At 33.7% G+C, this 144,179-nt stretch overlaps 3 protein-coding genes across 3 annotated transcripts; 1 reads left to right on the forward strand and 2 right to left on the reverse strand.

Annotated features, from left to right (window-relative positions):
• Positions 1 to 205: 205 nt before the first annotated feature.
• LOC147067067 (serine/threonine-protein kinase pelle-like) lies at positions 206 to 35,903 on the reverse strand. Its single transcript, XM_085953669.1, has 10 exons — positions 35,507 to 35,903; positions 25,280 to 25,478; positions 23,976 to 24,085; positions 23,335 to 23,403; positions 22,958 to 23,114; positions 19,386 to 19,538; positions 18,155 to 18,281; positions 17,905 to 18,069; positions 2,783 to 2,979; positions 206 to 1,080 (listed from the first exon to the last, which is right to left on the reverse strand). Exons 1-10 carry the CDS (start codon positions 35,651 to 35,653, stop codon positions 884 to 886), a joined length of 1,521 nt encoding a protein of 506 aa, XP_085809795.1. The 5' UTR covers positions 35,654 to 35,903; the 3' UTR covers positions 206 to 883.
• An 11,222-nt stretch (positions 35,904 to 47,125) lies between these two features.
• Positions 47,126 to 58,271, reverse strand: LOC147067068 (uncharacterized). Its single transcript, XM_085955010.1, has 11 exons — positions 58,076 to 58,271; positions 57,687 to 57,855; positions 56,707 to 56,871; positions 55,910 to 56,053; positions 53,084 to 53,220; positions 52,748 to 52,950; positions 52,524 to 52,619; positions 52,260 to 52,394; positions 50,293 to 50,403; positions 50,036 to 50,147; positions 47,126 to 48,780 (listed from the first exon to the last, which is right to left on the reverse strand). The coding sequence occupies exons 1-11, from the start codon at positions 58,193 to 58,195 to the stop codon at positions 48,307 to 48,309; spliced, it is 1,866 nt and encodes a 621-aa protein (XP_085811136.1). The 5' UTR covers positions 58,196 to 58,271; the 3' UTR covers positions 47,126 to 48,306.
• A 1,464-nt stretch (positions 58,272 to 59,735) lies between these two features.
• LOC147067069 (phosphatidylinositide 4-phosphatase SAC2-like) lies at positions 59,736 to 94,205 on the forward strand. The gene is made up of 17 exons (XM_085953668.1): positions 59,736 to 59,912; positions 60,616 to 61,028; positions 63,009 to 63,260; positions 68,336 to 68,526; positions 71,475 to 71,647; positions 71,864 to 72,056; positions 73,937 to 74,102; positions 74,635 to 74,796; positions 75,218 to 75,288; positions 77,524 to 77,784; positions 82,262 to 82,498; positions 83,118 to 83,286; positions 85,384 to 85,564; positions 86,028 to 86,134; positions 88,826 to 88,940; positions 91,714 to 92,834; positions 93,139 to 94,205. Exons 1-17 carry the CDS (start codon positions 59,816 to 59,818, stop codon positions 93,235 to 93,237), a joined length of 4,008 nt encoding a protein of 1,335 aa, XP_085809794.1. The 5' UTR covers positions 59,736 to 59,815; the 3' UTR covers positions 93,238 to 94,205.
• Positions 94,206 to 144,179: the final 49,974 nt, after the last annotated feature.

Below are 144,179 nucleotides of genomic sequence, written 5' to 3' on the forward strand. Positions count from 1 at the left end.
ACTGTAGCTGTACTTTAATGACTGACCCACTCAGAGACACTAGCATCCACTAGCATAAATTGAATATCAAGATATAACAAGAAAAACGTGGATGGAGCTATATTAAACAGTAATAAAATTGAGAGAAGCGTACTCTACAACAGAAGCATGACGAATAACTGTATCATTCACCCTATTATTTTTTAATAATTTATTTACAAATATTTTTTTTAAATCTTTTACAAACAATATTTAAATACAATTTTATCGAAAAATGAGAAATCTTGAGCAACATTAATCACTTTGTTTACATCAGTTATATCATACAGTTCTACATATTAAAAAAATGGTGCTAAGCTAGTGGTAAATACTGCTGATTAGATGGAGGTAAACGATTATAACAAATGAAAATAATCCCACAGAACCTAAATGGTAACGCAAATTGTTGCATGTGGAAATTTTGTTTATTGGTATTCGGCTAACTCCACATTGATAATCCTCAGCCATATATATGGGCCAAACAAAGACAACATTTGGAGAAAAGATACAATGCTAAAGTCTGTACGAAGATTCCAACAAAGTTTAATCAACTAGGATTGAGACTTGCTCCGGTTAGGTCTTGTGCTCTGTGTGAATGACCATGAACAGGAAAAGTGAGTCATATCGAGCAATCTAATCATCAAAGTTAAAGATGCAAGTCAAAAATTCGCCGTCTAAATGGAGCTTTTTTACCACAGGTTGTTGCCCTTCTCACGACAAAGGATGACGTGGCAATTATTCAAACTCTCGTGTTTAAATCAAGGGTAAAAATGGATATCAGTTAGTAGTTGAATCTTCTGCACTGTTAAACTACTACACTTGTACGAAAATTGAATAGGATCAAATTATGCACATTAAGGATGGCTTAATAATTATTGTAATTTGGTTCTGGAGGCAGCGCAGGCGTACACTGTATGGACATGAGATCTTCCCAAACAGATACCATGTGAGGTCTGTCTCCTGGTTTGGTCTGCACGCATTTGATGCCCACGATCATCAGTTTGGTGCAAAGATCGGGCGACACCTGTCCCAGTTCAACCAATCGTTTGTCTTGCAGGCCAGCTGTGGTGAAATATTTTACAATCAATATATTAATTAGTAACCCCTCAATACAATAATATGATTATTATATTTTAGACTACTGTTAAAAATCACCAATACTACTAATACTATTTGCAAACAAAACATTGTAATGCCAATATTTTTTTATAATTTTTACTCAGTGTGAATAAAACCGAAAAAAGTCACTAAGGCTAATAATTAAATTATTTTGGTGGCCTTCACACTAACACTACACACGCACTAATGCGGCCACGACCTCGACCGATGTCGTTGCGATCACTAAGGTTTATCAATTAATATGAAATCGTGCTTCAACATGCACTCTAAAGTTGCTGCCAGCCAATGGGCAAGTGCGCGTAAAATACCACAATTACATAAATGATGACTGGTCGAATGTGGTCGCAGACGCATTAGTGAGCATGTATTGTACGTGATTTAAGATATATTTGGCTGCATCGGGATAAAAATGCCTTTCATTACTGACATCATTATTTAGATACTTACCTAAAATATAAATTCGTAAATCACAGTATGTATGTAAGTAACCAAAGCAATAGCATATTGCCATTTGTATTTTATAACAATGTAGTAGTCTAAACTATTTAGTTCGAACAGTATAACATTTTTTTTACAGCACAATAGGCTACGGGGTACGAGGGTAAAAATTACAGCAATGAAACTCATCATAGAAACAGCACGATTTGAGAAAATCACATAGATGTATGTAATGTGACCAGCTCACTGGTAATCGAATCCGAAACCCCTGGCAGTAGCGAAGGGTGGAGGTGATGTTAGTCATATCGACTGTGTTTAGGAAAAAGGGCGTAACCCTCGATTTTTCGAAAAGTGCTTTTATTAGATATTAGCAATGTATACAACTAAATACACGTTCTATAAAAAGGAAATAAGCCGCAAATTCCAAATTATTATCTAAATTCAGGTTTTAATTGAGATTAATTAATTTTTAATTTATGGAAAAAAGCATTTATCCTCAATTTTAATGATTTTTCTGTAATAACTTCTTTAATTATTATTAGATCGAAAATATATTACACCAAATCATCAATCATCATGCACCCAATGTCGTTGCCTCTCCTGTAAAATTTGTTTTGTGAGGGTTACGCCCTTTTTCTTAAACACGGTCGATATGTATTTATTTTATTGAACTAAGACTACAATTTACAGATGGCGTTGGTTAGTTTTTAAAAATCAATTAAGCCCAACCTAAACCAAACCATAATAGTTTTGGTATATTTTGGACAATACGACAAAATTGTGCACACTTTTCCATTCATACTTACTTCTTTTCGCTGGATTAAGAATACTCATTACACACATTGTAGGTTTTATTTTTTTAATTCATTAAGCGCTGTCTAAACCAAATTATAATAGATAAAAATATTATTACAAGTATTTGTTGACTATTACCTATTATGGCTTGGTTTCGCAGGGTTTAATAGAATTTTAAAAACTAACCAATATCATCTGTAAATTGTAGTCTTATTTTAATGAAAACAAATACATATAACTGACAAAGTTTAGTGTGCACTATTTATGACGGATCTTAACAGCCTACCTCCACCCTTCGCCACCGACCCCTGGTATCAGAACCTAGTGCCTTATGCATAAGACTTGAGGGATGCCATGCATAATTAACACAATTTATAATAAATCATGTGTAGTGTATAAGCAATAAATGTACCTGTGTTTGTAGAATTAATAGTGCAGTGCTCGACAACGTGATCTTTGAGGAATTTCTTGTTTCGCCTGTCATCATAGGCAGAAAGTCCAGTGACCAGCTCAAATAGAACTACTCCAAAGCTATAAGTGTCCACTTTGGGCGATAGGCACCTTCCTCGGAGGAATTCATCGGGCAGGTAAGGTCTCGTGCCATGCACTCTATAGTGTAAGGTAAAAATATATATATATTGATAAAAAATTATTTTAATTTCCTAAAAGTATTGGTTTTAGCCAAAGATGTAAAATCTTCTACCAGATGAGGCCAAGTATAGTAATTAGTTTGTAGGATGTAGTTATAAAATCCTCACATATCTCGACTACTAGCCTAAGTAATAAACCTTAATCTTTATAATTCTGTACACAGAGCCTGAGGATACCAAAAGGCGAAACCGGGTCGCTAAAACAGGTTCTAATGAAATAAAACAAAACTCTAAAATGTACATACACACAACAAATTTTAATGGATATGTGTTTCATATTATTATGTGATTGTCATTTCTTGCTGATTTTATTTTGATAACCACCAGACTGTTTTACCTTTATGGATAATGAAAGATGAATAATAATTTATGATATTTATTAATTAGTGTAGGTTATCATTTCAAGTATTTTTTTTTTCGGTCATGACCGATCCTAATAGGATCATATCGTCGGTCCCTATTAAAAAAGTCGGATCTGCAAAATGCTATTTTTCAGTACGAGCAATCAAAGATGTTTCATCAAATATCCTTTGTGACCTATTGCTTGCCATATATAAACGGGTTAAAATACGGGTTATAGAAACTTTTCTAAACGTTTATAAAAACATCCGTCTGTCCGGTGAACATAGCAGCAACTGTCAGATCCGACGCATCTTGCTCACCCAAGCAGCCAACAATGTCGGTTGGTAAGAACCGACATTGTTATTCGGACACTCTCGGTAGATCCGTCATTTTTAACTTGAATATCGTGAAATTTTTCAAACAAACAAAAAAAACTGTGATAGTGGTATAAGTTTTTAAACAACTTTTACGTAATAATCCGAAAATGACAAAATTTCAGACCCGACTTTTTAATAGGGACTGACGATATGGGCCTCCACAGGTTAGAAGTTTGTATTAACAGATTTTGTTTTTTACGAGAAATGGATGTCAGCCACTTGCTCAACCTACTAGCTCCATACCCTGACTCACACACAAATTGAAAAACAATATGTGTAATTGCCAGACCCAGGATTCGAACCTGAGACCCACGGCGTGATAGTCCAACGCTTAAGCCGCGCAGCCACCGTGGGTGTTATATTGTATATTTATTGTCATACAAATAAATAATGCACTTTATAATTAATTCATGAATTCAATATCATTAATTTTATATAAGAGTTCATTGATGCATTCAATAATAAATTGATTATTAAAAAACAATAAATTTGTTATTTATTATCCTGGCTCATCCTTACAGGTACATTATTAGAGCATTCACAGATTGACTGATATTGAAAACTAGATAATTTCAAATGTCTTACCTCTCTAGCGGAAAAAGAGATACCACTGGTTATTTAAAAAAATCTGATAATGAAATGCATGCCAAAATATAATTAAATATTAATTGAATATATTATCTATGGCCGTAAAACCACATAAGTCATCATTTTTTTTTTCCAGTAGAAGCATTTTTGTTAACACAGAAAAATTGTGTAGACACCAGATCGTCGTTGATTCTGCAATACCTGCTATGTGCACATTTTGTCAGTTTTGAGTTATTTACATCGTTGGATAGGTTATTTTTTTCTCCATCCATCTATACTACTTGCTATGTGATTGGAATTATCAAAATATTCTAAATAAATAAAAACAAAACCTGTCATATGTCGGTGTTTAATTCAGTGATGGTAATATCTGCTATGTGATATAAGTGTACATAGCAGTAATTAACTTAAGATCACCTTTATAACATTGATCACATGGCAGATATTACTAAATTAAATAATAGTTATGTGCAATTCAAACAAACATTGATATGACTCTCACACATTTTAATGAGTCAAGTTAATACTTTTGTCAGTCACATGGCAGTAATTATCCATTGATTTGTTTCATGGTAAGAATTATATTATTTCTTCTACTTACTATAATAAAATTATATAATTGTATTCAAGAATTAAAAGTGTTTGAAATTTAGTGGGTAAGGTTGAGGTAATTTTTACTATTTACTCTGTTAGGTGTAAAGTTATTGTAACATCAACATGGTTGGAAACACATTTTGCCATTATTTAATTTCAATTTATTTAAAAATATTACAGCCGCTATAATCTGTATTAAGGTTTTATCCGAATTCAGGAAGTATATTAACAACCACCACCTCAATAGCCAATATTTAAATTTTACTTTACTATGTTTACAATAATCAAAAGTGAAACGTTTTATCTATTTTCATCCGTGTGTTCATTGTCATTTTAACTGTTTTTTTGACATGTAATTTTCATAACATTGTTTTTTAGAGATGTCATATCGAGGAAAAATATTCTTGAATTAGCACTACATAAAAAGTATCAAGAATCTGGGGGATCTTTAGATACAGGAGGACCTCGACTTTCGCACATAATTGGTTCCTGAAAAGGTGTGCGAATGTTGAATGTTCGAAAGTAGAGGGAAGTAAAAAAAAATTAAATTGTGTGTATTTTGAAATATGTATTTATCAAGTAAATATAAGATGTTTAAGAGACATGTTTAAGTGGGGTTTGCGGATGTTTCCCTTAAAAAGTTATCAAGAGTTAACTGTTTGCCACTATTCTTTTTCTTATTTTAAGTGGTAAATTATTAACTTTACAATATTGCTTAACTGCTGGCACGAAATGTAAAGTGAACCAATCTTTTAATATTAACGCAGTAAACCCAGGTTTTTTTTATCTTTATTTGATTACTGGATACAATTCTTTATCCTTCCCTTTCAATGCCCTGGTATTTTCTGGTTGATAAATTAACATTGGCATCAATTTTAAATCACCAGCCAAGTTTCCACCAAGAAGCAATGTCAATCGGTTTTTAGAAGGTTTATGCCCAGGGGCAACTGATTCTTCCTTAGATAAGAATGTACGACTAGGCATTTTTTCCAAAATAAACCTGTGTCATCTACATTAAATATTTGGCTAGAGGAATATTCTCCATCTTCAATAATTTTGGATAATGAGGAAATAAATTCTCCGCGAAAATCAGCCGATTCTCCAGTGAATTTAATATAAACCAACCGTTACTTGCTTGAAAATTGTGTTAGAATCTTCTTTTAATCTAGCCTTCCAATCTCTGTGCAAACTAAGAGCCTTCGCTTGAATAATTGAAATATTCAGAAGGACATCTTTTTGATGTTGGTCGTCGATCCATGATGACAAAAATTTTTCCATTTCATCCATAACTATGCCGTGTCCTTTAGAAACAACCTTTAAAGATAATATATTTCCACAATTTTGAACGTATTCCTTAATTTTATTTTTATTTTTCAAAATTGAACATATCGTAGTAGACCTGTTTGTATCATACGAACGTCCGATTGAAGAAAAAGATTCACCGCAATCAGAACGTCGTGCGAAGTTTATAAGTCCTTGATTTCTCTTTGTTCGTACCTATCAACACTGCAGTTTTTCTGTTTCTCACTATTGTTTATAAATCTTATTATGTCTTAACCCCACGGCCAGCGCGACGTTTTAAAAAAACCTTTTTTTTTGAAATGTGCGAAATAGCGAATTGTGCGAAAGTCGAACGTTCGTAAGTCGAGGTCCACCTGTAATTTTACAGCTTCTGGCTCTGATACGAAGCTCCTTCAGATTATTAATGAAGCTCCTCCATCGGATAATAGCGATGTTGGAGATATTATTTTAACTCCCGTAGATGGTCATAGAAATTTAAATGAATTCACAAATTCAAATGCAGATACCTTTGAATTTCTAGACTATATTACATTGCTACCCCCTGACGACGGACTTACTCATATTTTAAATGGAACATTCCGTTCAGGTGAACAACATAATATTATACACATAAATAATGGGAATGGGACGATTTGGCACCGCGAACTGGCCTCCGGCGATTGGCCTCCGGTAATTGGCCGCCGGTACAATCGGACGCCGGCCCAATTGGACGCCGACCCAATTCGACGCCGACCCAATTGGCCTCTGGGAGGATTGGACGCCGCACAGTTGAATTAAATGCGCAAAGGAATAGACGTACGTTACGATTTGTAGGAGTAAATAAGGAAGTCAGTTTAATATGCTTCTATCTTCTCAGTAGTTGTACCTTATACATTTCGCGCTTGACACATTTTTAATATAGATTGAGATGAAGGCCGAAATCCCGAAAAATAAAAAAAAACATCAATAATTGCAATCGTGAATTGCGCAATTTTTGTAAGAGAGACAAATCCCATTTTTTGCGGAAAATGAGTTTTTTCGATTGCGCAATTTTTTTTCAGGAGAGACCATTTTGTGGAACGAATGGATTTTGTGTCTCTTACAAAAATTGCGCAATTATTGATATTTTTTTATTTTTCGGGATTTCGGCCTTCGGGCTTCCGGCCATTCGGAATTTCAGCGTTCGGGATTTCGGTATTCGGGATTTCGGCTTTCGGAATTTCGGCCATTCGAGATTTCAGCATTCGGGATTTTGACCTTCGGGATTTCGTCCGGCACCCAGTACCTAAGTAGTTTATCAATCAAACTACTGAAACATTTATACTTAGCAGATAACTTACTTAATATTTTGTTTGTGATTTAATACTATCTTAAAATACGCCTTAAAATACGCCAATAAAATACATGTTTAAGGCGATGTCTTTGGCCTAAATTACACATATAATGTGACTTTCACGCCATCTATTTATATTTACAGGCATCTACCATGAATTTCTAAAAATCTGTTACTAAAAACTTTGGTCGATTCCAACCAGATGGCAGTAAGTTACCATAATAAGTTGCAAGTATGATGAAATTGCCACATGAAAAAAATCGCTAGACAAAAATTCATTTACATATTATAAGAATATAATATATTCTACTTACTATAATATTATTATATATATATACTTATTCTAATAATTATTAATTTTTTTTAAATAAGTACAATATTTTATTATTTCGTATTGACATTTTTATGATAGTATATTATAATATATTGTAGGTATATAATTTGATCAAATTCAATTACACAAAAAACGTTGTTTATGGAATTACCTTCACTTATTATAAATATAAAAAAGTTCTACTAGTTATTTTGTAATATGTGACAATCTAATTCACTGTGAATTGACACATATAATTTTAAATCGTCTGCCAAGAGTAAAAACTGGATTCCATTGATAACATTGACAATGTCACAAGATTTGATATAATACACGTGATATGATATAAGAAAATAAAATCGCTAAGACACTTCGCTTTCTTCCATTTTTTGTGATGCAAGTGCTTTAATCGTATGTTTTTAATTAAATCAAAATTGAATCATTTTGGGTAGCGACGCGAAGAGCCCGATGATTTTTTTATAAAGAATGACTTGTCAAATACATTATATATACATTGGTAAAATACCTTCACTGCAGCATTGACGCCACTAATCGAATATAAAATTTCCCAATCAATATTCTGAAATTCGTAATACATATGCAATAGGTCGCCCTTAAAGAAGTTCCACAAATTATTATTAATAAACTTCGATTCAGTACATTCACTGTCTCCATTTCCAACATTATGATGTTGAATACGACTATTTGTGAACCGTAAAGAATTTAATGGCAAATCTATTGAGAGTGCAGGGTGATATTATGCATCTTCAGGTATGAGTGGGTCGGCACAGGCATGTACCGGTACACAACAATCTGAATCCGCCATAACTAAGTCTAAAATTCGCGATTTCACATTTTGATACATCCCTGTTACAGGCGGGCTTCTCCCGATGTAAAATAATCATTTAGTAGTCATAAGTCGAAACGTAACCCTGACCTCTAGAAACGGCATCATAAAACATCTAATCTGATTCCTTGCTCAACTACATAAATTTTTTTTATTCATAAGTAAAGGCCTTCGTTCGGTGTGTGAAAATCACATACTGGGCGGAGGTGTAATTAAGATAAATTTAATTTGATTTAAAAAGTTTAAATGATGATGGATGAGAGAGATAATTTTAAGACTAAATATAAGTATTCATATATAATAAATTTTGCCGTGCTTGCCAGCAACGTTAAAATCTCCACGCGCCTGCGCCGGGGTGGTCCTCGTGATTCGTCAAATCAAAAGCATCACGCGATAAAATTTGGCCAATCACGAGAGTCCTTTTTGCTGGACGGCGTGGGTACGGGGAATTTGAAAAAGAAAGTTAGTAAGCGTCCTTTGTAAACCGTGTACGGACCTGTGTAACTAATTGTAAAAACAAAATATGTAATGGACTATAAAGTAACGTTGTCCAACCAAATATTAAAATATATAACGCTAAGACCGCACGAGAAAGACTTAGTGTTTTATTTAATTTTACCAACATATATAAATCCTTTTTTTTGTGAATCCGGGGTTTGATGGACACCTGAGCTAGCCGCTGGAACCCCGGGTATCTCAATTTCTTATCTCTGAAAACTGCTTGAGATTCATACAGGATAAAAAATGAGATGAATACAAAGTGAAATCACCAATGATGGTTATACAATTATCAACTGGCAAGTTTTCAAAGTATGAAAAGAACGAATTATATGCATCGCGAGACGATCGCGGTGGAAAATACACGCAACAGTGAAAAACGACCCATTTCACCGTAATCGAATAATAACGACGTCAATAGCTGCAGCAAAGTGACAGTCAACAACAGATATACTGTCTGGTCGGTACCACCTCTCTGCCCAAAATAAAAATTGCATTATAGTGAATTTTTTTTAGCTTTATAAGCTGGCGACCCCACAGAAAACCAGTCGCGTTCCGAGGTTGGGAACCCTTGGTCTAAACAGTCATCTCGCTCGTAAGTTTAGCTTTGCCAAGAAAAGTGCTGTTAAAACATAGCACTTATTGTAACAATTACAACAATTGGATACAAACCTTCCATAGATAGCAGCGGGAAGCGTCTTGCGTACATAGTCTAAGGAATAGACACGCTGGATCCAAACACATGTTTGTGAAAAATTGTTTAGGTTTAGGAATCAGGTTATAGAAAGTATTGAGAATACTAGACGTGTTGAAAATAAATCTTGGTGAATATCTTCACCTTGGAAGTGAATAGAGGTAATCCACACAAAATTCAAAAACGTTTTTATTTGACCAAACAATTTTTGAAATACTTATTGGTTATAATTATTATTATGGTGAAGAAAAATAACTGATTTTTTTACAGGAACATGTATTTCCATCAAATTTGCTAAACAATCTAATACACAAATGACATCCGTGAAGCTCTATTCACTTCCAAGGCGACGATATCAGGAAAACATGTATAATAAATAGTAAAAGGCATGCGTAGATTAGAAATGCTTTTTATTATCGCTCAAGTCCGACAATTCTAGGAATATATTCTGGAAGAATTGCCAAAGAAACCAAAATAACCACTAAATAAACTAACTATATATGGTATATAATTATATAAAAAAGTTCCACTAGTTATTTTCATTAAAACATTTTAGAATATAATAAATCATTGGTTACATTGTATAGCATTGTAAATTAATAATAATTATGAGATATCGTTATAAGCATAGAACACGAAAAATCTGAAAACCATCGTGAAAATCCACGAAACAAGCATGGCATGCATAAACAGCTACAAAAGAAGTTGTTTATTCTAATGAAGTATATATAATAAGCAATATTATTGAAGTTAACCCACGAGCCATCACGTGGCCCTACATTGGTTGATGTGAAGCATCTAGTTCAGTTTTAGGCTGGGAATGCCCTAGGAAAAGATACCCAGGACTAAGGTTGCTACGCTCAAAGTGAGCTCTGACTGAGTTTAAAGAAGTTACTTTCTAATGCAAAGTTCCGGGGAGAGAAGAGCGCAAGGAAAGTATTAAAATAAAAATAATTCTATTGTATATATAAAAAAATAATGAAGCTAATCATACGAACAGCAAAAATTACGTGTAGAGATCTTCACGCCCGCAGTAAGACGCCGCAAATTTTTTAAATGCAGGATAATTGGGCTTAGTAGCAACCAAGTCGGACGGCCCGATGGGCCCAACAGCTAGTTGGACCGACCTGAGCATCTCCTCCCGTTCGGGAGCACATTCTAAGACATTCCCAGAGGATGTGGTTGGCATCCTGAATTACCCCTCCGCATGGACATGTCGGACGGCTTACAAGTCCAAGCTCAAAGAGCTTGCCAGCGAACCCACCGTGTCCAATCACAAATTGATCGGTGTGATGGTCAGGAGTCAGATATTTGGTTATCTCCAATCGCCATTTAATGTCTGGAAAAAATTAAAATGTGTGCCGGCCCTTGGTTGATTCATTCCACCGTCACTGCCAGGTCTTCTATGCCGCGTCAAGCGTCAATAGACGTATAGTCAGGTTACTTTTTCAGCAACAAGGTATTCAGGGCAAGGTGAAAGTCACCAACAACGGCCTCCTCACCTTTGAGGAGCTTCGTTGACGGACCGCTGACCTGTATGTGCAGGTCAAGTGGAAGAATGCGGCCAGGACCGGAAGCGCGTCCGTTGAAGTTGATCGGTAGGCCTTTGTGATTTCTAAGAGCGCACTACGTAGTCTATCAGTTTTATGGATACGCGAAATTCCATGTCCAAATGTCAAGGAAAACTATGACATATTTATTGCGAGAATTATATCAGAAGTCAACATAAATTACTTTTTTATTTTCTTCGCTTTAGTTTGCAAATTATTTAATATAAACTCAGGTTCGCGAATTCTCATACCCCGTTGGATACGGCTATCAGCTAATTCTGGAAGAAGGCAATCATTATAGAAACTTATCAAACGCGGTAGAACACGTGTCTCAAACTGTGGATCTGGCAAAAGTCGTATGATTTCGATTCCACTGTCGGCATATACAATTAAATCACAGTATTCCTTCTTCGCAATGTACAACTGTCCCTGTATTTGAAACCAATAATTATGTGATTCTTTTAAGTGAAGTACGGAGTTCACAATAGTTAAACATAATATAATGTTTTGTAATGCTGCCTCTAAAATTGGTTTGGAACCGATGGACGGAAGACATTTAACTTCTATCAACCCATTTTCCCCAATTAAACCGTCGGGGCTTGCTCCTAAAAATGGGAATTCCGTTCTTACAAAAAGACCACAAGGCATAACAGTGACTTTGTTTTTTGCTTCATATAAGGCAATAGCAGTGCGTTCATTCTTCCTGCCATACATTATATCCTTTGTCACAATATCACTTGGGAAAAGCATATTTTTAACAGTATTATGCCGTGGTGTCGTATTTCTCATTTTGAAAATATTCCCAAACTTAGATGCTGTCAAACGTTTATGCCTGGCATCAATCCACAAATAATTTTCACTTTGCCCTACTGTCGCCAACTGCAATTGCTTACAATCTGTATCGCAAGAAACCCCAGCCTGTAAAGATTCCATAATTTCTTTCATTTTCTCCTGTAAGTCCAACTGTGGAATATCTGAATCGGCAGCATGCGGGCCATATTCACAGTCAGCTTGGTTGCTTACAGGGACAGTTGGTTTTTTTATACCTGGAAGTTAAATCTAAACGTCTCGCCTTAAGACGATTTTGACGATTTAGCCGACTAATAACAACACTTTTAATTATTTGACTAGGAGACATACCGGTTATATTTTTATGCATACCTAAAATATGTGCTGACCCCAGCGAATGAGCTAGTCCAGCACCATAACATCTACCCTTATAACTACTGCCTCTGGAGAAATCAACTCTTTTTCCACCTGTCAATTTGCTCACCAATGACATATAATTTTCTGCCGAGTTTGTGGTAACATTCGTTACCAGTCTATCAGCTTTTTGAATTATTCCGTCTAGATGGAGGCGTATACCTTTCATCATCAAAGATTTTTCCAAATATGGTACATTGTTTACATCAGGATGTGTCTTCTTGCAGTAATCTGCACGGCACTCAGAGTGTTCGCCAAATACATGATTGGGTCCATTTTTCAAATCCAACTTTAACTGAGTGATATTGCCTTCGCATCGTTTTATAGCGCATCGTGCTGCACTTTTGAGACGTTTAATCTCCTTCCGCAATAAGCTTCGGCTTTTCGTATCGTATTTTACGTTATTAACCATCGTATAAAGTTTGCTAGTGTAGCATTTGACCATGTGATTCGCGCATTCCATTTTTTTAATTTTATACCCAAACGGTGCTCTCTCACGCACCCTAGCAAATACACTTGAATCACCATCCCCTATTAAAAATTTTACCCATACTTGATGTTTGTCAAAAATATAATTTAGTCCCTCAACTACAATGGTTTGCTCCATGCCTGTCGATGGTCCAGAAAAAGATATATTACACTCATGTTTCTTAGCTGGTTTTTTTTCATTGGCTGCGATGGTACAAATGTGGCAATATTTGTTCTTAACACCTAGGTAAAGAAGTTTTCCTGTTCGTTTTCCGATGATGCATGCCACTCCGGATTTGGCAGAAAAACTATGGCCATAACTCCTTCTTGACCAACCTCCGTCAACAATGACCGTTATATAGGGGTGTTTTTCATCAATTTCATTATTTTCTATAGCCAACTGTTTCTCGATCTCTATATCCTTCGACATTTGATCACACAAATGAGTTTTCCATGACTGGCCAACTTTTTTTTCATGCCTTTGGAACGTTCCCGAAGCCATGAATGGAATTCCCACAATACCGCATAATTCCTGTGCCTGACTGTAACCAATCCCGATATTTAAAGATCCCCAAACAAATGATGTATTAATCGTAGACGTTTGGGGTTCAGTTAATACTGACGCTGTTTTCTCACAACACCTGCATTCAAAATGCAACGTTGACTTAATACCGTCTCTTGTTTCTCTTTTTAGGACCATTTTTCCTCCAGTGCATTTTAACGGATGACTAAAGACTTGTTCCATCTGTTTAAACAGGTATCCAATGTCGACGATGCGTCTGCCAGAAGGCATATAGCTCTGGATGTCTTCGTCGACACAATTGTACTCAACGACTAAAGGTGGTAGATTGTCCGAATCATCTGTGATGGTTATATCCAAATCATTATATATTACCGGAACAGGTTCGATAACCGATGGTTTAGGTTCGGTCGTTTTCGAATACGTTTTCAATTTTTTCGGCCAACAGCTCTGAATGTCTTCACAACTCTCAAGTCTTACACAATAATTGTGCTCATCTGTCAATACTGGAAGATTGTCTGGGTCATCCGAGATGGATACATCACTATTTATCACCGGAATTGGTTCACAAGCAACGGCTGTGTTGGATGATACTAACTTCCGTTTCCTAAAGTATTCATCACGACTTTCCATCAATATTTTGGTAGTTTTAGATAGTTTTGTATTTTTTCTAGTGTAGGACTTATATTTTTTAACACTTACACATGGCACATCCATAATTATTAATAAAATATAGGTACTAGATCAATATGTAACAAAGATTTATATTCACTTATCACAAACCTCTGGTATTCACTATTTAATTAAACTACACTGAATATGAGATGTAATTTAAACACTCACAATATAATTTATCACAACAATATCACGTAATTTGCACTGAGTAACATAAATTATATAAAAATGCATAAAACAAGAATAACAACACGCCAAACGTCAGTAGCTACAACATAACCTAATAAAATAATTTTGGTTGCAGAAAATCATACAATGTGTGATTTCTTCACCAAAAATCAATCAATAATCACACAACCTACTTAGTTACGAAAATGTTACTGATTAGTTAATTAATTTATAATTAATTACAATTATTACAATTAATTAATAAAAAGAAAAAATTGATTGGCGGTTGCCGTAAGCGCGCGGTGATTATTGATGGTGCCTATGGATGGTGCTGCCATATGTCAAAATGCGAGATTTGTTTATTTTTATCATAAATAATGGTAAAAAACAGTTGTAATTTAAGCAAATACTAATTGAAAATAATTTTCAGTATCAAATTTTGAATATAAGCAGGTTCCTACGTATATTAAGTAAATATTGTAATTTTAATTTGTTCAGTTATTTTTATTCATATGGCAATTTCGCATAGAAGTTTAACACAAACTGATTTTTGCGAATGTTCAGAGAAAAATAATGTTATTTTGTCTTGTCTATGTGTGAGTTTCATTTTCAACGTCATGTTATGGTTGTGTGTGTATTTTGTATGAAGATATTTTGTTTCCAAATAATTCCACGACGGCAGCACTATACGGCCAAGCGTCGGCTAAGTGTTGTCAGCATGTGCCAATTCGAGCAATTATTATGGTTTCGATTTCTATCGATTCGTTAATATACAAAAATACAAGATTAAATTTAAATAACTGCCGTAAAAATTAATAAATAATATTTTTAATAGAAACGCTAATCGTTTTTTGCGATAAATTGTATCTAAACCGAGATATTTCGATTTTAATTGCATGCTTTCTAACCTCTAAATCGATGTTTTTTAAATTTAAAAAAAAAAGATATAAGGATATAATAAATTCCAATTTACGTTTAGCGTTTCGCTAGGTAATAGATTTAGGTATATTTTTATCGTAATTTTGATAATAAATCTTATGTCATTCATTCTTACCACCCGATAGAAATGTACCGAATTTGACACGTATTTTTGGTATATAGAACTCCACGATACATCTTAATTTTTTATTTTATTTTTCTCATTACTTTTGAATATATATCTACAGATTAATAAACTTTTCTAGCTATTTTTCGATAACAACTTTACCTAGAGACATCACCTTAAGCTTTATAATATTAAGTCGATAAAACGCTGAAATATAATGTTATTTTCATTCTAACATCTAACATCATTTTTAATATTTGTTGTAAATATAAATAAGTACCCATGTATAGACAATAAATTAATTGATTATGCACATCTTTAAGTTTTAACGAGGGAAGAATTATTTTCTTTTAATAAACATCATAAGGCATAATAATTATTCTCAATCTATATTAAAAATGTGTCAAGCGCGAAATGTATAAGGTACAACTTCTGAGAAGATAGAAGCATATTAAACTGACTTGCTTATTTACTCTAACAAATCGTAACGTACGTCTATTCCTTTGCGCATTTAATTCAACTGTGCGGCGTCCAATCCTCCCGGAGGCCAATTGGGTCGGCGTCGAATTGGGTCGGCGTCCAATTGGGCCGGCGTCCGATTGTACCGGCGGCCAATTACCGGAGGCCAGTTCGCGGTGTCAAATTGTCCTAGACCCTAAATAATGATCCTTCTACGGTCGTCAATGAAAAATGTTTCCGTGTCTTCAGATATTATATAACAAGCTGAGTTGTTGGAACCTTCGGTTAAAACTCTTCAAAAAAACACTTTTATAGGGCTGCAAAAAATGCGTCAATAGAGAGTGCAAGTACTGAAAAACTGGTATTGACAATGGATCTCCAAAGTGTACTTTTGTGCCCCAAAACAGATGCTTCTGTCATGTATTACAAGCAAAAACTCCAAGTTCATAATTTCTTCATATATGAATTAAATAATAAAGAAGTGTCATTGTACGTATGGCATGAAGCAAATGGGGGTGTATCAAGTATGCATTATGGATTACTTAGAAAATCTACTCCTAGCTATAAAGAAGTGGTACTTATATCTGATGGATGTAATTACCAGAATCGCAACAAGGTGTTAGCCAGTGCTCTAAGTGATACGGATAAGAAAAAATCGATAAAAATTTATCAACATAATTGGGAAAAAGGTCACACTATGATGGAGGCCGACAGTGTTCAAGCGACGCTGGAACATTATTTCAAACCACAGATAAATTCACCATCGGATTACATAGCACGGATGAGATTAGCACGACAGAAGCAACAATATAAGGTGAAAGTACTAAATTTATATTTTTTTTTTACAATATGATCAGTTACAAACAAACCTCACATCACTCAGACCAGGCAAGAGAGCCGGAGACCCTACTGTCGATGATATTCGTCAATTAAAATATTTACCGAATGGTGATATCAACTATTGTTTGCGCTATTCATGTGAATGGCTACCTCTTTTGCAACGAAGAAAATCAGGCAATAATATTGTCTAAAAATGTATATCGAGGATTTACCTATTTTTGCATCCAAATATCGTCACCTTCAAGAGCTGAAAAACGATAGGTATTGAAAAGGATCATCACATTCTATGATTATTTGCGGTTTACGTCAAATTCCAAGAACTAATTAAAATATTATCGCAAAATATTATAAAAATATATTTGATTATCATGTTAGTATGTTCTTTATTTGATTCATTTTATTTTCTATAAACTTGATTATAAAATACTATGAATAATATTTTTTCATGGATGTTTGCATTTTTCTAAAATTTATTATGAAAATTTGTTCAGAACAAATACCTGTTATGTAATCAAAAAGATGCTGACAATATCTGTCATGTGCTAATAAAGAGAATAATCACGGTTTATTGTTTATTTCCTTCCTTTTTAATTTTTTTTTTTATTATTCAATCAATGTAAAACTATTAATGTCATCAAATTGTATAGTCAACTGACTTGAAACATATTTACCTATTTTTTAAAACAGTTTTTTTTGTCTCCTGAACAATTTGGTTTTGTACTCATAGCAGGTATTGTAGAATCAACGACGAGATATTGGACAGAATGAAACCAATTAATTGTCATTCAGTAACTAATAGGTAATATAAATCATCCAGTATTACAATATTCTGATGAATATTTATTTTAAATAATCATAAATCTGGTTTGTGTGTTTTGCACCCTTTTTTCAGTGGTTGATAACTTACGTGATTAAGCATGTTTCGTAATATAACAATTTCCAAACAACTTTTGATATAAGTGCTTATACACAAATGTACAGAATCTTATTGACTTATTGAATCGATAATAAAACGAAAAATGCAATTTGATGACTTATATACTTTTACACCCCCGGCCATAGATATTCTATAAGTAATTATTTATTTACCTGGAGACTTCCATGTGTGTGAATTCATTAGTGTTCGGTCCTTCTCTAGCCAATCCAAAATCGCCAATTCTCGGTTGGTTACAACTGTCCAGAAGTATGTTTGCAGACTTTATATCGCCGTGTATTAGCGGAGTTTGAGAAACAGTGTGTAAATATTGAAGCCCTCTGAAAAATACAAATACATTCTTCAAAAAATAGAGTCCACAAATTATAATTGTTTTAAAATGCAGGAGAATATAATAACGCTTACTTGGCAACACCTTGTGCGACACTCAACCTCTGTCTCCAGCTGAGTGGTATCCGTTGATTTCGACATTTCAAGCGGTCTTCCAAAGAACCTCCTTCCATTAGCTGGTATACGAGACATGGCAATTCACCTAATATAACAATAAATCATGATGATAGTGAAATGTTTAGTGGTCCTAGATTATAAGTATTATAAAGTAATTATTGTAGAATATACTATATTACTGCCTATGTACTTGTGTAAAAATCGTGGATAATAATTAATGAAAAGAATCCTGCATCAGGATCTAAAATTTATATTTCAAACTGAACCCTTATTTGAAGTTATCGCTTGCAAACATTTTTTTTTAATTACAATTTTCACTCCTAAGAGAATAGTGGAAGTTAGAGTAAAATGCCCTTCAGACATGTCGATTTGATTTGCCAATACTTAAGAGCGTACATAAGTGAAACGGCAAATAATTTTCAACTGTATGTGGAACGAAATTTCGGCCGCATTGCCATTCGGAGAGCTAAATTCGGAGATGACTAAAAAACGTTCCGCATGTACTTGAAAAAGAAAACATGTCAATGAATATACTATTATTATTACGAATATAATAATAATAAACATAACATAAAAAGGACGCATGTTGAATTTTTATGACAAAATATATTTCGTTCGGCTCGCGTCATTTGCACAATCCGCGCATCGCCTAGTCACAATCTTTTTAGACCATGCCTCAGCTGAGGTATAGCCTTAATATATTTATGTCTATGGTTTAAATCTATGATCATCCCAACCAAATCGAATGTTCCATCTAGACATTACGATTCTGTCAGTTGATTCTAAAAAAAATGCTAGGAACAGTTTTCATATCACATACATATTTATGCACAAAAAAGGATTTAAAGATGTAACTACTTTGAATGAACAGTTATAGAGATTTTATACCTAACATTGGATTACAACTTCATAAACTAGTGTGTAAAATGTTGTTTTAATTTTTAACATAATATTGAATTTGAACGTTTCTATCTGAAACATAAAGAATATCAATATTTTTTCAGGAAATGGTAATAAAGGATGACTTGAGAAAGAGACCCCATTTACCGAATGTTAAAAACAATAATTAAGTGGAATTTACAATCGCATATTTAACTTTGCAATTGATTTACTCAACTTGGTTTCCTATGCACTTGGATCCTTCATTTAATGATCAGCTCAATTATTAGTATATAAAAAATCATCATACCTCCAATACTGTATCCATATAATGGGAGGACATTGTCGTGGCGACAAGCATTCAGATATCTGAGTTCACGTAGACTCTCCGCAAAAACACCTCCACCATCCGACAGAGGACTTTTCAATCGTTTGATGGCCACTGCAGTGTGCTTCCAGTCCCCTTAAATGATCAATAAGCCAATACATTAACTTCACATGCACAGAATGAAGTAATTGTACATAGTTCATACATAATTTTAAAACAATTAACACAATTTTTTTTGGGTGTCAGCAGGATTCAAACCTGCGCCCGCTGGGATTTACACCCATGTGCACTGAACATTACGCAATACGTGTCTTATCTAATTATGAAAAAGATAACTACTGGGTTTTACAATACTCTTTGAAGCGCTTTCTATTCTATCTCTATTCTATTTCTTTATATTTCTGCTTATTGGCAATCAGTTTTTGTATTTTAAATCAAAGTATTGAATTACCTTAATTACTAACCAGTGTCAGGATCACTACAAATTTTAAATAAAAAATAGGACACGTATGTTCAATAAAAGAAGGTTACATTATTAAATGTTGTAAATTATTCTTTATACAAAAAAAAATGGTTTAGTACATAGTTCATTTTAACAGTACAGAAGCATTTGTATAGTTTACACATTTGAGAGGATATTAGTAAACAAAATAAAAAACATTTTGTTAATTAATATCACAAATCACTGATTTATAGTTCACCCTGTACCTTACATCTAAATCAGTGTTTCTGAACGTGGGGCGTACGCCCCATTGGGGGGGGGGGCATTTGAATGTTTTGGGGGGCAATATGCAAATCATTAATAATATAATACATTTTTTTGTTGTTAAAAAACGCATTTTCGAAAATATTTTTTTGATATTGCAACCATGGGTGTACCATGAATCTCCCATCAGAGTATATAAGTTATGATAGTTATCGAAGTACCCAATAACTATGCTACTTTGTAAGTTAGTTGATAAGAAAGGCTTGTTATATCATTTAAGAAATCTGGTTGACAGCACGTACCTAACGTAAGTCAACTCGCCTCAGTTATTTGCCCGACGCCAATTTCATAACAACACATAATCCTTTCTTGATAAAATTAGCTATTTGTAATAATTTAGAACGCACTCTCAGCAACATTGTATTGAGAAATGTATCGTTAATTATTTTACACTAGCTGAAGTACCCGGCTTCGCACAGGGTCGCTTTGTGGTTATATTTATCTTAGATATTTAAAAAATAATAAGAGGTAATTATTTTTTTAATATTAAAATATCTGTGTTATACAATATGGCAATATGAAAATAATTCTAATAGGAGTAAAGGTCAAACAAAAGAACACTAAATTGAAATCGAATCCAAAATATGAAAACGTTATTATAGTTATTAATATGTAGTAAAAAAAATCAAAATTGGATGGAACAAACAAACAATAAACTTTGTATTTTATATAATACTAATTCAGAAACCTTCGCGGGTGTGCGCATAGCGACTGACAAAAGTTTCATCGCAATCGGATGAATGGTATAAGAACGCATACGAATAGAAGAATAAGATGATTTTTTAATTCAGAAATCTTTGTGGGCATGCGCACGACAATGCACCAAAGTTTCATTGCAATCGGATTAATGGTATAGGAACGCATACGAATAGAAGAAGAAGATGGTTGTACTAATTCAGAAATCTTCGCGGGCGTGCGCACAACAGCTGGTCAAAATTTCATCGCAATCGGATGAATGGTATAAGAACGCATACGAATAGAAGAAGATAGAATAGAAGAATATGGTTGTATCAATTCAGAAACCTTTGCGGGCGTGAGAACAACACTTGATCAAAATTTCATTGCAATCTGATGAATGGTATAAGAACGCATACGAATAGAAGAAGATAGAATAGAAGAAGAAGATGGTTGTACTAATTCAGAAACCTTCGCGGGTGTTGGCACAATTACTGACGAAAATTTTATTGCAATCGGGTGAATGGAATAGGAACGCATACGAATAGAAGAATAAAGAATAGAAGAAGAAGAAGAAGAAGATGCTTGTACTAATTCAGAAACCTTTGCGGGTGTTACCACAACAACTGACAAAGGTTTAATTGCAATTGAATGAATGGTATAGGGACCATACGAATAAAATAAGATAGAATGAAGAAGAAGAAGATGGTTGTACTAATTCAGAAACCTTTGCAGGTGTTACCACAACAACTGACAAAGGTTTAATCGCAATTGAATGAATGGTATAGGGACCATACGAATAAAATAAGATAGAATGAAGAAGAAGAAGATGGTTGTACTAATTCAGAAACCTTTGCAGGTGTTACCACAACAACTGACGAAGGTTTCATCGCAATCAGATGAATGGTATAGGAACCATACGAATAAAAGAAGATATAATGAAGAAGAAGATGCTTTTTCTAATTGAGAAACCTTCGCGGGTGTGCATACAACCACTTACCAATATTTCAATGGTATAGGAACGCATACGGGACAGACAGACAGACAGACAAACAGACATTCATTTTTATATATAAGATATAGCCTATACTCTTCGCGCAAGTGCAAGCAATAAGTTGACAAAGTTTTATCGCAATCGGATAAACGGTATGGCAGCGCATAAAATACGAACAAACAAACAAACCAACAAACAAACAATGTTGATTTTTATATATTAGATTATTTTATAATGCAACTAGGAAATGCTGATGGTGTCATATTTGCGTGAACCCTGCGTAGTTCATGCAATAAACAGTGACATGCATCTTCAGGTCTTAGCCCCCCAAGCCATTGCAGATTTCCTTTGTTTGGAATCGATATAAAAGCTCGGGGCGCGAGAGATCTGTTATCACACGTCATAAAATCTTTCCAACCTACAGTCGAATCTCTGATCGCCGAATAGTAATTTTTCTCATAACACGTTGTCGTAATCTAAATTGTCAAATTCATACTTAACTATCAATGTACTGTCTGTAATTTTTGTATCATTTATTGTTGAGGGAAATAAATTGGGTATTTACTAATCACGCATCCACCTTCGATTCATTGAAGTCAACCTACCTACCATATCCTCAACCTCCACATCCCGTCACAATACAACCATGACTTTCTGAGAAAATTATGTTTGCAATTCCCATCATAATATTTAGTTGATTGCGGCACTTTAGCACTGTGAATGATTTGTTAGGTACTGAAAAAAAAGATATCGTTTTGATATCACAAACTAGAGATTTTAGATTAAAATTGACCAAATTAGTACCTCACGTAAAAACTCTTAGCAGCTCACATCAAGCACAAGGATCCCATTAATTTTCTTCCAAGTTGTAGGTACATCTAATATAATACACATAGGTACTTACTTACGAAAGTTAAATTGAAAATAGTATTGCCTATGTGCATTTTTTATTTGAAGCAATTCATTTTTTTCAGAATTTGTTATTTAATTATGAAATTTTGATAGGGGGGGGGTCATGGAGATTTTCGAAGCGTTAGAGTAGGGCCTGGCACAAATAAGGTTGGGAAACACTGCTAAATGGATGCTAAATAGTTATATAATCAGATTTCAAAAATAAACCTCGGAAGACGACACCAAAACCGCCTTTGCCCAGAATCTTATCTGTGTGCCAATTTTGAGTAGCTGCCGTTAATTCACCATAGGGAATCATCAGAAGTGCCCCGGCGCTTTCCGATACCAGGCTGATAGACACAGCCGATGCTGTTGATTTAGTTTCCTTAAAATAATAAGAGCATTAATGATGATGACATTTTTAAAGAACAGCAACAAAGATGTTCTATTATAATAACGCCAGTAACATATTGAAATTGGAATTTAATACGCACATGACTTGTTTGGTTACCTGATTACTTGCCATGACAACCCACAAATATAATATAAATAAAGATGTTCATCAAAAAATTGAATTAAAGAATAAATTAAAATAATTAACGTACCTGTGAAGTCTGTGAGCCTACGTAAGGTGGACCATTTTGAACCTTACTAGATGTCTGGATTTGCCTTCCCTAAAAAGAAAAGGAAAATATGTGAACAACTACAGAATCAAAAGAAATAATTTGCATGAATCATAGGCGGATCAATAGGTAACTTAAAAGTGAGAACACTCATCCAAAATATGAAAGATATGAGTTCAAGTCCAATTCGGTCCAACATTTTTCTAGGATTTTTTCTAATACATATGTTTTTGAGGTTAGATTTTTTTTATTTAATAACCTCTGATGAAGTAATGTTAATTAAGTTAATACGGTTTCCAAAATATGAAGCATTAAGATATTATTCCTGAATAGTTGCTGGAGTGAAAGAGAGGGAGGATACCACATCTTTCTGTGAGAAGAATACTTAATCAAAGACAAATCATTATTTGTAGTCATGACAATGGTGTGACAACCAAAATAGGTATAGACTAACAAGCAAACCTGTAGAATTTAATACTATTATTTTGTAAAAAAATAAACTCAATCAATAGGAAAATATTTCATCTGCGAGCTATGCCAAAATATTATCTTCATTGCTTCACCAATATAAAATTATAAATGAAAAATAAAAAAAGACAAATATCATAGAACCTAATGAATACCTCTTCAATGTGACGAACAAATGCTGGCACATCATTAGACGAATGGGTGTTGTTATTATCAGTTGTCATATTTTGATTTTGGTTTTCACTACATGAACGACGGTCATTTCCTAAAATAGAATAACACAATGTTAAAGTAATAATTACTTTGGTTAACAAAGTTGATGGGTTCCACATAGCAACTTTATTATCAGATGTTTATATAATAGTTACAAATGAGTTGTGCTGTATAAAAAGTATCCGACCTTTTTTTTTCACATGGAAACGAATAAAGCACCGGAGGTCTCTGTTGGGGAGGTGGAGAATACCTTTAGGAGCATGCGTGATTTTTTCCTAACAGCAGAGACCACCAGTCACTGGCAGTCAGCCTGTGAGTGAGGGAATGTACTCACCACCGCTAATCGGACTTTCATTCCACGTGAAATGACAGAACAATTATAGCAGCGGTGTTGAATCAAATTTTGCATCAAGCTTGGATATACCCAAGCAGAAACCATTAAGATTCATCAGTTTCGATTATTGACCATGTGCCTACTTTGGTCATGCATGTCCGTCGTGTTACCGTCCGAGAATTTTAACATTAGAAAGCATGATACTTTTTGAACAGATTTTGTGTATATTTGCTCATTTGAAAAAGTGTACTTTAAATAGGTCAGGTTAGTAACAATAAGGACCAAATGCTTATGAGATCTTAAGCTACGCTCAACCTTATGCTACACAAATCAGCAGCTTAGTGGACGTAAGAGAAAACAAGTAATGTGTAGTTGTTATTATTATTATAACGTCGTAAATGCTAAACTAAACGTCAACATCTCTGCATTTGGCCTTAAATAAATTGAAATACATGCCATTGATAATAACATGTTTTAATAAACCTTTTCAATCTTAAAACTATCCAAGCTCCTTGATAATATGTAGGAATGATACATTTGAATGCTAAAAATAGTCATTTTAATTTGAAATAAATAATTTCCACGCTTCTAATAGTACTTGAAGGATAGATATATATTCATACATTCTCATACAATAAATTCACGGCTCACCATAAAACCAACCAAATGTACGAGTTTCATGTTAAGTCCGGTCCATAATCAGTTCAGTTATTATTAATATGATTTTTTAATTCCAATAGTATGCAATATGCCCAATCTGCCAAAAAGATGTTTTATACATGGAACGAATAAAGTATACTGGTCTTCAGTTAGGTATCGATATTTTGAGGGGATTCACGCAAATGTGAAACTCAATTCTATAAAACAAATATAGTATTTGCCCAATTTTCCAATTAATTTCTAATCTATTACCATTAGATGAAGAACGATGATCTATTAGTCGGTGGTATCTAGGATCAACAACGCTTTGCAGACATTTCATTGCTGGTTTGTGCCGCATTCTGGAGAGGAGCACAAACAGTTCTAAAACCGTATGATTCAGATGCCCCCACTTTGTAAGTAGAGTCTCAGTTGCTGAAGCTCTGGACCGATTAGAATCATTTTCAATCTCCTAAAAAAAGAATTGAAAACACAAAATAATACACCTACTAAGTATACATATTACAAAAATGCTTAGAAGTGCTATGGGTAAATTTATGTGGTATTTCCAAAAACTGAATGTTTACTTATAATTCAGTTATAATATTCCAGACAGGAAATGATGACTTGCATCAGGTAGGTATGTGCATAAAATATAAGATCACGTACGTGTATATCTGCTATGAATAAATTTCTTAACCACAATATACTAATATATACGTTAATCTGAGCTAGTACATATTATAAATGGAAATGTATGTCAGTCACAGTATGTTCGATTGTGAATAAATAAATAAGTAGTTGATTATCATTTTTGCAATAACATAATTGAGAATTTAGGAGGTATATTACCAACCAAAGTTTCCAAGTTACCTTCAACTAAAATCCAATAAATAAGGCATGTTATATATTATGAGGACCTGAGAGGTTATCAACATCATAATTATTGGGTGTACCATCTACTGCAAATCTTGACTACCTCCCTGTTCACAACGAGATACTGCCCAAATAGAATGACCCTGATTATTTATTTACATAATTTAAAACTTTTTTAATTCTGTAAATCATATAAATTATAAAACAAAATAATTGCTCAATATTGTAGAATAACAGCGTTTACGAAAAATCTTTAATTGATAGGTAGGTCATATTTAATAAATAAGTATTTAATAAGTAAATAAACAGTTTGAAAACTAAGTGTAGATACACGCATATAGTGTAGATTCCGTGTATTCTAGCGGATTCCATCGCATAGTTACCCTTGTCTTGCAGGCGTTGGGGGTTGGACTAATAACTAAACCACAGTATAATTTAACCTTGAACGTGTGTCACAAAGTTGTTTAATTAAATTTTGTGTTGTAATTAATATGTCACCAAATAAAACAAAGAAACTGGTACTAACAGTACAATGTCATGAATTATAAAATTACTTTGAAAAAGAGTAATAAAATTTACTCAATGTGATTTAGTTTGATATATTGTACATACTTTTCTGTGGTATTACGTAAGTTAAATAAATTCGACAGAACGTTTGAAACCTATTAATTAATTACTAAAAAAAATAGAAAATGATTTAAAATATATTTTATACTTATATGTGAACAGTTATATTGAAAACATCAATAATTGTTAAAATACTATAGGTGTTTTCAAACATAGTACCTATCCAATTTTTTAGGTTAAATAAATGTTATATCGAACAACCCGTGGGCAGAAAGTGACAATGATATTCGTGTCTGTGAAGTGACAATTTAGGCTGTGTGAACTCTAATAGTATAAAAAAAAATTAATCAAGAGAAATACTATAAGTCCACCAAACTACATGTCAATTGATATTATTTAAATTTCTTTAAATACTTAAAGTAAGAGATACAAATCAAACATGATTTATAAAAATGAAACCAAATAAAAAAATAGTATATTAGCTAAAAGTAAAAATAATAGAATAAAAACAAAATACAGTCTCTCCTATATATTATTATCCTACAGCTTTCCCGGGTTTTGGCGAGCGATTATGTGCCTTATTCGTCATGTCCGATGGGTTCAAAAAAAAAAAACGGTTCTCGGATCGTTTAAAATGGGTTTTCCATAGTTGACAGCCGCATGATTAAATTCCACTCGAAGTCGGTGATTTTTGTTCACTTCCCGATACATTTTCCAGCGACACGCGATTTTATTGACAACTGATTATGTCGGGAATTTATTTTTTCACAATGTTTGCAACACTCAAACCAACTCACCAACGATGGCCGCTTTAAATTAAAAATGCGTTTTAACCGATATACCGTCGCCATAGATGTCAAGGAAGCCAGTCCACAAAATCATAATGCTGAGAAACGGGCGCGCAAAGATTTTGTGTGACAAAAAAGTAACATGTTTTTATTGAACTTTTTTGTTTTTAAAGTTATAACGGTGAAACTTTGAATATACAATATACTTTGTGGTGTTATCTTTTTATTATTTTGTACAAATAACTAATAAAAATAGTATGTACGAGGGTGGGTCAATAATTCCTTAGAAAAAAGCATTAAAACAGTTTTTACCATAAACAGTTGTTACATAATCTCCTTGGAGCTCAATACACTTGGTTAGACGTTTCTCAATTTTTTTTAAACCGTCAGAAAAATAAGTTTTCGGAAGGTCCTCAAAATAAGCATTTGTCCGATCGATGACTTCTTCATTTGAAAAAAAACGTTGTCCACTTAGCCATTTTTTTAATTTTGGGAAAAGGAAAAAGTCACTGGGGGCTAAATCTGGCGAATACGGTGGGTGGTCGACCAATTCGAACTTCAATTCTTCAATTTTAGCCATTGATCGTAAACATGTGTGAACACGGGCATTGTCCTGATGAAAGAGGATTTTTTTCCTGTTTAAATGAGGCCGTTTTTCTTCAATTTCGTTTTTTAGCTGGTCCAATAAAGATGCATAATAATCCCCTGTTATTGTTTTTCCTTTTTCCAAATAGTCAACGAAAATAATTCCACGTGCATCCCAAAATACAGTAGCCATAACCTTACCAGCTGATTTTACGGTTTTCGCCTTCTTTGGACATGGTTCGCCTTTCGCAATCCACTGCTTTGACTGTTCTTTCGTCTCGGGAGTATAGTGGTGTATCCATGTTTCATCTACAGTCACAAAGCGACGAAAAAATTCATCCGGATTGCATTGCATGAGCGACAACAGGGCTTTAGAGGCCACCACCCTATTGCGTTTATTGTCGACTGTGAGCAAACGCGGCACCCATCTTGCAGAAACTTTTTTCATGCCCAATTTGTCATGTAAAATAGAAATGACGCTACCTTTTGAGATCCCTGTAACCTCAATTATCTCACTCAACTTCAATCTTCGGTCACTTAACACCATATTGTGGATTTTATTGATCATTTCTGGTGTAGTCACCTCTACAGGACGTCCTGAGCGTGGTTCATCTTTTGTTGATGTACGACCACGTTTAAATTCATTTAACCAGTTATAAATAGTTGCAAGTGAAGGAGCAGATATGCCGTGAACTAAATCCAACTCATTTTTTATTTCCTTTGCTGTTAACCCTTTTATATTAAAATGTTTAATAACAGCTCTAAACTCAATTTTCTCCATTTTTGTAAACAAGCAATTTTTTTTTTTAAATGTACGAAAATAAAAAACAACAACCCGACTAATCTGATTGAAACTTCGCAGCATACTGAATCGGTAGTGCCGCTGCATGAAAACAAACCGCTTACAGTACTAGTCGCGCCACCTGTCGGCTTTTCTAAGGACTTATTGACCCACCCTCGTATCTTAGAAGTTATGTGTGTTATTTCTCTTGACCACTGAATATTGAAATGTACTAAAAATGTAGTCAAAAGAGTTTTGTGGCTTAAATCCATTGACCACTGCATCTTTGATGATTTTAAAATGCTTTTGTGTACTTTACTCATGTTCGCCAAATTTGTGGCTTGGCTCCCGTGACATCTATGGCGACGATATACAATCAATTTTCACAAACTAATCATAATAAGATTAACCGATAAACATATTAGAACACTGATTTATTTAAATTTTTATGAATTAAGTTCTTTGTTTTAAGTTAAGTTTCTACACCTCTGACGGAAATCAAGTCTTTTGACACTACGTATTTATGACGCTATGTATACTAAACAACATTATTTCAATTTACTCACCACATATTTACTTATCGGATGCATTCGAGTGGCTATAATTCGAAGCGAGCACTATTTTATAAAACAAAATGCATAGCACTATATAATAACTCACATTTATAGCAAGTACCTAGAGATAACTATAATTATTCAAATAAACAATAACATTTATACGAATTCCCATTAAAAACAGTTAATTTTATCTGCGGGCATATTTTCGCATTTTCACAATCAATTATGCGCAGTGTTGCCAACTAAAATTTTCAAAATTCAGTAGATTTTTTGATTTTTTCTTCAAAATATCAGTAGATTGACAAAAATGTATGAAATTCAATGATTGTGTTTGGTGAAAGCGTGCATATTGACATAATCTCACAAGTGTCTTTTAAAATAACATATAAAAGTGACTTTTATTCATCACAAATATCATAATTTCTTCTTTTCCTGACCAAAATTTCAGTAGATCTACTGAAATTTCAGTAGACATGGCAACACTGACTATGCGATCAACCCAGTGTTGCCAAGTCAAAATTTAAAATTTCAGTAGATTTTGACAAAAAATTCACTAGATTTCATAAAATATCAGTAGATTTTGAAAAATGTAGTATATTAGATATGATTTAAAACTAATAAGAATAACAATAACTAATAATATTAATTTATTGTAAACAATGATGATATTAATGGGTAAAATGGCGCTCTTGGGTACTACAATGCTTTTTATGTCAATTTAGAAGTGTATAACATCAAAAAAGGTCATGCGTAAATCATTTCAAGTTTATTATTAAAAGAATCATCAGTTAATTTACAATTATGGAGAAACACAAATATCAGTAGATTTCTTGAATTTCGAAAAAAAATCAAAAATTCAGTATATCGTCACCGTTTTAGCAAAACCATCTATGTGTCACTTTTATCAAAAATGACTTTTAAATACCACGTCATTCCTTATTTTTTTCTCTATAGGCCAGTAAAATGATCTATGTGTTGGGTAAACTCGCTCCGAAGTTATTTGAAAAAATAAAAAACAGCTATGTGTAAGGTTCAAAAACCACGGTTCACAAAAACAACTATGTGTATATTATAGTAACATATAAGTAAGATGGTATTTTGATATCGAGAGTGTAATGTTTTTTTTACAGTTTGGCTACACATTGTTTGTTTCTATGTTATATGCTATGCATTATGGTCTTGCACGACGGTTTGAAAGATGCTTTCTCAAAAAGAGAGACAGGAAATATTCAATAATTTCTGGAAGATGCCTACATGGTCAATAGGGTATAGGCGAGAATTAATTTAAAAGTTGGATAAACAACTACAAACGCCTCGATGACAGTGGCCAATTGAAAGCAACAATGACAAGTAATAAGAATCTGACTGAAGATAAATAATTGGTAGTGCAACCAAAAATCAAAACGGAGAGATTTGTGGAAAAATGTTACATTATGGTTGGATCTAATTCCAAAGTTCCCACCCATTATTGCAGAGAAAATACCTCCAGGGTGTATGTGGAATCGTGTTTCCGATCCAAAATACAAATGCATGATGAATATAAAAAATGGTCTCTGGAAAATGGTCATAAAGCAGCTGAATATACTCCAGTATATTTACCACCAAAAAATCAGTATCCACCAACCACGTAAAGATCAGTGTGCCATCACTGCCATCTGCTGTAGTTATAAAATGAAGAATGTTTCAGAAATGGAATACAATAGCCACATTATTAAAAAAAAAAAAGATGCTAGAAGACCAAAAATGAAATGAAGGAGAGTACCAGAAGTATTACTGGACGGTTAGTAATCACAATGGATCTCCAAAGTGTGCTGCTATGTCCAAAACACAGGCACAAATGTATTATAAACAAAAGCTGCAACTACACAATTTCACCATATACATTCTTCATAATGTATCTTCTAATGAATTTGTCTCATCTCATCGAAAGCAGGACAATACAATGAAATAATTCTAATATCGGATGGGTGTGGATATCAAAACCGAAATAAATTATTCGCTACTGCTCTAAGTTATATCTTTAGAGAGAAAAAACATCGAGATTCAACAGCTTTTATAATATATATAATGAATCATTGCCAATATCACAGTCGAAATACATACATCTTCAGGAATTAAAAAGTGTAATAGAGAAAGATCACCACTATTTCTACGATAACCTAACATTTAAACCTGCTAATAGAAAGTAAACGAACTTATAAATATAATATCATCTCACTATTGCATTAATAATTAATAAAATGATATTGCAATTTATCACTAACACACTATGTATATTTCAACTATTATTTATGTAACAGTTTTTCATGAATTTATTATTATTCACATTTTGATGAATAAATTAAACTATGTGTATTTACAAAACGGTCAAAACAACTTATGTGACATCACAAACTGTATTTTTATTATTTTTGTATTAAAAATAAAAGATTTTTGTAAACAAAATAATAATCTTAGACCATTTTCTGATTATAATAAAGCATTCTTCATAATTTTAATGTTTAAATGTAACATTATTTTTTTATTCAGTTTTATCCTTCTCCTGCACAATTTGAGAAAGTGCACATAGATGGTTTTGCTAAAACGGTGACGATATTGGCAAAAAATTTCAGTTGATCAACTGAAATTTCAGTAGACATGGCAACACTGGATCAACCATAGAATAATATTTCAAAATTTGATAACGTTTATTTTTTATGGCTGTTAAATGATAATTTTTTTAAACCAATGAAACTTATATACATTCAATTAGCTCGTATAACGCAAAAATATTTAAAAAGTATTCAACAATAATTGGTGTTATAATATACATATTATTTAAATCATTATCAACCAGGATTAATCCACTGCTGGATGAAGAGTGCCGCAAACTGATTCAACTACGAATTTGTGATATTATACCTATTTCTATCATCCTTATCAACATCGACCTGAACCAATCCACTGCTGGATAAAGGCCTCCCTAGCCTGATTCTACTCCTTTCTGTCATTTGAATTGCTGTATTTATCAAAATCGGTGATATTATATTTCTCTTCATATTCATATCGTTATCATCATCATCATTAACCAAGATCAATCCACTGTTGGATGAAGGGTTCCTTAGCCTGATTCTATTCCTTTCTGTCATTTGAATTGCTGTATTTATCAAAATCGGTGATATTATACTTATCTACATATTCATATCGTCATCATCATCATCGACCTGAACCAATCCACTGCTGGATAAAGGCCTCCCTAACCTGATTCTACTCCTTTCTGTCATTTGAATTGCTGTATTTATCAAAATCGGTGATATTAAATTTATCTACATATTCATATCGTTATCATCATCATCATCATCAACTAGGATCAATCCACTGCTGGATAAAGGGTTCCGCAACCTGATTCTACTACTAGCGGTTAAACGAATTTGTGCTATTATACCTATTTCTATCATCCTTATCAACATCGACCTGAACCAATCCACTGCTGGATAAAGGCCTCCCTACCCTGAATCTACTCCTTTCTGTCATTTGAATTGCTCTATTTATCAAAATCGGTGATATTATATTTATCTACATATTCATATCGTTATCATCATCAACCAGGATCAATACACTGCTGGATGAAGGATTCCGCAACCTGATTCTACTTCTAGCGGTTAAACGAATTTGTGATATTATACCTATTTCTATCATCCTTATCAACATTGACCTGAACCAATCCACTGCTGGATAAAGGCCTCCCTAGCCTGGTTCTATTCCTTTCTGTCATTTGAATTGCTATATTTATCAGTGATATTATTATCTACCTATCTATATATAATGCCATTATTATCACGAGCCTCAATAAGTCCACTGCTGGATGAAGGTCACTCTACGTTGATTGTATTCTTGACAGTATTGAATTTCTATATTTATTAAAAATGCTAATGTTATTTATCTATATATTCATATCGTCATCATAATGATCATCATCTTCAACCAGGGGATGAAGGGTTCCGCAACCTGATTCTACTACTAGCGGTTAAACGATTGCTATATTTATCAAAATTGTTGATATTATATTTACCTATGCATAATATCGTCATTATCATCATCAACCAAGATCAATTCACTGCTGGATGAAGGTTATCCCAACCTAATTCTACTCTACTTGGTCATATATATTGCATTATTTTTAAAATTTGTGATTTTATATACCTACCCATTTATATCGTCATTACTTATCGTCATCGACCTGTATCAATCCACTGCTGGATGAAGGCCTCTTTAAGCTGATTCCACATCTTTAGGTCTTATAAATTCCTATTCTTATCAGAATTGTTCTATTCCTCTCAAATATAATATGTATTGCTTCATTATTTATCAACATTTGTCTCGATATGAATCTCCCGCACCAGGAAACTATATTGCTTAAGATTAATTTTTAATTCAAATTTTGATTTTTTAAATATTATTCTATGGCTGCAAGCATTTATTTTTTATAGACAATGAAACAAAATAATGTTTAAATTTATTTTTTACACTGCTAATCTTCTTCTATTATCTCAATGGGACCCGAAGGAGATTAATATCAAGTTATATTCGATCGCTATTTATGATAATCACATAATATATTGCTTTATATTCGAATGATTGAGGCGTATAATTATTTATCATATCTAACTGCACATACCTACACATATATTGTTTTAAAATTAAAATGTCAGTGGTAGCAATCGGCGATTCTGATAGGCATAGCAGCCTAAGGCAGTGTTAGACGATATTGTGAAGGCCAGACTTCTGAATAGACTACGCATATGAGTCCAAATTTATATTGGCAAGGACGATTTGCAAATCGTAAAAATGACAAATCAGCGAAATGTCAAACTGTCTGACGTGAATAAAAAACCCATCCCGAAGGGAAAACTATGGCGCCATCTATGCATATTTCACAATTATATTAAAATCCAACACCGCCAAGCTGTCTGCAAGACCTAGCGAGACAGACTGGCGACTGCCAGCTGGCTCAGCTAGTATGCATAATTGTCTATCTGTCTATGCTAAATGTGACATTTATGGCAGTTTGCCCCAGTGGCAAAGGGTGGAGGTAGGCTGTTAAGATCCGAGATAAATAGTGCACACTTAGCTTTACCAGTCATACGTATTTGTTTTCATTAACATATAACATAACGACTGACAAAATGTACACTATTTTTATCGGATCTCCGTAGCCTACCTCTACTATGATGGTTAGGTTTAGGCGGGGTTAAATTGAAGGTACAAGTCTGTTTACTGGTAGCCAGGCAACGTCATTCGACAAAATTCATGAATTCAAGAATGATAACCTAACCTAACCCAACAAATAATCCAGTAGGTATATCGGCTATTTTCAAAATTTGTTTGTCGCTGGCTTCCACTAGAACCAAATTATATTTTAAAAACTAATCGGCATCATCTGCAATTTGTATTCTAAATTACTGAAAACAAATAAGTAGGTATGACTGACAAAGTTTAGTGTCTAATTATGTTGGATCTTAATGGCTTACCTCCACCCTTCGTCTTTTTTTTTTTTTACGAAAATACCTTTTTGTGTTTGCCAGTCAACTGCAGATATACATTAATTACAACATGTAAATCTACTGCAAATTAATTATATAAGTACAAAATATTATTAAAATAATTCAACATACTAGCTGTATGTCCGTATGGCTCGCGGGCCGCCGGTTTCCGACCGCTGTCATAATGAAAAAATATTAATTATTTACTGTTGCGAAAAGGCTTAAAAAAAAAATTTTTTCAAGCTACTTCTGGCAACCCCAGTTTCTAGTTATGACAGCGACAGCTATGACGCACGATTTGTAAAAAAATACAAACAGTTCAAACTTTCTATTCTTTCTAACGTCAACCAATTAAGTTTCTTCAGAATGAGAAAGTGTGTACATTTTTGCCAACCGTCGTTTATGATTCTGTTTAATATAGCTATTAATAAATACTAGTGAAAGGATAAACCATGTGTGATGATAAAGCGATTATGGGGAATTGAGAATTTCTTTTCAATGGTTATGTGAATAACAATAAGGAAAACGGATGTAGGTCCATAATATTAAACTGAGATTTCAATAGATAGGTACTATTTATAATAAAGTTTTATTTTTCACGATGAGAATATTTTTTGTATATGTACCTATATATTCGAAAAAACCTATGGAAGTAAAGTAGGTAACAAGCACTGGGAAAAATAAACTTTTATGGTGTTTTTATAGGTACATATTTGATTTAAATAAGTAATCCTCGTATCTGCAACAATGACACACGTCCGTGGTTTTCCCACATCCATAAATTATCATCCAATACAAAGCAGAGAACTTTTAAAAATACTGACCTGTATTTCAAAAACGCGATATCCCATGTGAACGCCTCCTAAATCTTTCCAGTCATCGTTTAAATCTAAAATACGACATAACTCTTTCCTTTCCGCGTATGGGATTTCATAAACATACAATTCTACAAAACTATTTCCTGTAGACATTTTAAAAACTTCACTATACCATTATTTGGTTATAAATATTTTACGTTGAACGAACAAAACATTTGCAAAACTACTTTAATACAATACAGTAATATTTTGATCAATAGATATTTCACAATGAAAATACAATTTCGTAAAACCAACAGAACAAACAAATAAAACTAAATTTCTCACAAGACGTATAAAGAATATTTTATAGAATTTGACAGATCATTTGATTTGCCATCAGTGTTGCCATCTTTTAGTCATCGAATTATAGTCGGACCAAGAAATTATAGTATTTTGGCAAAAAATATAGTACAACGCGTACGTTGTAATTTGTTGAAAATGTATAGTTTTTTGATTCTTACAAAAAAAAAATAACGGAAAAGACCCCTTTTTATTTAGGTAGGTACCTCTTCCGACCGAAAATGCTTAGGGTTGAAATAGACTATAATATGACGATCGGGCAGATAATTATATGCTACGAGCGTTTTAGTGTATATGATCAAATCTATGCCATTCCGACATATCGATGTTGCAGATCACAAACCTTCTATGTCAAATTTTATGATTTTGACTTTATGGTATCAAAAAATTAACGGATCTGTTGAACTTTACCTCCTATGTCAAAGAGAAAAATAGCCGAGTTTATTGATCTTTTAATTAAAACTCCTAGGTCATATTCATCGTATTATGCTGCAAATAAATCAGTTTTAACCTTCCCCTGTAAAATTGTATTTTTTGACTAAGGAGGTTAGTGATCTGCACCATCGATATTATACATACATATTGTATGAGAGCTATGACATCGTGACTGTGACACAGGACGCCAACATAAGAAACGGGTTTTTCGACATATATACAATGACATTTATATGGACGAAGCATCTAGAAAATAAAATGACACTCACTTTGTGTCGGGTCTGCCGGATGGCGAAATTCATATTTTAATATCGGTATCCTACGCTCAAATGAACATTCTGCTTGCAAGCGGTTTGGCGACACCGCTGGGTCTGCCCATACAAAATTTCTGACTGTCAGGTTTCGACTCCACCGTTATTATTGTATTACAAAATGCCAATGTGCCTAGTTAAAATTGTAAAAAAAATCTACTAAACACTCCAAGAAAGATGGGATATCACTTTTCATGTGTTAGTATTATTTATAAAATGCCATTTTAAGATGTTTATTCAATGCAATTGAATGACAGAAACCATTGGACAGTCGCCTGTGATGCGCCGGGCTCACTTGCGTCTAATCTCCGAGAAGTCGTAAGTAACCGAGAATCTGTTTCTAACGCAATGAGTCATGACACTAATACGCCATTACAATAAAAGTTATATTACTATAAATTCTCGAAGCTTGTATCGCATAATGGAAATGGATACGTCATATGGTCACGTGACATCTACCTATACATCTGTGAATGACTTTCATGCACAATTTCTCGTGCGCGCCGGTATGAAGTGAGTTGTCCATTTAATATGTCATTGCATATATATGACCGATCGTCATAGAGTGTATTTGAAGCATTACCGACGAATTCCGGAAATTTCATTTTAAGCCAAAGTTTTTAAAAAAACTTTTTTTACGTTTTTCGTAAGGTTTCGTAGGTTCTCCAAAATTTCATATTATATTGCGAAATTATAGTACTTTGCACCAAATTATCGAACGGAAATATCGAAATTCTAGTCCTTTTTACATATTTTTCCGATATTCAAAATTATAGTATTTTGGGCGTACTATACCTGTTTTATATCGTACATAGTACGCGGACCAAAATTATAGTACAAATACTATAATTATAGTACGGTTGGCAACACTGTTTCCCGTTCCAATGAGTGTTGCCAGTTGCCATCTTTTTGTCACCGAAAGTACGCGGTTCAAGAAAATACATTATTGACCCTAACGCTTGGCCACAGTGACGGGCGGGCAACGGCGCGGTGGCGTCTTGCGAAACTCAAACGTATAACCGTGTGTGATATGCCCCAAAAAAGACATTGTCTACAAACATTTCACACACGGTTATACATTTGAGTTTCGCAAGACGCCACCGCGCCGCCGCCCGCCGACCACTACGTTATTGCACCTACGTAGCCTCGTAGTTCGAGTTCCATTGTTGGCCTTTCTACAGATAAGTTTGTACAGACCTAAAAACTTATCTGTATAATGGCTAAAAATATAACTACGACTATATTCTAAAACATTAGAGCGAGAGGTTTAAAAGAATACTATTTTATGTAATAAAAATACTTTATGCAGTCATCAAATGTTTAAAATAAATGTAAAGGATAATAAGGCTTCAAAATTATATAAATAGATTATCTATGACATTTAAGGAATGTCTAGGATCATGCTTTGAAAATAGAATAAAAGCTCTATTTTGACCTACGCTGAGCATGTCCCCCTTAATATTTGAAAATAAAAATTCCAAATAATATAATACGTAGAGTGTAAAGGATTGAATTTAAAAAAGTAAAAAAATATATTAGATTTTTATTTTTAACATAATATACCTAGTATATTTTTGTAATTTTATTGCATTTAAATATCTTAAAAAGTAGTAAGGTGAGTCGGGGTAAGTGTTACATATAATTTAATGAGATGATGAGAGAACCTGGTTCATGATGAATAGGTATGTTTTAAACAGTTGAAAACTTTACCATATGATATGATATCATTACAATTAATATGTACAGAAGGAACCCACTGTATATCCTACTGTAATAGGACATTTTAATATTTTTTGATTACTAGTCAGTTTGTTACACTTACCCCAATATTGGGGTAAGTGTAACTAAATTCACCATTATTCCAAAGGTTCTTCAAAACCCTAACGTATTACATGCATAGAAAGGTAATACCTATATCATTTAATGGATATTGATTCTTAAATTAAAACTTTTGTATAGATTTTCAACAAAAATGATCTCTATCATTTTTTTGGGGTAAGTGTGTCATACTAATGTATGTAGAGCTAGTGATGTCCCGAAACAAAAATGACGTTTTTATTAGGTAAGTACTTAATTATGTAATGTGGTCATCTCAGCAACAGGAGTGGTAGGTAAATCAATCAAAGGCTTTTGAAGATTAACTTATAATTTTATTCGTCTCGAAAGAGCACAAATACGAAGTATACAATACAGGAATGCAGAGTAACCCTAAAATAGTCAGTACTTACATGACAAAGACGTAAGCACTTACAGTAAAATCAAAACGATAAATAGGTTTGTCGATTGTGTGCGGCGTGAGAATAAGTGTACGAAAGAATGAGTTAAATTTGAAATGTTATAATAGCTTCACCAAGAATTAACAGGGTAAAACATTATTTTTTTAGCTCGAAACAGTGAGCATTAACAAACAGTTGATGAAATTTAATATACCTAATATGATTATTTTCGTATTATTACAAAATTAAATAACAATCAGCAAAAATAAAATGTGGATAGAGAGTAAGATATAAAAGAAAAAATAATAATTAAACAGTAAATCTCTAGTAACGTTTTGGGTCTCATTCTCAAAGTATTCTTTCGTTTTTACTGTACTTACAATTCAAGTTAAGTGCTTACTTACAAAACTATTTATTCTAACTTAATTATTTCGAATTACAATATTTGAAATTGCATGACTAGGTACCTACTGAATATTGTAACCAGAGATTTTTGTTTTGAAAATTATTTCGCCTCTTCGTCCAGTTGATGGTTGAGGCAATATGCAGATGACATCCTCTTCTTTCACTTCGTAAATGTCTTCTACTCTTGGAAATGAAAATATAGTTTCGTTTTCTTTTTTAATCGTCTTAAGTTTTCGACAAACTTTGTCAGAATTCTGTCATCTTACTCAAGTTTTATTATAACTCCGACAAAATGTTTCTCGGTTTTTTTGTAGCAAATTGTACTACAATCCATTTTCCAATCTCTAACATTTCTGAATAAGATGCAACTGCAGTATCATCAAACTGATCAAACATATTAAGCATATTAATTTAAGGATCGTTATCCTCATCGCCGAGCAAATCATTAATATAGTCTTGCATATTATCTTCGCTTTCGTCACTTGATGTCCATGACAAATCTTCTTCCGATGACATGGGTTCGTGTTTTTTTTGTTTTGATGTACTTTTATCGGTTTCAATACCTTCTTCTGCATGTTAGTTTTGTCTTGCAATGGCTTTATTTTCTTTTCTATTAGGACATTATTTTTCATTCGCTCTATAACATCATAACATGTAATCACTTCTGCTCCTAGGGCAACCATTTTTCTCTTATTCTTTATAGGCGTCTTGCTATTGATAGAATTCAGCAAAAGTGTTTCAAACAAAGTTTTTTCTATATTTTCTGCAGGAAACTTTTGTAACGGTGGCATTTCTAACTTTCAAACTTACGGTAACTGCTTTATTTGGTAATTGAACAACTTTGCAATCCAGAATTATAGGCTTAGAAGAACATTTTTGAGTCGAACAGTCCCCATACAAATTGACGAATTTTTTTACTTCTTCAGAAAATTCGATTTATAACGATTTTCGCGAATTCGAAATCAAATTTTCAGACTCCCTTGGATTTCGAATTATCTAGGTTATACTGGTATACAAATTCTTACATATAAACATTCTATTTCAATTACGAACATTTTCGATCATCGATCGATATAAATAATGCGTCATGTCCCATCACTAGTTAAAATATTGACTTTGAAAATTCATATAAAATATATGGGGGAAGTGTGACACAATACAAAGGCACACTTACCCCACGTGTTTACTTTCGTGGGGAAAGTGTGTCTACTTGATTATAGGTTTCAAATGCTTATAATTTAGTAAAACGATAACACAACGTGAAGCAGCGTATCAAAACACATATACTCACCAATTTTTACAACCACAATGTGCAGATTTCCGTGTTTAGCTACACTTACCCCGACTCACCTTACCTACATATTCAATTAATTATTTTACGGCTTTTCTATATAACATAAATGAATCATCGAGTTTCAAAAACCACTCTGGAAGGTTTTTCAAGTTTCGAGTAAATCACGAAAAACGGTTGTGCATACACATGAAGCATTAAATGTATTCTTTTTTTGCAACTGTCTTCAAATGTGTTACTAAATGTGATATAACTTTTTAATTTGTATGCAGATAACTTGTAACATAAAATATATTCGTTTAAATACTGTGCATAATGGTTTTTGAAACTCATTGTCGTATAGAGTGGCTTTTGCATCTCACTTTGGTAAAATAACACAGTGCTAAAAATCCAGTGGCGCGTCATGTGATTTTAAAGAATATAAATTCATTTTGACTACTTTTATGCATTTTCTGAAATTAAACACCAATATTTGAAATTTAATTTAATTATATGTTTCATATAAGTTTCAAATTTTTAAAACTAATTGTATAGAATTATTTATTTAAAAATAACTAAATCGATGATTTTTTGGCAAAAAATATTATTATGTCTATGTGAATATTAAATATTTATTTTTACCTCACTTTATAGTAGTCAGACATCAATAAATCTGGAGCAAATTTTTTGTTACAGTTAATGTTATTTTTTTGACAACAGTTGGTTTGGTTACCGCAGTATCTAACGGTCAAGTTAAGTTCATTAACCCTTTGATTAGTGAGTTAATTTTTTAGCCAACACACCTTGGGAGTGAGTTAATTTAGATTTTTTTTTATTTAGTAATTTTTTTGGGTTTAATTATAAGATATTAGAAAAAAAAATATTATGTAAGTACTACATATTACTATTTTTATTACACAATACATTGTACAATACAGTGTTTCCCAACCAGTGTCGCGACAGCACATTATAGAAAAAGTAAGGTCAGTTGTTCCCAACATTTTATAAAAAAATATTTTTATGAAAATATATTTTTGTAAAACTATTACTACTTGGATAGAAAATTGAATTCAGTGGTTCTCAACATTTCATAAAAAGTTTTTTTTCCTAAATTTTACCTCAGACTTTTTTCCAATCATTATTACACTTATTATAATTATTTTGATTGTATAATAAATTTAATTTTTTACAATTATTATATTACTTATTTTTATTTTGGTTGGATAGTAAAATATTGTAAAATAAATACAGTGGTTCTCAAGATTTTATAAAAAGGTATTTTTTTCTAAATTCACCTCATATATTTTGTTTCAGCGATTGTTATTCTACTATAATTATTTAGTTTATATAGTAGACTATAGCAAACCATCGGTTCGAAATTTTTTTTTTTTTTGTATAAAAGATATCATTTTTTCAAATGATTATTATTGTACTTACTATTTTTATTTTGATTCGATAGTAAAATATAATAAAATAAATTCAGCGGCTCTCAACATTTTATAACAAGAAAACTTTTTCTCAATTTATCTCACATATTTTTCATTGATTGTTATTTTGCCTTGCTAAGCAAAAAGACAGTGTTTTACTTAGGTAATATACTATGACTATTTCGATTGCTTAGTAAATCAATTGCAGTGGTTCTAAACATTTTATAAAAAGATTTTTTTCAAAGTTTATCTTGCACTTTTTCCAATAGTAATTATTATATTATAAGTACTATAATTATTTCGAATACGTTATAAATTATATAGTAAATCAATCAGCGGTTCTCAACATTTTATAACAAGAAATCTTTTTGTCAATTTGTCTCACATTTTTTTCATGATTGTTATTTTGCCTTGCTAAGTAAACATGTAAAATGCAATATTGCTAGATTATAAAGTTTAAAAAAAATATAGAAAGTATAAGTCTTATTATATAAACTTACCTAGGTAGGAACTTGAAATATAATTGAAAAATATATCAGTCTGTTCAACAGTTTCTGTCTTGCAAGAGTACACTATTTATCATGATGCATTTATTGTTTACACTTCACAATTAGAGTAAATAATGGGAACAACTTTTTTATAATTGAAAATAATTACGAAAAAACGAGTTTATGAAAAAAACATTTACGCAGCTGGAATATGAAAGCACTATGCTAAAATTTTGTCTTCGTGTGGTATTCCTCAAAACACGGTTAAACACACAATGCCGCATCGCATCCAACACACATAAATTTTGTGTTCTTTTTTCTTTGTTGACGAACTGTGGAGTGGCTGCAAACATAACATTTCCTCCGTGTGTTCGAGCCTTGGGCCATTGTTTCCGGAACCGGGTGAATAAAATGTCTCAAAGGACTCTCCTTAGCCCTTCTGCCTCCAGAAGACGATGGTCTTGGCGTATGATATTTTTCAATGATTTGCGTAATTATCTTGAGATGAAAATCACTAAATCTTACGTTTTCTCCCGTTTTTACTCCATATAAATTATACGCGTTGAGGGTCGATACATCCAACAGTCGAAAGAAAATTTTTTTGTACCACTTCAAAGATTTTCTGGAACAATCAATAAAACTGATCGTCATGTCGGATTTATCTACAATGCCCATGTTTACATTATAATCGATGACAGCTTCTGGCTTACTGATATTTTCGCCCGTTGCATAATTTATTGCACTCGAAATAGCCATTTTCGGTTCATGAATATTTGTGAGCGTATGAACCTCACGTTTGTCCATCCATTTTATAGCCAATAGACTATCCGAGTGCAGAAATTTTACATAACCACGCCTTTGTTTTCCTCTTGGAAACTTCGGAAAATCTTTATGGTTTGGTCGAACAGTACCACAAGCGTGAGTTTTGTTTTGAAATAGGTAATCAAATAATGCTGGACTCATGTACCAGTTATCAATAAATAATCGTTGTCCCTTTCCCAAATAATCGCGGAGCATTGTTTTCACAACCGATCCAGATATGCCAATGAGTGTGTCAATTTCGAGATCTGTTGAGCCTCCCGTGTAGACAATTATGTCTAAAACATAGCCTGTCTCAACATCGCAACAAACAAAATTTTTTATTCCGAAACGGAATGTATATTCGGAATGATAACCGCCCTTTCCAAAGTAATAGACTTTCGTCGATGCATATGTTTTGAAACGGATGAAAAACAGCTTTATATATCGTCAGTATACTGGCAGAAAACGTTAAGTCAAAATTTAGCTGTTTTGACCTAATAATGCAACTTGATAGATTTTAACACGCTCTATCGTCTGGAAAAACAAGCTCTTTCATATTCCATTTATTGTTTTCGTAATTTAAAGATGTCAATACGAATTAAGTTAATTATGTTCGCATTTCTTACTGGAAAATAACTATAAGTACACTTAAAGTTTTATGACTGTAGAGATTTAATATTTCTATAGCTGCACAAAAACGTCAACGTGACTTATATCTTTTTGGCTGTACACATTTATGCGACTGCTAGGCTATTTGTACCAACTTAACTAAATTGCGTAAGTCACCCGCGCATTCTACTCATCGATTGACAGTTGATTTTATATGCATCAGGCAGTTTTGAGCGCAAATAAGATTTTATTTTGGGAAATATTGACAGCAATGCACCAAAGATACGGAGGCTTCGAATTTCTGAAGGTAGAGCGCGTGTCATTCGTAATTATGTATTTCTAAGAAGATATTATAAAGATTTGTTGGCCATGTGCCGTAGTACCTAACATTATACCTCCAGAACTACATCCGTGGTGTGAAAATTTGCCTACTTCAACTTCATTGGATAGGACGTCATTACCTGAGCCATCGGAATTTGATTCTGATGTGGAAGAGGAATCACTCTTATGTAATTTATCTCAATTTATGTAAAATTAAATGTGGCTAACATAATTAACTATTACTTATATGTTTTTTTTTTATAAAATAGATCATAGGTAGGTAGGTACTTAACTCTTGTTTCAATATTTTTGGAAACAAATTAATAAACAAAATACTATGTAATTCCCATTTTTATTTTTATCCTCCCCTAAATACACGTAATTGACATAATTAATTAGGTATTGATTGTATGAAAAAAAATATAGACTATTTTAATTTGAAATTAAAATACCAATGATACACAAAAAAAGTCATCAAAGTAGATATTTTTTCATAATAATGTCAAACAGAAGTACCTCTATTTCTGTGTAAATTTCTAATTTATATAAAATTTCAAGTAAAAAAATCCATTTCTATAATAATTAGGAGTCTTGTATATTACTAGCCAACTACCTATAACATTTAGCCTATTGCCACTCCATTGACTCCAAAAGTGTACTGGTAGAAAACGATAAGTCACCATTTTATTTACAAATTCAAAAAATCAACAATAATTATTACCAAAAATACTTGCTTATACTTGAATTGAATTCTTACATGATTAATGCATTTCATAGAGTGGTTGGTTTAATAAATAATGATTTAGGTGAAAAAATAGAGAGCTCCAAACTTCTTGATTTTAGAAAAAGTCGATTTTCTCAAAACAAGGATTTTTGACTTATAGCTTTCTGCCAGTATACCGACGATACGGCTTTTATCGGATCTAATAACGGTCGGATTTTTTGTAATCTATCAGTGGTCCGGATGGCGTTATTCGCAAAGTGTAGTGCTCGTAGTAATAGAAAAAAAACGATCTTGGGAGAAGAGCACTCTAAAAAATGGAGTAGAAATGATTGGATTAGTTGACCAATAATCCTTCATGGAATTTTTTCCAACCAAACTAGTCAACATTATGGTGGCCAAAAAAACGTACATTTCAGAAACATCCGTATCAACCCATTTTTGTAATTTTGATTTTGATGTCATGTTACTTCTAATCTCACTTGCGTACCTGTTGGTTTCTTTTACTATATTAATCATAATATCCATATTGAAGAATAGTGTAAAGAAGCTCAATTCAGTCTCCATTTGATAGCCTGACTGAATTCCGGACGTTGAATTAGTAAATGGAAAAATTCGAGGGGTGAAATTTCCCTCTTCCCACCTTCTTACTTCTCTTCGAGGCTGTCGAGCCGGTGGAGGTCCAGCTTCATCTTCCGAATCCGATTCCTCTTGCGAGGAATTGTTTAGATGGAGATATAGGTCATCTAAATCGTCTAACACGTTCTCATCCTCGCTATCAATAAAAACATTGTCTATTTCCTCATCACTCAGTCTTCGAGACATTTTGAAGAATTCACAATTATTACACACGACACAGTAGACAAAAAAATATCGATATAAAATGGCAAAATCACAAAATATGGAATAATTATTATCGCGATTCAATTTCAATGCGTGCAATCCGACTTCAGGCAAAAGACTAAATAATATCCAAATATTTTGCTTAGGGTTGTGGCAGAGGGTGAGTTTTACCTAAAATCGACATAATATCTGAATCTCTCTTGAGTGATTGAAACAACGATAATGACCCGAAAGCAATCAAGCTGTCAACAAGTGTGAAAAAAAATTGAAATGTGGGACACGTGTCTTCGCTCATTCTTGTTGCGCGTTCGGTTATCTCAATGTAAACAAAATAGAGCTGTATTGGAAACTTTTGAAAATAATATTTTTTATAATAATTTGTAGACATATTATATGGATAAATGAATTTCTACACATTTCGGATCCAAACTGAACTGAAAAATGAAATTGCTATGCATAAAAAAAATATTTTCGTAATAATTTATAAAATTTTGAACACATAATTGTTTCCAATTTGGGCCTGGAATCTTCGACGGACCATCCGTTTCTGATGGTAGAATTCAAAAGAGCATAAAAGGGGATATAGGAATTAGATTATGTTCATAATATTTGTGTATATTTATGTATCTTTTTCTCACTAGAAACGAATATTTATTTTATAATAACATCTAAAATTTGTTGATAAATGTATTTCTGTTGTCTGTGGATAATAATTAAATCGAAATTATAAGCGTGGCATAGAAAATTTCGAATGAAATGGTGTCGCCGCACATACGCGGCGATACTCTATAATGGATCAATTGAGTTCAAAGGGTTAGTCCATTTATTTTGAGAGGACGTATAAGGCTGCTTGAGAAAGGTGAAATTGGAGTTTATGTCTGAAGAGCTGCAAACGTCTATGCAAAGAGCCAACCCCTGTGTTAGGAATGGTTAACTATTCCTCGTAAGTAAACAACTTCTGAGCTCTGGAGCACCATATGGTCTGCTTAGGATGAAATATGGTTATTCACTATTAAAAAAAAAATCTTCAAGATTCTTGGTCTTTGAATGAAGTTTGCTGTACTATTATTATTATATACACAATGTAATATCTATGTAAATTTATTGGATACTACATATATTTTATAACAACCATATATAACAAATTAACAGTAAATGGCATAAATAATAATGTCCATACACCATTGAAAGACAAAAAACTGAAATTGATTTGTATTTATTTGAAAAAATAAATAGGTCAACATTTTACAACACAAGTACATAATGTATTTATGACCTATTGATCAACTTGAATGTGTAAAAATACATAGTATAATAATAGTATAATACCATAGATAAATAGGCACAATGTGCACATTTTCTATTAATACCTAATCCGAGACAAATTTTAAATTAAATGTAACAATAATTTTAATCGAAATAATTAAAAATGCAAATTAAGTCAAAGTTTTTATTAAAATCAAAAATTAAAATTCCTTTATAGCAACAGGTAATACAAATAATCAATACTCTATGCCTACGTTCTACATTATAATTATTATCACGCCAAAATATTATTAACATAACTGAATGGTAAAGATCTAATGACATAGTGGAATCAAAATATATACCTAATCAAACAAGGATAAATTCATAAAAAAAATATGTATGACAGATAGTGGGTGCACTAGGTTTGATCTTCAGGATAATAATTAACCAACTTACCTACAACTACCACATAAGACATACATTCTTTCGCATTCAGTTTATCAGACCATCACTGAAAAGTAAATAAGTTAGCAACTTCAAATTTACCATTGCATTATGGATGTCAAGAATATAATATATTAAATGACCTGGTCATTTTCATCAGCAATGGTGTGGTGGCAGATAGTCTGCCTATAAAATCCAGGGTTGCAGCCTTTCGAATTGCACGCATCTCATCTTCAGTGTTTTTCACGAGTATTTAAGGTGACGCATCAGTGAAACGCCAAATAATTTTCAACTGTACGCGCGACGAAATTTTGGACTCGCTGCCATTCACTGAGAGAATGTTGACCCAGGAACACGTCACTTTGCTGCGTGATGGCGACGGTTCAATTAATTCTAAAATCGTGTAAAGATGACTAAAAACGTTACCCATTTACTTTAAAAAGAAAACATGTCAATGAATATATTATTATTGTTACTAATAGAACAATAAACAGAACATAAAATGGACGTATGTTGGATTTATATGACAATTAATATTTCGTTTGACAGGTGTCATTTTCACCCGCCACCCGCAATCCGCGCATCGCCTAGCGACGATCTTTTTAGACTGTGCCTCAACTAATGCATGGCCTTAAAGAGACAGGACCCAATAGCTTGGGTGAGTGGCTAAAACCCATTCCTTGTGAAAATGTGATAGCATCTATTCTGTGGATGCCATATTCTCTGCTTTGTAGCAGCAAAAAGGATAATTTGGTAAATAAAAGTGTGACTAATTCCTAACCTCCAGTTATATTCTCACTATGATAAAAATATACCTGCTCAACAGTGAATTATAATATGTATTGTGCTTTAGAAAGGAGGGCGAGCAAGAAATATTCTGACAAAATGATAATTGATCAAGATACCGACAGGTATGATGGGGAAACTAAGTGCCGAGGAGGATTTCCCCCTTATCATCCACCATTTCATCTTCCTGTTCCTCTACTTGTTCTTCAATGTTTTCATCATTATCAATATCGTCATCCTCTCCGTGTTCATAAGTCTGGATGATCTGAATATGTTGCTTTCCATCAGAGCTCTCATTGCCGCTCTCCATCAAGTCACCGTCTTTCGTATCCATTTCGTATTTTGTGTCTCCCAAAATAGTTCCCGGGTCCTCGTCCATGGACCTTCCTTCTTCTTCTTCTTCCTCCTCTTGTTCGTGTTCCTGCTCCTGCTCCTGCTCCTGCTCCTGTTCGTCTTCCTGCTGCTCGATAGTGTACTCTCCATCCTCTTGTTCCTGATGTTCGTCTCCTTCCTCCTGCTGGATGATGATGCTTTTCACTCCGGGATGTTGAGACAAGCCCAAAAGTTGTTCTGTGCAAACGGTCGTCAGTTCAGAAATATTAATCTGTTGCATCTGTAACAGTATAATAAAAACATTTAAAATCATGATAAAAGGAAACAAAAAACACCTGCTAAATTTCTTGAATGATGGCAGAACAAACTGTCTAACAAATACGCAAAAATAGGGTGACCAGACATCTCATTTTTCAACATTTTATCCCATTGTTCCGATAAAAGTTGTCGAGGCACTAAAATGTGCTACTCATATTATGTGTGTGTGTTCTATGTATAAAACTATAACGTTTATCGCCGTAATGTCCGTTTCAACTATTGCAGCACTTTTCACAGTATTTTTCATAAAAAGAATTTCTACTGTTGGTCCGGAACGAATTTTGCAGTTGTTTAAGATATTAAGCAGCCTCAAAATTTACCCAGGAGCACTTCAATTCCAAAATGGCGAGGAAAATTTTAATTTTCTATAATTCTGTGCAATTTTATCGATTTTCAGTTTGAGCATGCATTTAATGGTGTTGAATAGATAATTTCAAGGTAAACATGACATTTTGCAATTGGAAAAGTCTATAAAATATGCCAAGATTTACCATCTGATTTGATTGAATTGTAACGGTAGTGTTGAAAAAATCTCACATTACTCAAATCGTGCCACCCTTTTCAAAATTAACGGGACCGAAAATTGAAAATAAATTTGAATTTTAATAACTGAATATCGTGGCACGATTTGAGTAATGTGAGATTTTTTCAACACTACCGTTACATTAAATATGTATGGGAAAAAAATTAAACATGAATAAAAAGTTTTCTTTGTTGCAATTTTAACATTGTTTCGAATTATTATTGTGTTGAATTAGTGGACATTGCTATATGAATAAACATGAATTTTACCAAATATAATTTTTGATTTACTGTGAATTTCGAATTAATATGTTCATATTAATGGGGTATTAGAGCAAGAATCATCATAAAATAGTTTTTATGATAGCCTCATTCTATGCGTCATGCCATGTGATTTAATAGCATGTGTCAGTAACACAAAAAAATTGGTTAAATTATTTATTTTCAATCAAAATTAGGAATAATTTGATTTTCACAGCAACAAAATAGGACCACAATTTTGGTATGAAACATGGTTTGGCTTGTATTGAAGGTGGTTGTGGTTGGGCAAATAGCGGACAACCATTTCTTCAAAGCCTTAGGAGGTTTCGAAAATAACACAGACCTAATCACTTTCAGCGTACAAAAGCCATGAAGCATACTGTCAAGGAAGAGTCAATTGAATTGAATATCATTTATTTAAAATATATAATAACCTTTTTGGCCTCCTGAAGCATCTGCTGCTGAATGTAGACTTCTTTGTGGTGAACTTTGTTATGGTATTTGAGGTGGTGCGCCTTGGTGAACCGCTTATTACACGGTTGACACCTAAAACACATAAGAAAAATTACTAAATAAACATAACTTTTTTAATAGATTCCTTTTTTGAGCACCCAAACATTGAAATATAAAAACAGGTTAAACTCAACTACATACAATTTGCATCATGACTGAAAGTTTAAAAATTACTTACGCATATTTCTTTATTCCGCTGTGCGTTAGCATATGATTGGAAAGTACGTAAGAATAGGTGAAGCTTTTTCCACAGAGTGTACATTGATAAGGTCTTTCACCCAAATGCAACCTGAAAACAAACAATGAAAATTTCAACTATAGGACTCACTTAGCACTCACTATCTACACATTGTATAAAATTATGAGTTGTCAATTTCCAAATATGTACCGATAAATCCAATATAATTCAATATTTCAGAATAAATGACGTCATCTTTCAAACTTAAAAAGTTGATTTTAAAATGAAGACAGTTCTCTTTCAATTGTATTGTATTTTCAAATTAGACCAATTTATTATCTGATCGACCCTTTATTGCATTAAGAACGTACATCAGTTAAACGGCAAATAATTTTGAACAGTAGGTGCGACGAAATTTCTCACTCGTCGCCTGGACTCGCCAATAAGAGAAGTGTGCGCACGTCGATTTGTTTTGTTATGGCGTCGGATGAAAATATTCTTAAATCGTGTAAAGATGACTAAAAAACTTTACGTATGTACTTAAAAAAGAAAACATGTCAATGAATATACTATTAATATTAGTAATATAATAATAAACATAACTGCATGTTGGATTTTTATGACAAATTATATTTCGTTGGGCACGCATCATTTACACAATCCGCGCATCGCCTAGCCACGATTTTTTTTAGACCATGCCTCAACTGAAGTATAGCCTTAAATATAAGCCTAGTAAAATTGGATATTGAGCATATTTTGTTTGTATCTTTCTTAACCCTTTCAAATCCCGGCTTAATACAACAGTGTGAGTTGTGATTTCAAGCATCAATAAATCGTAATAAATGTCATTCAAACATACACAAATAGTGTTGTAAAAAATCGGTGTCAAGTTCAAAATCACGAACAAGATTCAGAAGAAAAAATGCCGGCTTACCTAGTGCCGCCATGACATATGCTAATCGTCGCTGGACAAGTGCGCCGATGACAAAGGATAAACACGTCAGTATTCAGTCTACCCAAACCACTTAATAAATTTCGACAAATATTTTATTTACACCTCACTTTTAAATCTTAGTTTGTTTTGATAATTAATCGTGACGCTATACCTACACTAAACAGAACACATAAAATCAACACCAATGATCTACGTAATAATATTTTTTTAGCACTTGAAAATTTCAATAATTAAAGCTCAATCAGATCATGAATTGCTTCTCCCATTTCATCGCATAAATAGGGATATCCATTTTAAAATAATCACAAAAAATCGAACACACAAAATATGCTATCACAAAATGTTTTTAATTTTTCCGATACAGAAATTTTCGATTGTGTGAAAATGTTTATTCACTTAATTCAATTCACTTAACATATCTTTTCTTTATAAATGACTGATAACTAGGGAAAATAAACAATTTTTGTCCGTTTTACCTAATAGTATAACCAGAAAATAGTATTTAAAAATGTTGATCAACGATAAACAAAGAGAAATATTACGCAATATTAAAATTACACCTTGTCCAAATTATTTTCCGAAACTATTAACTCGCAGATATTATACTAGCAATTCCTTTTGTAAATTCACTTTGATCAATGTAACTTTCGAATATTCTATTTAACAGTTTACGCACCAAATAGTTTTTCAATCACTAAAAACAATATAACATAATATATCGCGAACTCGTATGGTTACAGACTTGTCAGTAAAATGTCTTCGGCGCACATGCACTGAGAAGCGATCCGGCCAATACACAAGAGTGTATTTTTTTAATCTGAGACACGCTCCCGAAAAATATTTATTTAAATTAGATAGAACAAAAGTTTAGGCTATACATCGACAGATGTCAGGAGAAGGATGATATCTGAATAAATTAAAATGACAAGCATAATAATAATATTATTATAATATAAATATTAGGTGATTAACTAAACATGCAATGGATAATGCTTTATAATTGCACTGCTACCTTTCATGTTTCTGCCGACTTCCAAAGTCTCCGAAGTACCTGTCGCAGACTCTACATTTGTATGGTTTGAGCCCCGTATGCCTCATCATATGACGCCTCAATTCCATATTTAATACACAGGAGTATCCGCAAACACTGAAAATAAATGGCAAGAGTTAAGATAGTGACACTGACTGAAATGTTGCAGTTGATTTTGAGATTCAAATTTTTTTGTTGACATGCATTATTTGATAATATAAAATAATGTATCAACAATAATCTTACTTGCACACGAAAGGTTTGATACCCAAATGTCTTCTAATGTGAGCCTGAAGGGAGGCATTCGATCTAAATGACGATCCGCACTGATCGCAAGTGTGGCTAAAAAATAACAACAAAAAATGAATTGATTAGCTTCATAAATAAATAATATTGCTTTTATAAATACACCTGTCAAATTATTAATATCTAGGTGTCCACGGTGTGCTTAATTGTATTATCAAACTTACATTTTCTCATAGTAATATTTCTTCTTGGGATACTTCTTCTTCTCTTTGGGTTTGGGGTTGAGGACACTGTCTGCAATGGGTTCCGAATTAGCCAAAAGAGTCTCCTTCAGCAGTACATCTTCTTCATCATTCTCGTCTATGCCCTGTTCCTTCTTGATTTTGTAATATACAGATTTGCGGGGTCTGCCTCTACGACCGCCAGACTAGAATAAAAGTTACGGTTACTTCCCCATCCTACAATGAATCTAAAATAATCAATAGATTCGCATTCCATGTTAGACCTCCAATTAAATTAACCACGATAATACAATCACATGACATTTGATTCATTATTACCTTAGATCCTTTCTTAAGGATATGCATAAGTGTTCCATCGGTCGGATTAATGGTAAGTTCCATCATACCATCAGATTCTTCATTGTCGTCTTTACCCTCTCCCGGAATATAGTCAGGGTCTGTTGTATAGTCAGCCACTGGAATAAATGATTGAGATGAAATGTTTTGAAAAGCATGTTTTGTGTATCTTGTGCCAGTGGGTAGGTATATTATAACAATTTCCAGAATATAGATAGGTATATGAAGTAGCGGCTCGTTCATATGCACTGCGGTACTGCAGCACCCCCAAGCAAATTGAGACAAATGTAATATTATAATATACATAAATTTATGTATATTATATGAAAATATCAATATTATTAAGCGTGTAATCAGCTCGCCCGCGCATCGATACATCCAATGTCCAATAATATTATCATACAGCGTGGTAGGTACTTAATTTTTCACAGTACCGATTTCAATAGAATATTCTCGAGTGGGCGACGGAGGGGCGCGGGCAGCGGTGCTCGCAGTTTCGTATTGCCGGTCAGACAGGCCGTTTTCAGTATTTCTTCGTTTCTGCGTCACGCGTGAGCATGCACGCCAGAGCGAGCAAAGAAATATAGCTATAATAGTTTACTAACATTGTTAAAATTTATTTCTGCAAGCAATTTATGCAAAGTCCTTTATTTTAATTATTTAATTTTGATGTTAATAGTAAAATATAATCCAAATAAACATTTTTTTTTTAATCAACTGCGGCACCCCCAAATATCATATCCACGAGCCACCACTGGGTACATGTATAAGATATCATTTTGGTACAGGAACTATTCAAATACAAAAAGGTGGGTATTCCATTTAACACACAGTTCAGAAATAAGAGGTACCCGTAGCTGACAATTTTATGACAATGACAATAAATTATTGCATAATTATGGATCTCACTAGAACCATCAACACCTTTCCAACACCAACACGAAGGTGTCAGTTACATATTTTAATAATTAACATATTCTCCATATATCGCTCAAGACTACATATTCGTGTATGGCGTGAATATGTTAATAAGTCTAAGTCGGCTCGCACATCAGAATTCGGCTCGTGCGCCACATGTCGAAATCGTCAATGTGATGTCATCGTTACCGCCATAACACATGATGTCAAATGGAGCTTCGCAGATTGGTCGAATGCAACTGAAGAACAAATGCGTCAGGTTGACTGTCGATTCTTCTAACATGTTAGATGTCGCGAGAGCTGAGAACATGCCAGACCGCGTCTGCGCAAAGCGCTCGATACAGCCATTTTTAAATCTAGATGTCAGTGGGTGCACGCCGGTCACTGGGTGCTTGATGAGTTTTGCTGCGATAAATGATCCACTGTGCATGGATACTATGCCTAATAATTGATGGATGAATCCAATATTTTCGCCTTCTGCTTAAAATTCTGCTGGGTACCAATATATATTAATCGCTATTTCAGTGTCCTATGACATATTTGCGTAATGGCGCTAGCCAGCGCACTTATTATTTTGACGTTCCGAGACATGAGTGTTGATAGTGACGCTAGTAGATGTGCGCGTTCGTCACATGCAACAATGTTTAGCGCGGCTCGGAACTCGGTCGTGTCGAACGAGGCAAGTTTTGATATGAGAGCCGCCTAAAACATCAATTCTTAGGGCACATATTTGTGAGGTTGTTTTTTGGTGGTAAATCAGGAATGTTTTTAAATTTTAGTTTGTTGAGAATTTACAAACATTTTACACAATTTAAAAACATCCAAAGTATATTATAAACATATTCTGATTTACCACAGAAAGCCATACATTTAAATAGCTGTCTTGAGAATTGATGTTTTTAGACTTATCAACACAATCTATGCAGATAAAATGAAAATAAGATATTGAAGGTGAAACAAAATTACTAAGGCTAATGATTAATTTTGCTACAAGATATTTCGCAATGCAGCTTCATTTGTAACAAACTTCGTTCTGATATCTATTAGCTAGGATGGCGCAGCGAGATAAGAATGCTTTGCATTAGCGCTACAAACCTAAAAGAAGAGTTTAATACATTATTATTTAGAAACACATGTAAAATCATAAATGAATGACCATAGCATAACATCCATTAAATATATATCGACACATGAAAGGCAAAAAGGAATAAGCGACAGTTTTAATGAAATTGAGTTTTAAATATTATTGGAATCCTCTGATTTTTCTGCCTTTCGACACATATACAGTATTCAATAGGTGTGTCCAACGCAGAGCATATTAATTTTTCTATGGTAGCCAATTTAATCGTTTGTTCTTGAATCTAAATCAAGTGGTGCAATACAAAAAGTAGTACTTATTACATATATATTATACTAAGTAATTTAATCTCATTGGTCTGTATAAATTTTCAACTGCCGTGATTGAGCACCATCCAGTTTCCTTCCCCACTAGACAGAAGGAAAATTTAACTCTTTTCATGTTGACTTTTATAAAGCCAACTTCCTAACTTATTCATTTTCTTTCGAATAGTTCCTCTATTGACATGGTTAATATCTTCGTTCAGATACCCAGTTACTACAAATGATTAATTTTTGTTTTGTTGTGTACCTACTCATGTTGCTTTTTATAAGTTTATGTTGATTTTATTTAATTGTACTTCCACTTTTTTCTAAAATTTATTGATAATTTTTATTTTGTATTTATGATAATATCTTAAAATATATTATATTTTAACTGATTGTGATATTTTATTTTTATTTAACGTGCTTGCACCGGTTATGAATAATTAAATAAATTTATAGATAAGCATGTATACAAAATCGTGTATAGAGCAAAAATAAATGTCTTACATTCTCCGTCGTCCATAGGACTGTCCGGCCTGGTTGTATCCAAGTCACCGTCTGGATCGTTCCCTGACTCCAAAGGCTCATCTTTAAATTTAGTGATAGAGTCTTGTCGGCTACCTGACTCTTTTCTTACGTATGGAGAAGTTTCTGTAAAAGATAAATACATGAAAATAGTAAAACATTCACTTTATGTTGGCCGCACAAAAGGATTCGAGTAATATTATTATGCAGAAGATACTCACATTATGTTATGATTATTACCACAGAACAGATTAATAATATAGAAATGCGAAAGCCGGTCGCTATATAACAAGTCTTTGAATGCAGTTTTGGTTTATGACTTTGACAGTTAGGTCATAAAATGCAAGAAATACAAATCCTCACATATTACCAATATTGAACACACGTTTCATTACCATGACAAATATATTCCGATACTGAAATAAATATTGAAAACAATTTTAAAAGGTTTATCTAACATTTCCCCACACTCGAGGATCACACCTTCTTACAGAAGATAATCTAATTCCCTTATTATTACCGTTGGAAGTTCAGATATTAAGTGAGCTGTCACATAAAAACTCAATGTAACCACATCTCATTCATTTTATCCATGGACTTTAATTAACATGTCTGTATGCGAGACCCGTATCAAATGAATGTGAGCTATGATTTGAGTTAAAATTTGACTTTTTGTATGCATACCATATGAAAGATAATTTTTCTTCTACAGTAAATACTCAATTATCTGATCAGATTCGAATATAACTATACAATAGCTCTTTTGATGAAGCCCTTACCGATGTGACCGAAGGCATTGGGATACTTCCTAGGTCTTCCTCGCCTTCTTTTACCAGGCAAATGCGGCGCACGGCTCAATGGCCACTCAGATCCATTCTCCTCAACAGGTATGTCATACTGCAGATAAATTCCATTCTCCTGTTTTATGGTCACAGTTTCCATGCCTACAACAATGTAATAAATAAAATATTACCAAACTCACAAATGATAAAACATTACTCAAGGACATGCTTTAGCCAACAAAGAATATGTGACAAAATCGTATAATAAAATACTCATCTGATAGAGTACAGTAGAATTTTGATATAACAGACTAATGCGGGTGAGGGGGTATCCATTAAAAGTCCATTATATAAAAGTAGGTTGACAGGTATAATAAAGTTTTTGATTTTATCTTAAATTAATTTTTTCTGTTTGTCCACCATATTTTGGTGTACGACACTGCTACGTTCAGTCTACGAGTAGGACGGCATTCGAATTCGAGTGGTATGACATGATTATCATAGGTACGCAGAACATTGTTTACAAGTGGTGACACTTAGATTTAAACATGTATAACATTAACACAATATTTTTAACAATTTGCACATTTGACCGGATATTTTGTCTGTTGGAGGTTCTACTGTATAACAATTCTGTTCATATAAATTTATGATAAACTTGGTTGAGATTACCGACATATTTGGTGTATTTAAAAAACAAGGTAGGTACCTATGTATTTGGTTACCTAAAGCTAGTCAATTTTATTGATAACGTCATCAAGATGGGACAGTTGGGTCCATTTTGAACTGCAAATATTAGTGGGGGTCAATTAGTATATCTTACAAATGGGTACCAAACTGCTAATTCATTATGTTTAAAGGCATAAGAAAGATTAGCTGTCTCATTTGCTCGAGTATATTAAGAATGTATACTCTTAAATTTGAGAGCCATTCTCATGTTGTCCTGAGACGTAGATGTGACTTAAACCAAAAATTACCATTTTTCACAGTCACTGGCATCTGAGTGCTGGCGCCTTGGAACTCCAAAAGGCATTCTTTTAGAGTGTCGTTTGATGAAATGCATTGTTGTCTGAATTGATAAGCTGACATCAACCGATCGACGCACGTCAGACATATATTCGACGGCAACGGTTCGGTTTCCAGCACCTAAAACAGTCGACCTTCATTTTACACTGCACAAGACGAATTGATAAAATTATTGAAAAAATATACATCATTTCGGAGTCGACAATATTTTGCCTCCAATAATCTGACAGTCGAATTTATCACAACGGCAATATTAATGTAGCAACATTGTCAAAAAACACGGGGCGTGGGGTAGCCATGTACAAAAGGTATTTCACGTGAATATTTTATTTTCACTCGCCTCGATGGAACTGCAATACTGGTACTTGTCGCGAAGGAGTTCATTATTCTCGTCGCAATCGAATAAAGAAACCATGTCGCCGCCCTGGAGGCACACTCGGCATATCATTTCCCAATCCATTTTCGATGTGACTGACAAACGCCGTCAATAAATTACCGTAAAACTGCAATCTCAACGATTTTTTCGCATCAAATACGGACGGGAGTATCGGAAGTGCTACCAACCAAATAATTTGGAAACGAAAGCGTGTAGCGTCTCGCCGATTATGAAAGCAAGGTGGTAACTTTGCAAAAAATAATATCGCGTAGTCTCAAAACGAGAAAACGAACAAAACTGGTGGTTATTTCAATATTAGCCAGTAAAATATATTCTTCTTAATTAGGTAGGTATCTGAAATGTCAATATCAGAAAAATTATCCTTCAATCATCAAAACGTGTGGCGATTTTCTTTGACCCAAATGACTGAGATTCATAAAAAAGGCGCCTCAAATACCTAGTTCAAATTCTAAAAAAGATGTGAAGATATTTCTCATATATTTTAAAATGTCAGGGCACATCGTTCAATTATTATTCAACAGTAATAATCAGTGACGTTCCCACAGGAGTAGGCAGATCATGCGTTGCTAAAACACTAAATTAAGATAGAAATTGCGTGTATTATAATTTTCATATTTGATAGTAAATTCAGGGGACGTGATTTTTTTTTGCCTGTATCGATAACGCTTATCCTGCCTTGAATAAAGGTACCCTCCTTTGTTATTGTAATTCACATTACGTTATATTCATGTTTTAATATTATAAATCTAAATAATATGTGGATATACCTACCTAATAAACTGGTGTATAAAATAGGACCGCCATTTATAGAAAAAAACAGTATCCATACGACACTGTCGACACTCACAATAGTATCTGTCAGTGGCGGACCACATTGCAAGAAGCCATATGAACAGCATGTCCTTTGCACATTACGCTGTGCGAAAGTGGTTTTTACAACTCTCGCGCCACGCACGGATCGCACGGCTTCTTGCAATGTGCTTTGGCTCTCAGATTCTCCTCGGCCTCAAAATTGGTCAATACGTCGCCAAAACCAGTACCAATTAATATTGAAACTATTTTTTTTAAATCCACTCACTTTCACTCGCACAACACCACTTGCTCGGATCGAATCACATGAGCCACAAAACACGGTTGATGTGTGCAATGAAATACCTAATGTAGGTAGGTAGGTACCAGTATAAAAATGATAGTCTGCTGACAGCACTCCTCTTTGATATAAAGACCTAGTTTCGGTACTCGGCCCTTCGGTCAGAAAGTATTCTAATTGACGAAATGCAGATGATTTATTGATGAGGCAAAGATCCGCGGTCGAAAATTGGTGGCATTTTTATTTGTCTATTTTCTGCCACTGAACGATAGACGATCAACGATTTACTGTTTTACTTTATTGGCGTGCGTTTACGTGACAAACTAAGTTAATATTGAACATAATTTTAGACACGTGTTTAAGTTTATCACATATTTATCCACACCCTAGAATCGTACCTAATCACATAAGGTGACGCGCTTACAATTATTTTTGTGTGGGAGACAGAACATTTTTTTTTCCATTTAGTCTATGGTATTAGATGATTACGGAAAATGTCTCTGACTCTCACTCACACTGAGACAGATGAGGTGAAAGATGAAAGCGGTTCGCAATAGTTTACGGTGAAAGAAAAATACAAAAGTTAAATTAAAATGGAAGTATTCAGGTCAGAAGACTTCTACATATTTGTACAAGAAGATGTGAGTTTGTGGTGGAGTAGAAATAACGGAGAGTTCATATCTAAATCAGGTATTTCGTTGTGTCAAAATAATACCTAGGTATAATATTGATATGTCAAACTTTATGTTTATTTCGCGATTGATACTGCTAATAATAATATAATTCAAATTTTATCACTTATCGATAATATCATTTAATCGTGGTGTTGTATGACAGAAACTCGTGAAATTAATATGCAATGTGTAATTACTGCAATTAGTCATCTATACAGACAGTTTTTATTGTATGTGTCAACTATGGATGTCAATAAATTGTAAACGATTACAATAATAATGAATTTAAAAGTTTAAACAAGATTTTACACAGTCTCATTTTGTCTGAAAAAAGATGTGAGGATTATTATACCCATTCTCCATTAAGTTCAGAACTGCTTCAGTAGTACCTACCTACCACACCTTGCTGTAATCAGTTTTAACATTATAATTAGGCAGATAACTGTTAAATAATCGATACACTATTGGATGTTATCACACTTTTGTGTAGAACTTATTTTGTTGATAACTAATGCCAGGACTACAATAGGCATAATATTATGTGCGAAGCTACCCAATCAAATATAAGTTTTTTTTTCATTGGCTCTACATGGTTTTTCCATGAAACACCACACTATATTCGGTGTTTTTGATCCCCTCCATCATACTTTGTCCGGAATGAATTCAAAAACTTTTTTCTGGAAATTTATTTTAACACCTTGAAAATATATTTTTTGTAGCATGGGATCTGTCAGGCATTCAGGATATAGAATGTCTTGGGACAACACACGCCATTGTCGGTAAAATTGAACACGATACCGTTTATGATCCTCGATTGATGATCGTGAAAGACTGTTCGCCTGTCGGAAATCTGTACGATGATCATATCATCTATAAAATAAAATCAATCTGTTTACTTACGCTGGGCAGCGAAGAGACAGAGCTCAACCTGTCGCCATGCAAAAAGCACTCCAGCGCCTCATCCTCCAAGACTTCTAGCACCGTAGAACTTGCCAAAGCGGGTAAAAAAGATGGCGCTAAAGGCTTATTTGAGAATTCTATGTTTGTCAACAAAACATGGGGGGCAGTGAAAAGTGCCGGAAACACAATTAAAAATACAACACAGCAGGCAGCAGCCATTGCTACATCTCAGGTAATTTAGAGCCAACTTGTCTATCATATTTTGTCTGTTTTCCTTGCTCGTCTAAAAGTCGTAAAGTCATGTAAACTCAGTCTTGTGTATCTGCTGCTAAGACATTCTCAGGCATAAACTACTGGTGATGCTTCACGTTTAAATCTAGGGCCTCATAATGCGCGTAATTACGACTGGATGTGGTGCATGACAGGTTGGTTTGGAGGGGTCTATATATTATGTTTGTGTTGTGCGTAATAATATGTTTGAGCCTTTCTTTGGAAAAATTGCATTATTCAGACCTGAAATCGTAATTATTAGTATTTAATCCTTTCGCCACGGATAGCACACCTGTTGTACCCTCATTATTTGGCCATTCGATATAATTAGCATGTTATTTAAATGTAATAATTAAATAGTAATTAAATGCTCCGCAGTGAAAAGGTTAAACATAATGCATCTGTTCAAAAATCATGTGACATGTGCTGTCCGTTGCCACTCTCATACTACTAGTGCCATCTGTTGTCATGATAACATGTATAGTGGATTATTTGAATCGATTTACCTAAAACTGGCATTATCACAGTAATGCTCTTTTTACGGAGAAGGATTTATTTGTTCCTTAATGATTTATAGTTAGTAAAACATCCATCATTCTATTTTGTAAACCTTGTAAATTCAACAACCCTTTCTTAGGAGACAGTAAAAACTGTTTTAATTTTCATTATTCAATGGAATTTTAAAATTTAAAAAATGAAAAAAAAAAGAAGAAAAACTCTCTGTACTCTGACAATGATTCCTAGTATTGAGATTTACAATTTTTTTTTCAAACAGGTGTTTTATTTTGTTTAGGTAGAACTCAGGAAAGGGTTAATTGTTAAACCACTCACTTTTTGACATTAATAGAGTGACACTTTAACAAACCTACTAAATTATTTAAATTTACTTTGAAAATCAGTTATCGATTCTCGCAACTTATAGACTTTGTTTTAGCACAAAATTGTGTTCAGCGGATCATTTTTTGCTTAACGTATTTGTTAATAAGCAAAATTGGTGCATATGGAGTGAGACTGATCCAGAAGAGACCCTACAGACTCCATTATATCCACAAAAATGCACCGTTTGGTTCGGTTTACACGCTGGTGGCATCATTAGACCCGCAACCATCGACTTATTGAAATCAAAATCTGGCAATAAGTTGATTTCGACAAATGGACCAGTCAATTGGCCTCCACAGTCGTGAACTTTGGCACCTCTGGATTATTTCCTGAAAAGCTACGTCAAGTCATTACTTTATGCTGATAAACTAGCAACAATTGACGTCTTTGGAAGCCAACATTTTTTGTGTTATTTGTGATATACGGCCAGCAGTGCTCGTGGTCCAAAATTGAATGTCGAGAATGCACTTTGTCAAGAACAACTGTGCCCAAAATTATTTCCAAAATTATATTTTTTTTTGATTAAAAGCTAATTTTTTGTAAAGAAAACATCTTTATATTTTATATACACAATTTAAGAGGTTTTTGTGGGTTGACTTTGAAATCTTTACATGTGTTTATGAGTTCAAGAATCTTACACTGAGTTATGCATTCGATAATATCATCGTATTTTATAATAATCTCATATTTTATCGAAATGGGATTTACAAGTTTTACAAGATAGACTGACGCATTGATAAATCTAAATGGTTTCTATTTCTAACAAACAATATAAATTATCTTTATTAAGAATTTAGTCATATGATAAGTTATGCAAAAGCCCTTTCCCTTCAAAATGGGATCATTACATGAATTATGCATCTGTTATCTTCAAAGAGATTTTTTTGGAAACATGGAGTGTCAACAATGAGAAGCAATTTGGCAATGTATCTCCATCGTCCGGTGTACTTTATTACACGAAAGTTTAAAACATCCATTTTATCACAATGTTTTTGTTAAAATACACCTTGCGTTATATAAAAGTAATAATATGTACCTACCAAGATATACATTCTCACTTCAGGTAAAGCAGACAGTCAACAAACGCCGTGATTCAAAGGAACGGGATCGGTTAGAACGAAGAATCACGGACGAGCTTCACAAAATCTTCGACGACACGGAAAGTTTCTATTTCTGTAGAACGGCTGACATAACCAGTTCTTTGCAACGTCTTGAGAAGGCGGGTGAAGGATGGGGCTCTCCCGGAAGGTGGGGGTACGCGGATGATCGGTTCTTCTGGAATAAGCATATGCTCAAGGATATTCTAGAAATTGGGGTTAGCAATCTATATTGTCATAATATATAAAGATGTACAAAGAGCTCCTTAAATTCACTAATGGTTATAAATTTAACACATAGTAAAGTTTTTTGAATTGACATTGTTTATACTAATTATTGTCATTATAAATCTCAATCCTTTCAGCTTTAAAAAAAATAGTGACCCTACAATCGTTTGGCAGTCGTGCAGTCATGCTATTTAACACATCTTGAGCGGGAAGGGTATTTCTACCCGCGCGCCGTACCGGTGCTCGTCGGCGGGACGGGTAGAAATACCTTTTACGCCGGCTCCACTTGAAGTGCGGGAAAGGTATTTCTACCCGATTATTGCATACGAATATTTTATGTCAACGGTTTGAAAATGTTTCAAACTACACACACATCTACAAAAAAAAATAATTTACCGTCGATTCATTTACTTACACACACACTCTTGCGCAGCCCAAATGAGAGCTTGTGCGTAATCAGGAAATTTGTTTAGAGTCACTAAATCAGCGAACTATATTTCTGTAGACGATAAGAATGCTAAAACTATATGCGTCTTCTTTTTACACTTGTTTATTTTTTGATGGGTGAGCAGGAAGACAACATTTTGTGAAATATCGATGTATTCTTTAAACATGGTTTGTTCGCTGTACTGTGAATGCGATTATATGTATATTTTTATGATGTGTGATAAATACATAGGCCTCCTTTTCATACTATAATATTATCCTTTGTGAGCGAGTGAAAAGACGACAATTTGTGATAGACGGAATGCATTCTTCGCACTTGTGTAAGTGATATTGTGCGGTGCGATAACGCTGGTATGCGAGCGGAGCAATAAATTATAACATAAGTGGAAACCAATGTTATTTAGATGTCTGTAATCTACTACGATCTATATTGAATATCAGTATTGAATTTTCAGTCTTGAAATACGGCGCTATAGAACGGGTGTGTTTTTACAAGTGAAATATATTTAAGTAATCGATATTTTATTTAATCTTTAAAAAATGGCTTCAGACAATTATGAAAGCGATGACGAAATATTTGCCGATAATTTGTCTGCCTATTCGGGTGAAGATTTACCAGAATTAGGCAGCGACAGTGATAGCGACAGCGATAGTGAAGAGTTCCCTCGCACGAGAAGGGTACCAGTGATACCGTTACAAATCAGTGATTCTGAAGACAGTGAAGTGGAGGAAGAGGAAGTCATGGAATGGTCTGAAATAGACAACCCACCGCATATTGAACCATTTTTAGGCAACGTTGGTATTTGCGTAGCACCAAACAATTCTGAAAATGTGATGGATATAGTTAGTTTATTTATTGGAGATGATTTACTTAGCATGATGGTAGAGGAAAGCAATCGATACCGCACACAAAATGAATCCCGAATCAAGAAAATGAAGAAATCTATCAAATGGAAGCCTGTAAATCTTGGTGAGATGAAAAAATTCCTCGGACTCATTTTGCTTATGGGACAAGTTCGAAAAGACACAAGAGATGATTATTGGTCTACTGATCCGAGTATAGAAACACCAATATATTCTAAAACAATGAGTCGTGATCGTTTTAGACAAATTTGGCAATCGTGGCACTTTTCAAATAACGATATCATTACGGATTCCAGCGATCGCCTTGAAAAGATTAGGCCAATTATGACATACCTAATACCGAAGTTTTCTTCGGTTTATAAGCCTCAAAGGGAACTTTCTTTAGATGAAGGTATTATACCGTGGCGGGGAAGACTTGTATTTAAAGTATATAATGCATCTAAGATAATAAAATACGGTATCCTAGTGCGCATGGTCAGTGAAGCCACTACGGGATACATCTGTAATATGCTCATTTACAGTGGGCAAGGAAGACCACTATTAGACACCATCCAATTGCTTCTTGGTCCGTATTTAAATTTGTGGCATCATGTCTATATGGACAATTATTATAATAGTGTAAAAACCAGTGAAGCACTTTTAGAAAATAAAATTAGGACGTGCGGAACAATGCGAATAAACCGAGGCTTCCCAGAATGTTTTAAACACGTCAATCTTAGTGCAGGACAGAGTATTTTCCGTCGGCGAAAGGATGTATTGTTACAACTCTGGAAATCAAAGAGAGATGTTCGAATGATTTCAACAATACATCCATCTACCATTTTAGAGAGTCACAACACCGATTGGAATACGAGACTACACATTTGGAAACCGCTATGTGTTATCGAATATAATAAATATATGAAAGGGGTTGACCGTGCGGATCAGTATCTCTCTTACTACTCGATCATACGAAGAACAAAAAAATGGACAAAGAGAGTTGTCATGTATTTGTTAAATTGTGCTTTTTTCAATTCTTTTAAAGTTTATAAAGTATTAAATCCGACCAAAAGGCTAACTTACAAACAGTTTTTGCGTAGTATAAGCAAATTTTGGATAGCCGACCATATCGTTGAAACCGACGCAATTTTGGAAGAAGCAGGGCCATCTACATCACGATTACCAAGAAGAGTGGGTAAAAGTGATCATCCTGGTAGGTTATCACTCGATATGAAGAAGCATCGAATGATAAAAATTGTTACAGATGGTAAAAAAAAATACCCACAAAGACAGTGTCGAGTGTGTTCGGTGCACAAAAAGAAAAGTTTGACTAGTTATATGTGTACATTTTGTGACGTCCCCCTACACAAGGGTGAGTGTTTTCATAAATATCATACTTTATCCAAATATTAGAATAATAATTTTTGTGCGGGAATTTATTTATAGTGAATGGAATATTTTTTACGAAACCTTCCTGTAAATATGTGATTAGCACCATGTACTTATGTTATTTTAAACAATTTGTTCTAAAAAGAAACACAGCACTGAGGAGCAATATATGGTGAGTGTGAATTCCAAATTTCATTTAAAAATAACCGATAGTTTGGAAGATAGAGCGATTTTTGTAAAATTCGATTTTATTTCAATTGCCGCTGGTTTTCGCCCGCTGCGTGTACCTGTGAATTTGTATTGAGGCCCGCGCAAAATGTGTTAACAAAGGTTGTTTGTAAGCTATTCGTTCAACTAGTATTTTTAAACTAGTGTGCCCCGAGTGTCCTATATAGAGCATAAGCCTGCACGCTTATTAGTCGGCCGGCCGGTTGCTAAGCAGTACCACACGCAGTCCGTATAGATTGTGTACTGTCCGGGTATAGAGAGGGATAAAGCGGGACTGTGGTTACCCCACCGACCGGCTGTTGATGGGCCATTGCGTCGAGTTACACCGGCCGGCCGTCTAATGGGCACTCATGCTAATAACATCAAACCTTCTAACAAATTACACATGTGACAACGATCGGCTGATATGCAACTAGCTGGGCGCAATTAAATGGTCTTTGTTTGTCAGTTCATCTAGTTTAGCACGACGATTTGTTAGCAGAGTGTCTACTCTCTCAGCCATTGGTGATTGCTTCATTTAACCGCTTCGTTTCCGGTCAACTGGGGTGTTTCTCACTTTGTTTATAAGGAGTGTCATGTCTATTTATTAGTATGTCAATTCTTGGCGTGCCATGTGAGTTTATTACACGGTCAAGTGTGACGCTTTAGTGACAAGGTTGAAAAACAGAATAAATTCAGGTGACGGAAAATACTTAGATGGGGTACATCAAAATTACTCATATATAAATTGATCTACTATCTACTACGAGGGTGGGTCAATAATTCCTTAGAAAAAAGCATTAAAACAGTTTTTATTTTTGTATTTTTTTTTTATTTCTCAACATAATCTTCTTGGAGCTCAATACACTTGGTAAGACGTTTCTCAATTTTTTTTAAACCGTCAGAAAAATAAGTTTTCGGAAGGTCCTCAAAATAAGCATTTGTCCGATCGATGACTTCTTCATTTGAAAAAAAACGTTGTCCACTTAGCCATTTTTTTAAGTTTGGGAAAAGGAAAAAGTCACTGGCGGCTACATCTGGCGAATACGGTGGGTGGTCGACCAATTCGAACTTCAATTCTTCAATTTTAGCCATTGATCGTAAACATGTGTGAACACGGGCATTGTCCTGATGAAAGAGGATTTTTTTCCTGTTTAAATGAGGCCGTTTTTCTTCAATTTTGTTTTTTAGCTGGTCCAATAAAGATGCATAATAATCCCCTGTTATTGTTTTTCCTTTTTCCAAATAGTCAACGAAAATAATTTCACGTGCATCCCAAAATACAGTAGCCATAACCTTACCAGCTAATTTTACGGTTTTCGCCTTCTTTGGACATGGTTTGCCTTCGCAATCCACTGCTTTGACTGTTCTTTCGTCTCGGGAGTATAGTGGTGTATCCATGTTTCATCTACAGTCACAAAGCGACGAAAAAATTCATCCGGATTGCGTTGCATGAGCGACAACAGGGCTTTAGAGGCCACCACCCTATTGCGTTTATTGTCGACTGTGAGCAAACGCGGCACCCATCTTGCAGAAATATTTTTCATGCCCAATTTGTCATGTAAAATAGAAATGACGCTTCCTTTTGAGATCCCTGTAACCTCAATTATCTCACTCAATTTTAATCTTCGGTCACTTAACACCATATCGTGGATTTTATTGATCATTTCTGGTGTAGTCACCTCTACAGGACGTCCTGAGCGTGGTTCATCCTTTGTTGATGTACGACCACGTTTAAATTCATTTAACCAGTTATAAATAGTTGCAAGTGAAGGAGCAGATATGCCGTGAACTAAATCCAACTCATTTTTTATTTCCTTTGCTGTTAACCCTTTTATATTAAAATGTTTAATAACAGCTCTAAACTCAATTTTCTCCTTTTTTTGTAAACAAGCAAATTTTTTTTTAAATGTACGAGAAACACACAACAACCCGACCAATCTGATTGAAACTTCGCAGCATACTGAATCGGTAGTGCCGCTGCATGAAAACAAACCGCTTACAGTACTAGTCGCGCCACCTGTCGGCTTTTCTAAGGACTAATTGACCCACCCTCGTATCATTGTTCAGTTAGAATTTGATTCGAAGGTCTTGTTACATATTGGATAGATAGACTAATACCATACGAACTTTCAGAGTGTAATTTAAATGATTTTTTGTGTTATAATTTTATATTCAGAGTCCCCTATGCGATCCGTGGGTAGTTCCAATCATTCAAGGACACGTCAAGGTCCGCCGTTGTGAAGTGGATGCCGGTGAATGTTCTCGCCACTTCAATACGGAGTCTTTGAGAGGAAAAACTGAAGAACAGAGAGAAGTCTTCACTCTCAGTTTGGTGTCTAGACGCTCAAGATACATGGCCGGCACAAGGTTGGTTTTTATGACAATTTGTGTATCCCGTTATTACGACACGATCATCCATTTTTTTTGACATCCATAATAGCTCATAATCATCTGATCTATCCTCGGACCATATTGACCAAAGAGTTTGGACTATGGGTAGTCCTAGAGGGAATCATATGAACTTTTTGTTTTTCGACATTATGGTACACATTCCAGAAATAATTTTGTATGATTGAATTTATAACTATTGAACGATTGGCGGCTCTCGTGGTGCAGTGGGTAAGGCGCTGGCCTTCCACCCGAGAGTTCTGGGTTCGATTCCCGGTCATGACAAAAACATTTATGTGTTTTTCTCAAAGCCTGGGTGTTTGTGATTGTTCAAAAATTACTAACAACCACCTTGTACGAAAAAACAAGGACATGGTTATTAATAATTCTAAAAAAAAAAAAAAACTATTGAACGATTATTATTTTCTGCATTGGCAGTATTGTCAAAAAAATTTTTTAGGCTTGTAACACTAATGCAAGGATTTTTTTCACATTGACCCATATTCATTCATAGAAGAAGGTTATCTCCAACATCTTTGGTATTGACAATATCGAATAATATTGTATTCGGACTGTACTCTGTGGGAACAATTAATTATACTTATATCTTGATACCGCCTAAACCATGGCATCCTCAGAGGATCCAAGGCCATGAGGCCTGAATCATCATTGGGCTGATTCATGCAAACATGAACAGATCGACTGCGAGGCAAATTTCTAGCCCGTAAGCTTAGATGTATGGAAATTTATAGTCACCCTTTTGCAAGTTCAACAAAATTTAATAGGTAGAATCAGTCTAGCCCTTAATATAAAGAAAATCCTGCATTTTTTTATACCTACATTAATTCTATAAGCAAGCCAAGTAAAACCTAGCGTCATTATATATTCTATACTTAGTCAATTTTAAAAAGCTGTAATTTTAAAGCCAGTCAATAGCAAACGATTTTGTAGTTACCTATATAACTTAAAACAATTGCCAGCACAATATTTTATAGGGTGTTCATCCAAAATTTTCGAATGCGATTTTACGCCAGATATATAATACGCCCGTATAATTGCGTTCATCCAAATTTAGTACATAAGCATCTCGCCGAACCCGAAAACCTAATGCCCCTCTACCATAAGTTTAGCGAACCGATTGCTAAATTCGGCAGAGTCCATTTTTGACAGATCGCAACTGACAGCCCGCGTTTGTTGATAATTGTCATAGGTACTTGTTTTCTTCCGTATTTCATTATGATTCAGTGTATTATTTTGATTATTGTCTAATGGTACTATCTATTTTACAATTGATTCTATAATTGGTGCTTCATTTTATTCAATCATGAATGTTTTATTTATAGGTAGTAAACTTTGCTTTCGTAGATAAAGCTAATCTACAATGCCGCAAATTTCGTAAAAGAGGCGACGCTTTCAAATTTAAGAGTCTCGTTAGTAAATACACATCAGACGCAGATTCATGAAATCAAATAAATACAAGTAATATAATATTTTGAACTCAATTCACATGATTATGCTGGAATCGATTTATGCATAATAATTATATGGTAGGTAGGTAGGTATACTATCACGATAACCATTTACTTTCATTTGTTTATATTGTAATGATTATTTATTCAATAACGTTTATTCGGCATTCGGATTATCCGGCCATAATGTAGTATTAATCGAAAAATAAAAGAAATAATATGAAAGTAAATGTAATAGCGAGTTCAAAATATATGGACCACTAGGGATATCTAGCGGCAAAATGTGAGAAATTGTCATTTATTTGACAGTTAAGTGCCCATAGACATCAAAAACTGACCATAGAGAAAAAATATTTTTCTGTTTTAATATAAGGAATACTTGTTTCAAATAGGCGCGCATGTACAAACACCGTTATGTGAATAGAGCATAATGGAACACGGCGGCGCCCGTATATACAAATCCGAAGCTAAGTGGGTGAACACTCGACAAGTTTTATTACGGCAATAAACGGTTTCGGCGTAAGGTGAGACCGTCATAAACCATTCGGTTCGGCTTATTTCCATGGAAACCCTATTAGATGCCAAAAATAGTAATTATTAAAACCTATCATTTTTTAATATTATTACCTAAATTTCATCCAATTTTGACCAATAGGTATTAAATTCGTACACTTACCTATATAAATTTTGGAAGCAAAGTTCCCAGCCATACAATGTACCTAATACCTAGAATATCTGATTTGAGATTATTTTGAAAAAATATGTATTTGTGTACCTAGTTCAAATATTTCAAAATATGTACCTACCTAGCAAAGAAATCCAGCCCCTTCCAAAGCAGGTAGGTACCTAAAAAAGGTTGGGTTGACTATTTCTGTGGTGAGGAGAAATTCTCAGAAATAGGAGATCCAAGGTACCTACCTACAAGCCAGGTACATATTATGCAGTGTTTTTGTCATTTTTCAGTGACAGAATTTGTAGGTTTTATTTTATTCTTGCCTCCTGCTCTCCAAAAAGGTTGATTCATTCGGTTTTTGGTCTCTACTCTCTGCAGACGTCGGCCGCGGCCGCTGGCGTCACCCGCCATTTTAAATTTAATTATTTTTTTTTTTTAAATATTTTCTACGCTGTACTACTTGACTGTAAATGTATTCCGACAAATAAACGCCCTGTTTTCGCCTATAATTCCGCGTTGTCAATCAACATAAGCATGTCCCCGAAAGAAGCCAGCAGACGATATCACCATAACATGACCCATCATCATCAGGGGGGTCCAGCGCATCATCCTACACCCCCCCCCCTTTCGGGGGTGACAATATACTATCATTGTTTTTTGACCGATAAAACATTTATACATGTAGAATTTTAAATTTAGTCGATTTGTTTACAAACAAGAAATTAAACAAAATTGTTTCTATACAATACCAGATTGAAACTACCACAATTTTAAATATTTTTCAGATACAAACGTCGCGGAGTTGACGACAATGGCTATGTAGCAAATTATGTAGAAACAGAACAGTCTCTCGTTCACCGCTCGCATAGAGTTTCATTTCTACAAGTGAGAGGCTCTGCACCGCTTTATTGGAGTCAGCCAGGACATAAATACAGACCGCCACCGAGGCTCGATAAAGGTAAAAAATAATAAGACAATAATATATTCCATATATTTTTCAGACTTGGCTCCCAAAGATACACAAAATCCACTTATACATTATCTTGTCCCTTAAGAATACGTCGACTCTGTACTTGTGTTCTATGTCTTCCTGTTATGTTTTTATATTAATTATTCCATAGATTATTTTTGTTACTAATATTTCCTTCTGTAAATTATTTGTGTTTTATAATAGGTGAACAAGAAACTCAGGTAGCTTTTGATAAACATTTTGACAAAGAGAAAGAAATCTACGGACCAGTTTGCATTGTCAATCTGGTGGAGCAAGCCGGCCGCGAGAAGGTCATCTGGGATGCTTATACCAATCATGTTTACACCTATAACTCTCCTGATATTGTATATGCCACGTTTGACTTCCATGAGTATTGGTAAGTACTTTTAATTCTTTATTACATTTAGTTAGGCTAAGGCCACATAGGCAGGTGCCTTGCTTGGTGGGTACGTGGTAGGTGACATATCCTAGCGAACGGACCCACACTATACTATCGCAATGACCACACTGCACGCTTCATGCCTTGCTACGTGATTATTAGTCAACTTGTGAGTCTCCCGGCGAACAAACGTGTTGGTTATTTTTATTGTGTTACCTAGTGATTTTGCAAGATGGCGGATGTTTCTTCAGTATGACAAACGTCAAACACCGTATATTTTGAGGTTATGAATAATGACGCATGGGATGAATTGACATTATGTACCCAACATGTTCGAATTTGAGACTTTCGAAATTTTAAACTTAAATTGTCTTTGAGAAGTAGCTTTCTGGTTAGTTTTGAGAGTGACACATCGTTGTTGAATTGAGCGCTCCCAAATGTCAAATGAATTTGTACCTAAGCACGTAGCGTGCAATGTGGCAGTAGTGTTTTTAGTAGACAAGCATAGCACTTAGCTCAGCACTAGCGAAGCACCTACCTATGTGTCCGAAGCCTTAGAGATAGTCCAAGCGAGTTTAATAAGTTTAAGTTTAACCAAGGTTCTATAAGAATTCATAAAAATTTGCAAAAAAAGTAAAGAAGCATCCGAAGATGTGTATAAATTCTAGGGAATAAAAGTACTCTTTTAATATTTTTTTAAAAGTTTTAATTACTATTTATTAACCCTAATAGTACGAGGGCTTAGTGTCAAACAACACTATCTACAAAAGTGCAACTTTACAGGAGAGCCAAAAATCGTTATTTTAGATTCTTGTAACTTTACAAGGGAAATGTTTATTTAAAACCTAATGTTAGTGTTTTATAATTTATTGTGTATTGTACATTTATCTTGCTTATGATGATGTTAAAATTTATAGGGATAGTTTTAAAAAAATATGAAAACAAGGGTAACTTATGTAATTAGCGTTAAACTTTACTGACGATTTAATAAGAAATTAGAAAAGATTGACATAACGTTGTTTGACTATCATGTAGCCGTAAATGTAAAATAACGTTATCTCAAAAAAAAAAAAAAAAACACTTTTTTGTAGATAACGTTGTCTGACTTTAAGCACTCGAGTTGTAACGTCCCTTTCAGGTAGGTAGGTTTGAGGTGGCACATACTAAGGCGATGGCATGACTTTTTTTTTGCGAATGAGCTGTAGACGTTTGTGAATGTATATATCAGATTTTATTTAGCATGTATCTGTTTATGAAAAGTACGCTCAAAATGACAAAAGTACCTGCTTCATCATCAAGTGTTTCATTGAATATGAAAAAATTCTATTTTTGATATGTGATCAAGAATTATGTAGTAGCAAAGGAATATAATCTGAATCGTCTGTTTTTTATTTATTTTATACGATTATTTTTTGCACCTAATTCAAAGTGGAGTGTGATTGGAGTAGATGATCTGATAATATGAAACCATTAAATTAAAAATAATAAAATGTATGTCTATTCTAGTATAATAATTTTCAACACTTCTATCCACTGCGGCCCGTGATACGTGAACAATTAGAAAATGGTTAAATTAACCCTTCTGTCAAACAGGTGTGCACCATTGGTTTAAGGTTTAAGTTGTGTCAATGTCTACTGCTCTACATATCTATTTATTAATTTACTCTGGTATGTGTTGTCAGCCAGTAGAGGTTCTCTGACATTTTACAATATGGTTAAGGGTTACGCCGAACATAATAGATTTGGAATCATTGCTCTTATGGGTTTTACATATTCACATAATGTTTATTCAATTAAAACGTGTCATCAGAGGGATGTTTGAGCAACCAATCCAGAAATAGTGATTTATCTTCTTTTAAAATATTTATGTCTTACAGCCGAGGGATGCATTTTGAAAATGTTTCTCTATTGGTGAATGCTCTCACTGACATAATCGCCGACATGGGATACTGCTGGCGGGATCCCCAGGGTTACATCTGTCGGCAAAATGGAGTCTTCAGAGTCAACTGTATTGATTGCCTTGATAGGACCAATGTTGTTCAGGTATGTTTTTATGTAATGAGATATCTACATCATTTTTATTTAACTTTGACAATTAAAAGAGACAAAATGGAATTGAATTTTAGTATATATTCATGTTAATTAATTTGGATTTCATCCAAAGATTTTACAAAAAAGTTATCTAGAAGATGACGCCAAAATATACGAAAGTGACACTTTAAAAAGATTATTAAGACTGATAATTAAATGCCCACGATGGTCTAGTAGTTACACGTCATGCTTATAATGTTCTGGGTCTTGGATTCGGATCCTGGATCTGGCAAATTCACATGTTATTTTTCAGTGTGTGTTTGGACCCAGAGTACGGACCCAATATGTTGAGCAAGTGGCTAACATCCATTTCTCGTAAAAAAACAAATATAGTATGTTAAAACAACCACCACACCGTGGTGGTCCATATGATCTTCTTAGTATCGAACATGGTTTCAAAAAGATTAATTTGGTTGAAGGATTGGACACTTTATCTGGAGTACTTGAAAAATGATGGATTGATTATGGTGGTTTTTCTTTCCAGACTGCTCTGGCTAAGGCGGTGCTGAAGCTGCAAGTGACTCGGCTGGGACTGTCAGGCCCCGACTGGCCGCTGCCCGCTGCCTTGCGAGTTGCCCTCCACGAACTGTGGGCTGACAACGGAGACATCATCAGTCGACAGTATGCTGGAACCAATGCCCTCAAGGTCATTTCACCGCTCTCTCAATGCCGATGATCAGCCTATTGTGTGCCTTTTTATAGGCATTTTATGTACATTTAATATGTTGCGTTGAACACTAAGACCAGCTCACAAATCTGCTGCGTGATCAAAAGCACGAAAAAAGTGCTCACCAGTTGAGGAGTGTAAAGACTACTCACACATTCGACCTCGGCTCTAAAACATCATGGATATGTCACACATAACAAAAAACTGATAATCAGAAAGCCTTGATGTACAAACGTGTAATAATTATGCCTACTTCTGATTTTAATTTATTGTACAGTTATCCCAATTTTTACATGAACAGCTGTTCTACTATAACATATTATTATTGTGATGAGGTGGTTGAATTATATTTTTATTTCAAAGTAACCTTGATCATAACTTGTCACATTATACTCTTCAGGGGGACTACACGAGAACAGGAGAGAGGAAATTCACTGGCATTATGAAGGACGGCATGAATTCGGCAAATCGGTAAGATGTTATTTTTAAATCTATATGTAAAACAACCAACATACATACATGATACATTTTATACAGTTATGAGGGTGTTCTACTTGCCTAGTTGGTATTTTGCTATGTTTTTAAAATGTATGTATCATTTCTGTCATATCGATGGGTGATTAACACAAAAACATATCAACTGATACATTTTTGTGTTTATGGATTTTTTTCTGACAGTCTGGAAAACGTATCGCCTTGTTTTTTAACTGTCAAACTGTGTCTTTTTCATTTTGAAGTTATTTTACAGAGTTTTTTCTCAAGAAATAATACATAAAAATAAAAAGACAATATTTGGTAACTCAAAAACATAGGATGATAACCCATTTTTTATAAATAATAAACATCAGGTATGATAAATCTCTAAAAACTTTTCATTGTATTGAAAGGGAAAAAAATCATTCCTCTGCATAAAAAAAACTTTATTATCTATACTAGTTTTGCTAAAAAGTCGAATCTGAAAAAAAAACATTTTTTTTGCTCATTAAAAATTGTATTAGGTAATAACAAACTGTAAAGACAATTTGAAAATTTATTGGTAAGACATAAACGTAAGTGGTTATTTTTAAACAATATTTAAACAACAGTATTTTTGAAGTTATATTTCTTTTGGCGCGTTTGGGAAAATAAATCAGAGTGTATTTTTGACATGTGAAACCGTGAAATTTGTGATGTAACGCATTTGGCGTGTGACGGAAGTTGCAACACAATTTATTATTATGATTATTTGTGCGCGTTTGTTGAAGTTATTCATTCTTCTAACTATTATAACATTCTACACTGTTAATTTATATTTATAAAACTTTATTTATATTGTACTGTATATTTATTTTTCATTGTAAAGATTGTGTATCAAGATTTGAGGCTATATTTATGTAAGTATTATTTGTGAGTAAAATTATATATCAATAAATAAATAAATTTTGTGAATGTTGAGTTGGTAAATAATTCAAACAATGGTATGTTGTAAATTCACAATATTTAGACACTTCATACACAAAAATACATATTTTTACAGTTTAGGATAATATTTGTCATATATCCCATGTCAATTTATTTAATAGCGGTTTATAATAATTGAAGAAAATAATAATTATTATGTTTCATCACAAATGTTAAACCATTAAATAGGCTGTTTTACTTTTGATTTGTAATAAATTATTATTGTTAACGAAAATAGTTGTACAGTCAGTCATCTGTTTAAGCAAAGATGGTCGAAATAGCGGTTTGCTAAATTTTTCAAACACATGTTTTGAGATTTTTTTCTTCCATAGTAGTTACATTATGCAATAATATTATTGCTGACGGTACTTATTATACGGTATTATGCGTACGGTTTTGTTATTTTTTTGTTTTGTTACGCCAAAGAAGTATAACTTCTAACATGCGTACGTAAGTGCGCACACCGATTTTTTAAATATAGATCATCAAAATTACATTCTGTTTTTTAATTTATTTAAAAGAGAAATGATTATACTTTAAGAAGTTGAAAATTTCATCTTTCTATTATTCTTAGTTTTGTTAAAAAAACCTCTTAAAACAAAAAATAAGTTTGTTTTGCCTCTGAAAAATCGACTTTTTGTAGATAAGTTTTTGTGTAATACACCCATCGATATTAAAATGACCTCATGAAATGTGTAGAATTGTTTCAATAAAATAATTGACATTACGGCAACAATATTGTTCAGTTTGGTGCGTCTCGTATCTTTTGAAGGGAATGCACACAAAATTATTTTGTCTAAACCCAACAGCATATAAACTATAACATGAAGTGTCTTTGTCCAACAATAGAAATGTAATAAGTAATTATTATGTAATTTTTCTAGATCCACATCATAGGACACTATTTTGTAGGCAGTTTTTTCTTATAGATATTATGTTATTTTTTATTTTGCAGCTAAAAGATATAGAAAATTTAGATTAACAGCATATTATATATGTATGTATAGCTTAAGTGGCCGGCCCGTTCATATTGCAGCATACTGTACGATGCAACTGCAATCAACCTAGTTGTACAGTTTATTATATTCCGTTAAAACGCATATTGCTCTTACAATAAATTAGCTGTACAACATATTGTAATGTGAATGGCTAGTTAATATTAAAGAATAAAATATCATATCTGAGTGCTTAAAAGCCAGCACATGTCGATTTGTCTTTGAGAACACTTCTGCATGTGTATGTGTTTGTCTTTGGTGTCCCACGCAGATATTATATCCAGCATTTCGTGGACAACTTCCGTCAGTGTTGCCTCGACTTACTGCTCGGAGTTCCCCTCAGCGATACAGTGTTGGACCGAGAACTAGATATGTTGAATGATTTGAAGACTGTCGGTAATATCGCTTGCGATGCAATCGTCCCGGCCATCATTGAATTGCCTCCCCAGACCCAAAATGAAATTCCACCGTATTATGTGCAGGCTTTGAGGGACGAAATGCTGTTCATGAATGTCGCCTATGGCTTATCAAGGTCAGTGGCGTTTATAGGATGTTACGACACGAGAGTCTATTAACCTCTACAGAATATAGAATGGTGGAATGTGGTTTTATTAATACACTTGCTTTTAGGATGGCTATATCCTGAATTGTGTTTTTGTACATGTTTGAGTTATACAAGTATTATGTACATCATGGCGATTGTCTACTATTTATTATTCAAAATGCGGCTGCTGATTTGTTGAATAATGCTTTTATTTGCTTCAACATTATTTATATTGTAAAGATTGTTTAATTAATAATTAAATATGTGCCAAAGTAAGTAGGAAGGCTTGTAATATATATTTGGATTGTATTTAAGCTTATTAATGTCAATGTTTTGAAATATAGATCTACATCTGTGATAGTTTAATTCCCAGAATCGTCGCATATTGAAATCACGTGAGTATTCGTTTTTGAACTACCGATAAAGGCAATTATTATCAGTTATTGGGACGGTAATGGATATATGCGTGTGCACTTTGGCATTGGAATGTGCAATCAAAATTTAGATCAACGTACATATTATTATTAACATCATATTTTGAACAAATGTAGACATAGCTTATGATGAACACTAATATTGACAAATTGCAAAGATTCAATACAGTTTGACAGATGATGTGTGTGATCGATAGCTGAAGAATTGCAGATTATTCGAGAAACAGTTTGGGTAATGTTAACTGAAGAATCCGGGATGAGAAAGATTTCGCGAAGATGTAAACGATGCGCCAAATCGCAGTGCCAGTCACAGAGAGACTTTCTGCAAAAAAGCAATTACCTGTTAACTGATAGCTCACTGTGATTTACGGCAATTCCCAATATTAAAAGCAAGATTATTTTGAAAGGACGAAGATTTTCTAATATAATTGACATCCATCAGAATGTGAGAGATGTATTTAACAGTATTCCTGAAAATGATTTCAAAGCTTAGAGTAATAATATAAAGAGATTGTGTATTGTTTAGGTATATGAGGCCGTGTTTCCTGTGTAAACCTCAATTTTATTATTCTTAACTATGAAACGTTATACCAATATGTTGCTTCTTACTACGGCTACCAAATTTAAACACAACCATATTTTCTACTAAATTAACTAAAATGAATTTCTACTAACTTCACAAAAACAATAAATTTCAGCAATTGTGTTCACAGTTTTTGAATGACTGGAATCATCCAAACCAATATTTACCGGCGACGTGTACAAAAAATATTTAATTCAGCCGTAGAAATTATATTTTACTCTAACACATATTGCGGAGAATATGCGTGCCAAATGCTTTCTCACTCGCACTTATGGTTCATTTTAGTTCAGGCCTTGGTTGAAAGTTTGCTTTCAGAAACGGGAACGTCTTAAGTCAGTGTGTATGTCAGTGGCGAAGGGTGCCTGTTGAAGGTAGGTGGCTGTGGTAGATAAAAGTTCTAGGACAGCCATATTTAGAGTAGGTAGTTGAATATGATTTTTTTCATCTTTTGTATCTTACTGAACATAAAATATTATATTTTAAAAAGACAACGGGCACTAAAATAAATGTTAAAGAAAAGTAATGGCTAACCAGGATTTGAACTCGGACTAGAAAATTGTACTATCACGGTTGGTAGTCGGGCAGTTGGACCGTGGAACAGTTTAGTATAGGGTCCGGCACGCTGAAATGAATGTTACAAAAATTACATGTCTGTAAGTATTGGCTTAAATTCTTACTGCCTCGGGTCACGCGATAGTATGACACTGGTTTTGAGATTGTGTGTGTGTGTTTTTTATAATACGTGTGTAATCTTATGTGTGAATTGTACTAAATTAGTTGAAGCCTTTGTTTGATTGTGTTAGTGACGTTAGTGTAATAGCTTCTTACGTATTAGTGCCAATAGTTACATGTCCGTCTAGTTAAGCAAGCCGGCAGTCAATTTATAATACATCTACAGACAGATATCGTTGGCAAATTATATCATTTTTGTAGAATATAAAATAATGAAGTTATTATTTAAATATGCTAATAGTCAATTAAAAAATATTTTTCTTAACCACTTACCAGTTAGATTTTGGTGAAAAAGAGTGTCTAAAAATTGTCAGATATTTTTTTAAACATTTTTTAAACAATTTATTAAAAATTTTAATTTTACGTTTGTTTTACTTTTTTTCACATTAAATTAACACTTTTTACAATATTTACGATGTTTGAAATTTTATGAAAAATGTCAAATTTTCTTTTAACGTTTTATTATAATTTTTTTTACATGTTTTTTTTACATTTTATCACAACAGATATGTAGGTTTACAATGACTTAAATTTTACGGAAATAATTTAAAAAGTCTTTTTGGTATGGTAAATTTTGAAATATTCAATACACAACCCTACATCACAATCTCGTCTCCTTCCGTATTCGTTTGCCGTTTTCATTCCTATGTGAGCAGCATACTTTGCACTGTCTAGTAGGCCTTTCTTTATTCGCCGTAGGTGGTATTGGTTGGTAACTAAAATGAAGCTAAATAAATATGAATAATATATACTTATTTTTTACGAACTTACGTAGTAATTAAATTCAAATTACAATAACACGCGACATACCTAACACAAAAATAACTATGAATGAACAATGAAGTCATTGACTAATCGTAATATACTCAGGCTGCTCTGCCTGGCAGTAAATAAAGCTTTTATTATGTCATATGGCTCATATATCACTCACATACCAGTCAAAACAAATAACAAACTGCTTGACAAGTTGAAATACGATCTTCCCGAATGTAGCTCGTGATAAACATTCCTGGCAAGTTGAGAAAAAAAACGCCCAAGTGAGACCCGGGCTCGTTAGTGTGCGAAGTAAATCCGCGCCCGAGTCACGCTCGGGAAAAACAGTCAAGTGGTTAAGAAGGTAGGCTTTAAATAATTGCCTAGTATGGAGTCTTCGCCACTGGTGTATATGCACGAGGGGAATACTGAAAACTACAGCAAACACAAGTATACAGTTTCATTTATATATTTTGTAAAATTAAATTCATGGAATTCAATTGTCACACTACGTATAATAGATATTACGTGTTATGTATTTAACCATTGGGGGCGCAATGCAGAAACATCCGTCTTAACTAAAACTTCCTTTGCTCGAAACACTATGCAGAGTCACGAATGTAGCCTGTCTTAATTATGATTGTGTTGTCTATGGTTCTTCGCATCATAAATAGCTTCGTTCGCCTTTTTTTATTGAAAATAATACCATATTTAAAATTTCTCTTTTCCATAGTTTGGGTAAATTATTTTGTAATTATTGAACGATGACAAAAATACGAAAACTATACAAAATAAATTCAATAACTATAAATACACAATTAATATTTAATTAAAATAATTTAATGTCTGCGCAATAAGTGAATATAAGTGATTTTTGACCCCCCATATTTTTTCCCGATACGGTAACGCTAGTCTCTTGTCTGCCATTAAATTTCTTACTAAACATCAGATAATGTCGTTGTTTACAATTTTACAGATATGCCATGATGTATCTCTATACATTAGAAATAATATTATATAGAATGATTAAAACTAATATTACTATTTTGGTGTGTAGGTAACTACTTATATATTTCAAGTATCAATTGGATTTGTGTTATCGCATACCTACCTACGTAATCATATTCAATGGCTTTCTTGTCGATACGTCACAACATTTTACATGTGTAATTATAATATTCCATTCTAATTATTCCATCTAACCAATTCATTATCACACAATAACTACTACAATAGTTATATAATAATATATTATATTCTCTACCACTTCCCAAATAGTATAACCTGAAAAGTATTCATACATATTAGATATATTTCTCGCAGCGAATATTTTCAATCAAATTTCATTGCTACCGTCGATATTTTGACAGCTGTCAGTGGTAACACAGTGCACTGCCTACTTGACCTACTTTTTCCCATAAAATTTATTCTCACATGACAGCTCGTTATTGTATGGATACAGAAGGCGACGCGGTTATAAGAATGATTAAGGATTCCTCAAGTTCTATAGTCTATAGGTAAGGTATTCTTTTCAGTAACTTAAGAAAAGTTCGTAAATATTTGTATTAGTCTTGAGAAATATTTTCCATTTTGATTTTGATCGACTCCTCTATTATACTAAGAAATAATACATAGGTACAATGTATTTGATTTCGCTCGCAAAAGTATTTAGTTGTGTGGATATGTTATAAATTATATATATTATGTACTTACATAAATATTTTCATATTTGAGATGAAATTTTTCTTCTTTATTTAAAATGCGTTTCAATGCTATCAATACAGAAAATATAATTTTTTTATTTTTCCTTTTTCCCATTTTTTTAATATGCTAAAGATGTTCTGGAATCACTAATACAAGTATTTCATCTTCACATATTTTCCTTGACACACCCATTGTTGATAAATGGTTATTTTTGCTCTTGAAGAAAAGTAAGACTTTCATTGATTTTTTTACTTTCTAGTTATTATCTGTCTCGCTTCAAAGATGCGTTCCGTCAAGCCACGATAGATCTGATGCTGGGTTCGGCTCGCACCTGCGACCTCACTCTGCAAAATCAGCAGGAGGTGGAGGCGGAAGAAGAAGAGCGGCATGCCACCGCTGACCATGTTCGCCAGCTCATTGACGACTGCAAAAAGCTGCTGCTCAGCGATAGCAGCTCTGCCCAGGGGGCATGGGGGTTGATCGATGCTGATTCGGGGTAACAAACCCTTACACTGTTTCATATGTTTTTTTTATGTATAAACATATTAACTTGCAGCCACCTCTCAAAAATTTTGTTAGTATTATAATAATCCAACTGAAAAACATGCATTGCAAAGCCAGCACACAGGCAGGTTATTCCGGGTAGGGGATAGGTGAATTTCTCTGAAGAATGATCATATGGAAAAGTGACAATATCCCGAATGGCTTACGTCATGTGTATTGTCGAGTAAAGATGCTTTTTGACGTTGATGATTTTCGCTACATAAGTAGTAAGATCAAAAATCTGTTAATACAAACCTCCACTCTGTGGAGTGTGGAGGCCCATATGATCTTATTAGGGTTATCTTAGGGTCGGACATGGTCGAAAGAAGAAAAGAAGTAGACATAGTTTTTTCATCATTGTTATGTTATTGTCTGCACACGAGGTTATGAGCTATCCTAGCAAATGTGAAAATTGATTCTTCCTTATTGATTCGTCAATTGATGCAGTATTTGGTGCACTATTCACATTTCAATTTTTTTCATTCATTCATGAAAATGAAAGTAGATTGAGAAGGTGCGAAGTAATTTACAATGAAATTTATTTGAAACATCTAAAATCATTTCTGTTGCAGAACCGGGGATCCTTATGAGACAGAGATGGACAGCATAGTTATTCTGACAAGTGACAGTTATCTGGTCGCCGATTATGATGACCAGTCCGACCGTGTCACGAAATTTCAGCAACTGTCACTGAGAGATCTCACCGCTATCGAGTTTGGGATTCTAGAATCTTCATCTCAGGTATTGACCAAATTAACATATTATCTAACAAAAATTTTATTTATATAAATGCACACTGAATATGGCAATACTGTCATAGACTCATAATATGTTTATTATTTAATTGAATTCATAAAATATACAGATGCTCTTACCACAATATGTTGTGGGTTTCTGCAAAAACTGATTAACACATTGATCGCCAACTAGTTTTACGTAAAATAGTTAAAAAATGTTTATTTGTTTCTAAAGTATTATTTGATAGGTTATGAAAGAATATAATATTTTTTTCATTTTGATGATTTTTTTACGTAAATATTAGTTTTTATGATGTGCCGGCCTCACGTGTCTGTCGGGGCACCAACAGGTTAATTTATTATATTGCGCCGGGCCGGCCATTTCGCCGGTCACCTGTCCATATGTGTTAATGACAGCATGGTGTTTCGAGGTCGAATTATATTCAGAGAGTATAATAAACAGAAAAGGTACAAATACGGAATAAATTGTTTAGTATACCTGGATACACATATAAATTGGAAATATACGTATATGTTACACCGAATGTGCGAAATTGACTATTACATGAAATGGGCAAAATTTTCGCTAATTCATGTAATAGTCAAGCCTGTTGCCTTATTCATGAATTAGGTAAATTTTCTGCTGAGTACATGAATTCGCCAGGGTATGAAATTCTTGAACTATCGACATGACAGAAGAAAAAGTAAATTTAATACGGATGGTTTTATTAGTTATAATTGGACATAATATAATATTATTTGGTTAGGTTAGGTTAGGTTAGGTTTTGTAATTCTGAATTAAATTATTCAACTGAATGTCCATTTTGAGGTTAGCTATCAAGTTTAGTGTCAACAAACTATCACAAACATTCAATCGACCATTGCACGTTTGATACCCAAGCATGAATCAAATCGCGAAAATACTTTTCAATAAAATTCTTCCGTTATCATATTATAGTTCTAGATTTTTTTTGCGTATAGTAAATGGATATGAACGTCATTGTAGTTATTGATTGGTATATTTTTATATTATAATCAATGACATTTAACACATTTGTTAAGTTTGATTAGTTGCAAAAAACACCACCGGAGCGCGATCATCTATTTTGACCATAGATAATATATGTACATTTTGACCAATGCATGAGCATACATTTAGTTTAGTTGCAAAAAATACCACCGTAGCGCTACTATCTAATTTTTCCAATACATGAACTAGGCAGAAAAATTACTGCCGAATTCACGCACTCTCCAGATATTTTGTCTGGGCTTTTGGGGCTTGCATTTTCATGATTTAGGCAAAATTTTTCCCATTTCATGTAATATTCAATTTCGCACATTCGGCGTAACATATACATTATAATCATTTTTGTAATTCTATTTTTTTATAATTTACATAATTTTTATAACTTACATTTTTATAATCACTTCAATTTTCATTTTTATATCAAAAAAACACATTTACTATTTACAAGGAAAACTTTTTTTTTCATTACTTATATTCTTTACATTAGTGAGCCAATCTTAATTACTTTGAAGGAATATTCTCAGGCCAAGCTGCAGTAACATACAAGAGCCATGCCGGCCACCTCATATAGGATAATACTCAGCGCGCGTGCCTGCCGGCGCTGAAAATCAACTGAAACGTAGGTATTCCTTGCCGGTCACCGGTGACCCCCACAGCTTTCTTGGACTAACCCAGTGCCCCCATGGCGATCAAAGTGTTATATAATATTATAAAGTAATAGTTTTTATAGGGTTCGATCCCACCGCTGACAAAAATGCATTTTGTTTCAATGTCTATTTGATCCAGTGTAAGGACTCAATGGGTTGGCTCACAACCATTCCTCGTAAAGAGTATTTGTGGTGGCCCATATGCTCCACTCATAAGCGAACATGGTAATTTACTTTTAAAATTTAATTACACAACTTCGATTTCAATTTCACAAATGTAATTTTTGACATGCAATGTTTTTCCAGGAGGCTCATGATACTTATAAAGTTTATGTTAAAAAATGAATAAGTTTTGTTCTTGTTTGATTTCAATTGTCTTTGATTTGTATTTGAGATATTGAAGCATAAATTGAATTATTTCTGCCAGATATCGCTGACAAATCTGAAGTCTTTGGGTGGTGCTAAGCGTGCTGCAGATGGAGCTCCCTGCATTCGGTTTCATTACCGCGTCGAAGGACAAGATGGCTACTTCCATACCTTCAGGTCTACCAATCTGAGATTTTTCAACAACATGGCTGTCTATATCAAGACTAATGAAGAGATCCACGGTTAGTATTTAACTATTGTCTTTGTTTTTAGTTTGGTCGGTTAGAATCAAGTGGACCGTATGGAAATGGGGTTGTATTTGTGACCGCATGGGAGATGGGGGTTCTTGGTGTAATGGTGACTAGTACTAACGTTGATGTTTAATGGTGATGTTCAGTGTTCATACGATGCGCATTAAAATGAACTGTCACTTTGAGAATACTTATTGAAATGTTGACGCATTGTTTGAGTCTTGCGCAGATGTACACAGTTTCACTGATTTAAACATGCTGTGCTAATTTAAATGCAATTTCTTGTTTATTGTTGTATGTAGGGATTGAAGGGCGGAGGGTAGCTAGGAACTGGAATTTTTATTTATTATGCAGTCTATTACTGGTCTCATTCAAAGACAGTTTTTTTCGATACAGAAATCCTAGGTTTGGTAATATTCAATATTCATATTATGTTGTTCATTCATTGTTTCAGAATCTCTTCGCTCAATATGTGAATGTTTCTTAGTGGCCATGGAAGTCGGAGGTTTACCCCGAGTTCCTTTCAAGCAAGGTGGAAAGCTGGACAGAAGAAAGTCAAAGGTGTGTTTTTATTTTATTAAAGCATTTCACTCTTATCACTTATTGTTTGTTGAGTTTTTTTTACTTCATATATTTGTATCCTCCTCTTGTATTATCCTCTACATAATGGAATTTATTCATAATTTGATGTGAACAGTTCATAATATTAACGCCTCATTTTGAACTTTGTGTTTAGTGATTTGTCAAAAGAAAATGTTCCCAAACATTTCGGGAAGTTTTAGAATACAATGTAAATTTCCATTCTTGATCTCATCATATTATTTGAAAAATACATGCAAAGTTGTACATATTACACTCAGAATTAGGATGATATCTGGAATATACTCATGTTGTCCCGCTTTGACATTTCTCTCACACAGTTGCCAATAAAATTTGGCACAGTACCATGTGGTTTAACATGCGTCAGTGCATTTTAATTTTAACATTTATGATTTAAAGTGTTCTTGAGGTGTGATAATGACATCATTTAAAAAAACTTATTAAAGGACAATGCTGTGAATTCATAGTTAAACTACATGATTGACTGATTTATAGATATTACATACGTCCAAGATACGTAGCTACAATGCTACATACGTCAACAGTACGATATAGCTCTCTGACTAACTAAATTATAATATAAAAAATATAATTGGTATCAGATTGTTTTATTCAGATTGTTTTGTTCACTAGATTCAGGATTCAGCAAACAAATGGGATTAATGGAATATCACAAATTATTAAACACAACAAAGTGCTAGCATTATAAGAGGCGCTGAGTCGCTAAAGTGGCTCCTGAGGATTTTTTGAGTTTGAGTAAATCACGAAAAACTGTTATGGACAGTGTGTTAACTTTATCTGTAATTTAAGTGGTTTTGTATCTTCTAGGTTAATATTAAAAGTAAAATAAAACCTCAAATTCAATTTATATGCGGCAATATTCCAAATAAATCCATTTTAGTTGTCCGGAGAGCGGACTTGAGTCACTCGCTGTCGCAAGGAGCAAAATTTGTTACTCACATTTTGACATTCCATGTCAATAGAGTCGAATTTGGCACTTGCGGGAACATGGTTGGCCGGAAATGACAGCTCAGTAACGGCCCGTATTTATTTCAATTAAATATAGATATTTTAGAATTTATTTCGCCAAACAAATATTTCGTAGCCATACTTACCTACTAGCTGGTAGGTCTTTTTTTACATTGCATCTATTTAGCTTTTAAAGTGGTATATGTACACACATACATACATAAAAAAAGCATTTTTTTCGGAATAATGAATCGTTGTTTATCAAGGAGCAGCAAGCAAGAAATTACAGATGTATACAAAATAAAAGAATAAGTGATTTCTGGGGATGATTGGAAACAAGTTGATTAAATAAAATATTAGTACAGCATAATCTCGTTAACTACAGGGGTCCCTAAAAATTTGATTTTGAATAAACGATAATTGCCATATACTAAATTTTTCGAAATAATTTTTTTTCGTAACTTGTATGGGGACTATTAAGTATGAAAAATAATTTTAATCAGTGTTTGCTGGAGGAAAGCCAAAAAACGAATTTGATGATGTAAGTTGAAACATGTGTCTACTTTTAACTAAATAAATACATCCCAAAAAGTATGTTTTTAAACCAAACGCAATCCTATGAGTAATCATATCAACATGTAAGTCATTTCCCATGACTTATTGAAATTATCATAGTTGGTCTATGGCATAAACCAATATTAGGGTAGCGCAGTGCCCGACCAAACCTATACACGGGTTATCAGCATTTAATAGATATGTAAATATTTATATAAAAACCTTTAAGGCGGTTATGTTAATTAATTTATCATAATTATGGATTCGCTTAGAAAGTCGTCAAATGATTCAAAAATAATGTTCAATTAATAAGGGTCCCAATAATAATATTTTTTGACACAAGCTAAAATTATGGTAAAAAGTTTTATTTAAAAATCTTAATTACATCACGCTTAATATCCAATATTTACGGCATACTTTAAAAAAAACGCATACGAAACTAAAAATTAATATGTGACACCACTGGATTATTCAAACAACTATAGCAAAAATTAATGTTTGGAATGCCCATTTTCAAATACTTTTCCTGGCGTAACGCATTACATTTCCAGCCAGCTGGATTTCTCAAACGCTTCCTTGATTCTCCTGGTTGAGATTCCCTTACACTAACTAATGAAACATCCATTATTCATTAATAAAAACAATCAAATGGACGAAGCAAAATCATGACTTTCACTGTACACACGTGACCAGTTTGACACGATTGTATAGAGAATTTAAAGTACGTTTAAAATCATCATTTGAATGGCGGCGTCTGATTGGTCGGTTATGAAGAGATAATTTAGCGACTCATTATTTTTTCAAAGAGCGCGCTAGGCGACTCACGTCAATATTTATTTTGATATTTTGACGAAATTGGAGGGAATTTGAAACTCTCAACTGGAAAAGTTGGTAGATGTATCAATATAGAACATATGTACGTTCAAAACTAATTTTATCAAAAAATCGCCAGGAGCCAGTTTAGCGACTCAGTCACTCAGCGCCTCATATAATATATATTGTACAATGTATAATTAGGATTATTTTATGGAAGAAGATTTTGTAATCTGATTATTTTATTAATTGATTATAATAATTGTGTTTTAAAAAAAGGTTTTTATTCATTCAACAATTATCTGATTTTTTTAGGTGAGGCCAACCACAGGAGGAGGTGGTGGTCGAAGTGCTCTTTATTTGGAGTTGTCGGGTCTGCCCGGTCTAACCAGAAACCTCAGCGAGACTCAGCTTGCCATCAAAACAGCAGGTAATTTTATATTATATTGGGTTATCCCATAAATAATGCTTTTTGTTAACACTTTACGGTCCGGGAACGCCACATTGGCGTCCTTAGCGAGCCGAACGTTACGGTCCGGTGACGCCGACGAGGCGTTTTAACTTACGCATATCTTTATTGTGAAAAATAAATATGAAATTTAATATTTGGTTGCAAGATCTATCGACAGATGGTTGAATGACATGTGCAAGAAGTAAAATCACGATGGAAAAAAAAATATTTCGGGGTTTTTACAGAGATGGCGGACGTAATACCATTCAGTATTTTTTGTACCTATACCATATTTTTAATTAGTTACAAGCCCGTTTCTAGGCGGGTGAATCACGAGACATAAACAAAAAAAGGTAATAAACATTCAGTTATATTCCAGTGTCGTCACTTCAACTTCGAAATTTAATTGTCGACCCTTTTCAGTGGCAGTCAACCATTTATGAACCTGCATTCTTTTTTAAAAAAATGAACGCGATTTTTAGCTATGAAATTGCGTGCTATTTGATATTTTGTCTTTAATGGTTTACTACCCATGAAACGTCCACCATGCTTCATCATCCATGATAGAAATTTTATGTTGAAAATGAGAACAGTTATAAATGTGAACTTTATCGCGTTGTTATTTTCGTTCGCTTTTTTCAGGAGATTATTGCTTGTGTAACTGCATAAATAATAGCTATTATTATTTATATTTGTTGCACTAATTTCATTGAAAAAATAATTAATCTAAGTATATTTTAGCTAGGATATATATTTTTTATTAGTTTTATCTCCAAAAACACTTTTTAAAATGGAGGACCAATCGTTTTTAGAAGAAAACTATGCGGATTGTATGTCAGATATTCCCAGTGACTGTGAATATATCGGAGATTTTAGTGATATTGAAACAGACTCATCTGCTCCTTTGAGAACACGCCCACGTACAAAATATTTCGCGAGTGATTCTGAGGATCTCCGCCGAGAGAGAACAAGCTATTTGAAGGATTATCAGGAGTAACATTTGACACTGATAATTTAAGTCCTGAAGCTAAATCTAAAAAATGAGTGGACATAACCATGTCGGAGTTAAAAAAGGGGTTCGGGTTGGTGATAATAATGGGAATTGTCAGAAAAGCGACTCCGTCTTATTGGTCGACAAATCCACTTATAGAGACTCCCATATTTTCGAAAACTATGCCACGTAAGCGGTTTTTCAAATATTGCGATATTTACAATTCACTAATAATGAAAAATGAAATTTCACGATTTTTTGTTGAACATAAAGTTTGGATCGAGGATATACAGACATCTGAATCAATTGATGTTGCGGAAACGCATGCATCTTCTATATCTTCTGATACAGATTCAACCCATAAAACCAGTTCACCTACTTCATTACAAAGTATAGGCAGTATAAAATTACATCAAATATCTCCGCAATTTTCAGTCACAATCAAATATTTCCGCAACTAATAAACGTTTAAGAAGAAAGTGTGAAGTGTGTTCCTCACATAAACTTCGAAAAGAACCTATTTACATGTCCAAAGAGTGTAAAGTACCTCTACATCTACATATTGGTAATTGCTTTTCTTATCATTTAAAAAAGTGTATTAGTTGTTAGTTCATTTTACATTCATAGTTTTATAAACTATTTCAAATAATTTCAGCTTTAGTGTTTGATTTGTTTTAAATCTACTCGTACACTATATTATTATGTGCCAATAATTATTTCGTGCCTAGCCAGTTTATCTAAAGGTATTATCCATAAGATTGAGTGTTCATTCAAATATTTTTGTGGAATATAAGTAGATGTTTGTTTTACAATTTATTGCTCATAGATTTTGTTATATGATTTTTTTACGCACGCCTCTGCACTGTTATTGAATTGTCTCGATTCTTACAAAAATACCAAATTGTAATAAGCGTTGGGAATGTATATGCGTGCATTTTATTTAATTGAATTTACTCGAAAATATGCACGCCACTGCACTGCCTCAGCCATAAAACCCATAAAACCAATAAATCAGATTAGTGTTCGTTCGGGAATGAATGTGCATTTATTTTTAAACACTTCACAGTTTGTGTGAAGTCTTTGTTATTTTATTATATTTGATAATCAGAGATATGAGTAGTAGCGCTAAAAATGAATTGATACGTATTCTATAGCGGTGTAAAACATTTTGTATTTGAATATTTTATTACATTTTTTAATTAAAAAATAATATATTGTGATTGCTTTATATCAATAGGCTGTTTCCTTTACATTATATTTAACAAATTGAACTAATCTAATAACATATAATAAACAATTTATGAAAATTTACAAATTATATACTTTACCTTTATGGAACGCGGGCCAGAGGTTGACAAGTGTTAAATAAATGACACAATTTAATGCATTGATATATTTTAAGTATTTTCTGAAAATTTTATTGAAATATATCAATAGGTTCAAAAGTTATGGCATTTTTAACTTCGTGATCGAAATTTGTTGATTTTCATTTAAAAATACCGGATATTGGTGTAGGTACGTCGCAAAAATTCGCGGACCGTATAGTGTTAAGAATGGTTGATCTCCTGTTCTGAACTTAAGTAATAACGGAAAATATATCTTGGATTGAACTAAAAAAAAACGTTTGTATCATTTCAAGCATTCTTAAAATACTGCATTATTTATCGGATAAACTAATATGTATAAACTAATTCAATTTTCATTGGTTGATTTATTTAAGTAGCCAATTAATTCTCAAAATATCAATTGTTATTCTTTCAGGTTCCAAAGCTTTAACGAACATGACAGAGCAGTTCTCAAAACTCAATAAGCTCGGCCATACATTTAATTCTAGAAATAGAGGTGAGACATCCAAGACGTCCAAATCTGATGCTACCGGAAAGACTACTTTTACAATGGGGAAATCATCTTTACGAATGGCTTCCAAGCGACATCACAAAAGCGGGGCACATTCCGATTGTACAAGTTCTGATAATTCGTCGGATGAAGATGATGGGAAAACAAATATATTCGAACCGACTTTGGATAATTTGGAGAATTGTGTACGATATGTAGGTGATAACCCGATGCTCAAGTCAAATATGGAAGGCAATAAACAAACTGTATCTGTGCCCGGTAATAGTCAACAATCTGATGTGAATTCCGAAGCCTACTTAATGGAAAACCCGTTATATTCTTCTAAAATTGATACTAATACATCGTCCGGTAACGATGTTGACAGTTATCCAAGTGAGTATTTATCGCGTGATGAATTAAATCTTGCCACTCCTAATACCCAACACGATATGTCAGGCATTGAGAAGAGTATGTCAAATTCGGACGTGCTGTCGTCTAACAATATGATGTACAATATTCAAACACCGGCTTTGAAATTGAATCCGTTCGACTTGGAAAGTGAAGCGTGTGGTATTTCTAAAAAAATGGGGAATCAATACTTTGATGCCATTCCAAACAGAAGTGCTACACCTGAGATAACGATCAACTTTGACGGTGCGGTTACAACAAATTGGGAGCCAAAAAAACAGCCTCCCTCCTCTTTGAAGTTGAACCAGAAACTTTCACACAGTTCGGGCGAGGTTGACGTGAACACCAATACTGATCGAGACGCAGAGCTCATGATGGGAAACGATAGTGTTTCAATGTTTGAAGGTTCAGAACCTGGATGTAATAAAGATGGTGGACAGCAAGTGGTGAGGTCCAGTTCTCAGCATGATATGAATTTGAATATCAGTCAGAGTCAAAGTGAAAGTGCTCTAAGACAACTGAAGAATATTACCAGTCCGGTGGCAAGTGCTACTAAGGATCTCGTTTTGTCTCCATTTTCCAAGTTTGCCAAAGGGATGCAGAATTTAGGAGCTAATTTGGATCCCAGAAAGGGCAAGGTATGTAAAATAGTAATGATAATTATGAATTAAAATAAATTAGGAATAGCTATCAAAACTATCATAGTAGATAGTTTTAATAATGGTATTTTACCTGAAATAGCCATCAACTGATAACCCAATCTGTGGAATCTAATGTAATTACTTGTACGTATTAACTATTTTTGACAATTTTGAAATTCAAATAATATTTTACCTCATTGTGGTTTTCTACCCCAATATAGATTTGTTTGTTAATATTTCAAAACTGTCATTTCTAAACAGTACCTACCATGGTTATCTAAATATATTTTCTTTTGTACAGGGTGGACCTATACGACAGATAACAGAGGCGCAACTTGAGGAGCACAAGAAACTTCAAGAAAAATGGAGCAAATGCAATACAAAGTTGATAGCTTTATAAATAAGTATATAGATCCCAAATTCTTCTCTGCGATTTTAGCTCAATTTTTTAATTTAGTTATTGTACAGCCAAATATATTTATGTACACTTTTTAAAATTTATTTTATGCGTTGAACTCATAAATTATTTTATACTATAGTACCCCGTGATGGGGCTGGCATTTAATATATTTTCTTTTTTAACCTTTGCAGGCAATCCTATGCTACGTTTAGATTTTAGTACCTGTATATTTTAGACACTGTAAATATATCAGGTTTTTATCGTTTTAACTTTCCTGTTACGTAAAGATTTAAATTTATATGACACAATCTATGCTACTTGTATGCAAACAATTTATAGATACGTACTAATTTAAATTATATTCCCAATACTTTTGTAAATTCTTCTATTTCACTTAGAATAACTTTCAATTCTAATTTCGGTTCTTTCAGAACTTCATATCGAGGATGTTAAACCAATCTGTGACAATTTGTAATTTTTCACAAGAGCCAATTGTATTGGTTTCTTGATAATTTTTTACTGACAAGACAGACGAAATAATAATTATATCTTCTTCACGGAATAGCTCTTGCTGATGCAGTTTTGGGACGCAGAAGATTATGTTCTAAACAATCTATAATAGCCTAGTATGCTCGATATTATACGTACCTACTGAAGGAAATAATTATGACCTATAAAACATTCCGGTTTGTCAAATATTTTTTTTTACAATACAAGCCCATAAAAATGAACATTGCAACTGTGTATAGGTATTGTTGTTATTTTATATTTTATAATGTGAGAAATAACTAAATATGTTTCATAATATTTTGTGGGTTCACATGCTTACCATTAATTTGTATTTGGGTATTTTCTAAGGTTAATATATGTCACTGAAAACATACATATTATAGTTGTTGAATTGAAGATGTGTAAAGCTTGTGTATCGTCGCTTTGGTTGTGAACTCTATTCCACATTTAAATAATTTTCAGATATATTATGTGCGTTTGATTTTGATATCTTGTTAAACACGTGAGGGCTCTGGAAACAAAAATGGCAGTCTCCATTTTCGAAATATGTTGGTGAGTAAAAATGTCTTAGATCTTTCTTTTAGGTTTTCTGAAAAAAGTATTTTGAATTGTTGTTTTTTATACGTGTTATAATACTTTTTTCAGAAATTATACCTATCAGAAAGATGTAAGACATTTTTAATGACTCATCAATATATTGCAAAAATGGAGACTGCCGTTTCTGTTTCCAAAGCTCTCACATGTTTTTACATAATAACTTCCGTAAATAGTAATATTTTTCAACCAATAAATATCAAGATCTCTTCATTAGTAAAGTTATGTAAGTACAATACAATTTGGTATTTTTCAATTCACATGTGGAGTAGGCTAGTTCATCGTAGGCCCTGTAGAAAACGATAGTTATAAAAATGGCTGGTTTTGAGATTTCCACATAAGTTAACGTATTTGTCATTAGAAAGTTTCAGTATCGACTGAGATAATCGAATGTTAGTGCTTATTTTTTGTATTTATTAATGGTATTTCAATGAAATATGTCAGACACCGACATAATAATTATGTATTAAATGCAAATAGTGGTGTGTGCTAAATAAAATAGTGCCGGGTCACTTTTTTTTCAATCCCACTTCCTCCGCTCCTTCCAACTCATTTTAACAAAATTTCTTTTTCTAAAATTTAAGTATTTTACCGCTCTAAGTAAAAAAAAATGTATTTTCTCATAATCATTTCGGAATTGGACTGATTAATCGCTCTATTTACAGTTTTGCTCCCCACTTTACTAGGTATAAATATAGGTAAGTACCTATTTAACTCATTCGCGCGGATGACACAGCTGCCGTGTCCCCGTTAAGCGGCCGATCGATCTAACTAGCATGTTATTTAAATGCGGTAATTAAAAATTAATTAAAAGGTATGCAGCGATTGTGTTAAGCTCTCAGATTTTTCAGAGTTGAAAACAACAAATACATTATTTTCTATATTTACATGATTCAAAATTATCGTGTGTAATATAATATTGACAAGGACTGTTTAAAGAAAAGCCGACTTGTAAAAAGCTGCGAACTACACTCACTTGCCACCACTGTACAATAAGCTTAAAAAAACATTTTATTATTTGATGTATCGCTTAACATTAGTGGGTAAAGAATGAACGAGCCAAAATAATATGAATTAGTCAACCCACTTAGTGTATAGTTATGTAGTATATTATATGTACATGTACATGTTTGGCATATCATAAGTTAATATGCCTTAGTTAGATTTATTGGTAAATGCAGGAAACATTTCTTATTATAGTGTAATTGAAATGAAAATTCCTATTAAATGCACAATAAATAATGTTAAATAAATCACAATAATTTTATAAATAGTCACAAGTAGCTGATAAATTATTATTGTGTAAAACGGTTTCAACAGTATTACATAGCTAAAGTTTAATCAAGTATTTAAAATTTACTGTTAAAATGTCTACATATATTGTGTAATTGTGTATTTTAGATAGAAGAATCATGAGTCAAATATCTTATGTGAGATTGGATTTGTGGAAAAAAATCTTTTAACTTTTCTATGCCTCACAATATTACTATGGCAGTATCTGACAGGCCTCAGATTTTTAACGACACACGTTGAATGTAGAGTGAAGCTCTTACTAAAATCGCTGTAATATCGATAATTTGTGACTTAGTATTTCATAATTATTAAAACAGATGTCACTGTGCTTCATTTTTTAGATTATGTAAATCAATCGATAGTGGCTAGTAATTTGATATTAAAGTCAGACGAGATAACTCGTGAAATTTGTATGTGCGGCCTGTCGTCGATCATGGCCTCATAGAGCGAGAAAACTCACTGAAGGCATAGAACCGGTTAAACTAACTAGGTAATATCATGCTGAAATCTTTAAATATATTCAATACATATTTTTGAACACATCATACGAATCTAATAGGTTGAGCGAATGGCTACCATTTATTTCACGTAAAAAGAAAACCCATTAAAACTATTTGTGACGCGGCCGACATCCGCATTGGGTTGTAGATATTAATCCTTTCAATGCGGACAGCACACCTGTTGTGCCCTCATTATTTGGCCATTCGATATAGTCAGCATGTTATTTAAATGGGATAATTAAATAGTAATTAAATTCTCCGCGGTCAACAAGTTAAATGAAATAATATTTAAATTATGAACCCTGTTTTTAAACCATGCAAAGTGATATGCGGTTTTTTTAAACTTTGCTTTAATGGGGCTTCGTTAACGAAGGTATTTTAATAAATTGAAATACTGAACCACTTTTACACATGGCGTAGTTGAACTGTTTAAACTTCCGATGCAACAAAATTGAAATTTTACAGAAGATTTACTGGTTTGTAAGCACAAATATCTTGATTTACCTATCTAAATAACAGGTTTTCAAGGACTCATCGAGTGTTTGTAATAAGTCTACTACAACGTAAAGTAGATGTATTACAGTCTTATTAAAATAAGACATTAAATTGTAAGTTTCATTACTTATAATTTATTTTGGATGAGCACGAAAATTGTCACATCGAAGGTTTTAACATTTCGACGACGATATGAAAATCTCTCATAAGGTATTCATTCATTGAGAAGATTCTTAGGCAATATTAAACGTAGACTTAAATATTCATGTGACGGCATAGTGTATAATATATGTAGCCTTTATATTTAGTAAAATGTATTGCCTTTTATTATATCCACATATCCAATACTCAAAAAAATAATACATATTATAAAATGCATACTATTATAAATGTCTATATTATATTTTATGAATTTATTCTACATATTTCAATTTCTCTTTGCAGTTGCTTATACAATTAAAATTTTATTGAATTGTAATGCAATATTATTATGGTCCCTGAAGTATCTTTCTTGAAACTATTCACATTTTATGAAAGAGAAAAACGGTTTGTAAGTTCTTTGTAGAGTGCGAAAATTATAAGTTGAAGTATCATGGCCGTGGTGCTGCGATATACTATGAAAGGATTGTCAGTATTGTAGTTCTCTAAACGGCCACGCTTCACATTAAACTTGCACGAGTTTGGTTCGATAGTTACATTTTTCAATATCAACATAACTATTTAATCTAGGCATACAATATGTCAAAATGAAAATAATTCTGACAGCAGTAAATGTCAAACAAAATAACACAAAATTAAAATCGAATCTAAAACATACAAACTTTATCTTAATCTGTGGTAAAAATACAAAATTGACAGGAACAAACAAACATACTTTGTATTTTTTTATATAATTTAGTTTCTTTTTAGTTCATAGAATATTATGAATATTTGTTTATGACATTATTATGTTAATAAACATATTTGTATTTATTTACATTCATTCCATTTATTGTGAAAATGTCACTAGTCAGTATTTGTTATTAACATTTTTAACCAATGTCTTTTCTAGTCATCAAAGGATAGTAATCCTATAAAAGTTATATGAATTTATTTACAATACTAATTTTATATGTTACACGAAAATACAGTTATATGTGAGATTTATTAATCATTGATACTATCAAATTGAGTTACACGATTAGTATTTACATACATAGTTATAAATTTATTCTCAAAATGATTATTTTTCTTAACTTGTGTATTTTTATTAAATTTGGTAGAATCAAACATGGTGAAATCAGGTGATGTGCAACGATAATAAAGTCTTGAAATATACCTAGTAAGTAATGCAGTATCTAAAATTACACTGGAGATATCAGCTGTGAAAAAAACATCTTTGTCCCCCATTTAAAGTTTTTATCTATATATTATAATCTAAATTAATACTTTTATAAAGAAACAAATACCAGGTCAATTAAAATTTTGCTAAAATAAGTTTTTTGAAATGTGCCTGCGTAGATTTGTTCTAATTATTGATATTTTATTGCGTAAACTGGAAACTGATGTTTAACAGTATTTAGTACCTACCAACTATTCAACTACCTATTCATATAAGATATTATATGACTAAGTTCTATGTGAATAGCGAACCAAACAATTTTTTAATGCCTAACGAATTATTATAACATAAATTATTCATCTTATGATTTAAAAAAAATATATATATATATAATATATGTTGGTATTGTAGTGGGCAGTCAGTATAAAATAGGTCGTTAAAATATTGTAATGGGTAGACTGGATAGGTTGATGTTATGGTGAAAAAAATTGAAAGTCTTTAATCATAATTATTTACTTCCAATAATTATCTACAGTGTTTTAATCATAAAAATAACACACATTTATTTTCATTTTGTTTCCTGTTCCATTTATAAATTTCCCAATGAACGCTTTTGTATCTCTCATTACAAAATATACCGAATGAATTTACAGATCGATTGTGTTAAGCTGTGATTATATTATGATGCATGTCGCGTACTGTTACGTTGTCACGGTGACAAATTTAGTCTGCTTTCGTCATTTTGCAGAATATTTTGAATGTTCACCATCTCTGTAAATTCAATGATGGAGAGTGCCAACTTTAACGTATTAGTATTTTGAATTATTATTCATTATTCATGCTAATTTCAATTAATTTTAACAGTTTCTACGTGTGCGTATGTTAAAATTACTTGTGATATTACATCCATAGATAATATTTTGAACAGAACAAAACCTCAGACCATAGATAATAGACAATATTCTTATGGAAAATACATAGTGTCCATCGCTAAAAACAAAAATCACGCAATTTTGACATGAGTGGAAAATGTGTAGGCATGTAGAAAATGATATAAAACGTTCATTGAGTCATGCTGGTGTCGATGCAGTGCAGTACGTGTGAGGTGACCTTATTGTTGTTCTGGTGATTTTGGCAGATTTTGCTAACTGACAATGTTCGTTTAATGAAAGGCTCAAAATGTGCTACGGCATGGGAGCATCTGTAACATTCTAAACACCAAGAAAAACAACATTTCACACCTTTTTCCCATAGCGGAAGCTTACTATTACTTCACGTGATAGTGCGCGACATGCATCATAATATTATAATCACAGCTTTAGTGTCATTTTTATGAAACAGTCTGTTCTAAAAACGTATGTAACTAGATACATAAATAGAACTTAATTTAAAACTCACTTGAAGCTTTTTAATTTTAAATATATTTATAATAATATAAATTGAAGATTTTATTGGCAGATGGCGTATGTGACAATTTTTCGCTAACAATGATGTGCAAACTTATGCATTTCATTTGAATTAGATTGATAAAATGGTGTAATGGCATCTTTTTTCTATAAACTGCTTGGGAAAGAAGAATATTTTCGTAATGATTCCATACTTACTGTCTTGTTGGTAGAGCTATTATAGATGGAATATTTATTCATGTTCATTTTAATATTCTCATGTTCTCTGTCGGCAGTGTTATAATATTATATTGCTGTTTGTTTTGTTATGTTAGGTAGAAATGGAATATTTGTATAGTCGTCTTCGTGTATTAAATGATTCACGTTTAGATTTAAATGTACAATGTATAGGCTTTTGCTTGTATTTTAGCAAACCGAATAAAGCATTCATATATTGTCACCGATGTATTATTTATTTATCCCCGCATCAACCTACATCAACTACCCACCGCAGAATGAAATGATGAACTTTCTTTCAAAGTAAATGTTGCAAACTAGAAAAGATAAAACGATGCAATATCGCATGCACTAGTAAGGCAGTTATTTTTGTAAATGTTTATTCCGACATATTCACAATAAACGGCATATCATAATTATAAAAGACTGTAAATATAAAATAATTGCTTTATTATTTAATATTTCCATAGAAATGCATACGGTAAAAAATATTAATTTTTAATACATTTGGATTATTGGTTTTTCTATCACTCAATTGTGTCAGCTGATGGATGTTATCGACTTTCCAAATAACATACCTTACAACCCAATTTTATTTTCAGAATCAGCTGGATTTGTGAAATGAATTTATGATACAACGCAGGGGTGGCAACCTTGTCAGTCTATCGGTCACATTCAATGTACCTTCTATTTTTTATATTCTGTGTGCGGGCAGATCGGGATCGGGGTCATAAACTCATCTGAGTAGTAAATTTTGTACAACAAAAATGATGTAGTCAGATATTCGTAATTTTTTTGCCTAGATAAATGGACTCGTTGAATTATGATGCCACGAAAGAAAGTACTAACCTAAAACAAAAGTAGGTACCTAATTATTTTTATGTAAGCTGCTTACTATATTTTGGTTCTTTATCCTATTAGGATGATCAAAAATCTGGCATCGTAAACCAATTTATACAAAATATATCTGTGTGCCGGAGGTTGGAAATATTTGTGCCGACAAATTTTTGAGCACACGGATATTGGCCATTCAAGTTTTTTGAAGTGTTTAGTGAAGATGGTCGGAGTGCCATAAAAACACAATTTTATTAAGTATGTCAATCATAAAAAATAATTACAGAAATATTTAAAGTGCGAGAAATGAAACAAACATGATTTATAAAAAATGAAATGGTAAAAAAAATAATACAAATTAAATAGTCTCGTTTTCCTGATTAATGTGACTTGTGGCCAGTGGTGGCTCGACGACTTTCTAGGTGGTGGGGTTTAGCCATTAATTATTAAAAATACATAATATCTATCTACTTTCTTATACTGTACGTCATTGTGTACCGAGCTACTTATAATAATATGATTTTATTAATCGTAATAGTAATTTTTCAAAATGAATAATGGGATTATCTGAGTCGTTAGGTAGGTACTTAAACACATCTAAAAAGCGTGCTTAAAATTATTAACTTAATTTATATTTATAATTATTATAGACTTACCATTATTAACTTATTAAGTTTTAAACAACACACAACGAGCGTTTTTACTCACCTAGGGGTTATTTGATTCGCTCCCCAGTATGTACGTACGAATGCTAATGCGTTAATATCCTTTGTACAACGAGATTTCCACCGCGGCGACGGAATGGGACTTAGTGACCCCGGACAGCGAAAAATAGACACCAGATCTTTCTTAATTTGTACTTAGGTATCGCCTTGAAATAGGGCGTATTTAATTTATTTAATACCGCGTAATCATCATTATGTTATTACATAATTATTCACAATTATTGATTTATTTATTTGTATATTAATAAATATATATATATAAAATTGCGACAGACATTTTAGATGGATAAAATAAATAAAATAATTTAATCATTAGTAATTAAGTTTGTATATTATGACAATGATAAAAATATCGGACGTGTATCGGATGTCGGGATGGTCCCTACGAACCCTTAATGTAGAGCCGCCCCGCGGCTGTTTTCCTTTCGTCAAATTATCTACTTATACTTTTTAATTTTGAAAACTGGCAAAATTAGAAATGGTGAAAATGAAAAAAACCCGAGAAGAAAATGTAGTTATTCTTTCTAAAACTCAGGGCAGAAAATGCTTGCTCTCAAATGTACGCTTTCCTAAATATTGGTATATAATACCAACTAAAATGTATTTGAAAATAACTAAGGAAATGAGAAATGTTTAGAAATTATATACACAAAAATATTTTTTAAATACTTGGTCGGTTTCTTCTGAAAATTTAGAGTTAAACATAATACGAACGAATAGAAATTGTCGCGCCTTATTAACTACCACATAAGCGTGCATAAGTTAGATAGTTTTGTAAAAAAGTATGATGTAGTAGCACGGTTGGCCTATATATTATCGAATATCGAACGCAATCCAAAATACGGCAATAATGACCAAACAAACCTATTTCCTTCTTGCTTTGATCTAGTGCCAGCCTATCTGTTTTGTTTTATTATTTATCTATATAGGTAATGTAAAATGAATAAACGGTAGGGTATTAGAATTTATTAATTATATTAATTTACGTCCTGAGCTATGGGCTGAATATGACCAATTGAAGTTCAAGCCAAAAATCGAAGACTGATTGCCAGTCTTGTAGTAATCGGTATTGCTTTCTACATAACTGTATCTACTCTTCTTCTAAGTCTTTCTAAAGTCAAGTGTACGCACAAAATATATCGGCCCACTTGCCCGGCGCTGATGCCGGATCATACATTGTCCAGCAACAGTATTGCCGGGCAATGGTTCCAATATTTTTTCTGGCAAAAGTGCCGGCAGTGTGCATTTTTTATGTTCATTTACCCCTTGCAGTCGAAAATAATAACGGTGACAATACTTAAATTTACCGTATGTGTATCGTGCGCAGTAGAAGAAATCGTAATATGCGCAATTTCACGGTTAAGTTGTTCTTCGAATTCTAATTCTCGGTGAGTACCTTGTCACTCCCATCCGAATGCAATTATCAAGATGTACATCTGTGAGTCAGTTTCTATGTTTACTTTTAACCACCTTCATTGTGGAAAACGTTGATTCACATTCGGTAGAACAAAACAATGCCTTCATTTTGAGCACTAAAATTTGAGAGGTAAATTTATAAATAATATGATAAAAAAAATATCATACGCGAGCTACCGGTAGCTCGCGAGCGACCGTTTGGCGATTACGTTTGATGGGCGTTTGGTCTATATGCTAGTCTTCACTACTGCGAGAGACAGAAGATAATAAATAATTTTACAATTTACTAGGGAGGTACCCACGACCTATTAATTATTTATGTAGATGTGAATCGCATTTTTTTCTGACTCGATTATTGAAAACATATTCATGTGAATAGAAAATCCATTTTTAAGAGTGCTGTTAACTTTACTTTAACCAGAACCAAACCTATCGTTTATGGATATTCGGATCCCAGGGTGTAGAGAAAAATACCAAAAATGCCTATACCACCCGCATTGATAATGATATGATCGGATCATAAATAATAGGTATGAAAGCATTAGGTGTAATATATGTATATATACATCTAACGATAAAAAATATAGGTAGGAATTTTATATGAGCGTATTATTTACTTTCAAATTGCAAGAGTCTTAGAAAGAGAAATATAAAATGGCCATTAATGTTTATCGACAGCAATTTCTTCCTTTGATATCTTTTTCTCCCCATTTGTAGGAATATCAAAATAGTATACGCGCGCGCCGCCCCCCATTACACGAAAATTCGCAGAAAATTTTACAAAGATTATTGCGATCATAAATATTCTTCACGATTTTTTTATCTCTGAATTTTCCGGACCGTTATCATGCGTATAAACCGAAAATATCCAACGGCGCTACTGGACAAAAATGCACCAAATAATATTTTACATTTTGTTTTAAAAAAGTGCATATTATGGGTTACGTCTAGAGTTGGGTATTTCCCGAAATGATGAAATTTTGAATTCTCGAGATTCGGGATTTCCAGAAAAGAATTCTCGAGAAATCGGGGAATTTCAAAAAAACTTGTAAAAATCCTAAAATCTGTGTAAAAACAGACAAATTCCAAAAAAATATGATTTATTTTAGTTATGTAAGACGACAAACAAAATAGAAGAAGGAAAACAAAAATAATTTAAAACATTACTTATTAAAATAGAATTTCAAAAAACACTGTCGACGACTGTCAATCGCTGCGTCTGACATCGCTTACGCTTTTAAGACACACAATTCCCCGATGTTGCAAAAATTGCGCTCATTTTGATTCGACGTTGGCTTAATTGTGTTAAATGCCCCGATCAGTCTTTGAATTTTGTGTTTTCTGTTCCCTTTTTCCATATAGAAAATCGTTTTTTTTTCAATTAATATTAAATTTGATAATAAAGAAATCCCGAATCCCGAGACAAGATTCTCGAGATCCGGGATTTCCCGAAACGTTAAAAATTTCCATTCTCGAGATTCGGGATGGAAAATCCCGAAAATTTCTCGAGAATTCCTGAAACCCAACTCTAATTACGTCATGTAAATTGCACATAAAACATTTCAGCGCGGCACAGTTCGCCGTGAGCTTTCTTATCGGAAAGAGATGACCGTATATCATACGGTCTCCAATTTTATTAGATTCGATATGAACATTAGTTATTCAATTTTCATAGCTGATTTTGGCAAAATTCATGAATTCAAGAATGAAAACCAAACCTAACCTAATGTCACCACCTACCTGTAGGTAGGTGCCTTCGCACAATAAATTGATTAGTAATAAGCCGACATGTAAACCTGATCTCTAACTATACGGCTTAGTAAAACGCCTAAAAACGCTTCCTTGTCGAATCACATATAAATTGTTTATCTGTTCACAGGTTTTTACGCTACCCGTTCGGTATGTAAACGTATCGAACGGGGCATCGATTGCTACGAGCAGGGTAATGCAGTGTGAAAGAATGATGGATGTAAAATTGCCTTGTTCTGTACAATAAAAAAACCTGTGACGATGTTATTATAAAATGTTAGATATAAATGTATTATGTAACTGTATATTAGTATAAAAGGGGAAGAATGATTGTTAAACATAAAGAGACGAATGCAGTAGCGAGAGATTATTATAAGAGTGTATAAGTGTAATTAATATATTTTGTAATAGTATGAAAGAAGAAGAATAACTGTTAACATAAAGAAGAAGAACGCGGTAGCGAGTGATTAGTATTAAAAGTGTATATAATTAATTAATATGTCATGTGGAACACACTAATCGAATAGTATTTCGATTCGTAAACTCATTAATAGCAAACTAATAATTATAGAATCAATTATCCGCGAGTGGCAACACTTAAAATTATAACGCAGCAACACCTACCAACGCGTTGGTATGGGTGTGCCTCTGTGCGTGTATACGAAAATGTTACCGGCTAAAAAGTATCCGGCGCACAGATTAACTCAGAAAATAACGCCTTAAAGTCTCTAGAATTCAACTTTTCGGAAATATTATTTCATTATTGTGTTCCTAATTAGGGTATTTATCGTCTGTAATATAAAGCATGAGGAAATTCGCATATTTAAGAAAGAGTAAATTCTTGATAGCAACAGACGGGAGCTTCGCCGATTTCTAATAAAATAAATTAAAATCACGACCTTTATGCAGCTGTGCGGTGTAAAGACAGCGGCTAAAAATAAGGCAATGCGGGGGAAATATCGCCGATCGATATACTCTTCGACATTGAATTGCGAATTACCTAACCCAGACATGCAAGTACATGGAACAGACCGCCCATGCAACAAAACATACACGCTCACAGATCAGAGCCCACAAAGTCCGCATGGCGCAGACCAACATATCAACAAGCCCCAATGCCTCACTGGCCCTCAGAAGGGTCACAATGGCTTCAGCCTACTCAGTCAGGACCACAATGGCCACCGCTCACCCAGGCCTACCCGAGCAAACGTCCCCTGCTTCCGACACCCCCAACATACCAAACGAACAAGCAAAGAGGGCACGTCGACCCACAGGCATCCGCACTAAGAATCCTATGCAAAGGCATGGAAGACCTAATTAAGCAAGCCTCGGCCTCACTAGCACCCATAGAAAACTAGCAGACGACCCAATAGCTCCCCCATAGCGACTTCCCTCACAATCTTCCAATGTCTTCCAAAATAAAACCCACATCCCTCCAGATAGCCTTCTGGAATGCACAAGGCTCCGTCCACAGAGACAAACGGGAGATCATCCACTTCCTCGAAGAGCATGACATAGACATCCTCCTGGTCAACGAGACGTGGCTTAAACCTCACCTAACAGTAAAATTCCCAAACTACTCCATCTACAGGACGGACAGACTATCAGACAAGGGAGGCGGCACAGCTGTCATCATCAAATCCATGATTGATCACTGCCCCTCAAACCGACCGTCAGTAGCTACCCCGTCCTTCACCCCTAACATTGAGGAGACCACGGTCCTGGTAAACACCAAAAACTATGGTCTCATTCAATTCACGTCCATCTACAACCCCACCAACAAAAATCCCACCCCCCAGGAATTCCACGACTTATTAGACCCACTCTTTCCCACCTCAGTAATAGCTGGCGATTTTAACGCCAAGCACCGGCTTTGGAACTGCCCGCGCAGCGACTCAAGAGGTAATAAAATAGTTAAATTCACACAGGACACTCAGTCCATCGTGGTGGCTCCTTCTGAAACCACTCTTCGCAGAATAGGGCAACCCTTTAACGTTCTAGACTTCGCTATCCTCAGGAACACTAGCTACATACCAATAATCCGCGCACTAGACGAGCTTAACTCAGACCACAAACCCATACTACTGTACCTGGGAGACCCAGTAGATCCATTCGCCACACTGCCAGACTCCACCAGATACAAAGTATCTTGGGAAGACTTCGGCACATACCTGGAGGAACATCTCACACCCCGCACACTTCTCACTGACGAATCAGAAATAGACTCCGCCATAGCAGACCTAACGGCTACTATCCAGGAGGCACTCAAAGCTGCCTCAACCCCTATTAGCCCAGACACCAAACACAGACTCGACCTTCCAAAACCAATCAGACTCCTCATAACTGAGAGAAACAGGACTAGAAAACTCGGTCAGGATACGGGCGATCCTGCTGTCATCTCTTTGGCCAAAAAGCTAAAGAAGAAAGTCAGAAAAGAGATCAGGAACTTTTCCGAGGAAACTTGGGTTAAAAAACTCCAGGACCTAGTAAAGGGCAGCCACCCCTACTGGTCACTATCTAAAATCCTGAGGACCAAAAAGTGTCCAATAACGCCACTCACTGGGCCAAGTGGCCCAGTTTACACCACCCAAGGCAAATGCGAACTGTTCGCGGACAGTATAGAGGATCAATTCACTCCAAATCCGATAGCAGACTCAGACGCGGATTCTGACTCAGACTCATACACGGACACAGATTCAGATTCAGATTCTGACTCTGACCCTCAATACAACAACGAAAGACAACGCATAAAATCAATTAATAGAGAAGCCAGAGCCTTAGTAAATGCAACACCTAGTCCTCCACCGTCACCAATGATAGCCGTCTCTATAGACGAAACAGAAATTCTAATCAAGCGACTTAGAAACCGCAAAGCCCCTGGCCTAGACGAAATTAGCAACCGTACCCTCAAAATGCTCCCAGACACTGGCGTTGAGTACCTCACCAATATACTCAACTCCTGCTTAGATCAGCACTATTTCCCTGATTCATGGAAAAATGCCGATATCATCCTTCTGCCAAAACCTGGCAAGAACTTAAAGCTCCCAGAGAACCACAGGCCAATTAGCTTACTCCCAACAATGAGTAAAATACTAGAAAGAGCAATAAAATCAAGACTTCAAATCATTATAGATGAGAAAAATCTTATACCAGATGTACAGCATGGTTTTAGAAAAGGCCACTCCACATTACACCAGCTGTTACGCACCACAGAATACATTAAAGATGCATTCAACCACCACAAATTCACCGTAGGACTGTTCCTGGACATAGCGAAGGCATTCGACAAGGTGTGGATCGAGGGATTGATTGTCAAGCTCTCCAGAGCGGAAGTTGACCTACCAATGATCAAGATCCTAAACTCCTTCCTAACCCGGAGACAGTTCTCTGTCAAATACCACGGTATCAAATCCTCCATTAGATATGCTAAAGCAGGGGTCCCCCAAGGATCCGTACTAGCACCCATTTTATATAACTTATACACCAGAGATATACCTATCCCAACCAACACCACCGCAAGATCCTGCATAGTCGCACAATACGCAGATGACACAGCAATCCTAGCTAGATCAATCAGACTTAACCAAGCCACTAAATTAGTCCAGTTAGCAGCCAATAAAATAGTTAAATGGTGCAACAAGTGGCGCATCAAAGTAAACGCCAGCAAAAGCGCAGCAATTATTTTCCGCCACAAATATGATAGACACTGCAAAAACAGAAATAGCCTAGTCATGGACAAGAAGACTATCCCATGGTCTGACTCAGTTAAGTACTTAGGACTCCACCTAGATCAGCATCTTACTTTCACTAAACATATCAACTCCAAAAATAGAGAAGCTAGAATAATCAAAGCCAGACTACTCCCAATGCTAGGCAGCCGCAGTAAAGTCTCAACGAGAGGCAAACTGCTCTTACACTCAGCAATAATTAGACCTATAATGACGTATGCATGCCCCATATGGGCACACGGTAGCCCAAACCTCACCAAAAAACTCCAAGTAGTACAAAACGTAGTCCTAAGAGCAATTACAGGCGCCCCAAACTACGTTCGAGGCACAACCCTGCACAGAGACCTAGAAGTGGAAACGCTAGAAGAGCACATTGGCAAACTGACTACAAAGTTTTATGCATCGCTAGACAATCACCCAAACCCAACTATTAAAAGCCTTAAGGATTATGACGAAAACACCATTATGGAACACGACAGACCCAGGACCATACTAAGAAGGCTGAAAACAGGTCCCAACAAGACAAAACAGACTCGACCCAAAAAAAGAAAACCGAACTAACTACCATTTCTTTTACAGATCCAAAGCTGCCTCTATGCTTTCAGCCCTAGCTGCCATGACCTGACCAACTCAAGCCAAATCCGCCCTCAAAACCAGAGCGAGCGATTGAGGGTCATCCAAAACGCAAGGACTATAATCGGACGGGGAACCAACCACAACCTTCTCCTTCCTTTTACTAACCTGTTCTTTTTACAATAAAGTTTACAGATACAAATCACAGCGGCAGGGTTTTTGGCCGGGAGTGTCTCACAAACACTCCCGGAGTTTTTCACCCCACCGCGGCTCAAATTTTGATGAGCAATCATGATGGGCTTAACATCCCAATACGACTGGTTATCGTTATCGTTTTTGTTCTTCTTTCTTCGACTTCATTCGCTTGGACTGGTGTGGTGTACGCTTCGGAACGAGCATGACAGGCCTCCTGAGATGGCGTGCTGGCAAGCCCGCTAAAACTGGATGGGACAATGAGCTGGCGCGGCGGACTCCCAACGATGAACTCCGCCCCGTGCATGATTCCGTTGTCCCGATGCTACACTCAAACTCCTCCTCCTCTGACGTCTCCAAGCAAAAAGGCAATACCGCCGTTGGCCTTTGGCGGTTGATGATCGGCTGATGGGCAAAAACTCGGACGGTAGTAACGGAGGTCCGGGCTGTGACTCGAGTGTGAATGCCTAAAGGACTTATATCTATCATTAGTTAGAAACTTTCTCATTTTTAACTAAGATTAAAAAATAAAAATTAAAATTAAAATCATTATTTAAACAACACCCATTGCCATATAGAGGATCGAAAAACCTCACCCGAGTCTCCTCAAGACTCGAACGGGTCTCCTCAAGACCCCGAAATAAACGGGTCTCCTCAAGTCCCGGAGTAAAATCGCACACGTAAACTCAGAGAAACCTTCACCAGCGACCAAAAAATAGAGACGAAGGGGATAATGCTTAACGCAGTGAGCCCCATAACCACTGAAGGATGATCCAAAGTCAAGTCAAGCGAATTACCTCTATGAAGAAGTAGTATTTTGCTATTTTTCGGAAATAGTAAAATATTATTTCGTATTACTATATAAGACGTAGTTTTAAGATTAAACTGTTATTATTATAAATGTAATATTGTAAAAGGTAAAGGCAACAGACAGGTTTTACGTCGTAAAATCACAAATGTTTATGTGAAGGTCGATGGATAATGATTACAGGGCCTATTATTATGTCAATAGGTACCTAGTAAGTAGTTGTAAATGCATGTAATTTAAACGCTAATCAAATCGTGCGTTTACTCCTGGCATAAGACTAAAACCGCGAGTTTATGCCGGAGATAGCTATTTAAATGCTCTAAATAAATTCATATAAAATCCATAGAATTAGATAGACGATATTTTATAACGTCAATATATCCATCCACGTGCACAGAATATATTATCTCTTGATACTTGGTCCTTCTGACAATCCAGTAAATTCTTATTAAATAAACAAGAGATATTACGCAGTACGAAATTAACGGACATAGTAGAATCTTTGGTCACCCCTTCTCAAACTCTTTGGACCAATTAGAATAAGGGAGGCTGCTATAAAAGAGGGCGCATCCGAGAGATTTTTATCAGTCTACCGGATCCTCCCTCGGGAACAAGTCTCATCTCTACTAGCAGCCTCTCTTCAAATTCAAACACTCTGGACCAGTTTCACCAGTTCTCGCCGCGCATCTCTTCGCTTCTTGAACGCCGAAGTACTCCCCGGGGAGAGTTTCACATCCCGTTTACCTACGGGTGGGAAACATCTCTCGCGTTCGCAGTCATCGGTCGTCACGTATTCCTGTCTGCCGCCTTCACCTACATTTGGCCTGTAAAATTATTTACTAGACGCTACATACAAGGAAATAAAACCAAGTCATTACCGACTTTTCAAAAGGAAACATCGTTATTATTAATAACCCCTCCACCGACTGAGCTAGGAAAATACATCAACGAAGTGCGCAGTGGCGTATCGTTGAGGGGGTGTTGTTACTAACCTAACAAATAATCCAGTAAGTATGTCGGCTATTTAAAAAAAATGTTTGCTGCTGGCTTCCTGTAAAGTGTAAACCGGCAAGAACCGTGTTTTATTGAGACATGAATTTTATGTCAGTAGGTACTATACGACTCTACTGTGCGACACTTCGTACCCATGTGGCACAGCATCAAGAGTTCCGTCGTCGTGGCCGGTCCTCCCTTACCCTGCAGCGGTGCTACAAAAGCGATCTACGCGCTGCAGGTCTGGAATGGCGGGAGGCGGAAGAGTTGGCGATGGATCGAAGGAAGTAGCGCGAACTTGTGCTTGTCCTATGCCCCAACGCTGGGTCGTGACAGGGTGAAAAAAGAGAAGAAGACTATACGACCCAAAAAGGTTGGACGGTATACGGCCATATATTTCCGATACAACATTTCACGGTGAAGTGTGATACGGCGAACTGCATACGTACACATTTCCGGACACGCTACATAGACATAAGGATGATTTTAAGTGAATCGTATGAATATTAGTATCTACGGAACATACTAGATCTTTGTGAAACTGTGTACCGGGTCTTGAAATTGTCCAGTTTATTACTATTTTTAGTATTATTGCTATTATAGTATTATTTTAGTTTATTACTATTATTAGTACATATATTATGACCAATATGTTGTAGCTATAAGACACCTTGTTCGAATGGTTTAACATAGGAAAACCGAAACCCAATCCGAGATAAGTCTAACATATAAATGCGAATTAGCAATATTGCACCACAATTGCAATGTAGGCAAAATTCTCAACGGTTAAAAAAAATACTACAATGATGTAAATTCGCAATAAGCAGCATTATTATAATGTAAATTGAGTTAACTTTTCAACTACATTCCCATATATTCACCTATCTACGAAAGAATTAAAAATGTGTATGAGACTCAGATGTCTACGAGCAGGGTTGTGTACAATGGTTTATTTATTATTTAGATACACTGTCCATTAGTAAGTCAATAGTTTTGAAGATCACACCACCTTATGACCTGTTCGCAATATTGTTACTAGCTGCTCAATAGGTAATCGAACACACATAGTATACATATTATAATTATTTATTTCAAACTATAATATGTTTTACCCATGATCTCCGACGCAAAAGCGTTACACAAAATAGACGTAGAATAACTATAGACGCGCAGCCCGCTCGCGGCCCGCTTCCCGCCCCGATTACTTACGCGCGCCGATTATTTTCATTTTACGTTCAGTAGCCTACATTCTGTGCGACGTATTGCTCGTCTGTTATTATTACTTCTTTAGTTTTATTATTGTAATTAGGTAATTTTCAGAAAAGTAAAATTGTTTGAATCCTTTGGATTTCGGTTACTTTGACAAATAAATTTTCTTTAGAATTTGGACAACCAGAATTCAGAGAATCAGTTGGCAAGGCATGTTCCATGTTTAATAATTTTAGCCGTCAGGGTTTAAGTAACCATCATCTGAGGGGCCCAGAGGGGCGGAGCCCCCCTGCGAGACGCAAAGCGCCGAGTTTTTCATACACTCATAGATACAGATGAATATAGTTGAAGCTCTACATACATTTCAGTAAGGGGCATTATTGCAAATTCATGTTCTTTTGCAATGTTGTTGTGTTCAGATGCGGCTGCGGATAAAGATAGCTATCAGGAAACTGAAATACCTAATGGGTGTGGAGTAACAGGCAACCGATCTCGAGTGTGGAAGAATATGAGATAAACTTAAACACATGTAAAGAATACGCTTGTCCTTCGGTCTGACAACTGCTCTCGGCTTATGCATTGACGCTCATTCAATATTGGTGTATTCGGAGATTACAACACACACTATTACACGTCTATAATGTGTGTTGTTAATTATTATCGTAGGACACTCACACATTGACAACATTGAATCAAAATGTAGTGTATTGGGGAATGCCTATCGGAATTCTATTTACTAATCTGTTCTGTTATTGCTACAATATATTATCTACGGATTATATACATTTGTATGTACAGAGTTAAAAAATGTATTATCGTTGTAGCTGATTGTCAAATATAGATCTTTTTCGGACAAAATAAAAATAAATTGTATGTATGTGAACCTCGTTTAACGTGGTCGACCGTCAATCAAAGAATTCAGCTGAAGATTACATGATATTTAAAAAACGTAGGTATTGAATAATATAACAGTTAGTTACATGTGGCGGTGGAAATGATAAAAAATGGTCTACAAAAGACTAAACAAAATGTAATGCTTGATAGAAAAGTAACAGTTAGGTACAGGTAAAGTGGAACAAAATGGAATGGAAGCTAATTTAAAAGTATCAAAGTAGAAGCAAATTTGGCGCAAGTGTAATGCTTGACAGTAAACAGAGACATGTAAAAAAGTGAATATACATTGTGGTGATTGAAAATCCCCACGAAAAAAAGCAACAGCGCGACAATGTGGTGATTGCAAAATCTCATTATTTTTAGGTGTTTTCTTTGTGCCATTAAAAAGGTATTTTGATGCAAATATTATTATGGTGGTGTCTGAAAGCTACTGGACTGTTGTGAAGAGGGTCGCGACTCAAAAAAGGTTAGGAGTCCGTGGTTTAATTGATAAATTTATATGGTAATTGTATTTCAAAGGTTTTTATGTTATATAAGTAATATAAACCTTACACCGACATGCTTCCTAATGTGAATAATATATTATCGACAAGCATTATCTTTTTCGCAATAAATTATATCAGATTACAAAAATGTAATGTATGCCATTCTGGCCTGACAATTTGGATAAATTTCCACCAATAAAAACTCGTCCATCTCCCTCTCTCCCAAGTCTCTGTCCCTGTTCACGGGATCCTCTTTGTTTTACCCACCCTTACAGAGTAATTTCTTTAACTCTATGGGAATTTAAAAATGTGTCGACCCAAGATCAAAAACAGGGTTGTTTACGTACAGACTGTGAGGATGTACCTCGGCGAGGTGGCAAGGGTATGTCTTCGGGTTTTGTGAGTCACAGTCTGAGTGACGTCCCTGGATTTTCGTTGTATACCTATTCGTCGCTAATACACATTTGATATTTTTCGAAGACTAGATTTTGGGAGGATCGCAAAGTGAAAGATGGCAGATGGAAGAATATTATTATTAGTTTTATGTCCCTGCACAATAAAATTGAAATCACATACTCACATACTCTCATACTTTCTACCAAATTGGCTACCTACTTTTTTAAACTATTTTTTTTTCGATTTTTGGCGGAATATTTGATTCTCGATAAGTCTAGTTCGGAATTCTCAAGATTTCACAATTAAAAAAATTAAGGTGTGTGTATTATTATTTTACAGTAAATTTAAAGACTTGAAATAACTGTATGACGATTTTTTTCGTTCGGGCGGCTTTCTCACCTTCAAAAAAAATCAGTCCGGAATCGAAGTTAGTTTTTGAAGCTATTCTTCTTTAGGCGCGTTTGGGAAAACAGATCAGAGTGTATTTTTGGCGTGCGACGGAAGTTTTGCCCGCCGATGCAACATAATTTATTTTGCGGGGCGACGTTCGGGTGTTCTAAATGCTGGAGGTTTGTAATTTTCAGCTGTGATCAAATCAAATTTATTTATTTTACATATAATGAACATAACAAATTACAAATTCAAAACGTTCACGACATGACATAAAATAAGTGTTGGCTGAGGGCTGTGGCTTGAGCCGGTTGGGTAAAGACTGAATGTTGCAACTTTTATTTATGAGTAAAATTATCAATAAATAAATAAATTTTGTGAATGTTGAGTTGGTAAATAATTCAAACAATGGTATGTTATAAATATACAATATTTAGACAATTCATACACAAAAATATATATTTTTACAGTTTAGGATAATATTTGTCGTATATCCCTTGTCAATTTATTTATTAGCGGTATATAATAATTGAAAACAATAATAATTATTATGTTTCATGACAAAAGCCAATATCACGTTTCAGTTAAAACATTAAATAGGGCATAGGCTATGTTTTACTTTTGATTTGTAATTAATTATTATTTTTAACGAAAATAGTTGTAGAGTCACCTGTTTAAGCAAAGATGGTCGGAATAGCGGTTTACTAAATTTTTCAAACACATGTTTTGAGATTTTTTTCTTCCAAAGTAGGTACATTATGCAATAATATTTTATTTTGTAATTTTTGTTTTGTTACGCCAAAGAAGTATAACTTCTAACGCGCGTACATAAGTACACACACCGATTTTTTTTGTTTTGGCTTTCCTTGCAAAATTGTTTTTTCATACGGAAGGTTTTCTTTAAAAAAAAACCTATAAAGTCATGATCTTTCTTTATTTTAATAAACTATTCCTTTTATACAACGAATAATTCACGAGATTTGGGAATGTTATATTATTCTATACTTATATTTAATGTCGGTAATGTCGGTATCCAGCGGTCTTGAGGAGTGGCGTAGCTTGAAGTATTGGGCCCTCGTAGTCCAGTGCGTGAGGAAATCTTAATTTTTTTAAATTAATGTCATCATTCAGTGCGTCAGGGCTAAAGTCGATAAATGCGCCACTGTCTGTAATGTGTTGTATACCACTGGTGTATACGATGTAATGGTCCGCCCAGGTGGGAAGTAGTTGTCAAATCAGGGTGCAGCATTTTTTTTTTAATGTTTCATAATTTTATAATATATCTATTATGTCAACCATGAGTAGAGTTGGGTTTCGGGAATTTCTCGACGGGAATTCTCGAGAAATTTTCGAGATTTTCCATCCCGAATCCAGAGAATTGAAATTTTTAACATTTCGGGAAATCCCGGATCTCGAGAATCTTTTCTCGGGATTTGGGATTTCTTTATTAGGTATAAAATATTTAATTGAAAAAACAATTTTCTATATGAAAAAAGTAGACAGAAAACACAAAACTTTCAAATACTGATCGGGGCATTTAACACAAGTAAGCCAACGTCGATTCAAAATGAGCGCAATTTTTGCAACATCAGGGAATTTTGTGTCTTAAAAGCGTACGCGATTGTCAGACGCAGCAATTGACAGTCTGTGTTTTTTGAAATTCTATTTTAATAAGTACCTAATGTTTTGAATTACCTTTGTTTTCCTACTTCTATTTTGTTTGTCTTCTTACATAAATAAAAAAAATCATATTTTTTTGGAATTTATCTGTTTTTACACTGATTTTAGGATTTTTACATGGTTTTTTTTTAAATTTCCCGATATCTCGAGAATTCCCGAGAATTCATTTCTGGAAATCCCGAATCTCGAGAATTCAAAATTTTATCATTTCGGGAAATCCCGAATCTCGAGATTGAGATTTTCTCGGGAAATACCCAACTCTAACCATGAGTGATATAGGTATTTGAATATAATATTATTTTGTTATATACTGAGATTTATATCTATTCTATGATGACAAATAAAATATTATAGTATAATGTGTTTGATAGTTCTTAATAGAAGTTATGGTAATAAATAATGGTCATAAAAATTAAATAAGTAGAACTAAAGAAATGCAATAGATTTTAATAGATTGTAAATTGCCATCTCTGTTCGTCAGGCGCAGGCTGGCTACTTAAGAATTTAACAGGCTTTTTTTGTGCAAAAAAACAAAAGCGTTTCGGAGGTTTTCCCTTTCCCGGACGGAGCTTCAGGCGTCGCCGGCGCCGGATACGATTTTCTTCTCACAAAGCAAAGAGAAGCGGCACAACATGTCGGCCACGTGCCGTGCTTCGCTCCACCTAAACTGCCGCTCGGGGACGCCATATTAAATAATCATTTTCGGATATCATAGCTGGATGCGTGTGCTGTTTATTTTTTTTTCTTCGATATTTTAGTTTATTTGTTGTCATAAACGATGGTTGGAAAGCAAAGTTAAAGTCAAAGCAACCTCCAGTGTAACCAAACTTTATATTTTTTTTATTGTTAGTAATAATTATATACAAAATATTCGCAAACTACTTAGACTTAGAGCGTAATGCAGAGTTGTCGACGAACAGCCATACTAATAAGAAAAACACGTATGCTCTTTCTCTCTTCCACTTAGGCATAAATAATATAAGTTTTTCTCACTGAATTCAGGTTGACGAAATCGGCCTCTTAAGCCGGGTACTCATTAGATGGTCGTAACTGTAACCGTTCCAGCGCATCTATTCTATACATACGACTGCTATCGGCAGCTATCAAGGGTAGTTTTGTATTGAAATATTAGCACTTATTGTAACAATAACAATAAGTGCTATGTTTTAACAGCACCTCTAATGGGTGTGCTAAATTTTAGAGCGAGATTGACAGTTTTGACTGTTTAGAGTGAAGACGGCTTACTTATTGTAAAAATTATAATACCACTTCGATATAAACATATGAAAAACTACCCTCGATAGCTGCCGATAGCAGTCTTGCGTATAGATTAGATGCGCAGATACTGTAACCAACTATAGACGCAAACTAATTATTTGGTGTCCATACTAGTTTCTGTATCTGAAACGGTCACAGTTACGGCTCGCTAATGAGTACCCGGCTTTAAAGTTAGGCGCGTATCTTAAGGAGTTATGTGCCTAAGAGGCCATCCATGGACTGAAACCGTATGCGTTTTAGATCCGTGTGCCATACTAAGCTTATGATTTTTGTTCATGAAAATATATTTTCACTAAATTTTTAAGTGTATGTAAGTGTATGGTATAAACGGATACGATCAGATGCTTATAATATACTTTGTGAAAATATATTTCCATGAACAGAAAAGATAAGCTTAGTATGCGGTTTCGGTTCATGGATGGCCTATAAGTATGGTTCTGCATCGCGCTCGACATTATAACAACTTCAAGTCGGATCACGACTTATGATCTTAATTTCACTACATATCTACACTACGAGACTATTTTGATTGGATGTAATATTAATTATTGAATTAAACACTGTCACAGTTCAATTTGAAGATAATGAATACGACAAACGCTCGCTGACGCCTCCTGCGGCGTTCCGACCGCCGACTGCTATCCGAACAAAACCTCCCGCGGCTAGTAAAACTTTCATGCTAATTATAAACCAATTCATGGTCCTGGCCTGGCGTTTTACCTGGTCGTATAGTAAGACCCTTACGGTTAGAAAAATAGTGTAGGTACATATTATTTGTTTAAGGCTATACTTCAGTTGAGGTAAGGTCTAAAAAGATCGTGGCTAGGCGATGCGCGGATTGTGCAAATGACGCGTGCCGAATGAAATATAATTTGTCATAAAAATCCAATATGCGTCCATTTAATGTTGTTTATTGTTATATTACTAATAATAATAGTATATTCATTGACAAGTTTTCTTTTTTAAGTACATGTGTAAAGTTTTTTAGTCATCTTTACTCGATTTAAGAATATTTTCATTCGACGCCATGACAAAACAAATCGACGTGCGCACACCTGGACTATCGGTCTCCGATTGGCGACGAGTGAGAAATTTGGTTGAACCTACTGTTATTAAGATTATTTGCCGTTTCACTTAGGTACGCTCTTAAGGGGGGACATGCTCAGTGTTCGTTAAAATGTAGCTTTTATGCTATTTTCAAAGCATGATCCTGGACATTCCTTAAATGTTGTAGATAATCTATTTACCTAATTTTGAAGCCTTATTATCCTTTATATTTATTTTAAATATTTGATGACTGCATAAAGTATTTTTATTACATAAAATAGTATTCTTTTAAGCCTCTCGCTCTAATGTTTTAGAATATAGTCATATTTCAGTACGTCCATGTGAAGTGGTGTTAAGATTTTTTATATTTATTAATTTTTAAAAGCATTAATAAAACCATTAGTAAAATTTATGTCGACATTATTATAGTGAAATATTTAAGTACAATAAAAAATTATATTGATAATTTCTGTGATCCCAAATTTGACAAGAATTAGGCATTTTATTATTCAAAAAATAGGCAAGATTTACACATTACATATTACACACAACGAAAACAAAAATCGCTTTCGATATTAATAATATTTGGAGGTTTTGTGTTTCTTGGGACTTGTGGTCTGATCATCATTAAGTTATACTTAACCAAATCTTGCTTCAAATTCTTGATCTATGGCGACGGTCTTTACATTTATATCTTATTAATCTAATAATGGTTATGATAGTTGTGTAGTTCAATTTCAAGTCTGATATAATTAACGGTAACTCAATAATATGTTTTTGTAATGTACCTACATCAACGTTAAATAGCTATATAGTCGTAAACACCAAATGTGAATTTAGTACTTTTATGTGGTATTTTTAGATACCTAGTACTTACCTGTTTATTTCGTTATTATTATTTATTCATGAACACAACGAACCGCCGCCATTTTATGAAATGAAAATCCTTAAAGAGGAGAGTTTGCACGAATAAGCCTGACAGGACTAGGGGGAGGTTTTTTTTAAAGGGAGGCTGGGTAATCGCGAAAATTTTAACACGCTTTTTTATTCAAAGAACAAGAAAAAAATTCCCTCACACTTTAGTGCAGAAGTCGGTAACATTTATTCGCAACCTATCCACAGTTAACAATTGTTTAAACTACTATAAAATATAATATCTATGTACCTATAGATTAATTATTATTAATAGACCCTATACACCTACAAACATGTGAATGTTTGTTACAACAATATGTCTGCTAAAAAAAATTATTAAAAAAAATAATATACACCCGTGATGTCCCGTGAGGTATGCAGGTCATGCATTGAATAGTGGCGGTACATTATAAAGGGGCGATGAATGAAGGAGCAGACATAAATATTACAATTTTTGGAGAGTAGTGCTGTTTTTACCAGGGAGCTTCCAAACCACTCAGCGCCACGCCGCATACTTTCATTTACCTAAAACCACCAGTGTATGAGAAAAGGTTCCGTGGAAATGCTTTAATTCTCAGTAGATGGTATCTATATTGGTATCTAAATTTAAAGATTTTTTGTTTCTTTAAGATAGCTGAAAATATATAATACAATAGGTAAGTAGGTACATTAACAATTTGCAGACAATCTGTAACTAAAAATGAAAGGGGATGGCGTCTTATTTTCAATATTTTATCTTTATGAGAATTTAGTTAGCAATGAGTTGGAATGTGCTCATTTTTCTCTCCCTTTCAGAACAGGGGTTGTGAAAATATATTATGACTTATATTATAATCCGAAAAAAACTGTTATCACTAACGAGTATTTTCTATATTCAGAGTAGTTGGTGTAAAAATCTACGGCGAAACGATTCCAATAGCGGATATTATTATAATGCCAAGTAAAAGAATACTTTTGCAATGGTTGTCGATTACTGTTTTTTTTAAACTGTAGGTATAGCTAGCTTTATCTCATTCCTTCTAATTGATATTTGTGTTTGTCTGTCTCATTTTCGCCACCCTCTTTTTATTTTCCGCCATTGTCTCTCGGTTTCATTTTTAAAAGCGTTCCTATTTTTTTGTTCTTTTAATAAGTTGATAAAAGTTTGCAAATCCGACAAGAGATGTGTAGGTACTTTGCTAAGTTACAAGTTTTGATATTGGAAAAATATAATGCCCATGACGACATTTCTTTTATTAAGTGTCACGCTACCATAGATTTTCTGGAGGCATCTAGCGACGGAATACAGAAAATGAAATTTAATATTATGTTTGATTGATTTTAAACAGCGCTCGAAATGGAAAAGTTTACGAACCGGGGCGCTCGACAGTTTTCTGAAGATATTTAAATAGTTATCAAATAGTATGTGTATTTCATAAAAATAAGTGTTTTGGATTTTCTATTATATGACCTATCTAGCTCAGATGGTCAAATTATCAGGGCTCGAAATGGATCGGAACACACCGAAGCGCTGTTCCGGTTCATAAAATCCCAAAAATTATGGCTTCGTCACTTTGACCATCTGAGCTAGATAGGCCATAGGTAGGTATAACAAAAAATCGAACACACTTCTTTTTATAAAATTAATATACATATCGATAAAAAATAGCTACTATGTTACTTCGTCGATTTGACCATCTGAGCTAGATAGGCCATAGGTAGGTATAACAAAAAATCGAACACACTTCTTTTAATAAAATTAATATACATATCGATAAAAAATAGCTACTATGTTAGGCGGCTCTCGTGATACAGTGCGTAATGCGCTGGCCTTCCACCCGAGAATTCTGGGCTCTTTTCCCGGTGACGACACAATATTTATGTGATTTTGTCAAAGCCTGGGTTTGTGATTGTTCAAAATTACTGCACCCACCTTGTACGAAAAAGCAAGGATATGGTTATTAATAATTCTAAAAAAAACTACTATGTTTATATTTTCGGAAAATTATTAGGCGCTCCGGTTCGTTCGATTTTCCATTTCGAGCACTGCAAAACATTAAAAAGAAGACTAAAATGTATGTAGTTTCATAAGATTTTTTGAATAATTGAGTTTTAATGTAACTTATTTTTAAAATTTAAAATACATCTGTTTTAATTTCCAATATACCTAGGTGTAGGTATAATATGTTAAAAAATGTTTTATTTATAATATCGAATTGAGCTTCGGCATTTTATAATACCCAATAAATGTGTCCTGACTGGGAATCGAACCCAGGAACTCTCGGGTGGAAGGCAAGCGCCTTACGCACTGCATCACGAGAGCCGCCAGTGTATTTTAATATTATGCTAATATGAATAGGTAAACACTGAGAAAGAGGCATGGGAAATTATTATTCATTGACTCAGTGAATTATGCAGATGAAACTAAGTGATCGAAGAAAAGTTAAGAGTCGAATGCAAAGTGATATATTTTGTAATAAGTAACAGATGTAAATTTTTTATATTACCCAATGCTTGACATTTTATTAAAATATTATATTAATTATTAACGGTATTGTACTGAGTTTTTGTAGTGTTTTAGTATTTTGTAAAGCTATATTAATCTATATAAAACTCTGAAAAATTAGAGACAGACGCAGAAATAAATGTATAATATATTAAAACTGTGATCGGATTTTTCACTTATTTACCGTATTGTCAGAAATTTGAAATTCTGTACAAAGGTGCTAACATTGCGACTATTCGTCTAAATCTGTTGCTCTAAATATGGGGTCGACATAACATAATGTTCTTCCAAAAAAACAAATTCGATCAATTAAAAAGCCATGACACAATGAGCACAAACGCACTTACGATGTATCTAGAATTAACTTAGTCTGAGAATAAATGAGCAAATAATATAATATCCCATATCTCACAACATTTTTTTTACTTTTTGTTTTAATTTGTACATTTTTTTAAATGAAGAAGGTGCCCTCGTTTTTAATTATTACGAAACTATTTTAAACAAGTGTAGAAATGAAGGAAAAAAAATCACCTTCCTACAATATCTAGCCCGAAGCCAATATATCGCACCCAGGAAATAATAGTGGCACAACTCGAAATAGGCCAACATTATATTTTTAAGAATTAAGCTGCTGTCTGTGCGGAAAGAAATGATGTCTAGGAACATTTCTGCATACTTAATTCAGAAATGACAAATTTTGACTTGTGGCACTATTATTCCCCGGGTGCGATATTATAATGAAAACGAGGTGACTTTTAGTATGTAATTTGAACTGACTAAAATGGTTCAGTACTTAAGTACCTAATGGTTAATATCGTTGTGAATATGTCCTTGTTATGACATCCTACTATATTATTTCCATTGACTACTTTGTATTATGTATGTACTTTAATCTTTGATTCATTTACAATAAATTAACACTCATATTTGCGCAGTCCAATATTATCTGATTGTATGTCATTAAAATATTATTATTTATGTAAATCGAGTACTTAGTAGCCCAGTAAGTTCAGAAGCCCTGCAGTAAAATAATTTTTAGAAGCTTCGCACGGTTCGGAAGCGCCTTCTCCTCAATAAAGCTCAATTATAAAATTAACAGAGCTTTTTTTCGCTCAGCATTTGTAATTAACAAATTAATTTAAACGGAATTATGCAAAATTTAATTGGCAGTTAATATAAACAGATTGTCGTAATTTGAATATTCGAGATGAAATAATTGCGAGCGGATTTTTAATTGGGCAATTAGGGTGGTTGGAAAAAAACAATGTTTCAAAAATGAAAAGATGAGAATATTTTATTCAGGCACTAATATGAACTTCCAATAGGCTTCGTGTCTGAACTTTACCTACCCAAGTAAACACAGTAGGAATACTAAGTTTGATTATTGATTGTGTGATATTATATTATGTAAACTGATAATTATTATTGTTTTTCAAAGTAAATTAAGTTACTGCAGCTATAATTATGTATGTGCTAATTTCTTCTCATTTGATATGATTTGCCTAGAGTTCAGCACCAAGTCTTGGCCTCTACGTTACACATCCGCTATATTGTGTCTTCCACGGTCCGTTCTACAGAAGCAGGTTCTTGACTTCATTATCTACAAGTCTTTTCTCCTCTGGAAATTCCTAAGAAATTAATCGTTGTTTTGTATCAACATGGCTCTGTGTCAATAGTTTTAAATTAGTAATAATATGAGAATGACTATTAATTCATCTTTGCGATTAGTTTCAGATAGGTATGGAAAAAAGTTACCAAAGCAATTCGATCGTTTTGAAATCTTTCAATCAATTTGGATGCCCTGGGCTATAACTCCCTTAGCTTTATGGTCAGTGGTGTTAGTAGTGCTAAATGAAATAGTACCGGGTCGCTGGTCTCACATTTCTCCTCTTCCAATTTTTCTAAAAGCTTTTATGAATTTTTCAATGGTTAGGAATCTAACGAAAATTTAAAATTTCACCACGTATAAAACGCGATATAATTTCTCATCACCACTTCGAGATTGGATTGACTAATCGCTTATTTTGCATTTTTATGTCCAGTTTACTGGGAATGTATATACTGCCCTGTTAAGTAAAAAGACAATGGTTATAGTTTTAGTGAAATGAGAACCCAAGTTTTAAACTACCTACCCTTTCACTTATATTATGTACATAAACACTCAACAGGGTATATTAAGAGATAAGTAGGAGAGTAGGCAGTTGCATATCTAGTAGATATATTTAATAATTATATATTTTATTTTAAAAAAATGTGAATGAGTCGAGCAATAATTATTTTTTAAACAATGTTCAAAATATTCCAAATATAAACAAGTTCTATCATTATAAATTCAAATATTATTTATTATTCTGTGACTACGTCATTACGGGAACCAGGGTTTAGTTAAGTATTATTATAAGTGTACATAATACAATAATTGATATATTATATATAAGACTACTTTTAATTGATTGCAATATAATACTTTTATAACGATTTGCAGCAATTCTCATTTCTAGTAGCGATAAACCTAAAGTACGCGACACAATGTCTAATCAGATTTATCCATTATATGACATAAGCGGCGGCACCGTTCATATCCTGCTTTTCTATATAGTAGTTAGGTATATTCAGTAAGTAGCCCAGAAGATGAAAATAGTATAGGAGGGAACTGGTAACGGAAGTCGACCGGAAAATGAAACTCTTGCGGTGACAAAAGAAAGCTCCATCATTTCCGGACTGATAAACACCATTAGGGGTGGTTTATATCCCAACCCCCCCTTTGCTAAGAGCCTGTCTGTATTTTTTCAACCCCCCATCGTTTCGTCCTAGATCTTAAACTCGTTGACTATCACGCAGTGGATAAAAAAATATTTTAATGGCATAGTGGTAATTTTGTCTGATATAATTTATCATCATCAATATTGGCCGAAGACGATTTGCTGGACTAAAGCTTATTCTAGTATCTTCTATGTAAATTAGTTCTCAGGGGTCATCCATATATGACGTCACGCCCTAAGGTAGGAGAGAAGATCAGATATAATGACCTGATAATTAGTGTTTGTTAGTTATTAGTGATAGAAAATGTGAAGGAACAAAAATACAAACTTATTCGTTTCTAAGAATAAAATATACCGTGAAAAAATAATAAAATCGATAATTTTCAATGAATTTATTTTTAACAATTAACGTTTTAGCGATGAGGGTTAGCTAAAAAATATGACGTAATTAAAAAAAAAGATTTTATGATGAATTTTGAAAATGGGGGTAAAAATTGAAAATCGTGTTAGGTCATTTATGGATGATTCCATAGCGTTTCGTTGTGAAATATTGCCAGCAAACTTGGTCAATTCAACGTTCGTGTGAGTTTCTAGATGGTCATGTGGCTATTTAGTGCTTTGTAGGATATCCAAAGTCGAGTAACATATCATACATATGTCAATAAAGTATGGTAAAATACAACACATTATACCTACCTATAATAGTTTGTAAATTTTTTTCGCCAAACTCAACTGAAAGGCAATGTCCACACCTGCAAAATAAATATTGCAATTAAATTAAATGTAGGTTGGACAGTCTCCATAATAAAATTTTTCGCACATTAATAAAACTACATTCCACGACACCACGCGTCGCTATTTTCAATAAAACTGTGAATATTTTTCCTAAGTATAGGCACGGCACACTCGCAGCTTGCTTGTTCGTAAGTGTCTTTGCACATGTTTTCCATCCACGGGCAATACAAAAAACATAGTATTTTTTGCAAATATTTATTTCATCTAGGGTATATGTACAGGGAGGGAGGTTTCGGGTCCTATAGACAGTCCTGAATCTAAGAAACTTAACAAGGACCGATAACCCCACCAAATTAAACACGGAGAGGATACTACCCTCAAATAATAACATTTATACCGATGAAAGGGATTGTAGCGTTATCGCCATGTGCCCTACAAGACACACACACTTCAAACAAGTCTAACGTTAGACTCAAAGTATAGAGTGTCTAGGTATGAGAAATATACCAGGAAAGTACTGGTATCTACAGTTGAAATCACGAGTGCGGGGTAAATGTAGAAGTCGGTGAAAATCAACAATAAATTATTATGGATATTTTTTCAAAATGATCCCCCCATACCACTTTTCTGTTTGCGCGCCTACATATTATTATTATGTATGTTGGTCTGGACTACATTTAATAATTTTATAGAGGAGATAATGATGATGGTCTGCATACTGTATCTACTGGAATTATTGACATTGGCAAATACTTGACTAGCTTTTAAAGTGTTAAGGACTCTGGAGTCACTTTATCTCGACACGGTTGTTTTACGAAAACACTGCGGCATGTCGTATTTTTATACCTAGGTAGGTATATAGGTACCTATATATTCTTAACAGCCAAGAACTTGGCTACTTGAGGGTGACTAAAAATGAGATATTTCTAGCATCCATATAATATAATAAATGTAAGATACTGAAAAAAACAGAATTAAAAAAGCAACAGTGAAGAGAAGTTAATCATTTTTGTAAAATTATAATAATATGCCTTCTCGGTAATTGTTCTGTTTTATGTTTAATTGTAGAAGTAGGACTAAACTTAGGGGGGGTGTAGCGCAGCGCTCAACATGGAAAAGTTAACGAACCGGAGCGCTCGACAATTTTTACCTATTCGTAGTTATCAAATTTTATGTGTATTTTATTCAAATAAGTGTGTTGGATTTTTTGTTATAAGACCTATCTAGCTCTGACGGTCGATTTTTTTTTCGATTTCACGAACCGGAACGGCGCTCCGGTCCATTTTGAGCCCTGGTGTAGCGATAGAATACGAAAAATTTAATTTGAATAATTTATTTGACAAGTACCTAGCAAATTTAGGCGCGCACATAGAAAAATGGTAGGTATGGATGAAATATAGTTCCGCATTTACCTCGCTTTCTACTTATAGCTTTTTGTTACTTTGGCTGTGAAAATCCGCACTTTTCCGGGTACATTCCTCATACTTAGATAAACATTTATTACTGATATTTTATTTAGCTGTTCAATTTTTCTAATAGGTAGGTATAATATGTTTGCAAAGAGAAAATATATTATTTGCAGTCCTAAATGTGCTTGACAATTTTATGCGATTATCTCAAAATGGTGAAATATTGAAGTTACCGACCTTAAAACTAATAACGTCAATTACCTACTTATAGTAACAAACATGTTATTTGGTTTCAGAAGATTACATCGCGCGAATCAGAGCTTTAGAGTACTACTCCACCGAGGGGGCTCGTTAGTTCGTTCAGATCTCAGGAAAAGAATCATTAAATCATTACATCTTCTATCACTCATTAATAATTAAACTATTAGATTTATGGATAATTTTGTACAATAAATTGACTGGAGACCGAATCATTTTGAGCGAAACCTCAACAATTAGGCTGTGGTAATATTCTTTGGCAAGTATCCCGCAGAGCGTCCATACTAATGGTGATATAAACGAGGGATGTAATTAAGAAAGCCAGTTAATTAAGTCGCTGGCTGCGTCTCTCATTTCACCCCCATATCTTCATACTCCACCGCCCTCCCACTTCTACATTGCTTTCTCCTAACTTCCACTTCTACTTGCGCCCGCAAAAAACCGCCCCCTTCTAACCGACTTCCACGCTTGCCACCCCTAAGTATGTAAACATCTCTTTTTAATCAGGGCTAGTCAAAAAACCATCTATTGAGTAAACTTATAGTGACTAAATAGTTAGAAAACAGAAAGTTGCTTACCTATGAGAAAACTTTGTACCGTGGCAATAATATTTAATACCAATTAAATGCAGGTAAAACAATCTTTAAATTATTGTTGACGACGTTACCCAGAACATTAAAAACTGCGTTTTGGTTCTTGAATTTTAATAAAATAATCAAATTAATTTAAGTATTGTACGTATTTTTTAGTTTAATAGTAAACTGGTCGGATAAATGGTAAAAAAGTCGATAAGTCGTAAAACATTATTTCTATAAGCAATAATGAGCTTTTGTGTTATTTTGCTACACATATTTTTTATGTATTTTCAATTTTTATTCAATAATTACAGTCTTCAAGGGGTGTACCTGTTAAACAAAATGTTGTACTTTTTATACTTTAGACTTTATAAATAATAATGAATGTGTATATGTCGATAGTAGGTATATTTCAAGAAAATCAGTTTTTTTACCTGCAATGTTAACAAACTTTGCCTGTCCTGATTTGCATGGCAGGAGACGTTTACAGACTAGTTTTGCATTGTTGTCTGTACGTTATAGAAAAACAAAATCGATCACACCTTAAATTTTTCGGAAAATTATCGAATCCTCCTTTTTTTATTTATTTTTTGTTTTATTTTTATTTTGTGAGCGTTGTTTCTTTGTTAATTTGACTAAATATCATTTACTACTGCAGAGTATTTAAAAAAAGCTTCAAATAACTTCCAATGACCAATAATTGTGCAATATTTAAACGCATATCTATAAACAAATTGTAATAAGGGTTGAGTAGTTATTTCGATTACTTTTAATTGTCACTTTTAATTGTCACATGTGTCACATTGTGTTCACACGCTTCCATGAACGATATACATAGATCTATAAATAGTCTACAATATATCCGATCGCAGGACAAAATACAATGTGTCAAGATGCTGTTTATCGTACGGTTAGTATAATTGATAGCATCATTGAGATCGATGTTTTTTATGGACGTGTTGATTATGTTATTTATAAAATTTATATTATTATTATTAATTATAACTGTTGCTTTTTTTGTTACTAACCCACATTTGGCGTAGTTTTAATATTTTTATTATGTGATACTAATTACTAATTTTAATTACTGTATAGGTATTTATTACATATTAGGCAATAATAATATATTAGGTCACACTACTTTTCTATATATTTAAACATACGTAAAATTAATATTATGTATGCACATAATATATATATTGGCTCATACTGGAAGGAAAATAATGGCGTATTTGGAAAAACCTAAAGCTCTACAATCTCTTTGAAGAAGAATGTATCTCGGGATTCGTTACATTTGTTAGACTCCATTGGGCAGGCCATGTATCAAGAATGGACAGTACTCAACTACTGATGACGTAAATCCTGGATACCGAACCGGCGCAGACACCTGGAGTACACTAGTCCAAGATAGGGGGAGATCACAGAACAGATAATAAATAGAATACCGATAGGCTATATTCAATACACCGCATCTTGATGCAGGGTTTTGAATGTGCGAGTGTCCTACGAAAATGAAGCACGCATTATGCACGTGCAATAGTGTGTGTAATACACCAACATTAAGGGGGAGAGGCATGCCAGGAGAGAACCTGGCGGAAAAATACGAAGCTTGCAATTTGAGATTTTTTTTTGGTAATTTACAATTTCAACTGTATTAATTACGAGTAATTAATATGTATCTGAAAACATTAAAAAGGTTTTTTTTTTAATTTAAAGATAAACTTACAATTGTAAAAAAATGTAATAAAATTTGAATTCGTTGCAGGGTCATATCTTATTATTACATTATATTTTATGGTCATATTTATTATTAAAATTTAGTTTATTAAGTTTTAAAATTTTCGTCGTTTAAATTTTTGACTAATTCCTCGTTTTATTATTTTTTATATTTATTTTAAAAAACATCGATTTTTATAAAAATATAAATGTGTATAACTTGAAATCCTTAAATGAGCGTAAATGCATAAACCGAGAGCAGTTTTCAGTATTCGACGTAAAACGTATTCTTGACACGTGTGTAAGTTTAACCCGGATTCTTTCTTACTCGAGTAAGTTACCTGCTATCGCCTTACCCGTTACGTATTTCAGTTCCCATTATTTCTGAGTTCCCTGGGGGAGATGGAGGAGGCTATGACCCGAAATGTGTTATTGGGCTACTTGTGATGGCGATGATGATTAATACAGTAACTGATCATATTATTAATATAAAGCATAGGTAATAATGAATAGTGTAAATTATATATATATGGATAAATTAATCAGAGATGCTTACGTCATAACGAAAAACAAAGGGTTCAAACTATAATCAACAAAGTTGGCTAAATGTGGTTAGGTGTCTATTGAGTTTGAAATTTCTGGATGTTCGTCAAATACGAGTAGCTATACTTAATCAAGTCTATCGCAAAACACCCCTGTTAAGAAACATTATAAGCGAAATACAGATAGGAGGGGGTCGCCAGGGGTGCAGTATGTACCTACTCAATAAAATATAAATACAATTCGTCTCCGTAAATATAGATAAACGTAGCCTTACCAGTATGTGTTTTACTTATTGAAATAATTTACATATCCACGATAGCCGAGCGGCGAACGCGTCGGTTTATAGTGTCGTGGGTTCCAGGTTCAAATCCTGGATCTGGCAAGACTTAAATGATTTCCTCGAAACAGTAAAGTTTAAATGAGCCACATATTTTTTTTTTAAATTATACCAAAATCTTAAAAATATTCGTATCTCTCATAAATCGAATATAAAATATTACCCAATGCATAAAAAATATCGAAAACTAACATCAAACTAACATAACCACTCAAGCAGACTACGTACTACTTGCCAGTGATTACTAGTTGGGTTGGCAGTTGGAACTTATGATTTCAATTTACTTATTTTATCGCGGGGGTCTCAAAATCAGTCAGTGCCTCAGGCCTCTACATACCTAACTCTCCACTGTAAAAAATAAATTGTTATTATACAGATTTAAAATAAGTAACTACGTATTGTTATATTAATATTTAAAATAAATTTATCTTCGTAAATAATTATATACTTACATTACTGTTGTAACCCAATCAAATAGCAAACATATTAATATTAGAACATTTGTGAAGAATTCCAATTATACGGACGACACAGATTAAAAGCATTGTTATATCAAGTAATAATTTAATTGTATTTTATTTCATCGCGTTGTGTATTTGACGAAATATTATGTGTATTTTTCAAACATTTTTTTTAACCATTAATCTCCTAATCACCTAATAGTTAAGGTTATTCATGTTAAGAGGAGAGATGGGCAGGGTTAGGATAAATGAATCTAACAGCCGTATGCATGCAGTCTCGAGCCGCACTCAACGCTACGAACCGGTTTATCGGCCGAAGTCTATATTCACAGACGTCCCATCGTTGTAAGGCAGCCCATGCGTTGTTTACGGGCGGTTTAAGGGGGAGAGGCATGCCAGCAGTGAACATAGCGGAAAAATACGAAGCTTGCAATTTGAGATATTTTGTTTGATAATTTACAATTTCAACTGTATTAATACTTTGGACGCGGAAGACGCACACGGCGCGTAATGACCAGGCGGCCGATCGATGTAATTAAAATGCATTTTAAAGGGGGCAATTAAAATCTCATTATCTCTTCAGCAGCGAAAGCGTTAATAAATATGTATCTCAAATTGCAAGCTTCGTATTTTTTCGCTAGGTTCTCTGCTGGCATGCCTCTCCCCCTTAAAAAGAGGAAAATTCAGGAAGGAATGAAAATATAATATAAATAAAAACGTCTGACAATAATTATTGATTCTGTAAATACTAAAGATGAACACTTTTTCGTCTACGGATGTGTATCAGATCTTTGTGTCCCACTACAATTTCTGTTTAATATACTTAGATAAGATTTTTTAATGAATTTAAATTAAATTTGAGAAGGGTGTCATTTATAATTTAAAAAAGGGCGTCAGTAAGGCTAGGGACGTCACTGTATATAATACATATAATAAAAACATGCCAGCTAGAGATGCTGTGATTAGTGTAATATTTCTGCTTAATATTTTCTGTTGACAACTTGTGTCGGAACTGTTTTGGCATAAACCCCTCTTTTCAGAGGGTGGGTTTATTCAGATAAACTTGTAAACAAAGCCTTGGCAATAATTATGCTGGCAGAGGTATTAACTTAATGATACTGAAAGTCATAAAGTGTTATTAATTTGGAAACTGAGGTGGTGTTTAATATTTCGGCACAATAGAAACTCTCCTTCTATCTCTGTCTCTTTTCTTCTCTCTGTATAATAATAATATATCGTATCATTTTCAGAGAAGAAAATTTTAACCCGTTTAATGACAGAACAGTTTTATATAAAACTTATTTAGGTATGAAATAATGACTTAAGTGTTGAATTAATATTTTCGCGTGGTAAAGATGTTATCAAATAATCTTGCCTATAATAGGGTTTGATTATTTCACACCGATAATATGTCTTACGAAATATTAATAGTAAATAGCTTGATAGGATTCAAAGCGTATTTTATGTGGTAGGTTTGGTAGACAGAGTAAAATATTACCTTGTAAGTTGGATCAGATTGGGATTGTTACAATATGGCGGCTTGTTTATAGAAGCCATGTTTGTTTTCACTTTTCGATATTTCGAGTGTTATAAAATATGCGTACGGATCTGATATAGGTATTTGTAAATGTTTATCTAGAAATGTATTGAAAAAATCTTGACAATAAGTCTGCTGAATACTGCCGAATACGAATAATGAATAATATTATGATTATAAAGGATTTATGTTTTGTACTTTGTACATTTGAGTCGTTTTTTGCGACCCGGAATTCGCCTTTCGGCATTTTCAGGCACTGTGTATACTCACCAAAAGGCAAATAAACACTGACAACGAATACTATTAACTCTAACTTACATAACCAATCAATACAATAATCATCATCAGGGGCACGACAACCCGGTGTGGGTCTTGGCCTCCTCCAACAACTTCCTCCACCTGTCCCTATCCAGTGTGGCCGCTTTCCAATTCGGTATCCCTAGAATACGGCAGTCACTGGCAGCTCCATCCAACCAGCGAATTTTTGGCCTGCCTCTTCTTCTACGCCCTATTGGATTGCTGGACATCACTCTCTTTGCCGGTTCATTGTCATTTATACGGTGCACATGCCTTAGCCACCGCAGACTCCCAATCTTAATTGATTGAACTGCGCTGCAATCTTCGTACAGCCCGTAGAGCTCAGCATTATATCTTCTCCTCCAATTGGTGCCGTCTCTGATCGGTTTATATATACGGCGGAGAATTTTTCTTTCAAAAATGTTCAGGGCTCGTTCATTTCGCAGAGTTAATGTCCAAGTTTCCGATGAGTAGGTGAGCACTGGCTTTACAAGTGTCTTGTAAGGAGTGTTTTTAGTTCGGCGAGATAGTATGCGGGACTTAAAATATCTTAACAGGCCAAAGTAGCATTTATTCGCAGACATGATTCTCTTGTTGATTTCTTCTGTAATATCATTATGTCGAGTTACAAGAGAACCAAGGTATAAATCAAAACAATAAAGTCGGTAAAAACTCCATTACCTACCTATCAAGTCAAGGGCCACAATAAAAAATATAACAAACAAATTGTAAATATGTAGTTGAAGTATTCGTAAAAAATCCCTATTTTATTAATACTAATACACTTGATAAGCATATAATAAATCGTCAAAACCTAATAATATATCATTAATAGTTATAAACAATAAATATAATACACTCAAGAGGTGTAAATCGTCCATTCTAGGAACAATGATAACGTATTGGAAATTATAATTAATATTATTAATACTCGTATAATAATATTATGAAACTCTTTCAGTTCTACCTGTGTATACTTAGTCGTTGTACTATTTACCCGAATAACAGCTGATTATTGTATCAAGCTTATTGACATTTTATGCACCAGGGCCTAAACCTTACGAGAAAAATACTAATAAGTAAATTATAAAACTGTATATTATGTATTTATGTATACCAACGATTTTGTACCGGATTGGGTATCGCAGAGATTTCGATGAGAGTTTTTGATTAAATTATTTCCATGTTACGGAATCGGGTAAACTTCGAGCACGAGGGTTGATAATTATTCGAGTTAATGAAGGTTTGGCACGCCATAATAATTATATAGACGCATCTCATAGCGCGCGGTAAATATACCCCGCCATTTTACAAAATGGGGGAGAAAATTATTGCGCGCTGTGATGTTTTCGCAAAACATTAAACTAATTTATAATTAATCATGTTGTTAAGTTTGCTCGTGGGGAAAACGCTTTTAATTGGAGACGTTTTGTTATAAGTTTACTGAGTACGTATACCGCCCAACTATTTATTAAAGATATATTTATAATGATTTATATTTAAGAGCTTAAGCAAAATTTTGGTCAGCAAAAATTAAGTGCATATTATGTAGGTACCGAACTATTTAGTTAATACCTATATTCACATTCACACCAAACAGTACAACTCAAATCAACATATAATATAAAACCTATAGGTAGGTACTTACTTGATTTTACTATTTTTGAAAAAAATATTTATTTTAATATTTATAACCGACGATTACTGACGATTACTAATATGAAACGGAGCATTGAGAGCTTATCTAAACAGATTCAAACCAAGGGACGATGACTGCTGTCCATGTGAAGGCAACACGTCTTAAACAGTGTAATATGTCATTAACGACTGCCCAATATTAGAAAATAAGCGATGGGCTCTCGGAGTTGCAGACAACATAATGACAAAATTGATCTCTGTAAGTATCACGAAGTATTAAACAAGAAAATAACACAAGACAACACACAAATATCTAATTTTCGTCATTCAAAAAATAAAAAAATAGATGGAGGAATATAACTCTCACAAAATTCCAATCTAGCATTTTTTTTAAATATCTTACCCTTCTACGCACCCATTATTACTGCGATACTATACGAATGCAAACGGATCGAACCGAATAGACATGGTGGCCGTGAAAAGGGCCGTTTGTATGTGAGTAGATAGTCAAAATCAAACATCTTATCCTTTCAAAAACGCAAATGCGTAATTAACTCTGTGTATTGAATCACCGTATACGAAAAAGCATGAGTATGATTATATTTTACAACAGTCGCCATTTGAAAGCATAGTATATTATTATTATATTGTATGTAATAATTTTTAAATATGTAGTTATTTATTTTCAATGATTTAATAAATGGTCTGATTACCTCATTCGCTAGGGTCCTCACTTTTTTAGTGTTCTCAATTCTCACAGATTATTTACACTTTGTAACATTATTTAAAAAAATCTAAATTGTTCATGATAATATGTGAAAACGAATAAATCGATTTGAATGACGCACGTCAGATTGTCAACACTAAATTCAAAATACCTGCAAAAAAACGATTAGTAAAAAGTCCCAGAGTCAACAAACTGTCTGCATTTAAAGGTGTGATTAGAAATATAATTCATATGATAAAAAATATAACGGTAGGTATATAAATTTATTGTTTGCACCTCAAAGTTGAAATCAGATGTGTTGCGATCACTGACAAATCCATCAATCCGGTGACAGGCCGCGGTGATTTGTCTGCTCATTTATACCACAGCAGTGGCAATTCACCCTGACTCAGGGATACAGAAGCAACGATTATATTTATATTTACATAAATTCATTATATTATGCAGTCATTTTCATTGTCTTGCTATCAGAAGTCTGTTATACCTATAAATGGAAATTAAACAAAGACAAAATAATATTTTTTCATTAATATTTTTATTTGTTGTAGGTACTCGTACCTAAGCAATTAGAGAATAAAATGTTTATAAAAATATATTACGAAAAAAAAAACAAAAATTCGCTTAGAATCTTGAATAAAAAATTACCCAATACCCTATTTTACAACGTTTTTATTAGGTCGTATTCTGGTTTGTCCGGTGGTTATTTATCCAGTACAATTCTTGCAATCGATTTTTAACTAACTTTCCGACTAGATAGCCATTTGAAACTTTTAGAATATATCATAACACGATGCCAATGCATTCTTTTAATACTTTTAGCTATCTTTAAGTAGAATTGAATTCATTTTCAGTTAATTCTGTTTTGTATGAAGTAAAAAGTAAAACACTATTATTGGTTGCTAGGGGGTCTGGGGTCCTAGCAACTGAATTATTAATATATACGTGCATTACTACGGAAATCAATATGAAATGTCAAAATGACATTTCAGTATTCTATATTTATTCAGTGTTCTATCAAGTACAATTTTTTGATCGTTTAAGCTAGTCAAGTCAAGTTTATATGATTCAACAGAAAATTTAAAACGCTGTATATAAAAAGTTCTTTTTATCTTGTAATTATTTTGATGTATTTTTAGGTAAATCTGAGAAAGAGTCATTCTTTATTGAACACACATAATTTAAAAACACTCCAAAAACATACCTAGTAGGTAGTAAATATCTTTGAAAAAAGTACGACATCGGGAAGAATTCAAAACTGCATTCATTGGGTTCCTGCCAATATGCTTTGTTTTTAGGTGTTTTCAATTAATTATATATTATGTTCAATAAAGAATTCTACATTTTAAAATCTTGTAAATTATTCGTTAAAAAAAAGATTTATTAAATTATTAGCGAGAGATTCTGATAAGCGCTTCAATAGAGCTATTCTATAATATAGTTAACACGATCCACAATACCACGGATATCACTCGGAGCTATTCCATAAACAACGCTACAATAATTGTTAGTACAGTAAAACATGTTTTACTTGATTCTAAAAGCACCTTATTAAATAAATATGTTACTTATATTTTTTGCATGTTTCCATAATATTTTACATATTATCACTGTTGAGAATAAAACAATATTTTTGCTAAATAAGTGTATCATATAAATTGACACGTTTAGCTTCCGATTCACGGGTCACTTAATTAACTAACATTTTGTTTAGCAAAAAATATATTTGTTTGAATTAAATGTTGAGTAAATAGCTTTGTATTTTAAGATAAATCCATATTATGTGGGTCTTTGTACCGTTTTGGAGTGGAAACGGTGATTTTTATTACGAACCACATACAATTTAAAGGTTGATGACACCTGAGGATGATGACATTAAGAGGGGTGTAATTTGACGAACAATTTTGGCGTTGCGTAATCAATCTGTCATTATCGAACGGTGGGCGGTCATCTAAAAGGCATTAAATCAAACCACAGTGCGTGTTAGCCAACACCATAATAGTTGTAAACCCCTAGCTCAATCAATGCCCTTAATGTTTATAATCTGAAACCGTTGTTCAAAAATCGGCTTAAAATATATTTCTGCACATCTTCTTAAATTGGTGGGTATTAATCTAATATTAGTGACACGTGCGGCATAATAATATATTATTTTCATTAGGAGCTTTGTACTTTAATATGATATCAAAGCACTACATACCAAGACATACAAATACTAATCAGATTTTTTTATATGTATACACACTCAAGTCTTTGTGATCACTACCTACTGATTTATCGTTTTGTAATATTACATATATGTCCAGGGCTCAAAATGAACCAGGGCGTACCGGACCGCCGTTCCGGTTCATAAAATATTAAAAACTATCGCTCCGTCTCGTGGAAAATTTCATTTGACCGTCTGAGCTAGATAGGCCTTAACAAAAAATAACACTTATAAAATACATATACAATTAAATAAAAATGTTAATATTATTATTAAAATTATCAAGTGGTCCGGTTCGTAAAATTTTCCATTTCGAAGGCTGGATACGTCGCTGATCAAACGCGTTATTTCTGTTATCGATGTTGCACGATGTTTATATGAAAATTGATCACACAATTTGGCGGATATAAATAAAAAGGATTTCACGTTCAAGATATATTTATTAAAAAAACGGATGTTGTTTTTAAAATAAATATAAATTAAATTCAAAATATGAATTATTAAAAAAATCGCATTAGAGAAAACTTACTAAACTACATATTATGACCATTGAATGAGACCTTTTAACGGAATCATTTAACTGTAAGTTTGTCTTTGACTTTAAATAAAACATATTCCTTAAAAAAATGTGTTTAGACACATAATGATTAATTAAAACACTTAAAATGTGAATGATCAATACATTGTTTCTAATTACATGCTTCATATTTTCCGTTATTCCTCCTATCAATTCGAAATCTTTTTTAATCGATTCTTTTAAGAATCGATCGAAACAAAAAAATATATGTCGTTGATATTTATTTTCTGAGACAATAAAGACAAACGTGTTACTACTTCGCTTCTAAAATGGGCAGTGCGTTTCTTTTTTGGTTCCACATAGACCCCGCGCAAATTCCACAAATTTTCATGCTACCTCTTGTGAACTTTATGACTTTAATGTTTTTAATACATTTCACATAATGTATATGTATTGACGTATCTATCGTCCAGATTAAAAAATTAACTAAATATTATATTATCATTTACTTACGGATACTTGCTACTTTCACACTGTTTATAATCATTGATATATGCAGGTACATAATATACTTAAGTATAATGAAATAAATCAATCAATCATTTCTAGTTAGTGCTATTTTTTATGTATGAATTAAAGGTAACTGAAATAATGTGATGTTTTATCTTTTATATTTAAAGCTGGATTCAAAACAGTATATTATGGGTTCAGAAAAAAAGGTTTGTAAATACAGCAAACCCATAATTAAAAAATAATAACCGTTCAGTTTATTTCACAGAGGGTACATTACAACAAAGGATATTTTTAACTTTTATAATCTATCCTGGCATCCTGCGTAAACTCTGTTTTGGTCCTGCACTGATTCGACGCACGCGCACTGAGCAAACACGGACACGTTTTTGTGTAATTGCACACGTGCTCAGTCTAATAGAGGGCGCCATATGAAAAGCTGACTGCAGAATGCAGATAAAGCAGTCTTGATACAATGAATTAAGTTATCATGAGTCTATAAAATATTTATTAGATGAATTAATTTAATTAATATCATAAGTTATTTAAACAACATTGCAATTTTTGATAAATAAAGCTACAATAGAGAACTCCGTATTCAGTCGCACAATGTCTTCACTTTACAAAATATAATATTATACCTTTACTTTTACATATTATTGTAATATTTAAAATCTACGGTGCCGTACGTCATAGACTTTAGAGTTTGTTTCTGAACCCGTTGGTACGGGCTCGATCTCCGCATTTGACAAAAATCACGTGTTGTTTTCAATGTGTATTTTTATTAAGATCTTAATGATTTGGCTGTATGACTAACAGTCAATCCCAGAAAGAATACTAATATTATTACCATCACTTTGTCAAAGCAAAAGAAGGGCATGCAATGAACCGGATTTGTGTTCCGTCTCGTGGAAATATACAAAAATGCGTTCTGGTTCGTGAATTATTAAAAAGACAATAATTAAATTAGTTTATTCTACGTTTCCAACAACGTCAGAGACTGTTGATAACATCATCAACATACGCCGGGGTCAATCCACTGCTGGATGAAAGCCTGCCCTAACTCCATCTACTCTTCTCGGTCCCTACTTCTTTGCTGCTACATACATCTATCGAACTTTTTGAGTTTTAGGACGTCCATGTGAGCGTTTAGTGCCCCTTGGTATCAATATATGATGGCATTTATCCAGCGGGAATCCACTCGCCGAGTGACATGTCCAGCCAAATGAAGTAATTATACCTATATCATAAATAATACATCATTTATAAGTACAAAGCAGTAGTGCCCTGAAGGGCTACGCAAACTATACACTGCTGATATAGGCGACATATAAAGGAAAAAAAGAGAATAATACAATTTTTGACAGTAGGTATATTTCGTAGAACGTAAAATTTTGACATTGACTCAACAATTGATAACACAATTTGACAATTGACACCCACGGTGGCCACGCGGTTTAAGCGTTGGACTATAACGCCGTGGGTCCCAGGTTAGAATCCTGGGTCTGGCAAGTATACATATTGTTTTTCAATTTGTGTGCAAGCCAGGGTATGGACCTAATAGGTTGAGCAAGTGGCTGACATCCATTTCTCATAAAAAACAAAATCTTTTATTACATACCTCCACCCTGTGGATATGATCCTATTAGGATCGAACATGGTCGAAAAAAAATGAAACTTTTCGCCTACGGCGCTAATGATTATCCGTGGCTTGATAATTGGCTTGCCTGCATAATATTCAGCAGATATGCATGTTATAAATTTTAAAAATCGTATTGTAATTATCCATCCAATATAGTATCTATTATTGTTTTAAACACAATCTAATACTTTCAGAAAATCATCAAACGCCCCGGTTTGTAACGAAATTCATATTATAAACTTCTTAGGAGCAAAAATGGTTATTTACTATTGGTAATTTTAGATGTACCTACTTAGTATTGATAGGTATATGTAGTTGCAAAGATCTAATCATAATATGAACATATTATTATCACATTCGTATCTTATCCCAAGAACATGCATAAGAGCGTTTTGCAACTAACTAGTCTCAATGTGACTCAGTTTTTGCAATACTTGAATGAAATGCGATCTCTTGATAGTTGTATTGATATTTCATTCATTCTGTAGTTCGGATTTTCGTTTGAATGCTTACTCTCATCGTATAGTTTGGATTTTTTAAAAAATCTGATCGTTACTATCTTGTGTGTATAGGTGTTATGTGGTAGATACCAATGCTAGATCATTACTTAGAGTTTTTAAGATTGATATTAGACATACTAGGTACTAGTGGGTAAGCTGTTAATATACATACGACATAAATAGTGTACAGTAAATTTTGTCAGTTATACATATTAGTTTTCATTTAACTAAGACTACAAATTTCAGATAATGTTGGACAGTTTTTGAAATTCAATTAAGCCGTGCGTAAACCAAGCCATAATAGTTATAGTAAAATCTAAATAAATAAAATATCTAAAATTATGCCATTAAATCATATATTTTTTATTTATTATGGTTTGGTTTAAGCAGGATTAATGAATTTAAAAAAATCATTAATATTATGTATTCTTAATTCATATTGATTGCCCATAACTTAAACTGTTATGGATTGGTTTCGGCAGGTTTTATTTGAATTTAAAAAAACTAATCAGCACCTTAGTTCTTAGTGCAAAGAAGACAAATAAGTTTAGTGTGCGCTATTGAGGCCGGGTCTTAACAGCCTACCTCCACCCCTCGCCATTGCTAGGTACATATTATATAGCTGATTTTTTTAAACAATTTTATTCTATCACTGTGCAAACTGTAAAATATATTTTTAATCTTTTTTAGGAATATAAAGTGTAACACGCGTGTAGCTACAATGGCGTCAGATGTAGTGTTAGTTTGAGAGGGAAAGAGGGGATAAGATCAGAAAGAAGGGGCTTCGGAGGATCGAGAGAGGGCGGAGCGAGAACAACAAATTGCCTTATTTATTATTTGGTAACCATTACAAGCAAGCAAATTCATAAGAGGGGACGGCCACGAAAAGTCTTGGAAAAAACATCTACACGTTGGTAAATAGGTAGGTACAAGGTACACTTTTATAGGTAGGTAATAGGGATGTCTATGCTAGAAAATAAAAACAATAATATTTTTTTAATTCAATGTTTTTATTTAAGGAAAAAAATATACAGTACTTTATAACTAGGACTAGATTTAGATGTCTTTGATTTGAACTAATAACATCTTATGTAATAGGTCACTAAAGTATCTGCTATGCATAGGTAATATTGCATTGCATATTTTTTATCTGACTATTTCGTTCTGAGATTTATTTGTCTGGCTGAAATAAAAATAATTTGAACCTTAAAATATGTTTTTTATATATAAAGGGTCCTCCTTATTTCGAATATGAAATCACAAAAATTAAAAAAAAACTAACAGTTCAGTGTTACCATAATAATACTAAAGAAGGAGAAGGGAAGGAAGAATGACATGCATTGCTTGGAGGTAGTGCATACTAAGAAAGGGATGTGAATAATACAACCAATGAGAGTAGATTCCATTCATTTTTTTTAGAACTTAGAATTATGTGTTTGTGAATGTACTTATATGTAGGTTTACAGTTAAATGATAAACTGTTTAAGGATTAGTTGAGGAATTTATATAAACTTTAAGAAAAAAATAAGGGACATGGGATGGGGCATTTTGAGTGTGCGTAAAGGATGTAGATATCGTTATTAGTATTTACCACGTTTTTCTTAGCTCGTATTCTTATTTGTGAATCTTATCTTATTTTTGACATTTGAAACTTTTAGAATATATCAGAACACGATGCCAATGCATTCTTTTAATACTTTTAGCCATTTTTAAGTAGAATTGAATTCATTTTCAGTAAATTCTGTTTTGTATGAAAAGTTATTTCGGAAGAAAGCTGTAATCCAATCCAATATTATTGGTTGCTAAAGGGGTGGTCCTAGCAACTAAATTATTAATATATACGTGCGTTACTATGGAAATCAATATGAAATGTAAAAATGACATTTCAGTATTCTATATTTATTCAGTATTTCTATCAAGTACAAAAAAGTGTTTATTAACACCTAGAATTGTCAAGTTTATATGATGACATTTCAGTATTTTATATTTGTTTGTTACAAAATAGCAAAAAAATGATTTGTAGACAATTGCCCTATTTGTCATAAATTATTAATACGTAGAATTGTCAAGTTTATATGATTCAACAGAAAATTTAAAACCGTGGTATATAAAAAAAAGTTATTTTTATCTTTTAATTATTTTGTAACTGTTCTAAGCTGCCGTGGACCTTATTTTAATTTATTACTTATTACTTGGTAACAGAAATAGCTATCGTAGGCAGTGGCGTTCCTAGATAGAATGCCGCCCTTAAGCAGACTTAGCATATTGTCTGAAAATGTATTTGGTACCTAGATACTAACCTAGGTACCTATTTTATTATTTATTTTCGGCTATCTTAAATAGACAAATACCTACACCAGATATCTCTAAATTGACATACACATCATGCTACTGATAATTAGACTATTTCCTCAAACAGTGATAGTTTGAGGTACGTGGATATCTATAGCGCTGACAGTTTGAAGGCGCCCTTGCAAAATTTTTACCTGTGCGATAAACCGTCATTAGAATACCTACTAAGTATATATTACAATAGGTAGGTAGTTATGTTATCAGGATTTCTTATTATTATTTTTGATTATTTTTTAAAACTTAGTTGTCGGTACCTACTTTGTAATGAAGCGACCACCCACAGCCATCTTTAGATTAATAAAGCCTGAGCATAACTTTTTGCACAAGCAACAAGTGGTCCACTTTTCAGCTGTCAAAATCAGATCCCAGATTGCTTGACATATTGATTCGCCCTTTCTCGTTTCAAATTGAATTATAAAAAATTCTCAAATCAAATATATTAACTATCAGTGTTAATAATAAATAATATACATTCCCGTTATTCATAAGTCAGACTAGTCCTTCACACAAAAACCAGTGGTTATATCGATTTCCAAAAAAATATGTAGCCATTGATCTATGCATTACATTTGTAGAAGGTGTGTTAATGCTACTGTATTATTTATCATGTAACTTATCTATTCAAATCAAACCATCCCCTGTGAACACGACAGACGCGTCAGTATGAGCACTCTATAGAACAATGACAGCCAATGACAGTTCATATTCTATACAACAACGGGAGGGGCGGAAAAAGTAGGACCATTCATTGTGAATGTATCGGCTTTCTAATTGAGTCGGCAATGGACCACATCATCTGCTTCATGGAATTTATATTCGTTCCTTCATTCGCCGCCCTTTATAATGTGCCAACCAGTGGCGCACCCATGATTTATTATTGGGGGGGCCCAAGGAGGAGAATGTAAATTAGTCCAATGGGCTCTTTTTCTGCTTCATATAATTATTTTTACTTATTTTCACAATACACGGCGATATATTTGTACAGTTTCTCCTAGTTTTTATTAAATTGGAGGCATAGTGACGGTAACCGTTGAGCGTGTCATCAGCGACTGGCGGATTGGAAGTGAACAGCGACCATGCTGGACATGTGTACCTAGTATGCTAAAATATTACTTAAATAATATCGGCTGTGCTACTCACTTGGTCTAGAACAGTGTTTCCCAAACACCCCCTGGGGTACGGGAAGAGTTTGGTGGGGGTACGCGCTGCACCGGGTTATGGCTACGCCTGGTGCAACAAGCATTAATACAACATCCATGCTAGAAGGTTTATTTCAGGCGGAAGAAGAGCAATTGTTGGAATTATTAGCTTCAGACGGATTCTTGCAAAATAACTATAAGGAGTGTACTTAAACATCAGCAAATGCAACATGTGTATCCAGTTTTAGCAGAGAAATTCCTGAAATGCATCTTGCCTTTTCCAGCTTCATATTTATGTGAAGTTGCTTTTTCAGCATTTGTAGACATTAAGTCAAAAAAAGGAACAGCCTTTTGGGTGTGGAACCGCATCTCAGATTAAAATTAATAACCAGGGAACCAAATTATGATGATCTGTCGTTTCAACATAAACAATTCCATCCTTCTTATGGTTTATAATTAATGTTATTTTTTATAATATAACTTTTATTTATATTTTATTATGAATGAATTTTATTTTTCGTTTATTATTATTTTGTTTATGTACTACAAAAGGAATATATAAATATATTTTGATTGTTATTAAAGTACTTATATGCATTTTTCTTTGACGAGGAGTACTCAGTGTTACGAAAATTATAGAAGGGGTACACAGATGTCGAAAGTTTGGGGAAGACTGGTCTAGAGAGCTACAATATTTATTCCGAATTCCACCGAAAAAAATGTTCTTTTGATTTACACCACCACCGTAGTGGGTGTAGTCGTTCTTTTCGCCGAATGTTTATCGCAGATTTTTGGTTTTTTAATATTGAGGTTCCAACATATTAATTGAAAATGGACAAAAAAAAGTATTATCGCATTTAAATTATACACAACCTACTCAATACAGCATAGCCTAATATCTCGTTTATCGGTCTTTTGCCTATTGCACTCGGTGTACCTACACCATGGCCCC

Source organism: Rhyacophila brunnea, unplaced genomic scaffold (assembly GCF_057557595.1).
Source record: "Rhyacophila brunnea isolate RB1 unplaced genomic scaffold, BYU_Rbru_1.0 scaffold_4, whole genome shotgun sequence".
NCBI lineage: Eukaryota > Metazoa > Arthropoda > Insecta > Trichoptera > Rhyacophilidae > Rhyacophila > Rhyacophila brunnea.

Coding starts and splice junctions, on each gene's coding strand:
- LOC147067069 (XM_085953668.1), top strand. CDS start 59,816: ATGGAAGTATTCAGGTCAGAAGACTTCTACATATTTGTACAAGAAGAT. Junction 61,029..63,008: donor CAGCCATTGCTACATCTCAG/GTAATTTAGAGC, acceptor TTCTCACTTCAG/GTAAAGCAGACAGTCAACAA. Junction 68,527..71,474: donor AGATACATGGCCGGCACAAG/GTTGGTTTTTAT, acceptor AATATTTTTCAG/ATACAAACGTCGCGGAGTTG.
- LOC147067068 (XM_085955010.1), bottom strand. CDS start 58,195: ATGGATTGGGAAATGATATGCCGAGTGTGCCTCCAGGGCGGCGACATG. Junction 52,951..53,083: donor TCCTTAAGAAAGGATCTAAG/GTAATAATGAAT, acceptor CTTTTATTCTAG/TCTGGCGGTCGTAGAGGCAG. Junction 52,620..52,747: donor AAATATTACTATGAGAAAAT/GTAAGTTTGATA, acceptor GTTATTTTTTAG/CCACACTTGCGATCAGTGCG.
- LOC147067067 (XM_085953669.1), bottom strand. CDS start 35,653: ATGTCTACAGGAAATAGTTTTGTAGAATTGTATGTTTATGAAATCCCA. Junction 25,479..35,506: donor ATCGCGTTTTTGAAATACAG/GTCAGTATTTTT, acceptor TTCTTTTTTTAG/GAGATTGAAAATGATTCTAA. Junction 19,539..22,957: donor TTTTGGTGTCGTCTTCCGAG/GTTTATTTTTGA, acceptor TGATCATTTAAG/GGGACTGGAAGCACACTGCA.